Consider the following 144,179-nt stretch of genomic DNA (forward strand, 5'->3'; position numbering starts at 1 on the left):
TGGTGAACAACGATCTGTGCTGTGACATGCAGACTGTTCAGTGAAGTCTAAATACTTATACTGCGCAGTTCTAAAGATCTGAGGAATTGTCTTTCTGAAATCTATTTTTTTTTTATTTTTTTATTTTTTTTGAGTAGACTTATTTAATTTTTTTTTTATATAGCTGATCTGGACAAAAGTGATAATATTCACCCCCTTCCTGAAGGGGAGAAGTCTTTTTATAAAGTTAAATATCTACTATTTTTAAAATGGTTCTTTTCCGCTAATGTATCTTCCTCATTTCTTAAGAATTGCAGTTAAGGGTACTTTCACACTTGCGTTTTTTTCTTTTTCGGCACTGAGTTCAGTCAAAAGGGCTCAATGGCGGAAAACTGATCAGTTATATCCCCATGCATTCTGAATGGAGAGCAATCCGTTCAGGATGTCTTCAGTACAGTCTTTTTGACTGATCAGGCAAAGAGAAAACCGCAGCATGCTACGGTTTTATCTCCGGTGAAGAAAATGGAAGACGTGCCTGAATGCTGGCTCTGGCTTTTATATAAAAAAAAATTTCCCATAGGAATATTAGTGCCGGATCCAGCATTCAAAATGCCGGATCCGTCCTGCGCAGACCAAATAAAAGGTGAAAAATAAATGCTGCATCCATTTTGCCGGATGACACCGGAAAGACTGATCCGGCATTTAAAGGCATTTTTCTGATCAGTCTTACAAATGCCATCACTTGGCATACGTTTTGACGGATCTGGAGGGCAGTTCCGGTGACGGAACTGCTTGCCGGATCACTCTGCCGCAAGTGTGAAAGTAGCCTAACAGTGCCTCCAGTGTTCACATCTCCAACAACCACATATCTTTAAGTTGGGTCCAATGTGTACAGTGCTGTGCAGAAAAGCAATGAGGGCGAGCAGTGACAGAACAAGCCTATTGGATCAGAATGGTCTATCACTCTTCAGCTTAAATGGCGCATGTGTGAAGCCTTTGTGTCCTCCGTTTGGACATACGATTTTGGGAAGGTAAACTCTTAATTCTGTTTACCCTCTCTACTATTCCTTACAATGAACGCAGTTCTCAGACTCTGCTGCCTTTTTATTTTTTGTTGCATTTTCTTGGCTTGGTTGAGATAAGCGGTTTCCAGACTCTTCATGTATCCCTCATCTGCAGCTTCCATGTTTGACCAGGCCAAAAATTGCTGTTCTTTGGGCTGTGTTCTGAATATGGCGGCTGGGTTTGATCAGCTTAGTGTGTATATATACACAGTGTTCATTGTGTTCCATTATTAACTCCAGCTGGATATTATGTCCAACCAACTCCTCATATTTAGTCTCATGGATGTATCTGCTTTTTTTTAATCCATTAAGAATTTCTTCAGACTTGTGTTACAGTAATCGTGCAGGGTCTCGATGCTTTGTTGCTATGTGATAACTTCATTTCTGTTTGTGTAGTGCAGGTCCCGATATTGCCATGGTGGACAGCCTCTACAATCCGGGTGCTCTTTCAGGAGCCATTTGTCAGAGTGACCTGGAAGAGCTGTTTTTAGTAACCTCTAATGAACTTCTATTCCCCTCAGTGGAAGCAAATGAATCCTTCCCGTCCTGTCATGCATTTAGTCTCTCTGAAGGAAATGTCCACTGACTCTAATATTGTCTGCTCTTGTAGAAAGTAAAGGTCGAAAACTCTGTGATGGCATCTGGGGATTTTGCTGAAGAACTGACTTGCCTTCTGTGCAGCGAGCTCTTCAAGGATCCAGTCATGGTGGAATGCGGCCATAACTTCTGCCGTAACTGTGCTGACAAGGCCTGGAACGGGCAGGAATCCTTCACCTGTCCTGACTGTAAGGAGGTCATCACTGAGAAGAGGTACACCACCAATAGAGCCCTGGCTAACCTGGTGAAGAAGACGGTTGGTACTGCTGCTGCCCTGAACACAACTAAACCTTCCGAGAAACCTAAACCATCAGAGAACTGTCCTGAGCACGATGAGAGGCTGAAGCTGTACTGTAAAGATGATGGGACACTGAGCTGCGTCATCTGCCGGGACTCTCTGAAACACGCAAGTCACACCTTCCTGCCCATCCTGGATGCAGTGGGAGTGTACAGGGTAAGTTGTAAGGAGGCACTCCTCAGTCTGTTTGTTGTAGATCTTAAATTTGCTTAGTTATCATGACTTTATCTCCAGGCAGAACTGACGGCTATTGTGGCTCCATTAGAAGAAGCTCTGAAGGTGACTGAACAGCTGACCAGCCAGCAGAGCGAGAAGGTTGAGCAGCACAAGGTAAGCGTTCAGCCCCTGTAATCCACAGTAGCTGTAGTATCGTGATTGTACAGACCTAGGACCTTCATCCATCTTCATGTATACTAAACCTTTCACTCTAATCATGTCTTCCCCATAGACCAATATATCTGACTTCAGGGAGCACATCGTGTCTGAGTTTGAGAAGCTGCGCACATTCTTGAAGGAGCGAGAGGAAAAGCTTCTGGAGCAGCTTCAGGAACAGGGAGAAAACCTACTGAAAGAGATGGAGAGCAACATGGTGAAAATGCAGGAGAACCAGGACAACATTAAACAGACCATCACGGTTGCTGATGAGCGGATGAATGATATGGACTCCATCTCGTTCCTCACAGTAAGTGCTGCTACCTACTGTCCTGCCTTGTATAGGGTTTGTGGGGCTGGTTCCTTATACCATAATGTAAAATAGAGCTGGCCCTCACTCGCTATATAATTTGTCAGTGATGGAGTACGATCTGAAACTACTTCATAGTCAGTATATCAGCTAGTGCACCCATGTTTATCCATATATCAGGACCAGAGACGACCATTTTAAAGTATTTTTTTAAGCTCCTTGTATAATGGCTTTGCTTTACCTACATGACTAACGTTTTCTTTTTCCCACTTGTAGGACATCAAGTCTTTCATTGAAAAGTAAGTTTCTGTTGTAGTGTAACGCAGTTCTCATAGACTCTGTATCTTTGGGCAGTTGACAGTATTTTCTCTCTCCTCTTCAGGTGCCAGGCGCAGCAGAAAGAGGTCACGTCTTCCGGGAATAGTCTTCTCTCCAAGGACCTGTGTCAGGGAACATTTAGAGGGCCTATTCAGTATACAATCTGGAAGCAGATTAAATCTTTCATTGTTCCACGTAAGTGCTGACACAACCCGCAAACATTTTCACTATTCTATGACTGATGAAGTCACCTTCACCAGTTTTTAAAATGACTGATGGGAGCATTAGACTGTAATCACATGATCAGATGGTGAGATGGAATAGGCATTAAATGTAATTAACATTCGCTTTACGTCAGGAAAACAATTACCGTATAATGGGAATGGTTTATTACGGAGTGGCTTCTCTGTGACCAATAAATGCGAGTTGGGGCAGCATGGTGGTTGGCCTCTGTGTCTTGCTGGGGTCCTAGGTTTGTATTTACCTACAGACAACATCTGCATGGAATTTGTATGTCCACCCTGTGTTTGGTTTTCTCCCACACTCCAAACACAAACAGATAAGACCTTAGATTAGAAGCTCCATTGGGAGAACAAGTAATGTCTGTAAAGTGCTGCAGAATGTCTGCATTAAATAAACTTTTGACAGAGTAGAACAGACAAGCTGTAGGCTGCCTTCAGAGGGTACTGGCAGCTTAGATGTATCCTGGGTAGAGATTGAGGATCCTAGTCTCCTGAATTTATACTGCCCAGCACTTCAGTAGCAGACCTGCTGATGAGATAAACAGGGTCTAAGTGCACTCCTAAAATCTTTCTTCTTCTTTTTGTCCAGATCTGACTCCAATGGTGCTAGACCCCCTCACAGCGCACCCCAACCTAGTTCTGTCCGATAATATGACCAGTGTTAAATATGGAGACTCTAAGCTCCCACTCCCTGACAATCCCAAACGCTTCAGCCAGTGCATCCTGGTCCTAGGAGCTCAGGGCTTTGAATCTGGTCGCCATTACTGGGAGGTGGAGGTGGGAGAGAAGACCGCTTGGGATGTAGGCATGGCCAGCGAGTCAAGCAACCGCAAGGGTAAAATCAAGCTGAACCCCAAGAACGGCTATTGGGCAATCTGGCTGAGGAACGGTAATGCCTACAAGGCTCTGGAGTCTCCTTCCAAGACCTTGATCCTGAACTCCAAGCCGAAGAGAATCGGAGTGTACGTAGATTACGAGGGAGGCCAGATGTCCTTCTACAACGCTGATGACATGTCTCCAATCTACACGTTCAGGGCCACATTCACTGAGAAGCTGTATCCTTACCTGTCCCCGTTCCTGCATGATTCCGGCCTCAATGCTCAGCCCCTGCGTTTTGTCCATGACTAATGGCACTGCCCTGTCACGTAAAGCTTTTTTTTTGTTTGTTATGCCAGGAAATGTTGTGGAAGTGTCGCCGTTTAGAATTCATGTTTAGTTCACAAACTTGATTTTTGCAACTTTTTATTTTTTAATGGAAATAAAATGTGTTCAGTGACTAAAATGTTGTACGTGTCCTTTACTCAAGCAGGGAATTAATGGGGGCTTGTCCCTCCAGGTTTATCTGAGCTCTGATCAGTGCACTTGTCTGTAATCCCCCTGTAGAGAAGTCAGTAGTCCAACTCTACTGTATCGGGTAAGAGTCTCATATTCCCACAGACCCATGACTATACATTATTAACATTTCATCCACCATGATGGCTTCGGATGAGACATCTGAAGGGGCAGGAATAGAGTTTAAAAGCCCCATCCACTCTTGCCCTTCAGTGTTTTCCTGTCCCTACAGGGGCATTGCACAGAGGCATCCCTAGGGGGAGGTGAAGGTTTTTTATTTTGACTTCCTTGGATTCCTGACATGGTCCTGAAGGGGCGGAGCTTGGCAACACGTGGGGAGACCAATCGCCACGCAGGTGGATGACGTCAGACGCCACACCATATGGAAAGAGCGCAACAATTCAAAAATATCTCCCCTGACTCCAGCAAGCATGTTGGCTCCTGAAGCTCTCGGGACCCGCATAGACTGCAGGACCCACCTTCGGCTGCTCAGCTGAGTTCCCCTGGTCTGTTTCATTGTTTAAATTGGGCTGATACCTGGTTGCTCTTTTCCCAGGGAGCTAAAGAAACAAAAATAAAACGTGTGCCACTTGTTCAAAAAAACTGAGGGATAAAAAAAACTATGCAAGTCATGCATTAGTGACTTTGAAAGAACAACCATCTATCCTGATGAAATTTAAATCCATGATTCAGGATGAAATGAAATCCTCACTGGCCTCCCTTACACCTGTTCAGCCCACACCTCCTGCCAAAAAAAACAAGGTTATCTGTTCCATCCTCCTGACGCAGAGAACATGGACTAAGAGGTGTCCACTGGGTGCTGGAGTTATCAAAAGGGGTAAAGGTAGGGGCTTCCTCCTCAACCCCCAAAACAAACAGAACAAAAAAACTGACTTGAGTAGGGGAGGTTGAGGAATTTTCTGACCCAGTGGGAATCTGTCACCTCAACCCCCTGGGCAACAGAAGATATTGTAAAAAAATAAAAGGCTGCAAAATAAAATTTGCCTCAAACCCCCCAAAAGATTTCAAATCGGTCCCACCACGATGTCAAAGATATGGCAAGGAATTCAGGATTTAAAGTAAGGAGTAGTAAGATGTTCCCAAGTCAGAAAGACAAGTTGCTTTTTTTTTACTCAAAACTTTCTTGTCCAAAAGCCAGAGCTTTCCTTTCGAACATCATAAACTTAAGAGATCTAAACAAATCAGTAACATACAGAAAGTTCAAGATGGAATCCATCTCATCCATTGTTCCCCTAATCAAAAAAGAGGCCTACATGACATCTGTAGATCTCAGACGCCTACTACCATTTTTCCATCAAAAGTATCTCTTCGATTTTCACTAGAAGGCCTGGGGCACACATTGCACCACTATCAATTCTGCTTCCTTACATTTGGGATTTCCTCAGCACCAAGGGTCTTTATGAAACTGGTAGTGGAAATGATATCTCCCCTCAGACAAGGTTTGGTAATCTTCACATACTTGGACATTTTTCTCAGTAGGAAATTCAGAAGCAGTCAGACTTTTTTTTTTTTTTTGCAAAAAAATAATCTGATTTGGGCTGATTAATTAATAAAAAAAAAAATTGCCTAATCCCGTCACCCAACAGAAGGTTTCTGGGGGTAACGTTAGACTGTCTCACTAACCATCTGACACGAGAGAAAATAGAAGCCATCATGGGAAAAAATTCCAATCTCTAGACCAGTGCCTGATCAGGAATGCCATGAGCATTCTAGGTCTTATGACCTCCTGCATAACAGCAGTAGCCTGGTACCAAGCCCACACCAGAGCGCAAACCTGGATCTTAGGCCTCTTTCACACTACAGTATGTTGAATTCCGTGTTTTGCGATCCGTTCCGTTTTTTGCTTCCGTTGTGGTTCCGTTTCCGTTCCGTTTTTCCGTATGGCATATACAGTAATTACATAGAAAAAATTGGGCTGGGCATAACATTTTCAATAGATGGTTCCGCAAAAAACAGAACGGATACGGATGCATTTCCGTATGTGTTCTGTTTTTTTTGCGGACCCATTGACTTGAATGGAGCCACGGACCATGATTTGCGGCCAAATATAGGACCTGTTCTATCTTTTCAACGTAACGGAAATACGTAAACGGAATGCATACGGAACACATTCCGTTTTTTTGCGGAACCATTGAAATGAATGGTTCCGTATAGGGAACGCAAAAAACGGACCGCAAAACGGAAAAAAAAAACGGTAGTGTGAAAGAGGCCTTAGGCAGGTGGAACAAAGAACAATCGTCCTTAGAAAAAGAAATGATTCCATACCCAGTAAAATCAGATTTAAATTGGAGAAAAAAGCAAATCTATCCAGGGGTGTCATCTGGTTAAAGGAACCAGATATACAGATAGTGGTGGACGCAAGCGCTGTGGGTTGGGGAGCAAAGTAGCTTCCTCAAACTGGCAAGGAAGAAATGAGGAACAAATTGTCAAATTACAGAGCGCTACAAGCGGTCTGGGAAACTAAAACTAAATCTGTCTGTTAAGCAAAAAGAATCTAAAGATATTTACAGACAACACAAAAGCGGTCCCTTATCTAAAACATCAAGGGGATACAAGGTCCCCAAGTTTGAAATCCCTCGCAAGAGGAAATTTTTCTGGGCAGAAGAAAGTCCTATTACAGCAGTTAATATAAAAGGATCAGAAAACTTAGAAGCAGAAAGACCCTGGACCCAGGGGAGTGGTCCTTAAACCCAGAGATCTTTTAAAAAAAAAAAAATATCAACCAAATGGGGCCAGCCGCGAATAGACCGATTTGCCTCAAAAATAAATGCAAAGGTCAAACACTTGTTCCTTAAATCCCAGGGAAAAGCCATGGGCAGTAGACTCCTTAATAAAATGGACATGGAATCTAGCATATGCGTTCCGTCCTTGGGCATCAATTCCTCGTGTTCTGCAGAAGATTCTAACAGACCCTGTAACAGTAATATTAATAACCCCCTATTGGCCCAAGAGAAGCTGGTTCTCCATTCTAAAGAAAATAGCACTGGAGGATCCCTGGCTGATACCTTTTCAGGAGGACATTCTTTCACAGGGGCCAATTCTCCATCAAAATCCAGGCCTCTTAAAACTATCAGCCTGGATCCTGAGGGCAAGATCTTAAGGAGTAAGGGGCTCTCCGATAAAGTTATCCATACTTTAAAAGCCAGTAGAAAGAAGGTTACCGCAGCCATTTACCTAAAGATCTGGAAGAAGTACTGTTCTTGGTTGGGGTAAGTCTCTCTAAATATGTATTTTCCTTGCATCCAAAATATCTTAAGACTTCCTTCAAATGGGGCTAGACTTGGGTCTTAGGCCAAGTACTTTAAAAGTACAGATATCCGCCCTAGGGGTGTTCTACAATACCGATCTAGCTGATCACAGATGGGTTAGAAGATATTTCCATAAAGCACCTTTCCTTTTAAGACTGCTTTAATAGCCATAACTCCCGCTAGGTGCCTGGGAGAGATTCAGGCTCTCATGTGGAGAACCTTATCTTTTCTGACAGGATTGTGTTAAAATTAGACCCGGGCTTCCTTCCTAAAGTAGTTTCAAACTTCCATAGAGACCAGGAGATTGTTTTGCCATCCTTCTGTAGTGCCCCAAAAGATTCCACGGAAGAACAATTTAATCTCTTAGACGTCAGGGAAACTATTATCCAGTGCCTAAGGGCCAAAGAAGTTTTTAGGAAAGAAAATAATCTGAACCAGTTTGCTGGTAGTAATAAAGGAAAGAAACTCTCCAAAGCATTCATAGGGCGGTGGATAAAATCCACTATATTATGCTAATGTGTCACACTAGTCCTACTGGAATAAATCCACTAGAAGCCAGAGAAAGCTGGGGTATCTCGATCAGATATGCAAGGCAGCTACTTGGTCTAATATCAATACCCTCTCGTCTAAACATCTCTGCTTCTACGGATTTGGCCAGAAAGTTCTGCAAGCAGTAGCCCCCCTTACAATATAATCGTAGTTCTCATCCGTAGCCATCATGGTGGATGAAATGAAAATGGTGGATTCAAGGAAACAGAATTACCAGTAAGTCTAATTATGTGTATATATATATATATATATATATATATATATATATATATATACTTTTTTTTTTTTTTTTTTCCCCGTTTCCTCCTAACCAGCAGCACAAGTGGGGATTTCTCCCCTGTGAAGCTGGTCAGGACAGACAGAATTTTTGTTGAAAGAAAATAATTCATTAAACCCACCCCTATATAGGATTCTCCACCCTGGAAGGAGGTGCTTTTTTTCTGTCCTGTGAGCTTAGGACAGGTGAGACTCCCAAGATGGAGTCTCTTACATTACTTAAAGTTACTGCCTTTCAAATAACTGCTGAGATACCCGTGGGCATCCCCCTTTGAGTCCAGGCCCCTGTTTCGTGTGGTGCCATTCGGCATCTGGGATTTCTATCTTTCCTCCGCACTAAGCGCCGGTGTCCGGCGCTCCTACTGCATCCCAGAAGTACGTCATCTGACGACTTCCGGTTAGACTTGCGGCGATTGCGGACGCTGATACTTTCAAGGGAGAAGCTTCAGAGCTTCTGAGTAAGTTCGCTCCTGTCCTCGATGTCTGAGGACAGAAGATAGGGGCATCCAGTTCCTCTGCCGACTGCTCCGGAGTTCTAATACTTGAGGCGGCCAGCACTCCTGTGGTGTCCCGGAAGTGCATCACACAGTTTCGGTCGGGTACGCAGCGTTTTTTTTGCTGCTAGAGGTTTTTTCCTTCACCACCTGTCCTCTGGCGTGTCTGAGGACAGGAGACAGGGGCCGACTACGTTGGGGTGAAATGAGAGCCTCTATGGCCAAACATTGGCCTATTTTGGAGAAACTTTTGCCTACTCGTCCCTCTATTACTGCTCGCGGAGCGGACACTCTGCGCAGCAGTTTGGTGAGGAGCTATTTAGAACCAAGGCCCCAACAGATTTTCCCTAGTTATAGTGGACCACAATGGGGTTTTAAACCATGCGGTAGATGTGTGGCATGCCCAAACATGGAGCAAGCATGTGGTTTTATTGACTCAGGGGGACTAAGACATTGAAAATTACACGTTATATCTCTCTCAAATTCGTGTGCGAGAACATGTGAGGGACATCATTGCCACAAAAGACACAGAAAATTGGAAAGATTTGAAACACATTCCTAAACATTTTAAGAATTTCCATGCGTGCCATCCAAGATTTTTGAAGGTGAGGGGCATTGACTGTATCAGGGCAGATCTTAGGGCAGGGAACATACCTAAGAAATTGGCCCAAAAGGAGAGTCGCTGGATTTGGACCCTTGTGATTTTACTTCCCTCGGGCCTCAATGAGAATCTGTGTTTTTCTGCATTTCTTTGATCATCTTGACCACAACTGTGGATCCTCTCATTATTTTATCTTATACTTTTCGTTTCCCTCGACTAGTTTCCTCCATCCTGCGACTTCAACGCATTAGTTTGAGACGCCTCTCAGCACATGATGTTTTTGAGGGACATTGGATGCTGTATACTTGTTATTCTCTATTCCTTTTTTGGCGATTTAGTGGCTGATACCCATTGGTAGATTTATTATATCATATACACTTCACTTCTATGTCACCTTCTTTGGCTCACCCCTACTTTTGATTTTTTTCATTCCATCAACACTTTCTCTTTTTCCTTACCACGTCATCACGTCTTTGTCAACAAAATTTCACATCGTTTTTGTGCTGGTCCCACAAAATATACTTGCATACTTTGTTCTCACTCCCTTCGTACATGTTTTTTTCACACCGCATTCTTCACGTTTCATGTTCACTTGGTTCTCGTCGTATTTTTGTACAAAAAAAAGCAAGGATTTACCAAGGTAAAAAAAAATCATCTCATTTTATTCAATATAAATCACATGATCATTACAGGTGAGACTCAAAAGGCACAGAACATGGAGACTGGGCCAAAAAGGGCTCTACAATGTGGAGAATCACAATGGGGGATAATGTGACCATATACAGCAGGTAACAGACAATTGACAGAAGCTGTAAATATTGGAGTAGTTGCGGGTGCAATTGCTGTTCCCTAGTATTCAACAACTACCTAGCTCTTATTCACAGCGTCCAAAGAATGGATGCTGTAGGGTATAATTGGACGGTGTAATACTACTCATAAAGATGGCATATAACAATAACTGCAAGCCACTAGTCCCACCCTAATCCAGATACCATGTTACCTGCCCATGTTGCTGCTGAAAAATTGTGACACTGTTCCCCCACTGCTTCAACCTCGACACTTGTTTCACCACGTAGGCTTCATCAGGAGGTACTTATGCATATGCTATGAAGATACGAGATGTGCAGCACCTGAAACTACGGATACTGGAAGCCTGTGCTAGCATTTCTCCTGCGGTGTTGCTATCAGTGTGTGAAGAGTGGGAGAAGAGGGTTGCATTGACAATCCAACACAATGGGCAGCACATTGAACACATTTTATAAGTGTTCAGAAACTTGTAAATAACTCATGAAAGAATAAAGTTACGTTAAAACCAAGCACACCATTGTTTTTCTTGAGAAATTCCCAATAAGTTTGATGTGTCACATGACCCTCTTCCTATTGAAAAAACAAAAGTTGGATTCAAAATGTCTCACTTCAAAATGGCCGCCATGGTCACCACCCATCTTGAAAAGTTTCCCCCCCTCACATATACTAATGTGCCACAAACAGGAAGTTAATATCACCAACCATTCCCATTTTATTAAGGTGTATCCATATAAATGGCCCACCCTGCACAAAGGGAATTTCTACCTCTTGGGCAGAAAGGGCTTCTGTCTCTATTGAGTATATCTGTAAGGCGGCAGTCTGGTCTTCAACTACTTTCTTCAAACATCACCGGTTACAGTTAGTAGCAAAGGTCAAATCAGAGAAAGAATCTAAGGTGCTTTCTGCTGTCTACCCAGCGTAAGTGTCTCCTTGGTTATTCACTCTCGTGGTGCTGTCGTGGGTGGGGGGGGGAAATGAAGATTACTCTTACCGGTTATTGGATTTTCCTAAACTCACGACAGCACCCTTATTTCCTTTCCCTGTTTGTGTTGGTGGTTGGTTCACATTTTTCACAGGTGTCGTATATAAAAAATAATATAAAAATCTTGATTTAAGGTATTGATGCTAATAATTATGGGCGGAGTTCCTTTCATCCTTGGAAAGACATACTGAAGTGTAAGGATAGCCTCCCCCTTTTTGTACTTCAGGTTCCCTGTCTATGGGGGTGGATCCTCTCTCTCGTGGTGCTGTCGTGGAAAATCCAATTACCGGTAAGAGTAGTCGTAATTTTTGGGTGACTTGCCTGCTTTCTGGCAGCTCCTGATGGTCCACATGAAGCTGCTCAAAACAGCTGTGTGATCCTTTGTGTCGGTGTTATTGGAACTTTAACCCTTTCTAGATGCAACGTTGTGAAAACAAGTTACATTTTTTCTAGTTAAACGTTGCATTAACCCTAAACTTTTCACTTTCACAAGGGCTAGTGAGAGAAAGCACCCCACAATTTTACACATTCTCTCCTGAAGACTGTAACACCCAGTATAGTAGTATGGTAGTGCGCAGAAGTGACGGAGGCTTTTTTGGGAGGGCAGATTTCACTTGAAATAGGAGAAAAAACACTACAAACTTTGTTACATAATTTTTTCTGTGTAAGACAGTATTCCCTATGTTGTCATAAACTGCTGTTTGGGCACACTGCAGGGTTAAAAACGAGGGCACCATGTGCATTTGAGGTTAAATAGAAAAAATAACCCCCAAGAAGTGACCCCATTTTAGAAGCCACACCTTCACAGAATTTACCAAGGTGTGTAGTAAGCAATTTTGACCCTACAGGTGTTTTGCTAAAGTTAATGCTAAGCAGATGGGGCAAAGTAAAAACAGCAATTTTTCCACAGCTATGTCATTTCATTGCCCAGAAGGTGCCATATGAGACTCACGCCACATGACTTGATGTGCAGGTTCTGCTGGGTAAGGATATTGCATAAATATTTATGTAACTTGCTGTATAGGCACATGGCAGGGCTCAGAAGGGGAGAAGCGCTATTTGGCTCTTGGTGTGCAGATTTTGCTGGAATGGTTTTTGGCCCCTAGATCACATTTGCAGAGCCCCTCAGGTTCCGTAAAGTGAAAACTAAAGGTGCCCTAGCAAAAAAACGATCTTAGGGAGTTGGGGACAGACAGTAATCAATCAAGCTTGTATTCCACTGCCAGGGAGAGTGAAGGGAAAGGCTAGAATTGCAAAGAAGGATTGTGTGTGTAGAACAGGGACAGGCAGGGAAAGCTGTCGGACAGAGCGCGCAAAAAGAGGTGAGGCTGGTGGTGCCTCCTAGCACAACTGCAGCAGCTGCAGACCTCAAAAGCAGCCACCTGCAAGGACATAACTTATCTGTGAGCGATAAAAAATCAATTTATCTCCACACAGTGCCATTTTTTTTTGTGTGTGTGGGAGGGGGTTGTTGAATATTCAAACCAGCATATATGTGATTACTACACCAATACACAGGGTAGCGCACAACATTATCTGTGAGGCCCAAAAATGTTGGCTACAGAGAGTTTTCCAAGCGGAAAAAAAAAACTGAGCCAGAATGTGGGTAGTAACAGTACCAGCTATCCGGCCAGTAGTAGTAGGCTGCAGTTGTCCCTGGCTACAGAATGGCGCAACATTGTAGTTGAGGAGAAAGGATGAACTTGTGGATTGTCTCTCCTTCTTATGTGGCAACACACACACACCCTCTGTCTCAGCAGCCAATGGCTGGATTGCAGAAGGTATTTAAAAAGGCACTTCCTACTACAGGAAGTTGCCTGAGCAACCTCAGTGTCTAGCCTGTCTAGTTCCTGTGCAATGGTGTTTATCTTTTTTGCCTACCTGTGTACCGAATCCAGCTATTATACTCCTGGACTTTGCTTTCTTCCACCTGCCCCTGACCTTTGGATCTTGTTTGCTGACTTAGTTTGATTGCCGCCTGTCCTGACCGCACCTCCAAGCCTCGTAAGTTCCCTTGGTGCTTGCACCGAGCACTCTGACTCCCTGGTCAGCTGCCACTGACTTGGGGACTACTCTGGAGTGGCACCTGGCAGCTACCCCACGGCTCAAGCCTTTCCCCACCATCAGGGTCTCTAGTGAATACCAGGTAGCTGCTTAGTTCCGCCCCTCCGGAGTATACCCAGTCAGTGGCGCATTGGGTCAACACCCGCTTGCATAACAGTTTGCTCAAACCATGGACCCCGCTGATCCGAACCTTTACAGTAACATCCAGTTACTCCAGGAGTTGGACCAGCAGCGTGAGCGTCAGGATCAAATATTGTCCTATCTACGCAATGTGAATATGCGTCTAAATGACCTGACATCTGCTAACCCAGAGTCATCTAGCTTCTCTGCTCAGGTTAATTCGGCTCCTGCTCCATCCTCTTCCTACATACCCAGATCTGGACCTCGTCTCTCCGCCCCTCCACGTTTTACCGGTGACCCTAAGCAGTGTTGGGGGTTCATAAATCAATGCGCCCTTCATTTTGAACTTTTGCTTCATCAATTTGCCTCGGACCGAGCCAAAGTGGCTTTTCTCATGTCACACCTTACTGGGGAGACACTGGCCTGGATCAATCCCCTCTGGGAGAGGAACGTCCCAGTCATAATTAATCTACAGGCTTTCCTAGAGGCCCTTCCGCAAGGTGTTCGACGAGCCCGGGCGCAGCTCCTCCGCCACATCCTCCCTACTGCGGTTGCATCAAGGGAACCAATCCGTGGGCCGGTATGCTGTCCAGTTCTGTACGCTAGCCTCTGAACTCGGCTGGAATATTGAGGCACTTGTGGCCACCTTTTGGGAGGGCCTCTGTGGGAGAATTAAAGATGAATTGGCGGGACGGGATGTTCCTTTCACCCTGGATGACCTCATCTCCCTGGCTACTCAAATTGATTTACGGTTCCAAGAACGTGCCAGAGAATTGGCACATGAGAAGAAGCCTTGTCAATTGGCATCTTCCCTTCTGCAAGCCTCTAACCCTCTGCCTTCCATGTTGTCTGCAGTTCCTGAACCTATGGAGGTCGACCGAGTTAGGCTGTCTGAACAGGAATGTGATCACCGCCGTGCCAAAGGACTTTGTTTCTATTGTGGTGGTTCTGATCATGTGCTTCTTGCTTGTCCCCTGAAACAGGAAAACTCCCGAGCCTAGGGTCCGTTGGAGAGGCGGCTCTAGGTGAAGATATTTCTCTCCACCCCTGACTCTGCCAGCAACCTTGTCATTTGGAGATAATCGGTTCACGGCTCTTCTGGATCAGCAGGAAACTTCCTGCAGCAAGCCATAGTGGATCAATATCGTATTCCAGTCCGACGCCTGCATAGACCATTGATAGTGTCATCTGTCGATGTAAGGGCTCTATCTGAGTCCGTACAATTTTGTACTGAACCTGTAAGACTACAGGTGGGAGCTCTTCATACAGAAGAAATTTTGTTCCTGGTTCTTCAAAGTCTTTCTCACCCACTCCTTTTGGGGCTTCCATGTCTCCGTACCCATGAACCAGTTCTTGATTGGAAGTCTGGAGAGGTGCATTGTTGGGGACAGTACTGCCTTGGAAAGTGTCTTTCTCCAGTTCGGCCTGCTTGGTTACCCCGGTGCCACCAAATCTTGAAAATCTGCCTGCAGCATACCATGCCTATGCCAACGTCTTTGATAAGAAGGAGGCTGAGACGTTACCTCCACACAGGCCTTATGATTAAAACACCAAAAAACAACTATCTCATAAATATCTCGCATGGAGTTATTCGTATTATCACCTACACAGCTCAAAGAGCAGCCACACAGAGAGCAATTTTAATTAATTATTTCCTTTATTGGATATCCAAAAACATTGAATGGTATATCAATTAAAACATATACAAAAACAGCACATAATGGGAACACTGCGGTGTTACAAATAATTTGTATAAAAACAGAGTAAGCTCCAAACCAATAAGGGACTAGTATCCCCCCGTACACAAATATAGAGCAGTATCCGCCCAGTGGGGCACCTATAGTGGTAATAGCACCCAGGACATGAATACATGAACACTCCAAACATTAAAGGAGTGTGAGCCTGGGTGCAGCCAACACTGGGCAGGGACTGCAAAAGGAACAGGGGAAAAAGATCAAAATTTAAAGTGCAAGTGCAATTTATACCTACTGACCCTGGTCTGAAGCAGCCGCCCGACGATCGTTTCGCTGAATTGGGCGGCTGCTTCAGACCAGGTGGCCATCCATGAGACAAGACATCCTAGAATTTGTAGCTGCTTGTCAATCCTGCGCGCAAAATAAAACTTCCAAACAGCGTCCAATGTCTTTCATTTGTTCTGTCATTTCGGTAGTGGTTGACCGCTTCTCCAAAATTGCACATTTCGTCCCTCTGCCTGGTCTTCCTTCTGCTCCCTAACTGGCCAAGAAATGTATCGAACACATTTTTCATCTCCATGCTTTCCACTCCGTATTGTGTCTGATAGAGGCGTACAGTTCATGTCTAAATTCTGGAGAGCTCTCTTTAAGCTATTAAATGTATCTTTGGACTTTTCGTCAGCATATCATCCTCAGTCCAACGGTCAGGTGGAGCGTCGCTGCCCCTATCCACAGGCACAGGTGTCGGGCTCCCTCTTTTCCCTCCTGCCGCCCAGCTGACAAACACAGGCAGCAACTAACTTAACTCTGCTACATGTGATCCACGCCAGTGTTTCCTTGCTGCTGGAGACTTGTGCTGAAGCTTGCGTGGGCGTGTCTCTCCTTCCTATGTGGCAACACACACACGCCCTCTGTCTCAGCAGCCAATGGCTGGATTGCAGCAGGTATTTAAAGGCACTTCCTACTACAGAAAGTTGCCTGAGCAACCTCAGTGTCTAGCCTGTCTAGTTCCTGTGCAAAGGTGTTTATCTTGTCTGCCTACCTGTGTACCGAATCCCGCTATTGTACTCCTGGACTTTCTTCCACCTGCCTCTGACCTCGTTTATGGACTTTGCCTGTTTGCCATCTGCCGCTGACCTTAATTCTTGTTTGCTGATTTAGTTTGATTGCCGCCTGTCCTAACTGTACCTTGCGCAGTAAAATATAAATGTTTGCAGATGACACTATACTGTGTAAAGTAATTAACATGGAAGAGAACAGTATACTGTGTTTGTGTGTGTATGTATATATATATATATGTGTACACACTCACCTAAAGAATTATTAGGAACACCATACTAATACGGTGTTGGACCCCCTTTTGCCTTCAGAACGGCCTTAATTCTACGTGGCATTGATTCCACAAGGTGCTGATAGCATCTTTAGAAATGTTGGCCCATATTGATAGGATAGCGTCTTGCAGTTGATGGAGATTTGAGGGATGCACATCCAGGGCACGAAGCTCCCGTTCCACCACATCCCAAAGATGCTCTATTGGGTTGAGATCTTGTGACTGTGGGGACCATTAATTATGGCATACAATGTAGTGTGAAGCGGTAAAAAAATTCCAAATGGGGTGAAATCGGAAGATGGGTTTTGTTCCCACTGCGTTCCGTTTGTGGCAAAACTGGCCAATGCCCTTCATTCTTTGGGTCAGTACGATTATGATACCCCGTATGTATAGTTTTTTTTATGTCTAAATAGTGTAAAAATACATTTTAACTTTGAAAAAATATATATATTTTTTTTTTACATCACCATATTCTCACCCCATAACTTTTTTTTATAGTTAGTGTGGGGGCTTATTTTTTTGTGGGACAATCTATAGTTTTTATTGATACCATTTTGGAGTGTGTGTGACTTTATCAAATTTGATTAAATTTTTTTGGGTAAGATAAGCAATGAAAAAATGGCAAATTCACCGTAATGGAAAAATATTTTTTATATTTTAATAGTATGGGGGGTTTCGGTCACGGGGATACCCATGATATTTATATATTTTGTTATTTAGATTTTTTTATTATTATTTTACAGAAAGGGGGTGAGTTAAACTTTTATATTTTTTTTTATATTTGTTTTTATTTTTTGTAATGATTTTGAAGTTTGTATTTGAGCCTGCAAAATACATTTTTACATTTTGAACAATCATGTTGAAACTGGCAGAGAATTGTTCATTTCATGTTGGTCTGCCATCTGGTGGCCAAAATAAGAATTGCAGTTTGAATGTTCTCAGCCTCTTTAGCGTGGCAGAGTGCATTCAAATCAATTACCGGCATCCCCATTGGCCGCACTACCGGAAGCGCGTGCTTTGGGGGTTTTGCACATTTAGATGCCGTGATCTCACTTGATCACGGCATCTTAAACCTTTAATTATCGTAATCGACATTATTGCAGGTCGCGGTAATTAGCCGCATGTCTCTGCTGTTAGAAACTGTACTCCAGCAACGGTAGCGAAAGGGTTAAGAATTTTCCAGGATTTTTTTTTACTTCCTCTGGATAGTCATTTGTATCTGATTGGTGGTGGTTCGACATGTTTTGAGAAGTCAGCGGCACTTATTGCAGCTCACCAAGCACAGCACCATGTATTGTATAGCGGCCGTGCTTGGTATCGCGCTCATCCTCATTCAATTCTATGGGGCTGAGCTGCTCCTAGGCCATTTGAACGATGAAATGATGTCACTGGCCTAGGAAAAGCTGTGAGAAGGCCACGGTGCTCACAGGAGTGCCGCTGCCTTCTTAAATAGCTGATCAGCAGGGGCTCTAGGGGTCGGAACCCCACTGGTCATCAGTATAAAAATCTCGGAAGACCCCTTTAAGCTCCATGAAGCCACATTCCCTGATAGCAGCTTGTGATTTGCGAGCTGGTGCATTGTGGTGAAGTAGCAACACACCTGCTGACAACTTTCCACGGCATTTCTCTTTGCCTCATGTAATGTCTTTATTGTTGTCTTGTGTGGCATGAATTCTAGTAATAAAATGCCTTCTGTATCCCAAAAAACGTTGCCATGGTCTTTCCAGCTGACTGCTGCATACATTTATTTGGAGTTGGTGACCCCGTGTACTTACTTCTATTGCATGGACTCTTGTTGGTCTCAGGATCCTCGTGGTAGACCCGTGTTTCATCACTCATAATAATACGAGACTAGAATTCGCCTGGGTTTTCTCTAAACATATCGAAATTCTCTTGGCTAAATTGCTAATGACAAGTTTTTTGCTCAGATGTCAACATTCGTGGCACCCACTGGGTAGTGACTTATGACATCATCAAAACATCCTGGAAACTGAGCCAACTGAAATGCCGAATTCATGAGCCATAACACTGACTGTGACCCGACAATCTTCCAAAATCATGGCCTCCACTTTACGGCACATTTCCTCTTCGACAGGTCACCCTGAATGGGGGTCTTCGATTGCTTCCCTACCCCATGTAAACTGCTTGTCCCAAAACTTTACTTGGTAGTAGGAAGGTACATCCTCCCCATCTACAGCAATCATCCAGTCATGGATTTCTTTAGGCTTTTCTTCCTTTGTAAGGAAATTAATCATGGAACGAAGCTCCAAATCCCTCCCTTTGTAGACACGCGATTAGGGATGAGCGAATCGACTTCGGATGAAATTAGGGATGAGCGAATCGACTTCGGATGAAATTAGGGATGAGCGAATCGACTTCGGATGAAATTAGGGATGAGCGAATCGACTTCGGATGAAATTAGGGATGAGCGAATCGACTTCGGATGAAATTAGGGATGAGCGAATCGACTTCGGATGAAATTAGGGATGAGTGAATCGACTTCGGATGAAATTAGGGATGAGCGAATCGACTTCGTTGCCCTTTGTTTCTCTGTATATCCTTTTCCAGCTTGCCTTTTTTCTTCCATGTTTTATATATATTATTATAATAAAGTTGATACTATTTTTGATAATTAGTTCCAGTGGCTTTTTTGTTATGGAGATAACGTATTGAACACCCCTCCTATAAGGGTGCATTCACACGCTGCAGACGTCGTCGACTTTGAGCAACTGAAAATCACTTTAAGGCTGGGTTCACACCTGAGTGTATTCGATAAGCGCTTTTTACAGGCGTATTTTGGGGCGTTTTTGTATTTTGCATACCTATGGGCATGTTCTCATCTGAGCGCTTTACAGCGCGTACTACACGCGTTTGTGTGATTGGCCACAGAGGCATCAAAATGAATTTATGGGCGGGAACGCGCAACAATACGCCCCAAAGAAGCTCCTGTACTTCTTGGGGCGTAGGGCGTTTTACAGCGCGTTCGTACGCGCTGTAAAGCGCTCAGGTGAGAACCATGCCCATAGGGAAACATTGTTTTTTTGCCTGTTGAGTGTTTTACAGTGCATATGAACGCGCTGTAAAACGCTCAGGCGTGAACCTAGCCTTATTGAGATGGGTAGCAAAAACATGTATTTCTGAATGAATACGAGTGATTTTCAGCCAGGAATTGAGTGCACTGTAACAGAGACAGATGTGAACACAGCCCTAGCACTTCACTATCAGCCTCTGGGGTGAGAGGGTCCCATATCCCCCTGAGGAGATGCACGCCGCCATTACATTGTCCTATTACCACGCAGTCCCTGCCCCTTTGTTCCTCTCCTCAGCTGCTTATAAAGATGGAGGCGACGCATGCGCAGTCCGTCCACCGGAGGTCTGAGGGAGCAGTCGCAGTCGCAGTCTCAGTCGCGTTCCCTGCTTAGGCCCGGTGTTTCCCGCTCTCGCGGTTTCCAGGTCCCCCAGTGTGTGTGTGAGGTGATAGTTTCCAGGCCCCCCTTCCTGAGTGTGAGGTGATCGTCTCCAGGCCTCCGTTACCGCTTCACGTGCTCCGTCATTATGGCCTCCGTAGCGCAGCCCGAAATCTCCTCAGAGCTGGAGAAGAAAGACAACGCGGCGGCCGGGGAGGATGCGGACAACAACCCGGAGGATCCCATGGACGACGATGATGAGAACGATGATGGCGGAGATGGAGACGACGAGGACGTGGAGGAAGATGTGGTCGTACAGATCGGGGCCACCTACTCCTGCAAGAGGCAGGACGGATCCTTCCGTAAGTACTCGCCCCCTGTGTGTGCATCTCTACCGTGTGATACCCCATCTATACCGTGTGATACCCCCATATGATACCCCATCTATACCGTGTGATACCCCCATCTATACCGTGTGATACCCCCATCTATACCGTGTGATACCCCCATCTATACCGTGTGATACCCCCATCTATACCGTGTGATACCCCCATCTATACCGTGTGATACCCCCATCTATACCGTGTGATACCCCCATCTATAACCGTGTGATACCCCCATCTATACCGTGTGATACCCCCATCTATCCGTGTGATCCCCCATCTATACCGTGTGATACCCCCATCTATACCGTGTGATACCCCCATCTATACCGTGTGATACTCCCATATAATACCCCATCTATACCGTGTGATACCCCATCTATACCGTGTGATACCCCCATCTATACCGTGTGATACCCCCATCTATACCGTCATCTATACCGTGTGATACCCCCATCTATACCGTGTGATACCCCCATCTATACCGTGTGATACTCCCATATAATACCCCATCTATACCGTGTGATACCCCATCTATACCGTGTGATACCCCCATCTTACCGTGTGATACCCCCATCTATACCGTGTGATACCCCCATCTATACCGTGTGATACACCACGGCCATCGTATCCGTGTGATACCCCATCTAACCGTGTGCTACCCCATCTATCACCGTGTGATACCCCCTCTATACCGTGTGATACCCCCCTCTATACGTGTGATACCCCCTCTATACCGTGTGATCCCCCCCTCTATACCGTGTGATACCCCCCTCTATACCGTGTGATACCCCCCTCTATACCGTGTGATACCCCCCTCTATACCGTGTGATACCCCCCTCTATACCGTGTGATACCCCCCTCTATACGTGTGATACCCCCTCTATACCGTGTGATACCCCCTCTATACCGTGTGATACCCCCCTCTATACCGTGGTGATACCCCCCTCTATACCGTGTGATACCCCCCTCTATACCGTGTGATACCCCCCTCTATACCGTGTGATACCCCCTCTATACCGTGTGATACCCCCCTCTATACCGTGTGATACCCCCCTCTATACCGTGTGATACCCCCCTCTATACCGTGTGATACCCCCTCTATACCGTGTGATACCCCCCTCTATACCGTGTGATACCCCCCTCTATACCGTGTGATACCCCCCTCTATACCGTGTGATACCCCCCCTCTATACCGTGTGATACCCCCCTCTATACCGTGTGATACCCCCCTCTATACCGTGTGATACCCCCCTCTATACCGTGTGATACCCCCCTCTATACCGTGTGATACCCCCCTCTATACCGTGTGATACCCCCCTCTATACCGTGTGATACCCCCCTCTATACCGTGTGATACCCCCCTCTATACCGTGTGATACCCCCCTCTATACCGTGTGATACCCCCTCTATACCGTGTGATACCCCCCTCTATACCGTGTGATACCCCCCTCTATACCGTGTGATACCCCCCTCTATACCGTGTGATACCCCCCTCTATACCGTGTGATACCCCCCTCTATACCGTGTGATACCCCCTCTATACCGTGTGATACCCCCCTCTATACCGTGTGATACCCCCCTCTATACCGTGTGATACCCCCCTCTATACCGTGTGATACCCCCCTCTATACCGTGTGATACCCCCCTCTATACCGTGTGATACCCCCCTCTATACCGTGTGATACCCCCCTCTATACCGTGTGATACCCCCCTCTATACCGTGTGATACCCCCCTCTATACCGTGTGATACCCCCCTCTATACCGTGTGATACCCCCCTCTATACCGTGTGATACCCCCCTCTATACCGTGTGATACCCCCCCTCTATACCGTGTGATACCCCCCTCTACCCGTGTGATACCCCCCTCTATACCGTGTGATACCCCCCTCTAACACCACATCTATACCGTGTGATACCCCCATATGATACTCCCTATATACCGTATAATACCCCATCTATACCCTATATATATATATATATATATATATATATATATATATATATATATATATATAGCGTGTGATACCCCATCTATACCATGTGGTACCCCATCTATACCGTGTGATACCCCCTATATAATACCCCATCTATACCGTGTGATACCCCATATATATCTATACCGTGATACCCCATATATATCTATACCGTGATACCCCATATATATCTATACCGTGATACCCATATCTATACCGTGTGATACCTCCCCACATACATCTATACCGTGTGATACCTCCCCACATACATCTATACCGTGTGATACCTCCCCATATACATCTATACCGTGTGATACCCACCCACCCCCCATATACATCTATACCGTGTGATACCCACCCACCCCCCATATACATCTATACCGTGTGATACCCACCCACCCCCCATATACAGCTATACCGTGTGATACCCACCCACCCCCCATATACAGCTATGCGGTGTGATACCCACCCACCCCCCATATACAGCTATGCGGTGTGATCAGGGGCGTACCTAGAGCATTTGGCACCCCCCAAGAAAGTTAAGAAAACATGCACAAACTTTTTTCAGGGGGGTGATCAATTGACGGAGGTGATCAGGGAGTCTATATGGGAGATCACCCCTCTGTCATTGATAACCCCCCTGTAAGGCTCCATTCAGACATCCGCATGTGTTTTGCGGATCCGATCCATGCATCAGTGGATCCGTAAAAATCATACGGACCTCTGAATGGAGCCTTACAGGGGGGTGATCAGGGAGTCTATATGGGGTGATCAGTGGTTCATAAGGGGCATCTCCTTCTCCTACATAGCGCCACATACCTCTTACATCCAGTGATGTCACCTTTTGATGTAGACGTTCTCTTTCCTCATCTTCTCCATTAAAACCAGACCGCCATGATGATTTTTCTGCCATCTCCCGTCTCTGCAGAGATTGAGAAACAGACATTAGTTTCCTGCCACCCCCAATACTATACTGCAGAAACGGTCCCCCTGGAAATACTACTATAGTGCCCTAGTAATCGTGTTCCTCATAGCTCCCCATAATACCCCCTAGTAGTACTAATTTTCCCTATAATATGACAGTACATGAAATACCCCCGCTTAGTGCCCGCAGTTGAGCTAATGTCCCCATAATGTATGCCAGTATAAAATACCCCTATATAGTGCCCCAGTAAATGCCCTCATACTGCTCCTCTCCCCCTTCCCCATAGTGTCCCCCATAATATGCCAGTAAAAAAATGCCCCTTAGTGCCCCCAGCAGATGACCCTATAGTGCTCCTCCCCCACAATGTGTCAGTAAAAAAATGCCCCTTCTTAGTGCCACCATATGCCTCAATAGTGCTCCACTCCCCTATAGTGCCTCCCATAATGTGCCAGTAAAAAAATGCCCCCTTAGTGCCACCAAATGCCAGTGCCCTCCATAATGTTCCAATACAAAAGACCACTTTAGAGCCCCCACTTCCCCATAGTGCCCCCAAATAATGCCCCTATAGTAACACCAGATGCCCCATAGTGCTGCTCTCCCCTATAGTGCCCCCCAGAATGTGTCAATAATTAAAAAAAAGCCCACAGATACCCCCATGGTGCCCCCCCATAATGTGCCAGTAAGAAATGCCCCCTATAGTGCCAGCCCCCCCCCTCTATAGTGCCAGCCCCCCCCCTCTATAGTGCCAGCCCCCCCCCTCTATAGTGCCAGCCCCCCCCTCTATAGTGCCAGCCCCCCCCTCTATAGTGCCAGCCCCCCCCCCCCCCCTAGTGCTAGTTCCCCCATAGTGCCAGATCTCCCCCCATATATGGGGTGATCAGTGGTTCATCTCCCCCCCCCCCCCCCCCCCCCCAAGAGGAAAAAAAAAACAAAAAAAACGAATACTTACCTCCATCAGCTCAGCAGCGATGCAAGCCTTTTCCGGCCTGTGTCCCTGCTGTGTGCTGCCGGTCTCAGGCGTTGCGATGATAATGACATCATCGTGCTGCCTGAGCCGGCCTCTGATAGGCTGCAGGCATTAGTGCCTGCGGCCTATCAGAAGAACAGGGGAGGGACACGCCTCTCCCTGCCCCACAGCACACAGCGGCCGCAATTACATCCAGGGCCGCGCCGCCTGTGGCGATCGGCGGTGCGGCCCTGAAGAATAAAAAATAGATTTTTTTTTTTTAAAGACAGGCGGCCTGGCACCCCCCTTGTGAGTGGCACCCGGGGCGGCCCGCCCCCCCTTGGTACGCCACTGGGTGTGATACCCCCCCATATGCAGCTATGCGGTGTGATACCCACCCACCCCCCATATGCAGCTATGCGGTGTGATACCCACCCACCCCCCATATGCAGCTATGTGGTGTGATACCCACCCACCCCCCATATGCAGCTATGTGGTGTGATGCCCCCCCCCCCATATACAGGACATATAATAATCTTCAGATATATATATATAGTGCCAACATATTCCTATACAGAGCAGCAAGCAAAGTTTTTGGGGGGGATTTGGTTACTGACAACCTGTCATCTGGATAAGGTAATCAGTATCTGATTGGTGGGGTCTGACACCCGGCACCCCGTCTATCAGCTAGCACCGCGGCCTTCTCCGTAATCGCCAGACACGGCGCCGTACATTGGAGAGCGCCTGTGCTTAGTGTCACAGCTCCGCCCAGTTCACTTCAATGGGACTGAGCGCGAGGGGTGCGTTCTGGTTAATGTCCCACTGTGTATTTAGAGCAGACCCGATCCCCTCACGGTTCTGTGTGCGCCTCCTCCACGCCTTGTCTCACATGTTGATTATTTTTTTTTCTTTTTCTCTTTGCAGATGATGCAGAGATTGTGAAAACCCGAGTGAATAAGCAGGCGGGCCGGGAGGAGTTCTTTGTCCATTATGTCGGCTGTAAGCAACAATCATTACACTGGTGGCGGCGGCGGCTGCACCTGAGATATAAAGAGGACATTTATCATCTATTCACAGGATAGCTGATAAATGTCCGACCTCTGCCGAGACCCTTAAGCACACGTCCGTGGAACATGGACCGCGGTATCCCGGCCTGGATTCCTGCTGAGTGCAGGAGCGCATGGCGTCATTGGTTACTATGACGCCGTGCGCTTCGTGCTGCCTCTTCTGTACAGTAATACACTTGTTTAGCTCATACCAGTGTATTACTGTACAGCAGCGGCGGCACGTAGCGCACGGCGTCATAGCAACTAATGACGCTGTGCGCTCCTGTTCTCAGCAGGAATCCAGGCCGATATCTCACGGTCCATGTTCCACAGACGTGTGCGTGAGGCTTTACAGTCACCAGAAGGAGGGTTCCTAGGCCCCCACTCCTCTGCTACAATGTTTAACGGACAATCGCTGTCAGTCAGTTCCTTAGATGTATGCATGCTTGACCAGCGTCGCATTCAAACCTCTTCTCATTGTGCAGTAGGAACAGGGGTCTGAGGAATCGACCTCCAGTGATCGGTGGGGCCCCCAGTAATCAGACATTATCCTGCAGATAGCTGATAAATCCACCTAACCAGAACACGCTCTCCTGTGTGTCCATTCTCTGACAAATGAATGAACCAATCCTGTGGATCCTGCTCCTCTCACCTGAAGACATCTGTCTGCAGATCCTTTTCTTATTTTATTGTCCCCCAAAGTGACTGAAGGGCGCGCTAAAATCTGGTGACCACATCAGTCAGAAATGAGTGTGTGAGCCGTAGTAATAGAAGCAACCATGCAGTATGGCCGGCCGGCTCTAGAGCAGCGGGGCACGTGTGAGGCACTGATCACAACGGCTAGCAGCTTTGGATTTGCAATCTGAACTTGAAGGTGAATGTAAAATCCAGAGGGTAAATGTCGATGTAAAGTTCAGGTAAAAACAGCAGATCTCAGATAAGGTAGATAGTGCTGCAGATTTATCATCCCCGCTGTTAGTTCCATGTGGATTTATTCTGCTGAATGAGAACCAGAATCCACACTGAAAATCCTGAAACGTACAGAGGTCCAAAATTGGTTTGGTTGCTGTAAGCTGACGTCTCAGCCCTCTGCCCTGCTGCTACAAGAGGACATAGTTTTAAGTTAGAGGGGCAAAGGTTTAAAAGTAATATCAGGAAGTATTACTTTACTGAGAGAGTAGTGGATGCATGGAATAGCCTTCCTGCAGAAGTGGCAGCTGCAAATACAGTGGAGGAGTTTAAGCATGCATGGGATAGGCATAAGGCCATCCTTCATATAAGATAGGGCCAGGGGCTATCCATAGTATTCAGAATATTGGGCAGACTATATGGGCCAAATGGTTCTTATCTGCCAACGCATTCTAGGTTTCTATGCTAAGAGCGTGCGGGGGGCTCTTCTAACTGCTCTTCGAATGTGGCAGAAATGTCTGTGACAGAAGATCAGTTATTATCTTATATTATCGGGAACAAGCATTTGTAGTAACGTTCATTCCTGATAATTGCCACGTATTTTCTGCAGCATTAGAATATTTCTACTGCTAAACAGGCACTGGGGGATCATATGTGACTTTACATCAGTGGCTCCTAAGTGTTTGCACGTGTACATAAGGATTGACATTGGGGATCAGTGTGAGTAGTCGTCCTCTCTAGCCTTGGTGTGTCGTCTGCCCTGCAAGCAGGGACTTGCTAGCCACCATGGCAGTGCAGAGTGACGCCTTCTTAGGCTACTTTCACACGTGAATGTCACTGTTCTGCAGCAAGCACGTACATTTCTGCAAACACCATTCCGATGACTAGAACAGCCACAGAAATGTCTGCAATAAATCTGGTATATAAAGTGGCAGTTCTGGCGGTATGTGGCCAGCTGGACAGCCAATGTGAATGGTCGCTCACTGATAATAATTGTGGGTTTACACGGCCCAATTGTAGTGGCAATTATCAGGAATGAACGTTGCTACAAATGCTTGTTCCCGATAATATAAGCCTGTGTAAATGTGCTGCCAACAAAACGCTTGTTTATCGGGGGAATTAATCATTGCTGTTGCACATTTAAAGGGTTTTCCAAGACTTTAATCCTAATGAGCTATCCTCAGGATAGATAATCAGTATCTGGTGGGGGACCGACACTCGGGACCCCCGCCGATCAGCTATTGGAGAAGGTACCGACGCTCCTGTGAGGTCTGTGGCCTTCTCCGTGCTCGCCAAGCAGAGTGCCGTATGTTGTATAGTGGCTGTGCTTGGTATCACTTTCGACCCAATTCACTTCTATGGGGCTGAGCTGCGCCCAGGTCACGTGACTGATAAACGTGTCGTCACTGGCCTAGGAAAAGCTGAGTTAAGGCCACGGGGATACTGTGAGTGCTGCTGCCTTCTCAAGCAGCTGAAGGATAGGTCTTCAGTATTAAAGTTTCAGAAAACCCCTTGAAATCAGCATTCCTGGGCAGCAGTGAGCAGCTATCTGCTGCCCAAAAACTAGGTGATTGCTCATCACCATACAGTGGAGGTGATCGCTGCATGTATATACAGCTCTTCACCTCCACTGAAGCAACAGTTCCTTCCCGATAACTGCCTGCTCTTATTGGAGGTGAAGAGCTGTATTTTCTGCTTATGGCTGGTCAGGGCCATGTAAATGCAGCATTAGAATATTTCTACTGCTAAGCAGGCACTGGGGGATCATGTGACTTTACGTCAGTGGCTCCTAAGTGTACATAAGGATTGTGACATTGGGGATCAGTGTGAGGAGTAGTCCTCTCTAGCCTTGGTGTGTCGTCTGCCCTGCAAGCAGGGACTTGCTAGCCACCATGGCAGTGCAGAGTGACGCCTTCTTAGGCTACTTTCACACTCGTGTTTTGTGTGGATCCGTCATCGACGGATCCGTTCAGATAATATAACCGTCTGCATCCGTTCAGAACGGATTCTTTTGTATTGTCTTTATCATAGCCAAGATGGATCCGTCTTGAACACCATTGAAAGTCAATGGAGGACGGATCGGTTTTCTATTGTCGGTGAAAATGGATCCATCCCCATTGACCTACATTGTGTCAGGACGGATCCGTTTGTCTCAGTTTCGTCAGACTGACACCAAAACGCTGCTTGCAGCGTTTTAGGGTCCGTCTCCAAAGTGGAATGGAGACCGAACTGATGCATTCTGAGTGGATCCTTTCCATTCAGAATGCATTAGGGCAAAACTGATCCGCTTGTGAGAGCCCTGAACGGATCTCGCAAACGGAAAGCCAAAACGCCCGTGTGAAAGTAGTCCATAATGCTTCAGACCAGGTAGCATTCACTGTATCGACCAGAAAAAACACGATTGTGTCCATGGACTGCCATATTTTTATTCAGTGATTTTTATTTTACTACTGCTGGATCTGGGCTTGATTTCCCCATCTGGGCACCTCTATAGCTGACGGGTAGAGGTACTGATGGGAGACGGCCATCTCCATGCAGAAATGAGGAATTGTTCCACCTAGGCTCACAGCTTTTGTTTTCCATGCATCCATGTACATGTGGTGATGACCAGTCTCACATTTTCAGCTGGATCACGCTTTTTCTTTTAAGTACTTTTTATGATTTTTCATGTGTTGTATTTGGAAGTGAAGCCTCCATTGTATTCCCTGGCTGTTCACTGACCCGGATGGCTGATCTGGTACGTGTCCAGCTAGAGGAGCTTACACCTCCGTTGTCCCCTGATTATGAGAGCTCACTTGTTTCCGCAGTGAACCGCCGCCAAAACGAATGGGTGGACAAAACCCGACTGGTGATTCCCAAACCAGTGAAAGAAGGGCAGGTGATTAACAGTACGGACCCCGGACCAGCGGAAGAGGGAAAAGCTCCTCTGAAACGAAAAAATGATTTTGGCACCTCTGAAGCAAAGGTAATGCGGCATTCAGTCCTCCCGGTCTACCCTGCCAGCTGTCGCCACAACGCCCGCTCTTTCTGCTGGCAGAGCTGCTGCATCTCCCCTCCTTCTATTGATCCAGATATCTGCTGGATTATAGAGGAAACGCACACTCAAAATATAAGACCTCCATGACTGGGGACTGTGCCCTCCCTTATATTTCTCTAAACCACCCCTAAAGGCTCTGTACATAAGCTGTATGTTTAGAGCCAAGGATAGGATCACGTGCCACCCTGTGAGATCAGAGCAGCCTTTCTACAAGGTGAATCTATGGATGGCATTAAGTATGAGTGAAGGCACCCTCACTCATCTGAAGGGGGGGGGTTGGGGGGCATATATTATTTCAATGTCCTTTCTAATGCTGAGCAGATCTCCTCTGGATTTTCGGAGGTCTCTCTATGGAGGACACTTGTGTTATTGGGATCCAGTACTTGGAATCCCACCCATTGTAATCCCTGTAATGATGGGGGGTCTCCTCTTTATTGTACAGCATGTCACCGCTGTATGCCCTGCCTTAATCTTACATCTTCTACCCTTGTGCTGTATTGATCCATTCTTGAATGACTTCATTATCTGATGACCGGCTTCCTGGGTCTTATGGTCAGATGATGTTTGATATCTGCGTTACATTTGTATCTTGGGTGACATTTTACCCCAATACGGGATGATTTTTTCTTTTTCTTTTTTTTCGTCTGTGACACCAGGACCATTTGAGGGGTGAAAACTAGATTTTTGCACGTTGAAGAAAAATCTTCCAAAACAGAAAAATTTTACCATAACAGTGGAATTTTAACCTTTCCATAATCTGTGAAAAACCTGGAGCATAAACTGACTTGAGCTGTGGGTTTCAATCCACAGCATGTCAACTTCTGTTGCAGGTTTTACCCGTGACGCTTAACCCTTGCAATACAGAGGTTGAAAACAGCAGAAGACCCTCTGCCATTCCTGCCACAAATAACGGGACGTTTTTTTCAATTTTTTTCGGCACTTTAATATTGTGTTACATCTTCGCAGGTGATGTAGTTCTGTAATGCAGAAAAAGTCCACCTGATGCTCTGCATGACTGCAGTGTCCATAAGGCTCCAGAACGGACTATAATAAGTGTCTCGTCTGTACAGTTGACCTCTTATTACTGTTTATCTGGAGCAGCCAGTAAGTCCAGTTATTTGGCGGATCAGATCAGCGCTGCTTCCATTGAAGTGAATGAGAGCAGCGGTGCAGTAACCAGTCCCGTTCCCTCTATAGCTATGGAGCTGTGTAATTCCGACGCCAGAGCTACTGGGTAACATCTGATTGGCAGGGCCTCGGAGCCCCACCATTAAGATATTGATGGCCTTCTTGCAGATAGGCCATCAATGTACAAATTCTGGACAACCTCTTTAAGATTTGCAATACTCAAAAGATAGGTCTGCCATTTTATACTATCGCAGGTGAGTCACCTTTCTATGCAACTTAAATGGAAGTTTATGCAAAGTCAAATGCAACCAAATATTGGGCAACTGCCACGTCACAGGCGAATTATATTGCGTGATGCAGTTTGACCACATTCACAATCATTACATAGGATGTCGATATACTCTCTTGTTGTGCAGCTAAAGTCACCATGAAGCCCTAGCCTTGGGCTGGAGCTGCAGTTTTTTATTTCAAGTATGAGATTACTATTAGTCTAAATGGTGAAAAGCGTTTATTCAACGATTTTTCTCCAGCATATGGCATTTATCATGTAGACAGTTACTAATGTATTGTGATTCTCCATATTGCCTCCTTTTCCATCACATTATGCATGATTCGTTTCCATGGTTATGACCACCCTGCAATCCAGCAGTGGTGGACATGCTTGCACACTATAGGGAAAAGTGTTGGACTCCTTGGTGGCTGGGATCGTTGGAGCGCGAGTAGGCCCGCTTGCGCAGCAGATCCCAATTTATTTATTTTATGCGCTACTATATTCTGCAGCGCTTTACAGACATTAGCATCCAACTGTGCCCAATGGGGCTCACAATCTAAGGTCCCTGTCAGTATGTCTTTGGAGTGCGGGAGGAAACCCACACAAACACGGGGAGAACATACAAACTCCATGCAGATGTTGCCCTTGGTCGGAGTCGAACCTAGGGCACCAGTGCTGTCCGTGCTCCTTTTATCTGTGCTGCAGCGTTGGCTGTAACCATGGAAACCAGTAGTGTATGTATAAATGCGACTAGAACATGAATGAAACCAGCAAAGAGATACTATGGACAATCTCCATACATTAGTAAGTGCCAGGTATTAACTTTCTCTACAGTGACACAAAACCCCTTAAAGGGATTCTGTCACCAAGTTTTGGGCTATAGAGCTGCGGACATGCACGGCTAGATCGGCACTAGCATGTCAGCAATATACCGGTCCTATAGGGCTGTGTGCTTTTATTTTCTTTAAAAAAGCATTTTGGAGATATGTAAATTAGTCTTGTAGGTGCCCGAGGGGCTGTACGAACCTTCCTGGTGCCCAGCGCCGCTCGCCTGTGAAGGAGCCCAGCACCGCCTGCATCCTCCAAATCTCCTTTCATCACCGATATATTGCTGTAATCTCGCGCATGCGCAGTGCCGGTATAGTGTTCCTTCCCTGTGCTGGCATCAGCCTCAGGGAAAAAAACTGCACATGCGTGAGCTCGCGCATCGTGAGATTACGGCAATTTATTGGTGATGAAAGGAGGAGATTCGGAGGACACAGGCGGTGCTGGGCTCCTTCACAGGCGGGCGGCGCTGGGCACCAGGAAGGTACGTACAGCCCCTCGGGCACCTACAAGACTAATTTACAAATCTCCAAAATGCTTTTTTAAAGAAAATAAAAGCACACAGCCCTATAGGACCGGCATATTGCAGACATGCTAGCGGCGATCTAGCCGTGCATGTCCGCAGCTCTATAGCCCAAAACTTGGTGACAGAATCCCTTTTAAGTGCAAAATTGCACCCTGCATCACACAAGGGCCTGTGCAGCCTCCACCTCATTCTTCACTGGTGGAATGAAGGATCCTTTCACCCCCCCCCCCCCTCCCCCAGTGTCTTTAGTGTTAGAGCCATTCCAGGGCGGTAAGAGATTTGTGCATGTAAAGCTGCTCACAGATGACATATGATATCTTTTAATTGGGATGCTGAGAGGTGTAGTTTCCACTCTGCACAGATACTGCACAACCCATCCGCTCAGTATGGCACACTGAGACACCATTACGATACAAGGCAAATTTACTTTGCACGACTCCATCTTTTCTGCTCCCTCTCAACACATAGGAAATCACTGGTCAGACAATCCTGGGGAAGAGGGGGGTGGCTAGGGGCATTTCACAAGGAAATGGAAAACAACTAGGAGCGGTGAAGTGAGTATCATTTTTCATTCATTCTGGCCATTGTTAATAATAATAATTTAAAAAAACGGAGGACCTCCTTTAAAAGTGTTTAAAAACTTGTAGCTCTGCTCTTATGAGTCTCCATACTGCAGTTGTGATATATCTCCCTCTAACGGTGGAGATGTCACGATGACCTGTGCACATTGACTCCGTGGTGCTAGCTCTTCACTTACATTTGTTATGGTTTGATCTTCTATATTCTCTTTTTTTTTTTTTTTTTTTATATATTATCTTTTTTTTGCCCAAGGTTTTCACCTTCTCAGAGTCCTTCCTGTAATTACGGATGCTGCCATTGTTGACAGCCTACCCCAGGAACACACCTGCCTTAACCCCAGTTATTCTCTTCTTTCTTTAGAAAGCGAAGGTTGATGTTGAAATTGCTCCATCAACCAATTCAGCAATGGCATCTGGGGATTTTGCTGAAGAACTGACTTGCCTTCTGTGCAGCGAGCTCTTCAAGGATCCAGTCATGGTGGAATGCGGCCATAACTTCTGCCGTAACTGTGCTGACAAGGCCTGGAACGGGCAGGAATCCTTCACCTGTCCTGACTGTAAGGAGGTCATCACTGAGAAGAGGTACACCACCAATAGAGCCCTGGCGAACCTGGTGAAGAAGACGGTTGGTACTAATGCTGCACTGACCACGACTAAACCTTCAGAGAAACCTAAACCATCAGAGAACTGTCCTGAGCACGATGAGAGGCTGAAGCTGTACTGTAAAGATGATGGGACACTGAGCTGCGTCATCTGCCGGGACTCTCTGAAACACGCAAGTCACACCTTCCTGCCCATCCTGGATGCAGTGGGAGTGTACAGGGTAAGTTGTAAGGAGGCACTGCTCACCTCCAACAGTGTTAGTTGATTGTGCTGCTGCCAGCTTAAAGGGCATCTGTCACCAGCAAAATGCTGGGCCATTCTCCAGCTGTTTTGCCCAAAGTCTTATAATGAACAGCTGCAGCACATGCCAAGGGGTCCCCATATTATGAGCTCATGACAGTCACTGGTGGGAACTCTGCTGCTCTGGGCAGGCGGGAGATTCTGCGAATCGCTGCACTATAGATTCTAATATAACACAATTTCTGTGACAGTATTTGTGAAGTTAGTCACTAGGATAACTTCAAACAATGTAAATCTAAGATGAAGAGCATTACAAGTATTGCTTCCTCCGCAGACAGAGCTGTCGGCCATTGTGGCTCCATTAGAAGAAGCTCTGAAGGTGACTGAACAGCTGACCAGCCAGCAGAGCGAGAAGGTTGAGCAGCACAAGGTGAGTGATCGGTCCCTGTAGAGAAGCAGAATGGAAGTCTACACACTGCATCGGCCTCCATGTGTGGTGGACAGATGATGTCTTTAGCATTTTGGTATTATTATTTTTTTCTCTTCAGACCAACATATCTGAGTGCCGGCAGCACATCGAGTCAGAGTTTGAGAAGCTGCGCACGTTCTTGAAGGAGGGAGAGGAGAAGCTTCTGGAGCAGCTTCAGGAACAGGGAGAAAACCTGCTGAAAGAGATGGAGAGCAACATGGTGAAGATGCAGGAGAACCAGGACAACATTAAACAGACCATCACGGTTGCTGATGAGAGAATGAACGATGCAGACTCCATCTCTTTCCTCACAGTAAGTGCTGCTGCCTACGTCCTGTGAACCCTCGGCTGAGCTTTATGGTGCTGGCTCCTTGTCTCCTCACTTTTGTTTTCCTAATGACAATTTTCTTTTATTTCTCCAGGGCATCAAGACATTCATTGAAAAGTAAGTTTGTGTAACATTTGTGTTTGATTTTTAAGATATTAGACTGTTTTGTGCTGATGTTTCTACCTTATGTCCAGGTGCCAGGAGCAGCAGAAGGATGTGATAGTAGCTGGGAACACGCTTCTCTCTAAGGATCTGTGTCAGGGAACATTCAAGGGGCCCATTCAGTACTCGATTTGGAAGCAGATGAAATCTTTCATTGTGCCATGTAAGTACTGAACATGTAGAGGTGATATTTCCACTCCTCTTTGGTTAGTGTAAGGCAGTGTCGGGGAAATCCTCCCATCTGCCGCAGCCTCTGTGGTCTCAATGTAACTAAATATATTGGCCACCATATTACCCTGCCTCATAGGGTGATGACGTGAAATGGTGCTTGGAATGTACACTGCTCAGCCATAACATTAACCCTCTCAGGACCAAGGCCCTCAGATACCGGGCATTTTTAGTTTTTTTTTTTTACATTTTTCATTTAGAATTTAATATTATTAAAATGAAAAATGTGTCTCCAAAACAGCAGTGCTCCAAGGAACAAGACCTACTGAACCAGCAACAGCGTCACGGCCACACAGGGCTTGGGGATTTTGTGTGGGCAGTGAAGGCTAGCTTGTCCCACAAAAGAGCTACTTGCCAAAATTTGTTGCCTATGTTAGTAAGTTGTCAGAACACATAGGGCATTTCAACTTACTGTGTAGCCACAGGCTGGTCAGAATGACCATGCTGACCTCGTCCACCACCAAAACACCTGGGCATGTGGACATCAGAAGATGACAGAGAAATGGAAACTCTCCGGGTCTGATGCATCCGGTTTTCTTTTACATCATGTAGATGATTGGATGCGTGTGCTTCACTAATCTGGTGAAGAGATTATTGTATGTACTATGGAAAGCAGACAAACGGGCGGATGCAGTGTGATGCTCCAGGGAAAGTTTTGCTGAACACCATGGCTTCAGGAAGTGACATGCACCACCTACCTACAGTCTTAATTTTTATGGTCAGCTTAAAGGCTTCTTCAGTCACCTCATTGCCGGTTAGAAGCCCCCACTGTCCATCCACAGAGCGGCAGCCATAATTCACTGCTGTATAATTACTACTGTTGCTGCTGCTCATGGAGGTGTGCTGCAGAGAGATCGGGAAGCAAAATCTCCTGTTTTGCCATGTGTGGTCTATGGGAGACATGATAGTACCTTCCAAAAGTCATAATATGGTCAGAAGTAGTGTTATTCCTCTAATGTATACCACAGCTTCTGAAAAGAGGCCGCTATGCAGCTTTTCCTTGATCGGACAGGCCTCTTCCTATCCATGAATTTGGAGCAACTTATCAGTGAAGGAGGACTGGGCGATGAAGCACACTCCTGGTTCTCTGAAATATTGCAAAGTAAAAAGTAGTTCTCTGTAATGAGGGAGCCTGTTGCGATTGGTTCCCTCTTAGGGGTTAAAATATCTGCTTTTCTACTTTTTGGTGTCAGGTACCACAGGAGACCTCGATAGGTGAGTCTTTTTGGCCACACTAGGAGGGGGCATACATAATGTTAAACAAATTATTTTTTGTAGCCCCTTAAAGGGATATTCCAGTGCGATTCGAACAATTCTCTGTGCCCTGCAAATGATTAAAAAGTTTTAATACTCCCCCTGCCGATCCACTGCTCTCCCATTCTCGATACGGCTGGCTCTGGTTGGTCACTGCCACCGCATTCCCAGCTGGCTTATATTTTACTTTTATTTTTTTAATCCCCCCGCTTCTGTCCGTTTAGACATGAGAGTTTTCTTTGCTAAACAAGTTGTTTTTAATTGGATGCTCTAATTTTGATACTTCTATTAAATCTTTCATGTGGGGGATGTAAAATGCAGTTCTTTTAAGTTTTGCTTTTTCGGTTTTATTTTTATGGTGTTCACCATGTGGTGTAAATATGTTTAAAGGAGTATTCCGGTTATTACAAGTTATCCCCTATCCACAGGAAAAATTGGCGGAGGTCCTACTGCTGGGAGCCCCATGAAGTAGTCAGAAAAGTGTGCCCCGCTTCATGTATTTCTATGGGAGTGCCAGAGATGCCCGAGTACAGCACTCTGCCATCTCCGGTGCTCCCGTAGAAATGATTGGAGCAGGGACGCGCTTTTGCAACCAGTCGCTCTGTCCTCATCAGGGGGACTCCACTGGGGATGAGGCCTCTGTTTTTATGATTGGGGGTCCCAGCGGTAGGGCCACCTCCAATCTGATCCCCTATCATCCCCTGTCCTGTGGATTGTTATAACTGGAATACCCCTTACATTATTCTTTGGGTCAATCCAATTAGTGATGCTAAATTAATGCATTATTTTTGTTTGTTTATTCTGGATCCGAAATACTTTTTGGTCGCTTTTTTATGTGTTTTTTTTTTTTTTTTGGGAAGCTGGATGAATAAAGCAGCAGTGTTTGCTGTGCGGTTCATATATGAAATTCAGTTTCATTTTATTTCCACAGGGACCTAAAGGTCTGAGTTTGATCATGCATATAATATTCTGAAGTTTTTCAGCTATTGTGTTAGGCCTCAGGCGGCATCTAGAGGGTCTGTATTCTGGCCACTAGAGCAATGGAACGGCTGTATAATTCAACCAATGCCTGCACAGTTACATATTGTTATATCAACTCACAGGACCTACATAGGTCTTCTGATATAGTATGTAATGAGGCAGGACAGGGTTAACTTTATGGCTGATTAAGGTATATTTTATGACACATTGCTTTATTAACCACGTTCCAGAGAACCAAGTAGTTATATTTTCCAGTATTTCCATGTTCACTGTCCCAGTAGGACCCACTATTTTATACTAGTACATGGAGATCTTTAGCCCACTAGGGCCTATATTTTTTTGGAAGTATGTGAGTTAACACAAGGGCAAAGAGGACATGTGAATTCCATGCGGACAGAGTTCTTGGATCCTAGTGGACGGTGGTGAGCTCTTCTCACTGCACCGTCCTCATAAGGTTCTCTTACACAGGCTGATACGTGACAAACTGAAATGTATTTTTTTTTTCTTCCTTTTTTTTTATCGTTGCTGCCTAGACTTGTCCCCTATGATGTTAGACCCTTCCACTGCGCACCCCAACTTGATCCTGTCCGACGGCCTGACCAGTGTTAAATATGGAGACTCTAAGCTTCCACTCCCTGACAATCCCAAACGCTTCAGCCAGTGCATCCTGGTCCTGGGTTCTCAGGGCTTTGATTCTGGCCGCCATTACTGGGAGGTGGAAGTGGGAGACAAGACCGCTTGGGATGTGGGCATGGCCAGCGAGTCAAGCAACCGCAAGGGTAAGATCAAGCTGAACCCCAAGAACGGCTACTGGGCCATCTGGCTGAGGAACGGTAATGCCTACAAGGCTCTGGAGTCTCCTTCCAAGACCTTGATCCTGGATTCCAAGCCGAAGAGAATCGGGGTGTACATAGATTACGAGGGAGGCCAGATCTCCTTCTACAACGCTGATGACATGTCTGCCATCTACACGTTCAGAGCCACATTCACCGAGAAACTGTTTCCTTACCTGTCCCCGTTCCTCCATGACTCCGGCCGCAACGTCGATGCTCTGCGTCTCGTACATAACTGAGCATTCGCGTGGTCCTGGCTGAGGAGTGATAGTTTCCATTCCCAAGTTGGTTGTGATTTGATCGAATTCTGAATGTCTCCTGCTGCTCACGTTGGTGGTCTGGTAGCATTTCTTGTCAGAGGTCAATGTTTCATGAGACTGTGATTTTACTGTAGTTTAACCTTTCTTTTAGTTTGTTGTTTGTTTTTTGTAATTTTCAATTAAATTCATGAAACGACCCACAATGAGCAAAGAGGCGTGTAGTCATTTATTTTCCTCTGGTATAATACAAAGCGGTCTTGTTACTGCCATCATGTATCTGCCTGCTGCTTCTCTATACCTTCCTTCTGGTCAGAGCACCGTCAGTTGGGCTACATTCACACTGTTTGCAGGGTCTGTATGTATTGACCAGAATACCTTTTTATTTATTTTTTCCCTGCAATATTTTTTTAAAGAAGCATCCCGCCAAAATAGCCGGCTACAAAACTGCTCTGAGTCATGGACTCTATGGGATCCCTGATGGAGTCCTGTGGTACCAAGATGATAGCAGCAGGTCCTGTATGTTATGAGGTAGGGTCTCCATGTTTCAGATTTTTCTAACATATCCCACATTTTACCATGGTCTATTTCTGAGACCCACTTGCACAGTGTAGGTGCTTTCAGATGTCTGTATGGGCAGTCTAACAGGTCTGTTGCTCAACAAGCTGCAATGTCCTGTCTGTTCTGACACTATTTTTTTTTTATTTTTTTTTTTATCGTTGCCACCAGTATCTTTTTTTACAAATTTGTGCTACTGTAGCCTGGCTGTGGGATCGGACCAGAAAGGCTAGCCTTCGTCCCCACACACATCATTGAGCCCTAAGTTCCCCTGACCGTGTTGCTGGCTCACTGGTGGTCTTTCCTTGGACCACAGTAACACCTGATAGGACCTGCAGTTTGGATGATGCGTAGACTCTAGACATCACAATTTGGCCATAGTCATAGCAGATCAGATGGCTATTCTTGCACATTTCTTCCGGCTTACAACACCTCTTCGAGAACTGAATCTTTACTTGCTGCCTGCAGTAGTCACAAGGGAACCGATGTCATTCCCTAATGTTATGGCTAAGAATGGTGTATATGAAGAGACTTCTAAAAGATATCCTCTCCCCTAAATCTTAGCTTGTCAAAGGGAGAGGATGCAAGACATGTATACTCTCTACAGTAAAAACACTGTGCACCGCGCACATCCACTGTATCGGAAGAGTCTTTGCTTTCAAAAACATTTTTATTTTTCATAGAAAAGTTGCCCATGTTGCTGCACAGGTAATTCCTTTTGTAACCTCCTCAGTCTGGCAGACTGCCAGGGAAATTCCCAAAAGATGTCTTTGGTTAGACTGGTGTCCCTGCTACTTAAGATGTCACTAAACTTTCATACAATTTGCTTCTATACTATTACAAATGTCAAAACAAGGCCCCTGATGTTTGGGCTTGGCTTTAGTGCTTTTCACTGATCCATATATGCTGTGGAATCCGTACACAAGAATAGGCTCTGTAGTGGCAGGAGCACACAATTAACAAAATACTACCGGTTGCATTAAGGGCCACCAAAAGCTCCTCCTCAGAAAAAAAGTAGGACTTAAAGAGGACCTTCCACCTGGAAAAAACATTGTGAACTAAGTATACTGACATATACAGCGGCGCCCAGGGATCTCACTGCACTTACTATTATCCCTGGGCGCCGCTCCGTTCGGCCGCGATGTCCTCCGGTATCTTCGCTCACTTGGTTATAGTAGGCGGAGTCTGTCCTTGTTCTGCTAGGCGTCTCCTCTTAGGCTGTAAGCTAACCTCCCAGGCTGTGAGCTCTGCACTGCGATTGGCCAGCGCTACAGCCTAGGAGGAGACGCCTAGCAGAACAAGGACAGACTCCGCCTACTATAACCAAGTGAGCGAACATACCGGAGGACATCGTGGCCAAACGGAGCGGCGCCCAGGTGTAATAGTAAGTGCAGTGAGATCCCTGGGCGCCGCTGTATATGTCAGGATACTTAGTTCGCAATGTTTTTCCAGGTGAAAGGTCCTCTTTTATGTAGAAAATTGTGCATTCAAAAGACTGTTATGCAGTTCTTGAGTAGTGTGTAAAAATCTAGTACAATAAAGGTCGTCATAAAACTGGGAATACCTAGTTCTGATACCTAAATTATCAGTCAGCAATCCCCCCAAGATGAGTAGATTCAAAGGATAGCCAGGGAACTAGATGTGCCAGTAGACTAATACATTGAGTACCTCCTAAAACCTCTGGCAAATGATTGAGATCTGCAGGCCTTTTATTGCAAAAGAAGATATTGCCTACCCAATTGCAATCAACGACTTCTAGTCTCGTCTGTAGGCTCTGCAATAAAAGCGGCTTGTGAAGATGAGCATGCAAGTGCCGCCGCCTCCACCCGTCTCAAATAGTCTTTCTTCACATAGAAATAGAAGATTTAAGAAAACTTCTAAGATACACCTTAAAGGTTTCCCACAGAAGGATACAATCAGAGGATGATTCATTGGATGCTTAAAAAAGAAAATTGGTCTGGTATATGATCTTGAGATAGCAGGAGTTTTAGCCAAAAATGAATGTATGCTCCAACAATGGCGAGAGTCGGAAGTGGAAATAAAGCGATGGATCCAGCATCGAAGTTAGAAAATATCGTGGGCTCCTTTCTTCAGTCTAGTACAAATCCATACAGTGACAGCATCACCTCAGTGTTCCAAATGAACGTCTACGCGTTTCGGACAAACATGTTCTTAGTCGTGACGAGAGCATGTGATCGGCATAGCATGGAACCTATCGTGTGAGTTATTTAGCATTAAGGTGGCATTCAGAAAATGAATAGAATATTGAACAGCTTGATACAATATATTCAAGTTGGCATGTTGGCGGCATGTAGATACCCAATAGAATATCTGGGTAATCCTCAACCCAAGCCTGCAAAAAGACAATCCAGGTCTCAGGATCTGTAAGTACCTGGTCTGGCTCCCATTGTAATCATCAATTAGTTCATAAGGAAACCCCTAAGAATATAAGGTGTGGGTGAAGTGACCAGACCATTGGACAAAGCATCCCCCCCCCCCCCCCTAGCTGAGACTTTTGGCTAGAACTACAGGGGAACTCTCGAAAAATTAGAATATTGTGCAAAAGTTCATTTATTTCAGTAATGCAAATTAAAAGGAATTGCATTATTGCAGCTTAAAATTTTGAATTTTGTGAAAAGGTTCAATATCCTTGGCTCAAAGTGTCACACTGTAGTCAGCTAATTAATCTATATCCCCTGAGAAAAGGGGACCTCAAAATTGTTATACTGGGGTTTTATAAGCTGTAAGCCATAATCATCCAATTTATACCAAATAAAGGCTTGAAATATCTCGCTTTGCCTGTAATGAGTCTCATGTTAGTTTCACCTTTTTAGTTGCATTACTGAAATAAATGAACTTTGCACAATATTCTAATCTTTCGAGTTTCACCTGTAGATGGGTTTCTTGCAAATGTAATGAGGGGCATTTATTGAGCTATTTATGCCACTTTTGTGGCGTTAAAAAGTTGCAAATTATGATTTACACCATATTTGCAACTTTGAGTTTCTTGCCAATTTTCTAAAGTGATGAGAAAAGGGGCTTAGCTAGAGGGTTGGAGCCACACGCTGGATTTACTATAACTTACATCAAAAACTAGCATAAGTTATAGCAGGTTTATGCCAGCTCTAGCCAAGGTACCCAAGAAGTATTAGCCAAAATGGACCAAATTCCTGGTCAGTAATCTCGGAAATGGAGGAAGTGTGTGCACCCTATGAAGATGGAGCCAGTGGGACACAGACTTTGTAAATAACCAGGACAAGTGAACATTTATGAGCCCATATAAAATAAAGTATTTGACCTGGAGTAAAATAAATAGGCAATCAGTGGTTCATGGTATAATCTAGTTTCCTGCTGGGGAAAGAGGGTGGAATTCAGATAACCGAAGCAGGAACAAAATCAAGCAGTTCAACGTCTCGGAGAAAGTGGAAGAGTATTCAGACAATCGTCAGCTTCTTTAGGAGATGAGAAGAAGAGTCTTATCATTGTAGATTACCTGTAGACAAGGATATCTCACAGTACAGTGGTCCCTCAAGTTGCTATATTAATTGGTTCCAGGATGACCATTGTATGTTGAAAACATTGTACCTTGAGTAATCGGTTCCAAAACTTCATCCAAGATGAAAGAAAATTAAGTTTTAAGAAAAATAAGCAGATAACGAAGACCTATAAAACAAGTCCTTACATATAACAGTCAGAAATAGCTGCTAACTATTACAACTATTTCACCAGAGAAATGGCCATGGTGACTGGTTGGATCAGAGTCTGAGACATTGTACAGGTGAAACTCAAAAAATTGGAATATCGTGCAAAAGTATTTATTTCAGTAATGCAAATTAAAAGGAATTGCATTAATGCAGCTTAAAATTAGAATATTGTGTAAAGGTTCAATATTCTAGACTGAAAGTGTCACACTCTAGTCATGAATCCATACCCCCTGAGCAAAGGGGACCTCAAAATGGTGACTTTGGGGTTTCATAAGCTGTAAGCCAAAATCATCCAAATTATAACAAACAAAGGCTTGAAATATCTCGCTTTGCCTGTAATGAGTCTCATACAGTCCTGATCAGAAGTTTAAAGGGAGTCTGTCACCAGCATTTCACTTTTTTAACCCTTCCCACAGCTCCCTAGCATGCTTACAGTTAATCAAAACGTTACCTCTGGCATCTTTCCTTCTGCTATAAATCCATCAAAAACTATCTTTATAAAATATGCAAATGAGGGCTCGCAAGTGCCCAGGGGTGGCGTTACTCTCTTAGGTGTCCTGCTTGCCCAGCCTTTTCATTGCGCCCCCTCCGCCCGCCCATCCTTTCCCTCTGACCGCCTTTCTCATAGCTTGTTCTTCCGCGATATCCCGCGCCTGCGCACTCATTCCTTTGGCCGGCGCATGCGCACTGCCATGCCCATTCCTTGTACGGCATCACAGTAACTATTGCGCATGCGCCGGCTAACGACGCGAAAACTCAACAAAGGAGGCGGTCCATCGCCGCATGCGCATTAATTACTGTGATGCCGTACAAGGAATGGGCATCGCAGTGCGCATGCGCCGGCCAAAGGAATGAGTGCGCAGGTGCAGGATATCGACGGAATAAGCTATGAGAAAGGCGATCGAAGGGTAGGAAGGGGCAGGGGGACGCAATGAAAAGGCTGGGCAAGCAGGGCACCTAAGAGAGTAACGCCGCCCCTGGGCACTTGTGAGCCCTCATTTGCATATCTTATGAAGATCGTTTTTGATGGACAGCAGGAAAGATGCCAGAGGTAAGGTTTTGATTAACTGTAAGCATGCTAGGGAGCCGTGGGAAGGGTTAATAAAGTTAAATGCTGGTAACAGACTCCTTTTAAGACCACTTGAAAAATGGCAAAGAAATCCCATTTAACAAGGTTCCAAGTAGAGTTTCAAAATGCAACAAGAAGAAATGGGAGGGAGATGAAACATTTTTTGAGCATTCAATTTAAATAAAACCATGAATAAACTGAAACAGGCTGTTTTTCAGCTGATCAAAAGTTTAGGACCACACCTCCAAAAATTCCCTAACCCCCCACCCCCCCAAAACTGAAATCCAACTTCCAAACATGAGCTCAGTAATGAGTAGCTCCGCCGTTATTGTTTCGGCATGCTTGATGCCACCGTTTCCATGAGGTGAGTGGGAACAATTCTCCAAGTGGTGAAGACGGCGGCACGAAGGCCATCTACTGTCTGGAACTGTTGTCCATTTTTGTAAACTTCCCTTGCCATCCATCCCCAAAGGTTCTCGATTGGATTTAGATCAGGGGAACATGCAGGATGGGCCAAAAGAGTGATGTTATTCTCCTGGAAGAAGTCCCTTGTCCTGTGGGCATTGTGTACTGGAGCGTTGTCCTGTTGAAAAACCCAGTCGTTACACCACAGACGAGGGCCCTCAGTCATGAGGAATGCTCTCTGCAACATCTGGACATAGCCAGCGGCCGTTTGACGCCCCTGCACTTCCTGAACAAAGTAATGCAACTTAAAAGGCGAAACTAACACACAGTCCTGATCAAAAGTTTAAGACCACTTAAAAAATGTCAGAAAATCATATTTTACATTGTTGGATCTTAACAAGGTTTCAAGTAGAGCTTCAACATGCAACAAGAAAAAATGAGAGTGAGACAAAAAATTTTGAGCATTCAATTAATTGAAAATAACGATTAAACTGAAACAGGCTGTTTTTCAGCTGATCCAAAGTTTAGGACCACATGCCTTTAAAAGGACAAATCTGTGCAAAGATGTGGATTCATTGTTATCTTCTGTCAGGTAGTCACACGTTGTGATGGCAAAGGCAAAGAAACTCCTTTTTTGAACGTGGTTGGGTTGTTGAACTGCATAAGCAGGGTCTCTCACAGCGCGCCTTCGCTGCTGAGGTGGGACGCAGTAAGATCCTGAGGGTTATGGAACACAAATGTCAAGTAGAAGACCCAAAAAAATTTCATCAGCACCCAGCCAGAGGATCCAATTGGCTGTCGGTCAAGACACTGGACAATCCTCAACCCAAATTAAGGCCCTTACTGGTGCTGACTGCAGCCCCATAACCATCAGACGGCATCTGAGACTGAAGGGCTTTAAAAACAAAAAAACATCTTCAAAGACCTCGTCTCCTTGAACGTCATTGAACTGCTGGTTTGGACTTTGCAAGAGAGCACCAAACATGGGACATTCAAAGGTGGAAGAAAGTTTTATTCTCTGATGAGAAAAAATGTAACCTTCATGGTTTCCAACGTTACTGGCATGACAAGCAGATCCCACCTGAGATGTTTTCTACGCACCACAGTGGAGGGGGGGGGGTGCTTTTTCCTTCAGTGGAACAATGGAGCTTCAGGAAGTGCAGGGGCGTCAAACGGCCGCTGGCTATGTCCAGATGTTGCAGAGAGCATTCCTCATGACTGAGGGCCCTCGTCTGTGTGGTAACGACTAGGTTTTTCAACAGGACAACGCTACAGTACACAATGCCCGCAGGACAAGGGACTTCTTCTAGGAGAATAACATCACTCTTTTGGCCCATCCTGCGTGTTCCCCTGATCTAAATCCAATTAAGAACCTTTGGGGATAGATGGCAAGGGAAGTTTACAAAAATGGACAACAGTTCCAGACAGTAGATGGCCTTCGTGCGGCCGCTTCACCACTTGGAGAAATGTTCCCACTCACCTCATGGAAACTCTTGCATCAAGCATGCCGAAACGAGTTTTGGAAGTGATAAACAATAACGGCGGAGCTACTCATTACCGAGTTCATGTTTGGAAGTTGGATTTCTGTTTTAGGGGTGTTTATTTTTTTTGGGGAGGTGTGGTCCTAAACTTTTGATCAGCTGAAAAACAGCCTGTTTCAGTTTATTCGTTGTTTTCATTAAATTGAATGCTCAAAAAATGTTTTGTCTCACTCCCATTTCTTCTTGTTGCATGTTGAAGCTCTACTTGGAACCTTGTTAAGATCCAGCCATGCTAAATAGGATTTTTTTGCCATTTTTCAAGTGGTCTTAAACTTTTGATCAGGACTGTATTGTATCCTGAGGCCATTGTACCTTGAGGGATCAGTGTATTGGATTGTTAGTCGCCGCCATATGTTAACAAATGATACACGTGTTATTTTTAACTGCAGCTGAAAATCAGCAAACATTGAAATAGTAGCTCCATTATACGTAAGTTCTGGAATACGCAGAGTGATTCTGTCATTCCAACCACTTGGGCATCTATTCTCCAAGTCATCTGCTCTTTGGGACTGGAGCAGGAGTGTCTTCTGAGAAATCTGATCCTCACTTGTACACAAAAGACCTGAAGATCCTCTTGCTATAAACCAACATCTTCTGTCACCATTTCAAATGTGTTTGTGCGAGAAGTAGTACTAGTATGGAGTGCTGCAAGTAAAAGTTTAGGTTTATTTTAAAGGTTGTACTTTTAGATTCTGTGTCCTACATTCTTCTCAGACAGCCTTAGTTTTTTCAGCTTTTCTTTCCCTACCTGTAGGCTATTTCTGTTGCAGAAAAAGAATATGTCTGGCCTAGTTATCTTCTGTCTTTCTGCTCAGCTATGACATTGTCCAAGAGGAGTCGCTTGTATGCTAGTCCCTAGAGCACGTCCTCGTTTATCGTTATTAGCAAAATCTGACAAAGAATCTACCTTGCGTCTCCTCCTACCGGCTGATAAACGGTGTAATCTCTGAACAGCTGGCAGTCACTCTATTTTGTTTTGCATGATAACATTACATGAACTTTAGCCAGTTGGCATAAACTGGCAAGATACATTCCATGGGTCAGGTTCTCCTTCATTGACTGCCGATGGTGATTTCAATTGGGAAAAAAAAACAATTGGGAAAAAACAAAAACAAAGGTCCTTTGGGTTGCAATCTGCAACTTTTCCCCGCTCACGCCAGATCTAAAAAAGTGGGTGTGATATGGAAGGGTAGGGGTTGGAGGGCCCATCTCATTTACCATTTTCTACGCCTGGTTTAGGCGTAGAAAATAGTCTAAATAATAAGACATCAAGTAAGCTTACACTTAGAAGGGGCGGTGGATCGCTTAAGTTATGTAAAGACCGCAAGCTATAGGGCAGTGATGGCGAACCTATGGCACGGGTGCCAGAGGTGGCACCCAGAGCCCTCTCTGTGGGCACCCGCACCCTGGAAAAAGTCTATGGTGCATTAATATGCCTTAGACATTTCCTGCCATTCATCAGCGCAGGGAGTACTATGAATGCCACAGGCAGCGCAGTGAATGTAGGCAGCTATTATAGCTAAATGATAAAGTACATGGAAGATATACTGTATTGGACTGCAGTATTCAGGTTACATTCCATGTTGGCACTTTGCGATAAATAAGTGGGTTTTGGGTTGCAGTTTGGGCACTCGGTCTGTAAAAGGTTCCCCATCACTGCTATAGGGGATATTAAGTGCCGGTCTTAAAAAATGACTCCCTTTGTCTTCTATTGACTTCATATGAGAGGCCCAAATCCCCTGGTGGATCTGGAACATTGCCCCTGCCCTGCTCTACTGCGGGATTTGCCAGTGAACACCCAACAGCCTTGTTACAGAATTCTGCTTCAGCGGTGACATGGAATTGTCACAGTAAGGGTCTATTCACATGTCCGTAATTTGGGTCCGCATTCGTTCCACAATTTGCGGACCCATTCACTTTCAATGGGGCTGGAACGGACGCGAATCCGCATTTCAGGGATCCGCAAAGGTTTCAAAAAGAAAAAAGCTTTGTTTAATGTTGCCTTGTCTGTATGTTGATCCAGTTATAAGTAAGTTACTCAAGTGTTCCTCTTTGTTAGCATGTTTCGATGCCATGCTTCTAGGTGAGTTAGGGCTCTTTCACACGAGCGGATGCCGTGCGGGTAATCTGCGTGAAAGAGAGCCAAGCCCCGCTCCGGACAGCAGAGACACGGAGCATTAACATGATTGATAACGCTCTGTGCTTCTCTGTGATCTTTTTACTACAAAATCACGGTGACAACTTTATCTCACTGGCGTTTTGTAGTAAAAAGATCAGAGAGAGGCATGGACCATTATCAATCATGTTAATGCTCTGTGTCTCTGCTGTCCGGAGCGGGCTAGGCACTCTTTCACGCAGCGGATTACCCGCACGGCATCCGCTTGTGTGAGTGAGCCCTTAGTGTCTGCGTAACATTCCAGCCCTTCTGGTTTATCGCATAAAGATGTAGTTCTCTTGCAGGATTCAACAACAGACATACATTACACTGAATGCACATGTTCAACTGTTCAATGTTTCAGTACTTGTTGCACAACTTGCTGTTCTCCAACAAGGAGCTTAATGGCAAAATTCATAACAAGTGTTTGATCCATGAATCGCCCAATAAATTTCCTGGTTCAATTAGAACTGGTATTTCAACAGGCCTCCTCATCACGCTGTTCACATTTTGATATGAGACCAAGACGACACCTAACCATTGATGAACAGTACCTCGCCATTGCGAGGCTTCAAGCAGGATGTTCTCAGATGGAGGTGGCCCCTGAGCTTACAGTGTCTGAGTATCATCAGCAGGTTGTAACCGAGATACAGAGACTGGAAGAGTCATAGAAAGGCAGAGAAGTGGACGTCCTTTGGCCACATGCCACATTGATGACCGCTAGCCAGGGAGCATCTATGCTGGACAAGGGACCAGTGGGCCTCAGTGCTGTTCACTGATGAAACTCGATTCATGCTGAGCAAAAATGATGGCTGCCAACAGAACAATACAGAACTGTCCTACACTTTGTGAATGGTCCAGTGACAAGCCCAACTTTTTGCTGCACTTCTCTTGCTATAACTGTCACAGCTGCTAACAGTAGATGCTTCTGTTGGCAGCTGAAGGATAGATTAAGCATGTTGGACTACCTCAGCGATGTTACGAATAGGGATGAGGGGATGAGCGAATCGACTTTGGATGAAACATCCAAAGTCGATTCGCATTAAACTTTGTTTCAATACTGTACGGAGCGAGGTAAATAGTTGCAAGTCCAGTTTATGTATGAGTTTCAGTTTGCTGAGTATCGAAAAGGTAACTAAGAACCCACCAGAAGGGATAACTGAAAACTTTGTACTGGGAGCTCTCTGATACTATCTAGATGGCATGAACTATAGACATGACTTCCTATTTCAGGGTAGAGATCCTCTGCAGTAATAGCGTGCGTTGCGGCATTAGCAGCTCACTCCTCTCTTTTCGGTTTACATCATTTGCTTCCGAAGTTGTTTGTCCATAGTTGTTAACATTTGTTCTTTCTCTTACTCCCTTTCTTTCAGATGTTCGGAGGCCTGCTGTTTGGCTGATTGGGGACTCGTATATTAATTGTGCAGCTCAGCGGGCGTCAGATCGCCCATGTGGTCTTAACCTGGGATTTACTAATGCAGACTTGGCCTGGAGAGGTATTCAAGGTCTCAAGTGGTCGCAAGTTCTTTCTGAGGTGGTTTCTGTAAGCACACTGAATCAGACACCCACGGTGTTGGTTATCCACGCTGGTGGCAACGACTTATGCTCAGTACCAGTAGCGGAGCTCATTTCACTTATACGCTTCGATTTTGACCGCTTTACCTCTTTTTTCGCAGACTTAATAGTAGTGTGGTCGGAAGTGATCCCCCGGGCATGGTGGAATGGAGCACGCAACCAGCCACCTATAGAAAGGGCACGACGCCTACTTAATATGCGAGTGTCCAGGCATGTTAGATCGAAAGGGGGTGTAGTGATCCGTCACCGTCAGTTAGAAGGTGACAACAGTGAGCTAATGCTGCAGGATGGCGTTCTGCTAAACGATAACGGCTTGGACATATTTCTATCAGGACTGCAAAATGCTGTTGAACGTGCCCTCATTCTGTTAGGTCAGAGCTCGAAGTAGGCTTAGATCTGGATCCTGTGACAGAGTAAAAGGACCTTGTTCTGTTCTGGTTTAGTGGTCCCTCAAGATGCAATGTTTTCAACACACAGTGGTGTTTTGGGGCCACTGTAACTTGAATCCATTTTCAACATACAGTGCCCCAGACAATGTGAAGATCCAGCCAATCAGCATGGGCATTTCAGTGGTAAAACACCTTGTCCTCTTGCACTGATTGGCGGTGTAGTAGCACCTCTCTACAGTATAGTACAATACTGCATGTTCTGTACACCTCGTCACCTGTGCCAGGATGACAGTTTGTGCTTCAAAACCAATTACTAGTGTTTTCTTAGCCTTATGGTCCCAGGTTACAATGTAATGGCCACCATACTAAGATTACTATAAGACGAGTGACATACTCAGCAGGACATGCCCGGCTGCAGTGGCTCAGCATTCTACGTGATGTGTTTAAAGGGACACTGACAGGCCCAATAACCATAATTAGCTGTACATATGTATGTACAGGTCTTCTAATGTGCATTAAAAACATATAAGTATCCCCCCTGTCCACATTATGTATACAGTTAACTCACGTTTTATAACCTGAACTAATCGCTGTTCTTTCTGCCCAAGAGGCGGGTTTTCAGCTTCTCTTGCGCCCAGCCAGCATCAGCCCAACAGCCATTTTTGAAGCGCCGCCCAGCTCATCAATATTCACTTAGCTGGGCGGCTTCTGCAGTCCCCGACCGTCCAAGATCCGGCGCATGCCCAATAGAAAGCTATGGGTGCCGGGCGCAAGCGTATATATGGCCTCTGTAGATCTGAAAGACACCTACTTTCACATACCTATCCATCTGCCATATCAAAGATATTTAAGAATAGCATTATACATAAGGGTGGCCCTGAAACACTTTCAATTCCAGACTCTACCTTTTGGAATTACAACGGCTCCAACACGAAAGTAATGCATGAGGTAATAGCTTGGGTGAGGAAGGTAAACATTGTCATCGTTCCATATCTAGGCGATATGTTGCTGATTGCAAAGACAAAGAAGAAGTTAAGTTTTCACCTTTCCCAAACATGCCAACAGTTGACTAATGGGTTGTTGGTTAATAAACTGGGAGAAAGCTCAGTTAGTTCTGACCCAAAATATTGTGTTTCTAGGAACTCTTTCTTCCACCAGACAAAATGCAGAAAATGCAGGAGCAAGTGAAAAAAACAATGGCACTGCTAGGGTCCTTTGCAGACTGCATTACAGCACTAAGGTGGGCTCAGTTCCATTGACGCCCATTAAAAAGATCCATTCTTCAGCAATGGAACAGAAGAACGGATTCCCTGGAGAGGAATATGGTGATCCCTCACAAGGTTAAAAATTCTTTATACTGTTGGGAGGCAAGGACAAATTTAGGATCAGTTATTCCCTGGATAAGTTGTCACCCTCACATTGTAACCACAGACACCAGTCTCTGGGGATGGGGGGGGGCTCACCTTCAGCGATGTCATCTCAGGGAGCTTTGGAACCCAATATGCAGATGATTGTCTTCAAATTGCAGAGAACTGAGAGTGGTTTTGGAGGCCTTAAAATACTTAGCTCCTGATATAAGGAACCACAATGTCCAGATTCGGACAGACAACAGGACTGTGGTCTCATATATAAACCATTGGGTAGGTACCAGAAGCAAAATTATGCATGTCCAATTTATCAAAAAGGTACCGTCAATGTGAAAGTGGATTATTTAAGCCGAAAAACGTTGGATCTGGGGGAATGGACCCTCAAGGACGAGGTATTAATTCAGAAGTGGGGCTTCCACAAGTAGACTTATTTGCTTGTCGCAAGAATGCAAAGCTTCCCCAATACTTTTGGACTTGGAGATTTCATTTGGGGTATGCTTTTCCTGCTCAAGCTCTAACACTGAGTGTTCTGAGGAAAGTTTGAGAATAAAAGGCGAATATTATCCTGAATATTCCAAACTGGCCCAAGAATTTGACCTCAATGATAACAGAGGAACCCTGAATAATACTTTGAGATCAGGTTCTGTTGATCTGCTATCCTCAAACATCTGACAGCATGGATCCTGAAAGGCTGATACTACAGGGTAGCCCACAAAAAAGTAGCCGCCTCCAGCGATAGTATGACAAGATGATTGAGCAAGAGGATTGTTTATTTTTAACTACCCACAAGTCACAAAAGATGCAGAAAGTGATCCCCGTCCAGGTCTCTGCATCTTTGGGCAGGTCTGATTCTGTCGGCTGATACTGCTTGTGATGCTGCGGATGGTGTTTGTGACGTTTTCCTTGAGTTCATCCAGAGAATGTGGATTGTAAACTTTCTGTTTTAGATTTTCCCACTGATAAAAATCACATGTGGACAAGTCTGGGGAATGTGGTGACCATAACCCTTTGCTCACAGTTCGCTCCACCGTAAACAGTTCTTGAACCCATGCCAGTGAGTTCTGTGAGTTGCGGTTTGGTGCCCCATCTTGTTGGAAAAAGCAGGACATTTTTTTCTTCTGCAGCATTACTGCTGAAGAGCTGCAAGTATCATCCAACATAATCCGACATGCCCAAAGATCCATAGATGTGAACAGGGACCCCTTTCATTCATCTTGTCATGCTATCACCTTTCTCACTATGGAAACAACAAAAACTCTAATTGTTGCCCCTATCCATTCCTGCCTCGATTACTGTAACTCACTATTAAATGGCCTCCCCCTCACCGGACTCTGCCCTCTCCAGGCTATACTTAATGCAGCAACCAGGGTCATCTATCTGTCTAACTGCTGCTCCGATGCCTCCACCCTGTGCCAGTCATTGCACTGGTTACTGTTACAGTATAGAATCCAATTTAAACTGCTTGTTCTCACCCTCAAAGCTCTCCACAGTGCTACACCCCCTACATCTCCTCCTCATCTCTGTCTACCATCCTACATGTGCTCTCCACAGTGCTGCACCCCTACATCTCATCTCTGTCTACCATACTACCTATACTCTCCACAGTGCTGCACCCCCTACATCTCCTCATATCTGTCTACCATCCTACATGTGCTCTCCACAGTGCTGCATCCCCTACATCTCCTCCTTATCTCTGTCTACCATCCTACATGTGCTCTCCACAGTGCTGCATCCCCTACATCTCCTCCTCATCTCTGTCTACCATCCTACATGTGCTCTCCACAGTGCTGCACCCCCTACATCTCCTCCTCATCTCTGTCTACCATCCTACATGTGCTCTCCACAGTGCTGCATCCCCTACATCTCCTCCTCATCTCTGTCTACCATCCTACATGTGCTCTCCACAGTGCTGCATCCCCTACATCTCCTCCTCATCTCTGTCTACCATCCTACCTGTGCTCTCCACAGTGCTGCACCCCCTACATCTCCTCCTCATATCTGTCTACCATCCTACATGTGCTCTCCACAGTGCTGCATCCCCTACATCTCCTCCTTATCTCTGTCTACCATCCTACATGTTCTCTCCACAGTGCTGCATCCCCTACATCTCCTCCTCATCTCTGTCTACCATCCTACCTGTGCTCTCCACAGTGCTGCACCCCCTACATCTCCTCCTCATCTCTGTCTACCATCCTACCTGTGTTCTCCACAGTGCTGCACCTCCTACATCTCCTCATCTCTGTCTACCATACTACCCGTGCTCTCCACAGTGCTACACCTCCTACATCTCCTCCTCATCTTTGTCTACCATCCTACCCGTGCTCTCCACAGTGCTGCACCCCCTACATCTCCTCCTCATCTCTTTCTACCATCCTATCAGTGCTGCACCCCCTACATCTCCTCCCTCATCTGTCTACCATCCTACCTGTGCTGTCCACAGTGCTGCACCCTCCTACATCTCCTCATCTCTGTCTTCCATCCTACCCGTGCTCTCCTGTAATGACCGGCGTCACACACAGGGAGGGAAAAGGGAAAGCCCTGCCCAAGGGAGAGGGAAAGGTGGTGACCCCTGACTCACCTTGCGGCTGGCACCTGACTGCCCTGACGTCCCTAGACGGGTTCCTCACCCGTGCGGCGATCACGTGCCTAAACCCTGTCTCTCCCTAAAATGAGCCCTAGATAGTGAACGGGCCGGTGGGATCGCTAGTCCGCACCACTGACACTAAGAGGGAAACACTAGGGAGAGGACAGACAAACATATAATTCCAGGTGGGTGACCACAGCAGCCCCCAAAGGTCCAACAGGGATCCGGAGGGAAACGTTCTGGACCAACAACCAGAGAACGCAGCAACACAGCTCCAGTGGGTCAGTATAGAAGTCCAGGCAGGAAGCTCTATATCTGGCAACCAGAGAAGTGTGAGAGGGGAATATAAGGAGGTTGGGAGTGCTGGACAAGGAACAGCTGAGGAGAAGGAGCTACGGATCCCTGAGTGAGCCAAAAGGGTTGCAAAGCAAACCCAGAAAGCTACCATGAGGAAACAGCCCTATCTTACATAGAGCGCGCAGCCAACCGCTGCAACTTCCTGACCCCGGGTATAACGGAGTCAGGCGTGGGTCTTGACACCCTCGTGACATCTCCACAGTGCTGCACCCCCTACATCTCCCTCATCTCTGTCTACCATCCTACCTGTTCTCTCCACAGTGCTGCACCTCTTAAGTCTCCTCCTTATCTCTTTCTACCACCCTACCCCTGCTCTCCACAGTACTGCACCCCCTACATCTCTGTCTACCATACTACCTGTGCTTTCCACAGTGCTGCACCCTCCTACAACTCCTCCTCATCTCTGTCTACCATCCTACCCATGTTCTCCACAGTGCTGCACCCCTACATCTCCTCATCTATCTACCATCCTACCCATGTTCTCCACAGTGCTGCACCCCCTACATCTCTTCATCTCTGTCTACCATACTACCCGTGCTGTCCACAGTGCTGCACCCCCTACATCTTCTCATCTCTGTCTACCATCCTACCCGTGCTGTCCACAGTGCTGCACCCCCTACATCTCCTCACTCTGTCTACCCTTCCCCTTCAACACCTAGCAGATACTAAGTCCTAGAGAAGATCCCTTAGTCTTTTCATATAGTTTCAGGAAAATAGTAAAGGCATGAAAGAATCAAAAACCTCCATTGCTTAGTAGATAAAATTGTCTATTTGTGAAGCCTATAGGATCATGGGGAAAGAAGCTCCAGAAAGATTGAAAGCGCAATTGACCAAGGCAATATCAACGTCTTGGGCAGAGACAGCTGCAGCTTTGATTGAACAAATATGTAGGGCTATGACTTGGGTCAGTCCTCATACATTAACATTGCATTACAGGGTAGGCATTAACTGAAATTAGGATTTATCCTTTGGAAGGAATGTATTACAGGCAATAGTCTCACCTTAGACTATTGATTGATCTGGTAGATCTCATGGTCTAGGTGCCGTCATGGAGGGTGAAGGGGAAAAAACTAATTAGATCTGGTGGTAATTACTTTTTCACAAAACCTCTGCGATAGTTGCATAGGAACAAATCCCTGCATCAGTGTCCATCTTCCTTTTAAAAAGAGGTTGGGCAAAAGGGAAAGAGTGCATAGAACAAGATTTCTATACACTGTCAGAAGCCTCAATGTTATTTTGAATTAAAAAGTCATCTTAACCTTTTTTGAAGCCATCTACTGTATTTGCTGTGACCAGCTCCTGCGGCTATGCCAGAGATTCACAGATCTTACTGTAAAGAATGCTTGTCGCCTCTTATAACTGAATCTTTTTTTCTCCAGGCGAAGGGAGTGGCCCCTTGTTTTGTAGGGGGGGTTTAACGCAGAATAGCTTTCTTTGATATTTTTTGTATGGTCCGTTTATATATTTGTACAGGTTAATCATGTCCCCCCTTGACGTCTTTTTTCAAGGCTAAACAATTACAGTTCATTTAATCTTTGCTCATAACTAAGATCTTCAATGCCCTTTATGAGTTTAGTTGCTCTCCTCTGTACTTTTTCTAATTCCGGGGCATCCTTTTTAATCAACTGGTGCCCAGAACTGAATAGCGTATTCCAGTTGATGTCTCACCAACGCTTTGTATAGCAGCTATATTACATTCCTGTCCCCCGAGTCTATACCTCTTTTAATACAAGACAAAATTCTGTTGTCCTTAGAGGCAGCTGACTGGCATTGCATGCTGTTATTTAGTCTATGATCTACTAATACACCCAGATCCTTCTCAACTAGTGACTCTTCCCGTTTTACTCCCCCTAGGACATATGCTGCATGCAGATTATTAGTCCCCAAGTGCATAATTTTACATTTATCTAATTTATCATAGGATAGCTGAATTCCTTCACACACACACACCCTGAAAAAATAAAAAAAAATGGAAGAAAGCTGTCAATGCAAATAGATGTTAGAGACAGTGGGCAGACAATTACTGGTGTTTTGTAGGTGATGTCATGGGATGATGTATACAATTGGCTGTCATCAGTACAGCGGTTGTACAAAAAGTTAAATCTACTGATAGCCTGTCCTATATGGGCTGAGTAAAGAAGGCTTAGCATTGAACCATGAGGGACCCCAACAGCAAGGGGAGAACTAGAGCCAGTGAATGATCCACCAAAAGAGCACCCAAAGAGAGTAAGAAATTCAAGAGAGAACAGTGTTCTTAAAGGGACACCGCTCGGCACACCTAGAGCAATACTGAATAAACTGTGTTTCAAATGCATTCCAAGGTTGCCGCTGTTTGTGTCGGCAAGGTCAGAGTCTAGTGGAGGCTACTTCATCCAGGATGGTTGTGAGGGCTTGGTAGTAGTGAGAGCCAGAACTGGAGAGAAGGTTGTTGAAAGTTGCTGGGAGTTAATGGCACATAGGTTTCTCTATGTGTGAAAGGTAGGAGTGTCGTGAGAAGTCTTGATATTTAAGGAAAGGTTGTGGTCAGAAAGCGGGAAGGAGAAAATAATCAAAAACTGAGCAGAAGCAGAAAAAGACCAGATCAAGTGTATTGCTGCCTTTGTGTGTGGCAGAAGAAGTAGGCGGTGGGGCACGCTGACCGACAATCCCAGAGGACACCGTTAAAAGTGACAGGAGAAGACGTACAGCCAATGTTAGTCACATTCTCAGGGGTTTTTTCCATAGCAGATGAGGAGCTAAGATTAGCTAAGAAGAACCTGGCTTTTGTGAGACGTCGCCTAAAGTTGGTGGCAGGAGAATAGAGAAAGATAGCAGATGGTTGAGTGATTTGTGAGCTTGTATTTTGTGCTGCTTCATGGAGCAAGACTGGCAGAGGTGATGTAAGAAAGTTAAAAGTGCACATAAACTGTAAATGGGTGAGAAGAAGGCACAGAGGGAGGAAATTGTGGCTGAGTTTGAAGGTAAACTGCAGAACGTTGAAGACAGAAGCAGTGACCACAGTGAGACATCACTGCAATGTCTACATAGTGTGTCTGTCTCCTGGCCCTGCTTGAGATACTACATTCTGTATATACACCCACTTATATACAGTACTTACATACCTCACACTATGTATATATACATTGTTACAAGCAGTGGGTTGGACCCACTGGTCAAACCAGAGACAGGGTGGATTCTCTGTGTCAACCAAGGGGTGGCAGCCACTAACCCCTAGGGTGTTATTCAGCACTCTCACAGGAGACAGGACAGAACGCAGCAAGAGAGAAACTGAACCACTACCCACAGAACAGCTGACTTACTGAGTCAGACAACAGGTAACACTCCAATAGCTCAAGTTGCGGTTAGAACCACAGTTAGTGTAAACTGAGTCCAATCGCAGACACGGTGGTGAGAAGTGGTATTACAGAGAAGACTGGAGTAAAGGCAGCAGATGATGATGAGGCAGGAGCTGAAGCATGGTCAGAGACAAGCCAGGGGTCAGAAGTCGTTATCATTCGCGTGGTACAGAGGATCAGACAGGTCCAGTAGTCGATGCAGGCGGCAGGCAAACACAGGAGATCAGAACAGAACACCTTTGCTATTACTGTTGGTAACTCAACGCTCAGGCAACTTCCTAAGAGAGGAAGCTGCTATTTAAACTTGTAACCCAGTCCAGGGGCCATGCTAGGAGGCAGGAAGCATAAATGACAGGAAGCGGTGGGCACGCACCCCTATGGGATGGAGCATGGAGGCAGCAGGGTGCCACACCACATATGGTGGAGACAGCAGCAAGGCAGGAGATGCTGGCCTGGCTCTTCTTCTCCTCCTACTCCATCCTCCGTCTCCTCCTCGGCTGACTCCTCCTGTTCCATTGCTACCGCTTCTTTCGCTGCTCCCCAGAACATATTCGACGTGCCAGGTGAGGCGTTGCCATGCTGTGCTGCGATTGTTGTGCACTGCTTTCAGCTCTGCGGTCACAGGCCGATCAGTGGCTAACCCCACTCAATTTGACAGTTGGTAAAGTGGTGTGCGACAACGGTGCCAATCTGCTGAGCGCGTTAAAACAGGGCAAAATGACACGTGCCATGCATGGCACACATCCTGAACTTAGTCGTGCAGCGATTTGTTGCCAAATACCCCGGGGTCCAGGACGTCTTGCAGCAGGCCAGGAAAATCTCTGGCCATTTTAGAAGATCTTACACAGCCATGGCTCGCCTTGCTGATGTTCAGCGGCGACACCACTTGCCCGTCAGACTTCTGATTTGTGACAGCCCGACGCGCTGGAACTCCAACTTGTATATTCTTGATGGGCTGCTCCAGCAGCAACGTGCTGTTAACGACTACCTGTACGAACTCTGCAACAGGACAGGTTCTGGGGAGCTAGGTTTCTTTTCACCGCGCCAGTGGCTGCTCATGCGCGATGCATGCAGAGTTCTGTGGCCATTTGATGAGATCACCAGAAGAGGATGGTGGCTGGGGGGAGGAGGAGCAAGAAGAGCAGGCTTTGAGAGGGTCTTTTAGAGGATTCCTGGTGTTGTCCGTGGCTGGGGGGAGGAGACCGAGGACAATATTTTAATGGGCGCTGAGCATGAGTCAGGGGACTTCACCGCTTCCAATTTAGTGCAAATGGAGGCCTTCATGCTCCAGTGTTTGAAGAGGGACCCCCGTATAAAAAGCTAAAAGTTGCGGACGCTGGCAGAGGAATTTCCACCCACAGCGAAACAGGTGCGGGTACCAATCCTACCGCGCCTGCAAGAAGAGGGCGGTTTGAAGATGTGTTGGTCACTTCGGATATGAGATCATTCTTGCATCCAACCCATCGACAGCCGCCTTCCGGATCCAGCCTCAGGGAACGCCTAGACCGACAGGTGTCCGACTACATTGGGTTAACGGCCGATGTGGATGCTCTGAGAAGTGAGCAAACCCTGGACTACTGGTTATGAAGGCTTGAACTGTGGCCAGAGCAATATGCCATGGAACTCTTGGCTTGCACCTCGTCGAGTTTCCTGTCCGAAAGGACGTTCAGCGTAGCATGGGGGGGTCATGACCGATAAGCGCACTCGCCTAGCTCACGACAGTGTGGACTACCTCTAATTTCTAAAAATGAATGAGGCATGGATCTTGGAGGAATTCAACACCTAGGACGACCACGTGTAATTGAATTTCCTCATGCCAGCCCACACATATCCACCACCACCCAGAACAAAGAATGGTCCTTGTCTTATGTATATACAGCGGCATAAAAGGCCTTTTCTGTCAGATGAATGCCTAATTTTTGGGGCCTCTACTCCAGTAAAATTTTTATCCAGTGACCACCTAATGTTACTCCAGACACAAATTCACTAGTTCTTTTCTGTCAGGTGAATGCCTAATTTTTGGGGCCTGTACTGGCCTACAGTAAAATTTCTAGCCGGTGACTGCCTATTGTACCTCCAGCCACATCATCACAAGTTCTTTTCTGTCAGGTGAATGCCTAATTTTTGGGGCCTGTACTGGCCTACAGTAAAGTTTATCCATTAACCACCTAATGTACCTCCAGCCACATAATCACAAGTTATTTTCTGTTACATAGTTAATACGGTTGAAAAAAGACATACGTCCATCAAGTTCAACCGAGGGATAGGTGGTGATGCGAATCCCAAAAGGAATTGAAACTCAGATATTCTACACATTTTCATAAGCATTAATGTTTTTTTACTTTTAAGAATTCGTTTAAACCCTTTTTATAACTGTCCACTGTTCCTGTTGTGACCACGTCCTGAGGAAGTCTATTCCACAGCTTCACAGTTCTTACAGTAAAGAAGCTTCGAAGCTTCCGGAGACTGAACTTTTTCCTCTCCAGTCGGAGGCAGCGCCCCCTTGTCTTTTGAGCGCATTTTACATGGAACAGCTTTTCACATTTTTTGTATGGCCCATTTATATATTTGTATAGGTTAATCATGTCCCTCCTAAGACGGCTCTTCTCAAGACTAAATAAATTAAATTATTTTAATCTTTCTTCATAACTAAGACCCTCCATTCCCCTTATCAGCTTAGTTGCCCTCCTCTGTACTTTTTCCAGCTGCAGTGTGTCCTTTCTATGTACTGGTGCCCAGAACTGAACTGCATATTCCAGATGAAGCCACACCAACGCTTTGTAAAGGTGAATGCCTAATTTTTGGGGCCTGTACTCCACTGGCCTACAGTAAAATTGTTATTCAGTGACCGCCTAATATACCTCCAGCCACATAATCACTTGTTATTTTCTTCCAGGTGAATGCCTAATGTTTGGGGCCCGTACTCCCGTGGCCAAAAATAAAACTTTTCTAGGCTCCAGCCGGGCACATTTTTGAGAGTTTCCCTTTAAGACGCATAAAAATGGCCCCTGATTAAAATACAATCATTGTGCAAATTTTTGCCATTGATCCACCTCTGGTATGTCACTGTCCATGTTGTGGGACGATCTGTGCACTTCTAGTAAGTATTTGGTGGCTGCAAATATGACCTGAAGGTTTTTTTAGGTTAGCCTGCCATTAAAGTGAATAGGGCACGCTGTGAACGCGCGATTCGCAAACATTTGATCGCAAACGCACATTCGTGAAAGTCCTGGTCGAAAATGTAACCTTAAGTAAGTAAGCTATACCCTGACATATCATAGGCAAACTGCAGGCTGCAGCTTTGATGACAGGGCGTTGCTAGGCTAAAACATTCGGCGTCTGGGCCCCTGATGTTTTGTCCCTAGCCCCGAATGTACTGCCTGCCAGGCAGATACAACTGTATTGCTGTCCTTAGGACGGCAATACAATTGAATATAATGCACTGCAAGATCTGAAGGACCTTTGATGACATTACAGGTCACGTGATCAGTGCAGAAGGCAAGGTTGAAAAGGACCTGCGATGATGTCACCATCATGTGACCAGTGCAGGAGAGGATGGTTCAGCAGTGAAGAGGAGAAGTCCTGGGGAAGAAGCTGTGGTGATGTCTACTACATGAGGAGAGGTAAGTGAAGGGACAGGCAGAGCAATGCTGCGAGTTGTGGTTATTTAACTGGGACTGTATGTTAGGGCTGAAGGGAGGGATGTTATCATGGGACTAAATGTTCAGGAGTGATGTTATTTACATGGGGCTGTATGTTAGATAAGGCTGGGAAGGGGGTGATGTTATTTACATGGGACTGTATATTGATGGTGGCTGGGGGAGGGAGTGGTGTTATTTACATGGGACTGTATGTTGATGGTGGCTGTGGGAAGGAGTGATGTTATTTACATTGGACTGTATATTGGAGGGGGCTGTAGACAGAGTTGGATGTTATTTACATGGGACTGTATATTGGAGTGGGCTGGAGAGATGGTGTGATGTTATTTACATGGGACTGTATGTTGATGGTGGCAGGAGAGGGGTGGTGTTATTTACATGGGACTCTATGGCGGAGGGAGGGAAATAGTGTTATTTACATGAGACTGTATGGTGGAGGGGCTGAGGAATTATAATTTGTGAGGACACTAAGGAAGAATATAACTACAGGGGGCACTGCAGAGGAGAGCATTATAACAGGAGGGGTCACTGTGGGGGGCATTTTTGGAAGGCTCTTCTACTAATGAAGCCATGCTTGTATGGCATGATCGCGGTTGGGGGCACTGTAGGGGGCAGTATTACTAATGAGGGCATTCTAGAAGGGAATTACTATTGGTGGGGCTATAGGGAACACTATACAGCACTCATTTTTCTTAAGGATAGTATTTGGGTGTATTGAGGGGCACAGCGAGCAGCAGGATAACACTGTGGGGACTATAGGTTGGGGGATGATGATAGAAATGTGAGGAAGCTAAGATGTCTGTGTGTCACACTCTGCAGAGACGAGGCGGCTGAGAGAAGTTGTCTGGACCGAATGGAGAAGATGATGACAGAGAAGATCTACATCAGAGGAGACGTCAGCTGGAGGCACCGGATGTGACAGGTATGTGCTGCTGTATAGCAAGTACAGCAAAATGCAGCATGCGCGGGGAGGGTCGACTTAGGCAACTTTTTACACTAGAGGTAGCCTTCTCCGGCAGGTTGTTCTGGCGGGCGAACAGCCTCCCGGATCCGTGCTACCGCTAGTGCACTGCGCTGCCTGAAGTCTGTTCCAGCCCCATTCACTATAATTGGGCGGGCTGGAGGTCCGGCCGCGGTACGGCAAACATGCCGAGAGGTGGGCTGAAAAAAACGACAGCATGCTGCAGTTTTATTCCAGCCGCCTCTCGGCATGTTTGCCGTGATGTGGCCGGACCTCTGGCCCGCCCTATTATAGTGGATAGGGCTGGAGCGGACATCCGGCGGCACAGTGCACTAGCGGTAGCACGGATCCAGCAGGCTGTTCCCCCACCAGAATAGTCTGAAAGTAGCCTTAGAAAACTGGTCCATATTCATTGGGGCTTGGGCCCTGGATCCTTTGAGACCCTAGCAACTCCCCTGCCAGATGTCATTGTCATGGAGTTCTGCAATGCAGAAAACGTCCATTAGTCCAGCACTTGATGATCTGAAATTCTTGATGGTCAAACATAGGATCAAAATGCTCCAGACAGTAGATTAACATCCTAGTGTCTGGCTTGGCGGCAGGGTCTGTGGGCCTCCAAAGCTGGATATAATATTTAGAGCCTCCAGTATGTCTGGTTGGCATTTCAGATTTATTCTGGACAGCAGATTATTGGGGGCCTAAAAGTAATTAGCACCTATTCAGATGTTACAGCTACCTCATGGCCTACTAACTCTTCTGCTGATGTCAGGGGAGATAAGGATCAGACATGTTGGATTTCTACTACTCAGTCCTTTGGTTCTTGGGGAGGTAAGCAGTGTCTGACAGCGGCTTTCTCCCCTCTGCCCATTTATAGTATCACATTTTCTTGTTTATTCTTAATTGATAGGGATGATAAGATGATGACTTTCGGAGCTATACCATTAGATCGCATCCGTAAGGGTATAATACACACTGACATTTTTAAAAGATTTTGGAGAAGGCCAAAGAACAGAGGGAGCGTGTCCAAGCATTTAAATTAGCACACAATGAACTAAAACAAAGGTTATAAGTCAATTGTTAAAAAGATCATAAAACAGATAAAAAAAACCTGCATAAATAGAATTACTTCTGTATCACTATTTGAAAGCTAGGATGAGATTCATAAAAACAACCACTAGATGGTGCCATATAACCTAAAATAAGTATACACAGAATGAGTTTGTGTTGGTAAAATATATATATATATATATATATATATATATATATACAGTACAGACCAAAAGTTTGGACGCACCTTCTCATTCAAAGAGTTTTCTTTATTTTCATGACTATGAAAATTGTAGATTCACACTGAAGGCATCAAAACTATGAATTATCACATGTGGAATTATATACATAACAAAAAAGTGTGAACCAGCTGAAAATATGTCATATTCTAGGTTCTTCAAAGTGGCCACCTTTTGCTTTGATTACTGCTTTGCACACTCTTGGCATTCTCTTGATGAGCTTCAAGAGGTAGTCACCTGAAATGGTCTTCACTTCACAGGTGTGCCCTGTCAGGTGTAATAAGTGGGATTTCTTACCTTATAAATGGGGTTGGGACCATCAGTTGCGTTGTGGAGAAGTCAGGTGGATACACAGCTGATAGTCCTACTGAATAGACTGTTAGAATTTGTATTATGGCAAGAAAAAAGCAGCTAAGTAAAGAAAAACGAGTGGCCATCATTACTTTAAGAAATGAAGGTCAGTCTGAAAAATTGGGAAAACTTTGAAAGTGTCCCCAAGTGCAGTCACAAAAACCATCAAGCGCTACAAAGAAACTGGCTCACATGCGGACCGCCCCAGGAAAGAAAGACCAAGAGTCACCTCTGCTGCGGAGGATAAGTTCATCCGAGTCACCAGCCTCAGAAATCGCAGGTTAACAGCAGCTCAGATTAGAGACCAGGTCAATGCCACCCAGAGTTCTAGCAGCAGACACATCTCTAGAACAACTGTTAAGAGGAGACTGTGTGAATCAGGCCTTCATGGTAGAAGATCTGCTAGGAAACCACTGCTAAGGACAGGCAACAAGCAGAAGAGACTTGTTTGGGCTAAAGAACACAAGGAATGGACATTAGACCAGTGGAAATCTGTGCTTTGGTCTGATGAGTCCAAATTTGAGATCTTTGGTTCCAACCACCGTGTCTTTGTGCGACGCAGAAAAGGTGAACAGATGGACTCTACATGCCTGGTTCCCACCGTGAAGCATGGAGGAGGAGGTGTGATGGTATGGGGGTGCTTTGCTGGTGACACTGTTGGGGATGTATTCAAAATTAAAGGCATACTGAACCAGCATGGCTACCGCAGCATCTTGCAGCGGCATGCTATTCCATCCGGTTTGCGTTTAGTTGGACCATCATTTATTTTTCAACAGGACAATGACCTCAAACACACCTCCAGGCTGTGTAAGGGCTATTTGACCATGAAGGAGAGGGATGGGGTGCTGCGCCAGATGACCTGGCCTCCACAGTCACCGGACCTGAACCCAATCGAGATGGTTTGGAGTGAGCTGGACCGCAGAGTGAAGGCAAAAGGGCCAACAAGTGCTAAACATCTCTGGGAACTCGGAAAATGACTGTATCTGAGCGCCACATAGAATGGGTGAACTGTCTGTAACTATTTCTAAGATTGTTTTGATGAATTCGTTTAGGCCCAACAGGTTGATAGTTTGGAGTCGATCCAGAATACTTATTTTCTTCTCAGAACATCAAGTTGTAGATGGAATATGATCAATAGATGTAATATTTTGATTGATAGCACCTCCCCTTCATGTTTCATAGTATAGTGTCTGCTCACCCCATGTTTGGTAAATTTCTTCTTGATATTGTGGTGATGTTGATTCAATCTGTCATGCAATTGCTGGGTGGTGTGGCCCCCATACTGTAGTCCACACTGGCATTTGATCAAATAATCGATCTTGCAGTTTCTAGAATGTTTCATTTGGGATTCCTCTTTGGTGACACTGGAGTGAAAAACTGTTGTGCTGTGAGATATGGAAGAACAGCAAAGGGTTGGTCACAGAGGTGTCGTTCTTCTCCTTATGTTGTCTAATCTGCTGGGGGCCAGGATAGTTTTTATTGTGGGCGCATGTCTGAAGGTAATGGGGGGGGGGGGGGGGGGGGCTAGTGTATAATATTCTGTTGAGGTGCGGTTCCTTGAGGAGTAGTGGCCAATGTTTAGAAAGGCTGCCCCTGATGTCGAATAGGTTGCAACAAAACTTCTTCTCTGAGATTCCTCATTCGTAGTACTATGCCCACTCCTTGGCTGTCAGCATTGGGTCTGTGGGAGTCTTGTTCTATGGTAAGCTTCCTTCATGAGTGAGGGAGAGTACCCTTTCTCCAGGAACATTTCAGAACACCGGCCTATTCACCGAATGTCCTGTCCTCAGTCCAATTCTTCCGGATTCTTTTGAATTGACTAATTGGAACATTACTCAGCCATTTCTTGAAATGGTAGGTGGTAAAGTGTAGATGGCTGTTGCTATCTACCTTTTTGAAAAAGGTAGATGTTATGAAATGGCTGCCATTGTGTAATATGGAAATGTCAAGGAAGTTGAGGTTATCGCTGCTGTATTCCAAGGAGAAGGTTATTCCCCAGGTATTAGAACTGAGGGTCCATACAGGAACCGTTTTTTGGGATGGTGGAATCTTTGTCCAGATCTGGAGATCGCTTGATACAACTCAGACTGCGGGAATGCTCAATATTGGAATATAAGGCTGAGACGTCCATAGCCACCAAAAGTAGCTCTTGGTCCCACCTTACATACGCAATTTCATTAATGAGTTGGGTAGGATCCTTCACATAGCTTTGTAATTGTACCACATACTTCTGAAGGTAAGTATCCAGGTACTGCGACAGGTTGCTGAATTGGTCGTGGCCACAATTGGTCTGCCAGGTAGGTTTCTTTGATCCCTATATATTTTCGGCAGGTATGCCTGGAAATGGAGTGTGTAAAACTTTATTTTCTTGCTCATTTATTATTTGATTACATTGGGCCTCATCAAGGGGGATTCAGTTTCCTAGAAACGTCAGGGAATGGATCTCTAGTGATTCGTAATATTTGGTGTTATGCAGAATGTTTTGTACTTCCTCCTAGTAATTATTGTAGTTTTAAATTATAATGGATCTGCCTTTGTCGATGGGGTGGTAGACGAATGCTTCCTGTTCCTGGAGAGTGATTTTCCTTTTGGTGGGGACAATTTAACTGAAGTGAGCCACTACCATCTCGCTGAAGGACTGTAGGAAGTGGTCCTGGATTTCAAGGGGTACAACCTGGATAGGGCCTTGAGGCCCGAGGGTACCAAAGGTGATTCACCACGGAGTTCTTCATCATTACGTTCAATATCACCAGTCATTGTTCTCCTTCTTGTTCCCCTTGATAGAGAGGTGGAGGGCCAGGGTGAGGTTACATATAAACTTTTAAAGGTCGATATACAGTTGGAAGGAATCAGATTTGTTAAGTGGGCAAAATTATAGTCCTTTCTCAAGGATGTTTATTTCGTATAGGTTAAAGTGTAGAGATGAGAGGTTAAAAATTTTAATCGAACCCAGGCTGGTGGAGTTTGGGCCTAGAACCCCTTTAGCAGGAGTAACAGAGTTTTTTGTATCCACACTTTTTGTATTGAATATTCAAATAAAGTTTCCATGGATTTACAACGACCTGTGCTGGATTTTCTACAAACGTAAAGCGTTTGTTAACGTCATACCCCAGGAACACACCTGCCTTAACCCTAGTTATTCTCTTCTTTCTTTATAAAGCGAAGGCTGATGTTGAAATTGCTTCATCAGCCAATTCAGCAATATCTGGGGATTTTGCTGAAGACCTGACTTGCCTTCTGTGCCGCAAGCTCTTCAAGTATCCAGTCATGGTGGAATGCAGCCATAACTTCTGCCGCAACTGTATTGACAAGGCCTGGAACAGGCAGGAATCCTTCACCTGTCCCGACAGTAAGGAGGTCATCACTGAGAAGAGGTACACCACCAATAGAGCCCTGGCTAACCTGGTGAAGAAGACGGTTACTAATGCTGCCCTGACCACGACTAAACCTGCTGAGAAACCTAAACCATCAGAGAACTGTCCTGAGCACGATCAGAGGCTGAAGCTGTACTGTAAAGATGATGGGACACTGAACTGCGTCATCTGAGGGGACTCTCTGAAACACGCAAGTCACACCTTCCTGCCCATCCTGGATGCAGTTGGAGTGTACAGGGTAAGCTGTAAGGAGGCACTACTCACAGTCTGCTGGGTGCAGATCTCAAAGCTCACCTCCAACAGTGTTAATTGGTTGTGCTCATGCCAGCTTACATATGTCAGCAAGCTTGAGGTTCAGACTATAGTTTAAGGATTTGCACAACTTCATAATCCCGTCCTGCAATACTCCCATATATCAATAATATATCTGCTGTTGATCTATCAGCCACTTTGTCACTTTATACAGACAATACCGTCCCATGTCCTATGCTTGTTCTTTTAGTTTTGCTACTTGGAATACTCTAATGGCGGTATAAAATTCACTGTATTAATTAGATACTTTATAAAAACATCCTGATGTCTGGACTAGGAGACATCTTCCTCTCTGAGTCAAGTGCTGGTGGTCGGTCATCAGTACATGGGACTACAGTCGTGGCCAAAAGTTTTGAGAATGACACAAATATTCGTTTTCACAAAGTTTGCTGCTAAACTGCTTTTAGATCTTTCTTTCAGTTGTTTCTGTGATGTAGTGAAATATAATTACTCGCACTTCATACGTTTCAAAGGCTTTTATCGACAATTACAAGACATTTATGCAAAGAGTCAGTATTTGCAGTGTTGGCCCTTCTTTTTCAGGACCTCTGCAATTCGACTGGGGATGCTCTCAATCACCTTCTGGGCCAATTCCTGACTGATACAACCCATTCTTTCATAATCACTTTTGTGAGTTTGTCAGAATTAGTGGGTTTTTGTTTGTCCACCCGCCTCTTGAGGATTGATCACAAGTTATCAATGGGATTAAGATCTGGGGAGTTTCCAGGACATGGACCCAAAATGTCAATGTTTTGGTCCTCGAGCCACTTAGTTATCACTTTTGCCTTATGGCACGGTGCTCCATCGTGCTGGAAAATGCATTGTTCTTCACCAAACTGTTGTTGGATTGTTGGAAGAAGTTGCTGTTGGAGGGTGTTTTGGTACCATTCTTTATTAATGGCTGTGTTTTGGGGCAAAATTGTGAGTGAGCCCACTCCCTTGGATGAGAAGCAACCCCACACATGAATGGTCTCAGGATGCTTTACTGTTGGCATGACACAGGACTGATGGTAGCGCTCACTTTTTCTTCTCCGGACAAGCCTTTTTCCTGACGCCCCAAACAATCGGAAAGAGGCTTCATCGGAGAATATGACTTTGCCCCAGTCCTCAGCCGTCCATTCACCATATTTTCTGCAGAAGATCAATCTGTCCCTGATATATTTTTTTGAGAGAAGTGGCTTCTTTGCTGCCCTTCTTGTCACCAGGCCATCTTCCAAAAGTCTTCGCCTCACTGTGCGTGCAGATGCGCTCACACCTGCCTGCTGCCATTCCTGAGCAAGCTCTGCACTGGTGGCACTCCGATCCCGCAGCTGAATCCTCTTTAGGAGACGATCCTGGCGCTTGCTGGACTTTCTTGGACGCCCTGAAGCCTTCGTAACAAGAATTGAACCTCTTTCCTTGAAGTTCTTGACAATCCTATAAATTGTTGATTGAGGTGCAATCTTAGTAGCCACAATATCCTTGCCTGTGAAGCCATTTTTTGCAACGCAATGATGACTGCACGCGTTTCTTTGCAGGTCACCATGGTTAACAATTGAAGAACAATGATTTCAAGCATCACCCTCCTTTTAACAGGTCAAGTCTGCCATTTTAACCCAATCAGCCTGACATAATGATCTCCAGCCTTGTGCTCGTCAACATTCTCACCTGAGTGAACAAGATGATTACTGAAATGATCTCAGCAGGTCCTTTAATGACAGCAATGAAATGCAGTGGAAAGTTTTTTGGGGATTAAGTTAATTTTCATGGCATAGAAGGACTATGCAATTCACCTGATCACTCTTCATAACATTCTGTAGTATATGCAAATTGCTATTATAAAAACTTAAGCAGCAACTTTTCCAATTTCCAATATTTATGTAATTCTCAAATCTTTTGGCCACGACTGTACATTTTACAGACTAGTGAGTGACAAAATTGCCCTGCACAGGAGCATGGCAGATCAGTGTGCACTTCATGTTCCTACACAACAGTTTAAACATCTCAGCATTGCTTAGTAAACCAACATTTAAAAGATTTTAGTTTCTTCTCTGCCACAGCTTTTTTCTATTGTTGGATATTTCTCCTCCAGTAGATTTTTCCTTGATATATATTGATCAGCCATGAACATTAAAACCACTTGTCCAAGCTCTTCGAGGCATGGGCTTACCAAGACCTCTGGAGGTGTCCAACATCTGTAATGTGGTATTCGAACAGAAGATATATAGCCTTCCCTTCATACATCAATGAGCCTTGGGTGTCCATGAACCTGCCGCTTGTTCACTGCTTATCCTTCCTTGCACCTCTTTTGGTAGGTACAAACTAACCACTGAATACCAGGAACACCCCACAACACCTGATGTTTCAGAGATGCTCTGACCCTAGCTATAACAATTTGGCCATTGTCAGGCAGTTTTTCTGTTTCGAACTACAAGAAATGGTGCCAGATATTCCACAAGGTGGCCATGTCACAAGATTATCCATGTTACACACTTCACCTGGTTTAAATGTCATGTTTGATCTGTGTATTTCGCACTATGTGAACGAGTTTTGTAGACCATGCCTGATGAGGTTTTGGTGGCCCTGCTGTATGCACTAACAAGCTTTACCTGCTCTTGACCGGCCAGTACCACAGGGCAATCTTCATACTCCATGTCTGTGCTTGTGCAGGTAAATGTACAGTTCTCACAGCAGTATAACCCCCCCCCCCCCCCCCTCCAATTTATTTTCTTGCTCTGCCTTGTAAGTGGAACAGATGCTTTTAGGACAACAGACCTCCAGCTTCCTGCACTCCCCATTCACAAGTTCCTAGCACCATTGAATGGATGGCACAAAGCCTTGTGATGCCCCTAGACTGCTTCATACATGCCCAGGAGTGGTGTTGCTGCGCCCTGCCTTATCTTTCCTGCTTTTCTCATCCAGCAGCAGAGCAATAGCTCTTAAGCCTCCTGGCTTACTACACATTACTTTGCAGGTAGGTGATGCCGCACCATTCACCATCTATGGCCGAGCTAATTGCTTCTTTCATACCATCAGCACAGAAACACCCATTAGGGGTTGCAGTGAATCCCCTGTATGTAATAGCACTGAGGAAGTTTGTGATGCTTGCTGTATTCCAGCGTACGCCCCAGATAGCTGCTTCTGGTCCCATTGAGGGTTGGCAGCGTTCATACATCCCATGGAGGTGGGTCACATCAAGGGTCATATTACACCCTGTCTCATAGGTCTGCATTAGATGTCACCGGTCCTAAAGGTGATCTCATACCTCAGGGCATCACTCATGCCCATTCTGTTAGCGGCACTAGTAGCAGGCACTCCTGAGGCTCCCAAAGGGGTCGGAGTCTCGCTTTCTCTAAGTGAAGATACTTTCCAGGTAATCAGTTGGGAGAGGGAGACATAGGCAGAGCCCAGAGAGGAAGCCTGAGCCTTTGTCACTCCCTGCTGAAGCCGTGGCTTGTGCCTCTCTGCAGCCTTCTATTCAGACTTCTGATGTGCCATCGGCCCTCAGTATCTGCAGATCTCTGGATACAGTTGATGCTTGGGCAGACTTAAAACCACTCTCTGCAATTTGCCTCCATACACTTCACTTTACATGGGTGTAGTTCACTGAATTGGGGGGGGGTTTGACTTTTTTGCAACATGGAGCAATTTGTCTTGTGCAAGTTAAAGAATGTTCTGGAATTACACACTGCCCTGTGTTGTTCTTACAGGTTTTACTTTTGCCGTCTGCATTTCTTAGCTTTTGTTTTCCAGCTCTCCTTTGACTAAATTTAGGATATCTCTGTTAATGGGCATTGTGCCCAAAAATAACAAGGAATATATAGGCTTCTTCATCACCTGCCTTTCCCGTCAGGTGAGTCAGTCAGTGATGGCATTCTGCGGGAGGAGTTGGTTGTGCCCTGGTTTCGCTTTGACAAGGCGTGTCAGCTTGTAGGACCAGCCAGCAACATAGCAAAATCTGGCCCAGTCTTCTGGGAGTTCCCGGCCCATCCTGAATGATCTGACCTTTTGGGTTGTGGATGTGAATGTTTTAGCCGGTGACTTGCTGCATCTCTTGCCACTACTGAGATATGTTCAGTAGCATTTTAAAATAGGTATTTAGGGCCGAGACAGGCATCCATTCGGCAATACCCAATCTGGAGGATCTTCTGTTTACTGGCTGAGTAATTCTTCCGTTTGTAACTACACACTTAGGTATCACGATGGGATTATTATTAGTCTACTGGCCAATGAGCTTTGCCACCTTAGGACGGCTCATAGCCACTGTACCTTCAGTTCCTGCTTAGTTAGCTGGCCTTCGCCTGCAGGATATTCACCATGGGTACGTTTTCTCATGTATGTCAGACAGCTAGGGTGGAAAAAACGCACCAACAATCTTTCCTGGCACATTCTTGGCCTGAGGAATGGGTTCGGCGAGGTCTTACCAAGAACCTTTACAATCTTGGAATTATTTGCCAGTATGAATGCGGTGGAGGTATGGTGCCTTGAAATGGTAAACCAGCATTGTTTTGGTTTAATAGACAGCTAGTTGTTTGGCCGTTCTTGCCTGGCTGAGGAACTTCTTGTTAAAATGCTTTATGTTCAAATTACTGTCAGAACTTGTAATGCAGGGCAAATTAATGTTATTGCTGAATCTCATTTTCAGTGGCATCACTTCAAGAACCTACATCCTCTGGTGATCCCGGAAGACCGATCCTGCCCTTCTCTTCAGTCGGACTTGCCTGCGAACAGCTGTCGGGCTTGTCACAAAATTCGGTCACAGGGGGTGACATGGAAATGCTGTGATAAGGAATGGGCTGCTTAGTTTAACATTGTTTCCCATCAGATTATATAGGCTTACCAAAGATCACTACAGCAGTGCCTCATTTCCATGTCTGTGGTCCAGAAACTATTGTCAGGGGTAGCCTATGTGATAAGGGCCCAAGTAGACTTTGGAACACATCTAAACTTGAAGGCCAAAGGGGAAACTACTGGGTAAAATGCTGACTGATCGCTAGGATCTGCCCCCCATGTCTGATAGGTGTACAGGGAGGTGTATGTCAGTTGTCACAATTTGGGCTCGCCTAGGATGTGGAGTAAGTTTGATTATTTTGATTTAGCATTTCCGCCACATCTTGTGTCTTCCCGGCTTTGGAGGAAATTTTACTCCTTATTTGGATTTTTTATTACTATTGTGTTTAACACTAGAAGAAAATTCAGACTAGCACATTCATGGTCACAGGTGCATATCCATCAAGCAAGCAGAGAAAAAAAACTAATAGCAGTATGGCAGCACAACATTTCACAAACAATGAAACTGAGAAATGGGGATCATTCTACGTTACAGTGGGATTATACCCACTATAAATGAAAAAAAATAGAAGCTCTTTGCGCACATTTTTGATCAAACGTGTAACGGGCCCATCTACCAGCATCAAGGTGGCTTCCGCAGATGGGTCCCTAATAGGGATCGACCGATTATCGGATTTACCGATATTATCGGCCGATATTCAGGATTTTGAACGTTATCGGTATCGGCATTTATTTTGCCGATATTCCGATAACGTCCTGGGAACACAGATCGCGCTGCTGACAGCGCTCTCCGTGTTCCCTCAGCAGCAGCACAGGGGAGAAGGAGCAGTGTCTCCTCCCCCTGTGCTGCTGCTGCCGCTCCAGCCAATGGGAGGACAGGGGACAAGAGGAGGGGAGGAGCTATGGCCACTGCGCCACCAATGAAGCTTAATCTCACATTAATTCATATACAGGAGGCGGGAGCTGCAGAATCACATAGCCGGCTCCCGGCCTCTATGAGCTGTAGCTGCGATCTGCGGTAGTTAACTCCTCAGGTGCCGCGGATCGCAGCTACAGCTCATAGAGGTCGGGAGCCGGCTATGTGATTCTGCAGCCAGCTCCCGCCTCCTGTATATGAATAAATTAGAGATTAAGCTTCATTGGTGGCGCAGTGCGCCCCCCCCCCCAAGCCCCCCAGTATCAGACATTGGTGGCGCAGTGCGCCCCCGCAATATTAGGCATTGGTGGCGCAGTGCGCCTCCCCCCCAAGCCCCCAGAGTATTAAGCATTGGTGGCGCAGTGCGCCCCCCCCTCCCCCCCAGTATTAAACAGTGGTGCGCCCCACCCCACCCCAGTCGCAGTGCGCCCCCCACAGGATTCCCTCTCCCCTGCTCCTCCAATCGGAGCCCCAGCAGTGTAATGCTGGGGCTCCGATCGGTTACCATGGCAGCCAGGACGCTATTGAAGCCCTGGCTGCCATGATAAGCTCCATGCTGCTGTGTGCACAAAGCACACAGCAGCAGGGACAGTGTGAGCTCCTATTCACCCTGATAGAGCTCTATCAGGGTGAATAGGACAAGGGTTCTAGTCCCTAAGGGGGCTAAAAGTTAGTTAAAAAAAAAAAAAGAAAGTAATGAAAATAAAAACACCAAAATATTAAATATAAATGAAAAAGAAAGATTTACAAAAAAAATAAAAATACACATTAACAATAAACATTAATTTTCAGCAGATTTGTGGGAATTTTAATTTTTTTTTTTTAAATGAAAATTCCAAGAATATCGGTATAAATTAGGCTATCGGCCTGAAAGTTCACAAATTATCGGTATCGGCCCTAAAAAATCAATATCGGTCGATCCCTAGTCCCTAACACTAACAGAACTGCCTCTCTTGGACTTACCTAAGCCTACAATATTCAGGTCAGTGTAGGAACCAGCTACCTATATACTCTGCTCAGAAGCCCCAGGCAGATGGGCGTTCTGTTAGTGTTAGGGACCCATCTGTGGAAGCCACCTTGACACTGGTATATGGGCCCGATCAAAAATGTGTGCAAAGAGCTTCTATTTCTTCATTTATAGTAGGTATAATACCACTTTCATGTAGAATGATCCCCATTTCTCAGTTTCATTGTTTGTATATGAAATGTTGTGCTGCCATACTGCTATTTATTGTGTTTAACAGATATGCTAATTTTGCTTACCTCGTGTACATCCTCAGCATGCTTTTATTCCCAATCTGGACTCATCTGACCAGTATTCACTCTGGTTTCTTCTCATTCTTTATCTAGCACTTCCTGTTGCTGTATCCAACCAAACCCATGATGCACTTCTCCAGCACCGCCCCAAATGATCCTAACCAGTTTATAGCTCCTCCCACGCAGCTAGTTACATAGACACTCCCCTATCACCGGCCCGCCCATAGACATATAGGAAAGAGCTGTGTGGACATGGTCATGTCACAACAGCCCAGAACGGAAGATAGGAGCGATAAACGGAACACATTACAGCCGTCGTCCTAAATAATTAACGTAAAGAACGGTGATGCAAACTGGTAAACCCAACATTGGCCGCTGTACTCTATGGTGTAGTCCTGTCCACACTGAATGGAGCTGTGCCGCACCTGCTTGAACGTCCCGCACCTGCTTGAAACAAGACCTCCGTTCTCTTGGACCCCAATTAATAAGACATTTATCACCAGTGGACAGGTCATCAATAAAAGGTTCTACTCCGGGCACCCCACCAGTTTGAGGAGACTGCAGCTCTCTTCCTAGGCCAGTGATGTCCAGGGGCGGACTGGAAAGTGGCCCTGAGGAATAAAAAACAAAACTAAAAGTGCCCTTATGTTGTTGGGGGGGTCCAAACTGACAGAAGGTGGGGCAACACAAGTAGGCGGGGTAAGCAATACCATAGCGCAAAATACTGTCCAATCAAAACCATATACCGCAGTGCAGCACAATATACTGCCCCAACAGCTATCCCTCTGTGGTGGTCATCCATAGCTGCCATTATCTCTCCTCCTCCTCCAATTGTATGTGATTACGATATGGAGCAGGGGCTTAGGAGGTGAGATGCTTTCCATAGTTAAATTCAGGAGGACATGTGTGGTCACTGGCTGGGTACATGAGCACCTGATTCTCACAGCTTTAATTACTCTGGAGAGCAAATTTTTTTACCCGGCAGAGCGGAGGGCTTGGGTGGCCCCCTGGCCATAAGCCCACCAAGAAATTTCCCTGTAAAGTCTATGGCCAATCTGTTCCGGTGATGTCACATGGTCTAAGCGCAGCTCCGTCCCCAGTGAACGGGAGTCCCTGGGCTGCAGTGGGCAGTGCTGTGTGAGGTAAGCTGTGAGGAGGCTACAGCGCGGGTGCCAGGTGTCCGACCTCCACCCATCACGTCCTGGTGACCTGAGGACAGGCCATCCATATTCTACTCCTGGAAAAGCCCTTTAGGCTCCATTCACACGTCCACAAGTGTTTTGCGGTCTGCACATGGCCGGCACTATGATAGAAATGCCTATTATTGTCCGTGGCTGAGGACAAGAATAGAACTTGCTCTATCTTTTTTGTGGGGCACGGAGCAGAACTACGGATGCGGGCAGCACACGGTGTGCTGTTGGCATTGGTCTGCACGTGTTGCGGAAATGGATGCAGGATCATTCATGCGGACGTGTGAATGGATCCTTAAGGGGGATGTGATAAATAAGAGGCATAACCAGCCCATTTATTCCCGCCGCTCTGGTCCTCCCACCGCCCGCTGTTTACTTGGCTGCAGCAGCTGACACGCCGTGTTCTCACCGCTGCAGCCAATCTCCTGCCATCCACTCTCAGTTTACCGGGGTCATCATCGATGCAGCAATGTAAATAACGCCCACGGAGAGGGCCGGAGCACCAGAGCTGGGATGGTGGGGCATTAAAGGGGCAAGTAACGGTTCTCTTATTAGTTTATGGATCCATAAAGTGGACGAATAACTTACATAGCAGCGCCATTCTGCGCACACGTCTATAAGCGTGTATTCAGACTGCGGTTGTGCTGCGGTATTTGTTCAAATGAATTGCCAAGCTTCACGCCAGTAATGAATAACATGCGATAATTGCAGAACTGGAGCAGTTCTGTGACAAGAAGGAGAGCACAGGCGCTATGTCTGAATGCGCCGTACAGCACCATATGACGACGGCGGAGTAGCATATGGAGACCGCAGTGTATTGTGTGACAGCGGTGTACCGTGTGCTGACGGCAGTGTACCGTGTGGTGACAGCGATGTACCGTGTGGCGACGGAGTTGTACCGTGTGGTGACGGCGGTGTACCGTGTAGTGGCGGCAGTGTACCGTGTGGTCACGGCGGTGTACCGTGTGGTCACGGCGGTGTAATGTGTGGCGACGGAGGTGTACCGTGTGGTGACGGCAGTGTACAGTGTGGTGACAGCGATGTACCGTGTGGTGACGTTAGTGTACAGTGTGGTGACAGTGGTGTACCGTGTGGTGAGGGCAGTGTACAGTGTGGTGACAGCGATGTACCGTGTGGTGACGTTAGTGTACAGTGTGGTGAGGGCAGTGTACCGTGTGGTGACAGCGATGTACCGTGTGGTGACGTTAGTGTACAGTGTGGTGAGGGCAGTGTACAGTGTGGTGACAGCGATGTACCGTGTGGTGACGTTAGTGTACAGTGTGGTGAGGGCAGTGTACCGTGTGGTGACAGCGATGTACCGTGTGGTGACGGCGGTGTACCGTGTGGTGAGGGCAGTGTACAGTGTGGTGACAGCGATGTACCGTGTGGTGACGGCGGTGTACAGTGTGGTGACAGCGATGTACCGTGTGGTGACGGCGGTGTACCGTGTGGTGACGTTAGTGTACAGTGTGGTGACGTTAGTGTACCGTGTGGTGACAGTGGTGTACAGTGTGGTGACAGTAGTGTACCGTGTGGTGACAGCGGTGTACCGTGTGGTGACGTTAGTGTACAGTGTGGTGACGTTAGTGTACAGTGTGGTGACGTTAGTGTACAGTGTGGTGACAGCGGTGTACTGTGTGGTGACAGCGGTGTACCGTGTGGTGACAGCGGTGTACAGTGTGGTGACACCACTGGACAGAAGCAGTGTGGTGCGCGTTTAATAAAGGGCCTGTACATTGACGCTTTTCTCACTGCTGACATCCCTGTCAAAACCACTGAACATAAGCCTCTGTTGGTTTCGAGGAAAAACGCGCCATTGTTCGCAGGGCACAGCTCACAACCATCCTTATCTCCATGGCAACCAAGCCAGTAGTCTCCACTCCACTCCACTCATGACTACTTCCCCTATAGAATTGTGGTCTTCAATAAGATGGCGGCTGTCGGGGTTCAGGAGGTCTCGGCGTTTCCCATCATGCTTTACTGCCTCGCCCTTTCCTCCCACGTGACCGCGCAGCATGCCGGGACTTGTAGTGCGCGCGCTGCAGTCAGCTCCTGTGATGGCACCGCACGCTGGACACTGAGGCCGGGAGCAGAGGACGAGCAGAGCCGGGGGCGAGCGCGGGAGAGGTGAGTGACCCGAGGGTGAGGAGAGGAAAAAGCCGGGAGGGTGTGTGTATATACTCCTGCCCTATAGATGACGCCTGTGTGTGTGTATATACTCCTGCCCTATAGATGACGCCTGTGTGTATATATATACTCCTGCCCTATAGATGACGCCTGTGTGTATATACTCCTGCCCTATAGATGACGCCTGTGTGTGTATACTCCTGCCCTATAGATGACGCCTGTGTGTATATACTCCTGCCCTATAGATGACGCCTGTGTGTATATACTCCTGCCCTATAGATGACGCCTGTGTGTATATATACTCCTGCCCTATAGATGACGCCTGTGTGTATATACTCCTGCCCTATAGATGACGCCTGTGTGTATATACTCCTGCCCTATAGATGACGCCTGTGTGTGTGTATATACTCCTGCCCTATAGATGACGCCTGTGTGTATATATATACTCCTGCCCTATAGATGACGCCTGTGTGTATATACTCCTGCCCTATAGATGACGCCTGTGTGTGTATACTCCTGCCCTATAGATGACGCCTGTGTGTATATACTCCTGCCCTATAGATGACGCCTGTGTGTATATACTCCTGCCCTATAGATGACGCCTGTGTGTATATATACTCCTGCCCTATAGATGACGCCTGTGTGTATATACTCCTGCCCTATAGATGACGCCTGTGTGTATATACTCCTGCCCTATAGATGACGCCTGTGTGTATATACTCCTGCCCTATAGATGACGCCTGTGTGTATATACTCCTGCCCTATAGATGACGCCTGTGTGTGTGTGTATACTCCTGCCCTATAGATGACGCCTGTGTGTGTATACTCCTGCCCTATAGATGACGCCTGTGTGTGTATACTCCTGCCCTATAGATGACGCCTGTGTGTATATACTCCTGCCCTATAGATGACGCCTGTGTGTATATACTCCTGCCCTATAGATGACGCCTGTGTGTATATACTCCTGCCCTATAGATGACGCCTGTGTGTATATACTCCTGCCCTATAGATGACGCCTGTGTGTGTATACTCCTGCCCTATAGATGACGCCTGTGTGTGTATACTCCTGCCCTATAGATGACGCCTGTGTGTATATACTCCTGCCCTATAGATGACGCCTGTGTGTATATACTCCTGCCCTATGGATGACGGCTGTATGTGTGTGTATACTCCTGCCCTATAGATGACGCCTGTGTGTATATACTCCTGCCCTATAGATGACGCCTGTGTGTATATATATATATACTCCTGCCCTATAGATGACGCCTGTGTGTATATACTCCTGCCCTATAGATGACGCCTGTGTGTATATACTCCTGCCCTATGGATGACGGCTGTATGTGTGTATATACTCCTGCCCTATAGATGACGCCTGTGTGTATATACTCCTGCCCTATGGATGACGGCTGTGTGTGTATATACTCCTGCCCTATAGATGACGCCCGTGTGTGTATACTCCTGCCCTATAGATGACGCCTGTGTGTGTGTGTGTATATACTCCTGCCCTATAGATGACGCCTGTGTGTGTATACTCCTGCCCTATAGATGACGCCTGTGTGTGTATACTCCTGCCCTATAGATGACGCCTGTGTGTGTGTATACTCCTGCCCTATAGATGACGCCTGTGTGTGTATACTCCTGCCCTATAGATGACGCCTGTGTGTGTGTATACTCCTGCCCTATAGATGACGCCTGTGTGTGTGTATACTCCTGCCCTATAGATGACGCCTGTGTGTGTGTATACTCCTGCCCTATAGATGACGCCTGTGTGTATATACTCCTGCCCTATGGATGACGGCTGTATGTGTGTATGTACTCCTGCCCTATGGATGACGGCTGTATGTGTGTATATACTCCTGCCCTATAGATGACGCCTGTGTGTGTGTATACTCCTGCCCTATGGATGACGGCTGTATGTGTGTATATACTCCTGCCCTATGGATGACGCCTGTGTGTATATACTCCTGCCCTATGGATGACGCCTGTGTGTGTATATACTCCTGCCCTATGGATGACGCCTGTGTGTGTATATACTCCTGCCCTATGGATGACGCCTGTGTGTGTATATACTCCTGCCCTATAGATGACGCCTGTGTGTGTATATACTCCTGCCCTATAGATGACGCCTGTGTGTGTATATACTCCTGCCCTATAGATGACGCCTGTGTGTTTATATACTCCTGCCCTATAGATGACGCCTGTGTGTATATACTCCTGCCCTATAGATGACGCCTGTGTGTGTGTATATACTCCTGCCCTATAGATGACGCCTGTGTGTGTGTATATACTCCTGCCCTATAGATGACGCCTGTGTGTGTGTATATACTCCTGCCCTATAGATGACGCCTGTGTGTGTGTATATACTCCTGCCCTATAGATGACGCCTGTGTGTGTGTATATACTCCTGCCCTATAGATGACGCCTGTGTGTGTGTATATACTCCTGCCCTATGGATGACGCCTGTGTGTATGTATATACTCCTGCCCTATAGATGACGCCTGTGTGTGTGTATATACTCCTGCCCTATAGATGACGCCTGTGTGTGTGTATATACTCCTGCCCTATAGATGACGCCTGTGTGTGTGTATATACTCCTGCCCTATGGATGACGCCTGTGTGTGTGTATATACTCCTGCCCTATAGATGACGCCTGTGTGTGTGTATATACTCCTGCCCTATAGATGACGCCTGTGTGTGTGTATATACTCCTGCCCTATAGATGACTGTACATTCATGGGGTCATTTATCAAACCGGTGGAAAGTAGAGCCCATGGCAACCAATCAGATTCCACCTTTCATTTTTGACAGCTCCTTTTGGAAAATGATGAAAGGAGGAATCTGATTGGTTGCTCTACTTTCCACCGGTTTGATGAATCGCCCCCTAACTCTTTTGGAGATCATTTCATCTTCAGCTTGCTGAACTCTTCAAATTTGGGGCTCCTGCAGATGATCGCGTGGCGCTCGTGCCGTGCATCGGGGACTGCAGATGGCGGCGCATGGGCACCGTCCATGTGGCTGGTGCAGACACATTCAGACCCATTCAACTTAAATTGGAGCAAGTTCTATTTTTTATTACGGTGCAGAGGCACGGAGAGAAACGCCACAAGTGAATGGGTCCGCATCCGCGATCGGCGCACACAGCCGGGGCTTGTATATTGTGGAGCCGCTGTTTTCAGGCCACAGTTACCGTGAGCGGAGATGAGGTGCAGATCTTCCCATTATACCTGATCTCGGATAACTGAAGTGTGAACACAGCCTAATTTTGAGCTCGGGTGCCCAGACTTTTGCCTGCTACAGTACAAGATGTATACACGATGGCTGTGTGTATATTAGAGCGCCCCCTGTGTCCTGCACGGAGAGCGCAGCACTAGACTCGGCGAGAGGTTTTCGGTAGTGTTGAGCGAACTTGTGTTAAGTTCGGCGTCAGGTTATCGAAGAATCCTGTTATGGATTCTAAATTCCGTTATTGTCTGTGGTAGCGGAATCCATAACGCGATACTTCGATAACTGAAACTTTACACGCCAAACTTAAAACACAAGTTCGCTCATTGCTAGTTTTCGGGGATCAGGTTCAATGAGAATCCACGTTAAAATGGGAACCGCAGCTGTGGGAATGACGGCGGCGCGGTCCCGGTGGTTATCTTGTGTGGAGAATGGTGAGATCCTGGAAGAACATAAGGCGTCGGGGGGGGCAGAGGAGGACATCAGGAATGGTGAGATCCTGGAAGAACATAAGGCGTCGGGGGGTCAGAGGAGGACATCAGGAATGGTAAGATCCTGGAAGAACATAAGGCGTCGGGGGGTCAGAGGAGGACATCAGGAATGGTGGGGAGTCCGCAGCACACTGACCTGTCCGGACGGTAACAGCAGACCACCTGCTCCACGGGGCAACCAAACAAGACCCCCGAGCAGTGGAGAACATGGCCTAGTCAGAGGGATGGCACCGTGTTTAGGAGGACAAGCACTACCAGCAGATGAAGCCGTCCGGTCAGTAATGGTGGGGAAGGTTTGGGCCTCATCCCTCGATGGCCGCTGTGCACCCTGTGGTCGTAAGGTTCTGGACTGGCTGCAGGAACAGGATGGACAGTTTTCCTTCTTCCAAGATCCTTATCCTATAGTTCTGGGATCAGCAACCTTCAGCACTCCACCTGTTGTCAAACTACAACTCCCAGCATGCAAACTTACTCGGCTGTTCTTATAATATCATGGAAGTGAAAGGTGGATTCTGGTAGTTGTAGTAGTTTCAGAACAGCTGGAGCTGCGGAGGTTTCTGATCCCTGAGCGGAGGGGAGAAGGATCATTCACGGCGTGTCAGGACCTCCTTCTAATGTCCTCATCACTGTGCCAACAAACGAGGTCCCACGCTGAATGGGGCTCTAAAAAAGTGCATATTCAGTGTAGAGAAAAGTATGTGGCCCCCGTTCTACATCCATAGGCATTAATATAGGGTTGGTCCCCCCTTTGCTCTGCTGGGGAGGCATGCTATAAGATTTTGGGGGGTGTCCCTTTGTCCAGGAGACCCTTTCTGAGGCCAGACCCTGATGTTGGAGGAGAGGGCCCGGCTCTCAGTCTCTGGGGTCCTGTGCGGCCGGTCAGGTTCTTCCAGACTCCCCCAGCCTTGACTTTATGGAGGAACAGAAAAGGGTCTTCACCAAACGGTTCCCACAAAGCTGCCACCATACAAGTGTCCACAAAGTCCTGTCTGCTGAAGAATTCAGACTCGGGTCCGAGCCCTGAAGACCCCGCATAGCATTACCCCCTTTACCAGACTGTGCACCGGGCGCCATGCAGTCCGGCCGGTAACGTCCTCCTGGCGTTCACCAGACTCGACCATCAGAAGCCAGATAGAGAAGTGATTGGTGACCGCACAGAAGCCGTCTCCAGAGTCCAGCGGTGGTGGCTTTACCCCCCCAATCTCTGATGGAAGCCTGGCATGCAGCGGCCATGGACTCCCATGTCATGAAGCCCTCGACGCAGCTTTTTGAGATCTGTTTGCAGAACTGTGACTGCAGCTCTGGCTGTGACTGGAGTAGCAGTGAAGATGTAGCTTGATCCTTGGTTGAAGCTTCACTTTCCATGAGCCGCCAGATCCAGGGTCACATGCTGATAGTTTACACATACCCAGCATTCCCTGGAGAGTAACCCTTTGCTGGCTGGTGGCTTCCTGCTCTGAGGCCTGTGTTGGGGGGGGGGGAGCAGTAATGTTTACCGTGTCCCATATGATGTAATGCAGACAGAGGTGTGATCCTGGGCGGCCGCCCCCGAGTTCACCCGGGGACTGTATGTTCCTTTCCCCGCAGTCTTGTGGTAACTCGCTGTTCCCGTCGAGCGTCGCTTTCTCCTTCATGTGAGGATACGGCTTCTGATTAACGCTTTGTGTGCTGCCGCCCCAGCTCTGTGCACGTGGTGCTACGTCCCTGACTGTTTACTCCTGCAGGTGTCTGAGGTGGTGACACGACCGGCCTCACTGTCTTATGGGGTTCCACAGCAGAGGGGTGAGTGTTACCGGTGGGCGCACAGCTTACTTCAGGGGAATCGTACATCTGGCCGCCCTGTGTGAGGATGGGGGTAGTGATCTGTAGACCAGCTGCCCAATATAACCGCGGTGCCTCTGTCCGCTGCCAGGAACCAGTCACATTGGTTTAGTAACGTCTATCTGTAACCTTCAGGTGTCTTTCCCTAGAAGTCGATGTGCGGCAGCTGTGACCCGGCAGACAAACATCGTATTGGGGCGATTTGCGGGCGGCTCATTACATTCCATTGCTATAGGGGGTAGAACGTCTACCAGCAGCTGCTGCATCGCCTCTGGTATTCTTCTCCACTGTTATATCACCCCCCCAGGGGCGTAACGATCGTGGTCGCAGAGGGTGTGACTGGGCCCGGGGGGTGTGGGGTTGCGCACAAGTGCTTTTAGCCAGCCCAGTCCCCCTCCGCTTTGTCTATTTAAAAAGTAAGTGCTAGTGCGGCTGCGCACGTCCCCCATACATACACCTTTTCTGCTCGATATCGGCAAGACCCGGCGCTGGCAGTCACGGGTCTCGCGGGAAGACGTGAAGATGCTGCCAGTCAGGCGGAACAGAGCAGAGGGAAGTATTTTTATTTTATTTTTAGGTATGCACACGCTGCACACCATACAGGGGGAACCCAGCACTATGAATTTAATTAAATTTGGAAACGGGGGGCACAAAAAGAAAATAGAATCTATACAGAGAGGTTGGCAGTCTGGGTGGGGACCAAATGATATATATGCAGAGCGAGTGGTGGGGGCATGGTAATGGGGTTACGGGTTAATAGAGGCGGTGGCCCCAATCCAAAATTTGCCATGTTAGTTATGCCACTGGGCCCCCCCCCCCCCCCTTCATGCGGTGGAGGGATCGCTTCCGGTGGCAGCGTGGGCTAGACTCCGAGAGAGAGCGCATGCAAAAGCTAAACAGTGCAGAGATTGGTCATGTTTTACCTGTGCGGACAGGTGTGTCATGCAGAGAGCCCGCCTGTATCCGATCCACAGGACAGACATAACCAATCAATCCATTCATTTTGCGACCTTAGTGCAATACTTCAGGGTTTGGTGAGCCATTCCACCAAATTCACAACTTGACGCTGCGGCAGCTTTTGTGACCGCCTCTGGCAAAGGTTTTGTTGTTGACACTTCTCAGTATTTTATTTATTTTTTCTTTTAAATGCCCGCCTGAAGTGTGTTCATAGGTGATATTCCCCCCAACCTGATACATCTACGTTCTCGCTCTTTCTGTCCGTCCGGTCATAGGACTCTTCTCTCCCGCTGTCCTAATGTCTGACCTCGGGTTCTCACGTCTCCTCCTCTTCTCTCCCCGCTGTCCTAATGTCTGACCTCGGGTTCTCCCGCCTCTTCCTCTTCCCTCACGCTGTCCTAATGTCTGACCTCGGGTTCTCCCGTCTCTTCCTCCTGCAGATGGATAAAGGTCATGTGTCCTTTCTTCCTGTGACCTGAGCTGCCCCCCTCCGGATAATTAGGTAATGTTCCTTGAACTTTGTATTCACCCGTCTTCCCCTTATATTGTCAGTGTGCAGGAGAACAGCTCCAGTCACATCTAGAGCTGCATTCACAATCCTGCTGCCAAGTGTAATTTAGCAGAACATGGCACATGAGTATAACCTTCGTCCTGAGCATAAAATGTTGGGTTTTCCTTGGTTCTTGTCAGTTACCCCTCGTCTGGTCCCCTCCTTCTGTCTGCAGGTTCTGAAATATCACGACTGCTCTAGGACGGCAGAGTTTCCAGGTTCCAGGTCAGTTTGGTCGCTCGATATGTTATCATTTGTCTTTTCCTTCTCCTCTGACGATGCCTCTGTTGCAGGAATGTTGCAGTCAATCAAGATGCTGCGGAAGAACATGGTGGAGCTGCTGGCTCGAGGAGCGCCGAACCCCCCTTTACGGCTGTCATTATTGCTGCGGCTCCAATCCACCTCTGCCACAGACCACCACCATGTGGAGCTGGCCAGAGAGAGGTCCAAGACCGTCACCTCCTTCTACAATCAGTCCAGCATCGACAAGGCCGCAGAGAAGGTACCATGGCCGAGCGCCAGTAGTAAATGTACATTTTCTCCTTGATGTATTTATGTGGGCGATCATTGACCCTTCTCATACATGCCAGCATGGTCGTGGGCAGAGCTGCCCATTGAGGCTCAGTCCCTGACAGTCCCCAGATGGGGTGTGGACCAGTGCCACAGCAGCGTATGCTGATGTATTAGGAACGTATGATCACCCCTGAACCCAGTTTTCTACTGCACAAAAATAAATAAATCTCTGTTTCTCGCCCCCATCTTTAGGCTTCTGTGCGTCTCACCCCCACAACAATGCTGTACTCCGGACGGTCTCAAGATGGCAGCCACATCCTGGTAAGACCCATTCTCGGAGATCCTTCCATAGGGCTGTGCGTATTATACATAATGGTTTTACCTCTTCCTTCATAGAAAAGTGCCAGATATCTGTCCAAGGAGCTCCCTGTCCGCATCGCGCATCGGATCAAAGGTTTCCGCAGCCTCCCATTCATCATTGGCTGTAACCCAACCATACTCCACGTGGTAGGTATCGCCCATCACTTACCAGCCGTCCCTATGCCTTGTCTCGCACATCTCATGTCTCTGTCCATCTCTTTCAGCATGAGCTTTATATCAGTGCCTTCCACAAGCTGAGCGAGTTCCCTCCGGTAAGCTCCAGGATCCAATGATGTCTGGTCATTTGTGTCGAGCATCGTCGCCTATTTCCATGTGTTTGTTTGTTTTTTGCCGCGCAGATCACAAACCATGAGGTGGAGAGCCAGTACTGCAAACTTCTCCGGCAGCTGCTCGATGACCACAAGGATGTCGTGACTCAGCTGGCCGAAGGTCTGAGAGAAAGCCGGAGACATATACAGGTAGCGCTTATATAGGGTTATGGCAGATCAAGACTGGAGGGGGGGCAGTCTATACTTAAGTTATGGTGGGGGGATGTAAGGGAAGAGAGGCGGGAGCCTAGGAAGGTGCGGGAGAGGAGAGGCGGGAGCCTAGGAAGGTGCGGGAGGGAAGAGGGGCAGGAGCCTAGGAAGGGCCGGGAGGGAAGAGAGGCGGGAGCCTAGGAAGGGGCGGGAGCCTAGGAAGGGGCGGGAGCCTAGGAAGGGGCGGGAGCCTAGGAAGGGGCGGGAGCCTAGGAAGGGGCGGGAGCCTAGGAAGGGGCGGGAGCCTAGGAAGGGGCGGGAGAGGAGAGAGCCTAGGAAGGTGCGGGAGAGGAGAGGCGGGGGCCTAGGAAGGGGCGGGGGCCTAGGAAGGGGCGGGAGAGGAGGGGGCGGGGGCCTAGGAAGGGGGCGGGGGCCTAGGAAGGGGGCGGGAGAGGAGGGGAGATTGCCTAGGAAGGGAGAGGAGGGGAGAGTGCCTAGGAAGGGGGCGGGAGAGGAGAGTGCCTAGGAAGGGGGCGGGAGAGGAGAGGGCCTAGGAAGGGGGCGGGAGAGGAGAGGGCCTAGGAAGGGGGCGGGAGAGGAGAGGGCCTAGGAAGGGGGCGGGAGAGGAGAGGGCCTAGGAAGGGGGCGGGAGAGGGCCTAGGAAGGGGGCGGGAGAGGAGAGGGCCTAGGAAGGGGGCGGGAGAGGAGAGGGCCTAGGAAGGGGGCGGGAGAGGAGAGGGCCTAGGTAAGGGGGCGGGAGAGGAGAGGGCCTAGGAAGGGGGGGCGGGAGAGGAGAGGGCCTAGGAAGGGGGGCGGGAGAGGAGAGGGCCTAGGAAGGGGGCGGAGAGGAGAGGGCCTAGGAAGGGGGCGGGAGAGGAGAGGCGGGAGCCTAGGAAGGGGCGGGAGAGGAGAGGCGGGAGCCTAGGAAGGGGGCGGGAGAGGAGAGGCGGGAGCCTAGGAAGGGGCGGGAGAGGAGAGGCGGGAGCCTAGGAAGGGGGCGGGAGAGGAGGGTGCAGACCCTCAAGAAGAAACCTGTCAAACAATAAGTGAAATGATCTCGCTTCTTGGGCCTGATTGGACAAGAATGGTACATGCTGTGGTTTTCTCTTCATGGACCAGCAATCCATGAGGTCAAACTGACGTCTGAATTGTAGCATTTAATATGCCCGAGTGCAGTCAGGACAACACGCGGACAGAAAGAACTGCTGTGTGAATGAAGCATTATCTCCCCGCAGGATGAGAAGGTGATCAGATTCTTCCTGGATAAAACATTAACTTCGCGACTGGGTATAAGAATGCTGGCCACCCACCACTTGTCCCTGCATGAGGATCAGGTAAGTTCACGTTTGTGCGTTAGATCACTTTATGTAATAAAGATGACACTTCCCATAATGCAAATAACCAGAGCAAAGACCCTGAACAAGCAGTTAATGGTGGAAGATTTTTATCTTTGAATCTTGCAGAATAGTGAGTGCAGCTCTGGAGTATAATACAGGATGTAACTCAGGATCAGTACAGGATAAGTAATGTATGTACACAGTGACTGCACCAGCAGAATAGTGAGTGCAGCTCTGGAGTATAATACAGGATGTAACAGGATCAGTACAGGATAAGTAATGTATGTACACAGTGACTGCACCAGCAGAATAGGGAGCGCAGCTCTGGAGTATAATACAGGATGTAACTCGGGATCAGTACAGGATAAGTAATGTATGTACACAGTGACTGCACCAGCAGAATAGTGAGTGCAGCTCTGGAGTATAATACAGGATGTAACAGGATCAGTACAGGATAAGTAATGTATGTACACAGTGACTGCACCAGCAGAATAGGGAGCGCAGCTCTGGAGTATAATACAGGATGTAACTCGGGATCAGTACAGGATAAGTAATGTATGTACACAGTGACTGCACCAGCAGAATAGTGAGTGCAGCTCTGGGGTATAATACAGGATGTAACTCAGGATCAGTACAGGATAAGTAATGTATGTACACAGTGACTGCACCAGCAGAATAGTGAGTGCAGCTCTGGAGTATAATACAGGATGTAACTCAGGATCAGTACAGGATAAGTAATGTATGTACACAGTGACTGCACCAGCAGAATAGTGAGTGCAGCTCTGGAGTATAATACAGGATGTAACTCAGGATCAGTACAGGATAAGTAATGTATGTACACAGTGACTGCACCAGCAGAATAGTGAGTGCAGCTTTGGAGTATAATACAGGATGTAACTCAGGATCAGTACAGGATAAGTAATGTATGTACACAGTGACTGCACCAGCAGAATAGTGAGTGCAGCTCTGGAGTATAATACAGGATGTAACAGGATCAGTACAGGATAAGTAATGTATGTACACAGTGACTGCACCAGCAGAATAGGGAGCGCAGCTCTGGAGTATAATACAGGATGTAACTCGGGATCAGTACAGGATAAGTAATGTATGTACACAGTGACTGCACCAGCAGAATAGTGAGTGCAACTTTGGAGTATAATACAGGATGTAACTCGGGATCAGTACAGGATAAGTAATGTATGTACACAGTGACTGCACCAGCAGAATAGTGAGTGCAGCTCTGGAGTATAATACAGGATGTAACTCAGGATCAGTACAGGATAAGTAATGTATGTACACAGTGACTGCACCAGCAGAATAGTGAGCGCAGCTCTGGAGTATAATACAGGATGTAACTCGGGATCAGTACAGGATAAGTAATGTATGTACACAGTGACTGCACCAGCAGAATAGTGAGTGCAGCTCTGGAGTATAATACAGGATGTAACAGGATCAGTACAGGATAAGTAATGTATGTACACAGTGACTGCACCAGCAGAATAGGGAGCGCAGCTCTGGAGTATAATACAGGATGTAACTCGGGATCAGTACAGGATAAGTAATGTATGTACACAGTGACTGCACCAGCAGAATAGTGAGTGCAGCTCTGGGGTATAATACAGGATGTAACTCAGGATCAGTACAGGATAAGTAATGTATGTACACAGTGACTGCACCAGCAGAATAGTGAGTGCAGCTCTGGAGTATAATACAGGATGTAACTCAGGATCAGTACAGGATAAGTAATGTATGTACACAGTGACTGCACCAGCAGAATAGTGAGTGCAGCTCTGGAGTATAATACAGGATGTAACTCAGGATCAGTACAGGATAAGTAATGTATGTACACAGTGACTGCACCAGCAGAATAGTGAGTGCAGCTTTGGAGTATAATACAGGATGTAACTCAGGATCAGTACAGGATAAGTAATGTATGTACACAGTGACTGCACCAGCAGAATAGTGAGTGCAGCTCTGGAGTATAATACAGGATGTAACTGAGGATCAGAACAGGATAAGTAATGTATGCACACAGTGACTGCACCAGCAGAATAGTGAGTGCAGCTCTGGAGTATAATACAGGATGTAACTCAGGGTCAGTACAGGATAAGTAATGTATGTACACAGTGACTGCACCAGCAGAATAGTGAGTGCAGCTCTGGAGTATAATACAGGATGTAACTCAGGATCAGTGCAGGATAAGTAATGTATGTACACAGTGACTGCACCAGCAGAATAGTGAGTGCAGCTCTGGAGTATAATACAGGATGTAACTCAGGATCAGTACAGGATAAGTAATGTATGTACACAGTGACTGCACCAGCAGAATAGTGAGTGCAGCTCTGCAGTATAATACAGGATGTAACTCAGGATCAGTACAGGATAAGTAATGTATGTGCACAGTGACTGCACCAGCAGAATAGTGAGTGCAGCTCTGGAGTATAATACAGAATGTAACTCAGGATCAGTACAGGATAAGTAATGTATGTACACAGTGACTGCACCAGCAGAATAGTGAGTGCAGCTCTGGAGTATAATACAGAATGTAACTCAGGATCAGTACAGGATAAGTAATGTATGTACACAGTGACTGCACCAGCAGAATAGTGAGCGCAGCTCTGGAGTATAATACAGGATGTAACTCAGGATCAGTACAGGATAAGTAATGTATGTACACAGTGACTGCACCAGCAGAATAGTGAGCGCAGCTCTGGAGTATAATACAGGATGTAACTCAGGATCAGTACAGGATAAGTAATGTATGTACACAGTGACTGCACCAGCAGAATAGTGAGTGCAGCTCTGGAGTATAATGCAGAAAAAATCTGCTTGGATTTCAGAATGAAAGGGTAAAATCATGCGGATTCTTTTCTGTGGCAGGTTGTGTCTGTCTCGGGTTTTTGCTGCCCTCTGTTTTGCTCACGTCTTATTCCTTTTATACTATAAACAGACGGACTTTGTCGGTATAATCTGCACCCGTCTGTCGCCCAAGAAGATAATAGAGAAGTGGGTGGATTTCGCCCGGTAAGATCTGTCGTCTGCGCTTCACTCCTGTAACGTTTCCCGGTTTCTTGATAAATCATTTCTCGTGTTGCTCCCTTCAGACGCCTCTGTGAACACAAGTATGGGAACGCTCCGCGGGTGCGAATAAACGGCCATGTGGCGGCCCGCTTCCCATTCATCCCAATGCCCCTGGATTATATCCTCCCAGAGCTGCTGAAGAACTCGATGCGGTATGCACGTCTGCGCTGTAGGTGGAGCTTGGTAAATGGGTTTTATCTGTGACTGTGTTGTCTGATGGCCTGTGCTCTTTGCCGTCAGGGCCACTATGGAGAGTCACATCGATACTCCCTACAACGTCCCGGACATCTCCATCACCATCGCCAACAACGACATCGACCTGATAATCCGGTAAGGTGTATTGTATTATTGCCGTCCTTTCTTTTTAACTCCTTAACAACCGCCTGCTGTCTCTTTTGGTGAGGGCGGTGCAGGACCTCAGTGATATCTCTGGGTGTCGGTGCACTAGACGGCAGTGACCGCTTCTGCTCCTAAACGTCTCCTATTGTTACAGCCGGCTGTAGCGGGGACAGGAGGAACCTCCGGGCGGGTATATTGATGACCATATCCTCAGCTGTATGAGGAGAGGCGCAGTGTTTCCTGCTCACCGCTGCTTTGCCATAGACCTAGCAACAGGAAAAGATCAATATTAAAAGCCTGGAGGACCCCTTTAACTCTTTGATTGCTGTGGTCCAGCGGGTACAGATGTGCTTTGTAATTTATGCCATTTTCTGGTGTAAATTATAGTAAATCTGTTGAACGGTGAGCGATATTAATTCAGCCGTGCCTCCTGGTAGGGTTAAAGGGAACCTGTCACCTGGATTTTGGGCATAGAGCTGAGGACATGGGTTGCTAGATGGCCGCTAGCACATCCGCAATATCCAGCCCCTATAGCCCTGTGTGCATTTATTGTGTAAAAAACCCGATTTGGTACATATGCAAATTAACCTGAGAGGAGTCCTGTCCCTGACTCGTCTCACATACAGGACTCGTCTCAGGTTAATTTGCATATGTATCAAATCGTTTTTTTTAAACAATAAAAGCACACAGAGCTATGGGGACTGGATATTGCGGATGTGCTAGTGGCCATCTAGCAGCCCATGTCCTCAGCTCTACACAAAATCCCGGTGACAGGTTCCCTTTAAGGGCTCATGCACACGAGTCCGCAAAACACAGATCTGCAAAAAAAACGGATGACATCCATGTGATGTCCATATTGCGTTCGTATTTTGGCGGATCCATTACAACAATGCCTGTCCTTGTCCGCAGAACGGACAAGAATAGGACATGTTATTACGTATAGTCCTATCGGTAACTTCGCCCCATAAACGGCCCAGCTCCTACTATTAATCATCAATCCAAAATAAACGGCAACTGAGCGAATAAACTCTTTACCCAGAAAAACATTTATTTATTGAATATCAAATAAAAAATAATCAGTGACCCCGATAGTTAAAGGGGTATTCCCATCACAGTCAATGGGGGGTGGATATTCCCCCCCATTGTCTGATAGGTGCGGGGAGAGCTGTGGGTGGAGGACCCCGGATTTCCCAGGGTTCATCCACCACCAAGCGCTGAATGGGAGCGCACCGCACGCGTGACCCCTGCTCTCATTCATTTCTATGGGGCAGTCGGAAATAGCTGAGACAGCGCTTGGCTATTTTGGTCGGCCCTATAGAAATGAATGGGAGCAAGGGCCGCGCATGCGCAGTGCTCCCTCTGTTTATGTTCCCACTGCGTTCTCATTGTAGGTGCGGGTCCCAGAGGTGGTACCTGCACCTTTCAGACAATGGGGGCATATCCTAGCCCGTCCTAGCGCGTTCTTTTCTTCTCAAGTGAATTGGACCCAGGAGCTGTAATCGCACTGCTTGCTGAAAGCATCGCTCATACGAGGGCGTCTCACCCCCGCCGATCCGATACTGATGACCTGTCAGATAGGTTATCGGAAACTGGACAACCCCTTTTAATGGGTTTAAAAAAGGTAATAAAAATAGAGTGAAAAGAAAATGAAAGTCTGGAATTTTTTTTAAATAAAGTGGTTTAGTCTGAAATGTATATTTTTTTTGCTCTTACATTATGTAAAAGCTGAAAAACCTGCACTAATAGAGTGAGCACATCCCATAATACCTGAGGAATCGAACCAGTCAAACAGAAATCTATACTGGACTCGATCGAGACTCGTCCATTAACAGATAAAGTTCTGGTAAAAAGAAAAGCAATCACCGGAGCGGTCATCAGTATCACATCGGTGGGGGCCAACATCAGCACCCTCAGGCGGCACTACCCCAGCACGGCCAGTACACGGCACGTGCAGCTTCCTGCTCCCAGCTATGTCCTTCGTGTAACGTAAAACAGTCGACCCCCAGCACCCCCACCAGTCCGATATCGTGACCTACCAATATCTAAAGAGGAAAACCCCAAATGTCTCTCTAATGTCTGTATATTCCTCGCAGGATCTCTGACCGCGGCGGGGGCATACCTCACGACCACCTGGAGAGAGTTATGGATTACCACTTTACCACCGCGGAGACCAGCACTCAGGATCCTAGAATCACCCCGATTTTGGGGAATATGGTTGACATGGTGAACAGCGGCCAGTCTGGACCCATGCATGGGTGAGAGGAGCTTAGAAATGCTGAACTGGAGCCTGATAGATATCTAGTAACAGCCCATGGGATAGCCTGGCGTGTGGGATCCCATCCTGTGGGGTTTTCTCATGTGTGTGGGATCTAGTGCTGGAATTGGAGGAGAAGATTTGCCTGGTTTGTGTTTTAATAAGATGGAGGAGCAGGTAATCTGCTGTGGGACGCAGCCATATTAGCATCAGGAGGAGAGCGTGATCTGCTCTATAAGATCCAGCCCAAGGAACATGAGGGAAAGAGGGTGAAATCTGCTGTGACTCAAAAAGTGTGATTCAGTGCTGGTAAGGTTGTAGATAAATAGTGTGGTATGCAGTCCTTAATACAATGTAGAGGAGATAATCTGGGCCGTGTGGTCCAGTGGAGCCCGTCCTAGTGATGGGGTACACAGAAGGATTTAGGGTCCAGCCTTGAGAATATGAGGTTGGAAGGGAGATATAGGGCTGTGATAGCTGACCTCCAGCTGTGGTAAAACTACGACTTCCAAGATGTACACTTGCTTGGTTGTTCTCAGAACTCCATAGAAATTAACGGAGCATGCTGGGAGTCGAGGTTTCACCACAGCTGGAGTTTAGCCATCACTGATTTTGGGTGTGGGTATTAAATACCAGATGCCATACGATCCCCTCTCCCCAATTTATCAGGGACTAATCCAAGTAACCTATAGGACGCTCTGGTCTCAGTGCTGTGGTCCCTCTTCTCTTTTCCAGGTTTGGGTTTGGTCTCCCCACCTCCCGCGCTTATGCTGAGTACCTGGGTGGCTCTCTCTGTATTCAGTCTCTTCAGGGCATCGGTACGGATGTGTACCTCCGCATCAAGCACATTGACGGGAAGGAGGAGAGCTTCCGTATATAATGGTGGAAAGACGCAGCAGGCTGGCCTTTCTTCTCAAAGGCCCTCAGCCTGGTCACCTCATGGACTTCAGGAAGAGCCTAAGCCCTCCACCTGTTTCTCCTGAGGGTCGCTCCTCACTGTTGGAGCTGGTGCTGGTGGCTGCTGCTTACTACCAGAAGACCCTTCAACAGCTCTGGCGTTGTAAACCTCGGATTCTTGAGGAGACTTGTATTTTACGGTAGTTAAAGGATCGAATCGTCGTGAGATTCACCCCAGTGTCAAACATTGAATGGGTTCTATGGAATTAGACGCAAATGAGATTAAGGAACAGGTTAAATGTCACCTGGATACTCCTTGAGCTAAGGAGACCACCTCATCTTCTTTTGTCAGCCACTCGCCTTCTGCTCGCAAGAATTTTAGTTTATTGAGGTGATTGGAGCCAAAAAGCAGTAATGAACAATTCCTTTTCTGCAGCGGAGGTTCCCCGCGGCTCCCGTGTGGTCTTCTACAGCAGGAGTTCCCCGCGGCTCCCGTGTGGTCAGCTGCAGCGGAGGTTCCCCGCGGCTCCCGTGTGGTCTTCTGCAGCGGAGATTCCCCGCGGCTCCCGTGTGGTCTTCTGCAGCGGAGATTCCCCGCGGCTCCCGTGTGGTCTTCTGCAGCAGAGGTTCCCCGCGGCCCCCGTGTGGTCTTCTGCAGCGGAGGTTCCCCGCGGCCCCCGTGTGGTCTTCTGCAGCAGAGGTTCCCCGCGGCCCCCGTGTGGTCTTCTGCAGCAAGGGTTGCTTGTCCTATGATGTAACGTATAGCACTTACTGTCCCCATTACGCTGATTGTCCAGGTGTCTTGCAGTAATCAGAACCCGCTACTGTTCTCCTCTGATTTTGTCCCCCTGTGTGGTTCTCGTGGAGAGGATCTAATATTATATTTAGTGATGCAGACTTTTTTTTTTTTTACTGTTTTTGTGTTCCAAGGGTTAAGTTCACATTGTTGCCATCATTACTGGTTCAGCGTCGGTCCCGTTCAGCCGCTCGCCGTGTGTGTACGGATCATGCTCGTGGGTTCTTGAGAACTTGGCACCAGAAGTCACCTGTTGAGTACTTCGGGCCCCTGCGCTTACCTCCTCCAGGGCAGGACGCGGTCCTTGGTGTTGATTTCTTCTACCATATGAACATCTCGGCGGTAGCTCCTGTGACAATCATGTATTATTATCTATTAAAGGGGTTGCAACATGAAAAATATTCTACACTTTTCAAACCAGCTCCTGGAGCGGAATACTTTTGTAATTGCATGTAATTAAAAATGAAGTGCCGCCACTGAGCTCTTCACTGAGATCTGTCTGTATAGCGCCACTCAGTTTAAATCTTTAACTGCCATCAGCGGTATCTTCTGTAAGCAGCTGTGGCAGTTACCGGGGAAGAGCTACAGCAGAAAGGACACGCCCCTTGAGCTGCAGCAAAGGGCATTTTTTATATATATGCAAATGAGCCTCTAGGAACAAGGGGGGCATTGCTGTTACACCTACAGGCTCTGTCAATCACAGTGCAGCGAGAGCAGAGCCTCTAGGTGTAATGGTAACGCCTCCATTGCTCCTAGAGCCTCGTTTGCATATTTTAAAACTTCATTTTTATCAGCAATGCAGGCACATGGAACAGGTCAGCCAGTGTCATGGGTACAAAACAAACCTCTGCACTTGCCTACGACGCCGCTCCCCCCCTTCCCCGGCTGTAATTACAAGTGTTCAGATTGAAAAATAAGTAATGACAGATTTTTCTTTTTCTGTTTTATGAAATAATAAAAATGATGACGGACTCGGGCACAGAACCAACTATACCGCGGGCGTTACCCCTCTGCGTCTCCTCCTTTACTAAGTATTTTACTTACAGCAATTCGAGGAGTAGTGGAAAGCTTTTAACAGTATTATAGTAGTTATATTCTTGTACATAGGAGCAGTATTATAGTAGTTATATTCTTGTACATAGGAGGCAGTATTATAGTAGTTATATTCTTGTACATAGGAGGCAGTATTATAGTAGTTATAATCTTGTACATAGGAGCATTAGTAGTTATATCTTTACATAGGAGCATATTATTATATTCTTGTACATAGGAGCAGTATTATAGTAGTTATATTCTTGTACATAGGAGCAGTATTATAGTAGTTATATTCTTGTACATAGGAGCAGTATTATAGTAGTTATATTCTTGTACATAGGAGAAGTATTATAGTAGTTATATTCTTGTACATAGGAGCAGTATTATAGTAGTTATATTCCTGTACATAGGAGCAGTATTATAGTAGTTATAGTCTTGTACATAGGAGCAGTATTATAGTAGTTATATTCTTGTATGTAGGAGGCAGTATTATAGTAGTTATATTCTTGTACATAGGAGGCAGTATTATAGTAGTTATATTCTTTGTCAAATTTCTTTTTATTGGAAAGAGACAACAATGGGTGGAAGGATCCAACCCCTTACCACATTTGCACGTACAAAGTGACAGCAGATTACATAATTGTATACAAAGAGCAGGTGTAAGCAACATATACATGAGTATACATGACAGTGTATGCTAAGGCTAACATCGAAATGCTTAAAACTTTACTGCCAACAAGCAATTTACATGGAGTCAAAGTATACATTATAAAGGAGCTGTTGAAGACTGTCAGATCAATGGTAAATTGTGCAAATGACGCCGGAAGATTTTATTTAGTAGGAATCTGCCAAACTCATGCCGTGCAAATCATTTCCATCCCGATGATCGCAAACCAGGGCGACCGTAGGCGTCAATGGCAGGGAGAAGATCAATACCCAGACCAGGGCAGGGAAGGGGGGGGGGGGGGGGGAGGGGAGGAAGGGTAAGGAACTGCATTTCTGCAACTTGGATAGAGGCGGGAGGAGGGATGGGGTAAACAGGCCCCAATATGAGGCCCTCCTGTACACGCAAGTCCAAGAGGCTTCTCGGTTAAGTACAATAGTCTAAGCCCAGTCTCAACATACGCCGTTAAGTACAAATGGCACTGTGATACGACCCCTAGAGGGTTACAGGCTACCTAATGCTCGGAAGGTCCAGGCTCCCTCTGTTGTTACGGAATTCCAGCCATGGTCCCCAAACTTTTAGGTATTTCTCGTGTTGTCTGGCCTCCCACCCAGCCAACTCCTCCAATCTGCAAATCTGATCTACTTTCTGCTCCCAGTGTGGAAGTGTCGGTGGCTCTTCACTAAGCCATTTCTGTGGTATAAGTAGCCTCGCTGCTTGAATCAAGTGCGTTGCTAAATTCTTTTTGGATGGTGTGAAGGCCGGTGTGGGAAGCCAGAGAAGCACCAGTTCAGGCGATAGCGGAATGCAAGCATTCATTACCTCATTTATTTCAGCTGAGACCTCGTCCCAATACAGGCGGAGCCTAGGGCAGGACCAAAATATGTGTGTTTGCGTCCCTGACGCCTCTTTACACCTCCAGCACAAGTCGGACTGACTGAAACCCTTTAAGAACAGCTTTTTAGGGGTTTGATACCACTGGGTCAGCACTTTGTATGAATGCTCTTGCACTTTTACACATCTTGAGAATCCGTGGGAGTGGGCATGTATGCGCAGTATGTCAGTTTCCGAAAAGTCTAATCCAAGCTCAGACTCCCAGGTTCTCAAGTACTGTGGGACCCCTATTGGGGACTGGACATTAAGGGCCAAGTATAGTTTAGATATTAGTTTACTAGGGGGGGATTTTAAGTGCATCAACTTCTCGAACCATGTTGCTTCCGGGGCGGACTGTCTAGAAGTTAATAGTGGCTTGCTGATAGAATTGTATTCTATGGTCTCCAAAAAGTTGCTAGAGTACAAGGTATGATTTAGGGGGTGATGCGCGGGGAGAGCACCTGATGCTCCATCTAAGAACTCTGTGACAGTATAGCTGCGGAGTTTATTCCACACAGGGGGTACAGTATCAGCGGCGCTTCTCACAATGAATGGAGCGAGGTCTGCCGGCATCAGTGGTGATAGAGCATGCAACAATCCTTTGTCTTTGTTCAGTTGTCTGATAACGGCCGCTGTGCCCTTAAGCAGTACATGGGAGTGAAGTGAACATGAATTCAGGCCCCATAACCCCGCTCTCTGTTTTTTATCAAGCTGGGATATCTCAAGCTCCCTACCTAGGATAGTAGACCAGGGGGCGTGGATATGTAGCCACCTCTTCAGGTGGATGGCCTGGTAGTATAACTGAGCGTCAGGTAGTGCCATACCTCCCTGACTCTTCCTTAGAATCAGCGTGCGATGTGCCAGTCTCGCTCCCCTCCCCCCCCAAAGAAAGGTGCTGAAGAGCCTTCTAATTTGTGTAAAGAAGGAGGAGGGAAGAAAGACAGGCAGCATCTGCAGGGCATACAGTATTTTGGGCATAATGAATGCCTTCAACAGGTTTTTACGGCCCATCCAGGAAACATACGGAATTCTCAGCGTGTGCAGTTGTTGTTGGGTGTCGTTCAGCAGTGCAGCATAGTTCAGCCGGAAAAGCTCATCCAATCTGCAAGGGATCTTAATTCCCAGGTAAGATAGGTGAGACGTTTGCCATATGAAGGGGGTTTTCGTCCTCAGCAGGTGAATTTGTTTGGACGGTGCCGATATATTCATGGCTTCCGATTTTGTGTAATTTACTTTAAAGTTAGACACTTGTCCATATTGTTCGAACAGGGATAATAGATGCGGGAAGGCCTCGACCGGGTTGGAAACCATGACTAGGAGGTCGTCCGCATAGGCTGCGTTAAGGTATTCTATGGGGCTATTCTCCAGCTTGAGTCCCCGGATGCCGGGATGTTCTCGAATGGCCTGGAGCAAAGTTTCCATGACTAAAATGTACAGGGCAGGGGACAAGGGGCAACCCTGTCTCGTCCCATTCCTGATGGGGAAGGAAGGCGATAAGGTGCCATTAACTCTGATCCGGGCGCTAGGATCACCATACAGTGACATTATGGCTTTCTGAAATTGCGCTGGGAAGCCAAACTTTTGCAAGGTTTGTATCATGTAAGCCCAATTCACCCGGTCAAAGGCCTTCTCCGCATCTACACCCAGCAGAACCAGGGGGAGGCGCTTTTTCATCGCCAGCTGAATAGTGGATAGTATTCTGCAGGAATTGTGACTGCCTTCCCTGCCAGGGACGAAGCCTGCCTGTTCAGGGTTAATGAGTTTCGGAAGAAGGGCACCAATTCTGGTCGCAAGTATTTTCGCCCAGACTTTGATGTCAACGTTTAAAAGCGAAATTGGCCTATAGCTGCCGCACAACTTAGGGTCTTTCCCAGGCTTGGGAAGAATAGTGACCGTAGCTTCAAGGGACTGTTTGTGTAACTGTGAGCCACTCAGGAGCTCATTGCACCAGGCAGCAAGTCGAGGGGCTAGTAGTTTGGAAAATTTCTTATAGTATCCCACCGGGTACCCGTCGGGACCCGGGCTCTTCCCCATGGGCATGGAGCCTAAAATTTTTAATACTTCATCTTCCGTTACTGGGGCTAGAAGGGAGTGACCCTCCTCTTCATTTAGAGTGGGAAGCTGTAGGTGTTGTAAGAAGGTATCAATCAAGGAGGCTCTATCCACAGAGGATCCTGCTACCCCTTCAGGGAGACCGTACAAGTCTTGGTAAAAGTTTTGGAACTCCTTGGCTATGTCTGATGTTTTGTGAACAGTGGTACCGTCTCTCTTATTAATCCCTGCTATATACATTGAGTCCTTCTTCTGTTTTAGGAGAGAGGACATCAATTTCGTGCCCTTGTCCCCATGGGAGTAAAAGCGAAATTGCGAGTATTGGTATGTTTTAGCATAACATACATTTAAATGATCTGTGAGTTGCTTACGCAGGGTGGCTAGCTGTTCCCTAGCCTCTAGGGCTCTTGAGCGCTTGTGAACAGACTCAATAGCCGCAATTTGCTTAAGTAGGGAATTCAAATGCTCTTGTCTATTCCTTTTAACCCGACTGCCCAGTGCAATGAGCTCGCCTCTCATGACCTGTTTATGTGTCTCCCAGACAGTAGTAAGTGGCATCCCCTCCGTAGAGTTTTCGGTAAAGAACCATGATAGTTTCTGACTGAGGGAGTCGAAGTCTGACTTTTTATCTAGGAGTGTCTCATTCAGTCGCCACTGTTTAGTTTGTGTAGGCAACGTAGGGAAGTGAAGCGAAGTGGACACCGGGGCGTGATCTGAGACTGTGACCGGCTCAATGGTAGATCGCTCCACCCTGTCTGCGCAGCTGCCCGAGATCAGGATATAATCCAGCCTCTTGTGGGTGCTATGTGGTGCCGAGAAGAAGGTATAGTCTCTGTCAGCAGGATGAAGCAACCGCCAAGAGTCCACTAAGTTTAACCTCTGCTAAATAGGCATTAACCCTACCCAACGCTGCCTGGGTCAGTTGAGAGGAGCCATCCGACGCATCCAATAAGGGATTCAGCGTCATGTTAAGGTCCCCACCTATTAATCTGATTCCCTCTGCGAAGGAGGCGAACTTCTTTAAAGTATGGACTAGCCACTTCGTTTGACCACGATTGGGGCAGTATAGGCTGGCTAAGGTTACCACCTGTGTGCCTATTGAGCCTTTTACAAATACATAGCGCCCTTCTGGATCTTCCTGAGTGCATAATAACTGAAAAGGGATTTTCTTTGATATGGCAATACCAACTCCTCTAGCTGCACTGCTGAACGTGCTAATGAACCAGTGCTGAAAGTAGGACTTAGGAAGAGTAGGCACACGTGCTGACTTGAAGTGTAATTCCTGGAGAAAACAAATGTCTGTGTGCGATGACTTTAACATACGTATAACCTGCGACCTCTTCTGCGGTGTATTAAATCCTCTGACATTAAGGGAGGTACACTTAATCAATGCCATGGCGTATTCTGAGTGTAGACCATAGGGCTATTAGTTGTTGGGAATCATGCGTGTGACCAGGGAAACTAAGAGAAGTATCTAACTTCAAGAACAACCGGGGAGTGGAGAAAATCTCCAACATAAGGTTCGGGTGACTTGTGCCCAGCGCGCGGCCCAGCAAAACAAGGCCTAGCGCGAATGGCCCAAGCCAGCCAATTGTAAGGCGCTCGCACCAGGGTTGCGCCATGAGGTCCCTGGTGAGTGCCATACCGGTCAAAGGCAAGCAGTTATACAGGGGGAGTGAACCAGCTTGACCCACGAGCCATAGCAAACAGAGCATTAAACTTTCCGCTGATTGGCCAACCTATAGCGAAATAGTCTGACTGAGCTAGGGATCAATCAAAGGACTGACACTCCCTGCTGCCACACCATTACTATAGGACCTACATGCTCAGGAACAAACTCAGTAAAAACATGTATAACAAATATACGTAATATGAAATGCGTGTTAACCACAGAATTGACTATGTGGTGATACAGCAGCGGTGCCATGGGTCGCCCAACCGGGCCTACCCAACCCAGGAAACCACCGCCCGCTGACCTTCTGCCCGGAACATCTCAGGACAAGTCCTCGGACCATTAGGCCGCCTCCGGTGACCCGACACAGGCTACAAACACAAATAGCATGAATGACTGCACCAGATACTTGCGCTCAGGGACCCGAAGATCGTCTGCAATGTCCAATCGCCCTGCCGATTCAGTACGCTACCGTCCACGGGTGAGGCAAAAGGATTCTAATCATGATGGCAGGTCTTATGGCCTATTGTTGAGCTTCCTTTTAGTAGAGGCTTTAACCCATCTTTGCTCCTCCGGTAAGTCAGGCAACGGGACTCCTGTGTCGGCCGACGGGAGCCATGATGGAATGTCCAGGGGGGTCGTCTGAAGCAGAGTCCACGCCGCTGGTAAGTCTGCTGGTGTGCGGACCGTGCATCTTTTGCCCTCCGATGCGAAAGTTAAACCAAATGGGAATAGCCACTTGTAAGGCATTTTAACAGCTCTCAGATGGTCCGTAAGCGGCCGAAGAATCCTTCTCTTATTCAAAGTGGAGGGTGCCAGATCCTGAAATAAGAGGATCTTGGTTCCTTCATATAGTGGTTCTTTCTGCTCTCTTGCGGCTTTAAGGATAGCTGCCGTATCGACATACCGTAGCAGGCCGCAGACCACATCCCTCGGTGGGTCGTTGTCCCTTGGCTTCGGCCTGAGTGCTCTGTGGATACGTTCCACGCAAATTTCAGCAGCTCTGTCAGCGCCTAGCAGGCCGGAGAAAATGGCGGTCGCCGCTTCAGGTAATGCATCGTGCAACACCCGCTCTGGGAGACCTCGCAGCCGGATATTCTTCCGTCGGCTGCGGTTCTCCTGATCTTCTATCAGAGCGTAGGCATTGTCCAAGGAGGCAGCGAGCGCGGCACTATTATCGCCCAGCGTATGAGCAAAGGTCAGGATGGCCGCCTGGGTATGCTCCAGCTTCTCGACGCGGTGCCCGATGTGCTTCACGTCGCTCTTGATTTCGGTGAGGTCTTGAATCACCGGAGCTAGCGCTGCTGATAGGGCTTGCTGGATGAATTGGCGCGAGATAGGCGCTGCGGTGGAGGTGCGGGGTCCAGCGTCCAAGTCTGATGAGACGCCATCCGCTCCTTCTGCTTCCTGCGACCCGACCTCGTGCTCAGGCAGCGCCATCTTGGCAGCACTCGCAGCCGGAGGCCTCTTGCTCAGAAATTTATCCATGTCCTGGGGACCTCGGTCCAGTCTGGCAGGTTCTGGCTTGTCTGCAGGGATATACCGTCCTACTTTACCCATTCTGAATAGGCTGGAGAGCGAAATAGACCAGTTTGCTGGCTCACATGGAGAGGAGCTCTCTCACATGCGTCTGGCTTGGCCGGAAGTCAAGCTCCGCCCCCATAGTAGTTATATTCTTGTACATAGGAGCAGTATTATAGTAGTTATATTCTTGTACGTAGGAGCAGTATTATAGTAGTTATATTCTTGTACATAGGAGCAGTATTATAGTAGTTATATTCTTGTACATAGGAGCAGTATTATAGTAGTTATATTCTTGTACATAGGAGCAGTATTATAGTAGTTATATTCTTGTATGTAGGAGGCAGTATTGTATGGGAAATTTGCTTTCATTTGCAATTTTGCTTTCCTCGAGTCTGTAGGCCGCACGGAATGGGATATTCTGTCCCCAGTCTCCACCCTAGGACCACCCCACCTAGAATACTTATGACAGAGAATTAGCATATGTAATCACTTCCTATAACCCTCCTTCCTCCTATCTTGAGAATGCATGTAAAAAAACAAAAAAAAGGATTCTATTTATTGGGAGGGATAGAGTTGTGCTGCCTATGTACATTTCCACTTTCCTCATTGTCCTATGACAGGACAGAATGGTACTTAAATAGCTTTAGGAACAGAGGGAGGAGGGTACTGAGGGCTGCAAAACACCATATAGGACTTCAGTGCCAAAAGCCACCTCCCTAGTAGGCTCTGTAACCAGCCTATACTCCATGAAGGTGGATGCTGTAGGCCACGGTGCAGCTGAACAAATATCCAGCAAAGATACCTTAGGTCCTTCCTCCCAAGAGGAAGCAAAGTGTCAGTTACATCAGTTGAGAACATTTACTTTCCCATAGGGTCAGTCTGTTGAGGTGAGGATGGAAGCTGTCCTTCTGTAGCTGCAGATCGTTGTAAAGAGGAAGCGTCCAGTATCTCCCTTTCTCCAGTCTCCATAACAATTGGAACCACGCTCTCCGAGGCCAAAACAGGGTGAGGATGATCAATTTTGGTCTGTCCACTACATATTTCTGCAGGATCTGAGGAATTAGCGTTACTGAGGGAAATACATACAGGAACTGTTGTTTCTATGATATTGATAGAGCATCAGGATGCAAGACTTCTCGACCTTCTAGATTGGTCCTCCTCACCATTAGATCTATTTCTGGTAGTCCCCACTTATGAACTCAGTCTCATCCAACTGAGACAATCTGCTGGAAAATTGAGTGATCCTGCTAAATGTGTTCCTCTCAAAACACACAGCCATTCCTCTGCCCAGATTAGAGTTTTCATGTATTCTTGAAGAGGAAGAGATTTTGTCCTTCCCTGCTTGTTTATATACCAGACAATTGTGATATTGTCTGACCGGACTAGGACAGACTTGTTCACAATCCAAGGTTTGAAATGCAGAAGTGCCAAATGATCTGCTTTGAGTTCCTTGAAAATGGACGATCTCCATCGGTCTTTTGCCAGCCGGTTGCCATGCACATGATGATGCCTACAAATGTGCTCTTCACCAGAGAGCTGAAGCGTTCATTATTACACACTTATCTTGGAAGACGAACCTCTTCCCCTTTTTGAGATTTTTTTTTTTTTTAACCAGCTACTACACACGATTTGCTTTTGTAGATCTGCTCTGACACGTAGATTTGTGAACATGTGCTTGATTTTGATCCCAACAGCTCAATATATTTTTGCAGATCCCTAACGTGAGCCTTCACCCAAGGCATCACATCTATTGCTGACAGATGTCCTAGGCCTCTCATAGCGGAGAGGATTGAGACTGGATTGGCCACTCTTAGATGACAGACAACATTGTGGATGGCAATGAGCTTATCCTCTGGAAGAAACAGGGTCTAAAGCAGGCATGACCAACCTGCAGCTCTCCAGCTCTTGTAAAACTACAACTCCCGCCATGCCCTGCTGTAGGTAGTCTGGGCATGCTGGGAGTTGTAGTTTTGCAACAGCTGGAGAGCCTCGGGTTGGCTATTCCTGGTCTAAAGAGATGAATCCACAGAAATGTTTAGCTAGTTGCTGGGGTGACTTCTGACTTCTCCCAATTGATGAGGATATGAAGAGTTCTTAGCTTCCTCAGCACAGCGTCTTCAGCCCCATCTTCACATCACTGTTTAGCTATCAGAAGCCAATCCATATGTTGAATAATTTGGACTCCTTGAAGGCACAGATATGCCACAATTACGATGGTGATCTTTGTAAAGATGGCTCTGAACTGAAGAGGATGGAGAAAGGTGACATGCAATCAGAACATATGGGGATATACAGATAGGTGTCAGAGATCCAGAGCGGCCATAAATTCTCCTTGAAGAATATTGGCAACTGATCTTAAGGAGTCCATCTGGAACTTCAACTTTTTTAGATATCTGTTGACAAATCGGATTTCTGGCTTTGGGGCTGGAAACACGTGAATAAATGCCAAACCTCTCCTAACTTTGAGATGCCAGATCCAACGGATTTTGTCTATTGTCTGAATGACTCTTGGGTCTTTTTGAGCTGAGGAAAATTCTGTCTAGGGGAAGATCTTGGAACTCAAACCAGTATCCTTTTACTATCAAAACCCACTTGTCTGTGGAAATACCGTGCCAAGCTTTGGTAAAAGTGCAAAAGTCTGGTTCTAACACTCCACAAGTCTCTTCTGGCAAACACCTTAGGGGGCAGTAGTTTCCAGGGACACTAAATTTTGTAAGAGGTGTAGAGGGAGGTTGGGACTTGGGAATCTAAGATCTTTAGATTTATAAAGTTTAGCCCATTCAACGAGCATGCCCTTCCAGATGGGAGAGGCAAAGGAGTGTGAAGGCGAACAGCTGCGCATCCCCCATAGGATGAGTTTATCCTTGTATGTGATAAGGTCACGTTCCAGGGCCATGCATAAGTTCGGGGCGCCTCAAGAAAGGAGAGAGAGAAGCACCTATTCAGGTGTGTGGCAACATAATATACAGGTCCTTCTCAAAAAATTAGCATATTGTGATAAAGTTCATTATTTTCTGTAATGTACTAATAAACATTAGACTTTCATATATTTTAGATTCATTACACACCAACTGAAGTAGTTCAAGCCTTTTATTGTTTTAATATTGATGATTTTGGCATACAGCTCATGAAAACCCAAATTTCCTATCTCAAAAAATTAGCATATTTCATCCGACCAATAAAAGAAAAGTGTTTTTAATACAAAAAAAGTCAACCTTCAAATAATTATGTTCAGTTCTGCACTCAATACTTGGTCGGGAATCCTTTTGCAGAAATGACTGCTTCACTGCGGCGTGGCATGGAGGCAATCAGCCTGTGGCACTGCTGAGGTGTTATGGAGGCCCAGGATGCTTCGATAGCAGCCTTAAGCTCATCCAGAGTGTTGGGTCTTGCGTCTCTCAACTTTCTCTTCCCAATATCACACAGATTCTCTATGGGGTTCAGGTCAGGAGAGTTGGCAGGCCAATTGAGCACAGTAATACCATGGTCAGTAAACCATTTACCAGTGGTTTTGGCACTGTGAGCAGGTGCCAGGTCGTGCTGAAAAATGAAATCTTCATCTCCATAAAGCTTTTCAGCAGATGGAAGCATGAAGTGCTCCAAAATCTCCTGATAGCTAGCTGCATTGACCCTGCCCTTGATAAAACACAATGGACCAACACCAGCAGCTGACATGGTACCCCAGACCATCACTGATTGTTGGTACTTGACACTGGACTTCAGGCATTTTGGCATTTCCCTCTCCCCAGTCTTCCTCCAGACTCTGGCACCTTGATTTCCGAATGACATGCAACAGTTCAGTGCTGCTTCTCTGTAGCCCAGGTCAGGCGCTTCTGCCGCTGTTTCTGGTTCAAAAGTGGCTTGACCTGGGGAATGCGGCACCTGTAGCCCATTTCCTGCACACGCCTGTACACGGTGGCTCTGGATGTTTCTACTCCAGACTCAGTCCACTGCTTCCGCAGGTCCCCCAAGGTCTGGAATCGGTCCTTCTCCACAATCTTCCTCAGGGTCCGGTCACCTCTTCTCGTTGTGCAGCGTTTTCTGCCACACTTTTTCCTTCCCACAGACTTCCCACTGAGGTGCCTTGATACAGCACTCTGGGAACAGCCTATTCGTTCAGAAATTTCTTTCTGTGTCTTACCCTCTTGCTTGAGGGTGTCAATGATGGCCTTCTGGACAGCAGTCAGGTCGGCAGTCTTACCCATGATTGCGGTTTTGAGTAATGAACCAGGCTGGGAGTTTTTAAAAGCCTCAGGAATCTTTTGCAGGTGTTTAGAGTTAATTAGTTGATTCAGATGATTAGGTTAATAGCTCGTTTAGAGAACCTTTTCATGATATGCTAATTTTTTGAGATAGGAATTTGGGGTTTTCATGAGCTGTATGCCAAAATCATCAATATTAAAACAATAAAAGGCTTGAACTACTTCAGTTGGTGTGTAATGAATCTAAAACATATGAAAGTCTAATGTTTATCAGTACATTACAGAAAATAATGAACTTTATCACAATATGCTAATTTTTTGAGAAGGACCTGTAGGTGGACATCGGGTAGGCCAAAATCCCCAAACCTCTTTTCCCTAGTCAACGTGGAGTATCCTAGATGGTTTGTTCGCCCCGAGAGAAAAAGGGAGAACCTCTGACGTAGTTCTGTAAAGTTCGAGCGCGGGAGCCATATAGGCAACGTCTGTAGCAGATATAGGAGTTTGGGGACTACAACAGTCTTAAGATAGTTCTTCCTGCCTATCCAAGAAATGAAGGGAAGTTTAACCGACTGCAGGTGTGACGTAATAGAGTTAAGCATTGGGGTGTAGTTAAGGCTGAAAAGGTCATTTAGGTTGGCGGAAATGTGGATCCCCAAAAATGTGATATCACAGGTGGCCCACGCAAAGTGGGTGGAACGTTTAAGCGACGCGACAAGAGCGGGTTTACAGGTGACATTTAAGGCAAGGGATTTGCTATAGTTGATCTTAAAACTGGAGAGCCAGCCAAATTCCTCGAATTTGGAATGTAGCCGGGGGAAGGACTTCTCAGGGTTAGTGTTCATAATAAGGAGGTTGTCCGCAAATGCTGCCGTAAGGTGCGTGTGGGAGGTCCTCCGAAGACCTTCAATATCGGGATCTTGCCTGATTTTGGATAGGAGAGTTTCCATGACCATCGCGAAGAGGGAGGGGGAGAGTGGACAACCTTGCCTAGTGCCATTCGTAATGGCAAAGGCAGGTGAGAGGGTGCTGTTGACCTTGACCCTGGCAGAGGGGGCTGAGTACAGAGAAAGAATAGCCGAAATAAGTTGATCAGGAAAGCAAAACTTCGACAGAGCTAGGGACGTATATTGCCAACTCACTCTGTCAAAAGCTTTCTCTGCATCAGTGCTTAGTAGAGCTAGCGGAGTAGAAGTAGTCCGCGCCCAGCTCATGAGATGTAGGAGGCGAACAGTATTTTCATTTCCCTGTCTGCCAGAGACAAAGCCAACCTGCTCCTTGTGAATAATGTCCGGAAGGACTCTCTGAATCCGCTGGGCTAAGATCTTAGCCCACCATTTAATGTCCATAACTAATAGGGCGGTAACTGCCACAGTGCAACAGGTCTTTGTTCTCTTACAGCTCATATCCCTAATGGTGATATGAGCTGTAAGTGATTGGGGAGAAAGATGGCCACTGCCTAGAAGATAATTACATAAAGAGCTAAAGTGAGGGACCAGTATGTGTTTAAAAGTTTTATAATAGGAGATAGTGAAACCATCGGGACCAGGACTGCGACCGGAGGGGATAGTGGCAAGGACCTTCGGGGCCGGAAATGGGAGCTAGTAATTGGGAGGATTGTTCTAAGGATATAGAGGGGAGTTGGAGGGAGGAAAGGAATTTGTTCGAGGCCTCCGTGATCGAACATGGAGAGGAGCCAGGAGGGGCCGGGAGATTGTAAAGATCCTCGCAAAAGGCACAAAATGCTTTGGCAATATCAGAGGTAGATTTAAGATGATTACCTGCAGCATCTTTGATCGCCAGTATGAAGGAGTCAGAATATTGTTGTTTAGTTAGCGCCACCATAAGTTTGTTCCCTCTGTCTCCGTGGGCGTAAGACTTAAAGCGTGCACGTAGGAGTAGTTTAGCCGAGGTAACATTTAGCAGATTCTTGAGTTTGTGTTCGCACGACCGAAAGCTCCTCCGCAAGGCTTATCGCTTGGGATTGCTTATGGCTGAGCTCAAGAGTGGCGATACGGTGGATATGGCTTGCGCCCTTTGCTTTTTGATATGGGAGCCGAGGGCTATAAGCTCTCCGCGTATAACAGCCTTATGAGTCTCCCAGATTACAGCAGGGGAGGGACCTGCGGTATTGCTACTGAAAATCTCCCAGAGAGAGGTAGCTATTTTCTCGGAGGATACCTGATCCTGAATGAGGGTTTCATTGAGACGCCAGTTTCATTCTCTTGTAGGGAGAGTGGACAGCGAAATCGTCAAAAAGACAGGGGCATAGTCTGACAGTGTAATATTGTCTATTCGAGTGTGTACAATCTGTTTAACATGTTCAGAAGAAAGGAAGACATAGTCTAATCTATGGTGTGAGGACTTGGCATGGGAGTAAAACGTATAGTCACGACCTGTAGGATTCAGGGTCTGCCAAGTGTCAATGGCACCTAATTTACGCAGAGCCGCTTTCAGGCGTCTAAGACGAACATGAGTGATGGCCGATCTCCCCGAGGAGGAGTCAAGGAGCGGATCTAAGCTCACATTAAAATCTCCGCCAAGAATTATCATACCATGCTTAAATGCAGCAAGCGCAAAGAGGGTCTGAACCAGCCATGCAACTTGTCCTCTGTTAGGCGCGTATATATTGGCCAATGTAACCGGTGTGCCTGCTATAGAGCCCTTCACAAACAAGTACCGGCCATCAGGATCCGAGGAGGAGGCTGCAACCGCAAAGGGTATCTGCTTGTGAATGGCAATACTGACACCCCGGCTAGCGGAGGTCTGTGCGCTATGGAACCATTGAGTGAATTTCTTGGAAGGAAGATTAGGGATCTTACCTGCCCGAAAATGGGTTTCTTGGAAAAAAAAAAGCGACTGAAACTTTTTATCTTTTTGTAGCAAGGAAATCACCTGGGATCTTTTGCACATCTCGTTCAGGCCCCGGACATTAAGGGAAGAAACTACAAGTGAAGCCATCTGGAGTTAGTGGAGAAGCACATAGCAATCAATATCTGAGCGAGCAAAATAAGAGCGTAGAGATGGGATAAAAAGACACAAAAGGGGAAACATAAGGGCAGAAGAATAAGGAGAGAGAAAAGAACAAAGACAAACAGGAAAGCATAATCACATAGCGCATAACTAAGAGCTCCACAGAGCGCCTGATAATCAGAGGATCCTTTCTCATCACGGACTGGTGCCGGGATCCATCAGGCGGGGGGTCTCGTAGAGCTGAGGAAGGCCATCAGGTAACAAGGAGATAAACGAGTAGAACAGCAGCAAACAAATCCCCTGCGCAAAGGGGAGGGTGGGGAGGAACAAGTAGAAAGCACTTGGGAGGGAGAAGTCCTTAAAGAAATAAACAAAGGCCTGGAGAAGTCCAAAAAGTCAAGTCAAGGACTAAAAGGCACTGGTGCATGTCCTGAACGACAAGGAAGAAAGTTCTGCAACTTCGGAAATCCACTTCAGGAGTACAGCGGAATTGTATCCGGCAAAAAAGTTTTTTTTGTCTCTGGCAGACAAAACATTGCAGCAGGTAGGCTTCGGCGATGAGGAGAGTGACCCGCAGTGGCTGAGGCCTGAGAACTCTGTCTGGGTCAGGATTTCTTCCCGGCAGGCACAAGGGACCAGGTGTCTGCTTTCGGAGGCGAGGGTACAGGATCGGACGGAATTTTAATTGGAGCTATACCCAGATGGACCCAGGCCCCAGATAAGTCCTGGGGAGTGCGTATGGTGATCTGCCTTTCATTTTTGAAGACTGCTAAGCCAAAGGGGTGCAACCACCGAAACTGGGTCCTCGAAGGTTTTGAGAGCATCAAGAAGTGGACGCAGAATACGTCTCTTTGCCAACGTGGAGGGTGCTAAGTCCTGAAAGAACTGCAACAGCGAGCCTTCATATTCCAGGCTGTCAGCCTCCCTACTGGCCTTCAGTAGAGCCGCAGTGTCCACAAAACTGAGGAGGCCGCAGATAACATCCCTCGGAGGATCCCGATACTTTAGGCTTGGGTCGAAGAGCATGCTGTATGCGCTCAATGATAATAGTCGCCGCTCTTTCTGGGTTTAATAGGTTCGCGAATATTTATTTTGCTACTTTTTCAAGAACTTCCGATGCAAATATTTCTGGAAGGTCGCGAATACGAATGTTACGTCTGTGGCTGCGATTTTCCTTGTCCTCGATTCGCAAAAGGCATCGTTGATCAGCTCTCTATGAGAGCAAAGCGCCATACAAGTTTCCTCACCGAAGCGAATAATCGAGTCCTGCCAACTTCCAGTGCAGCGACTCTCTGGCCGATGGAGCGAAGATCGGTCTTTATTTCGGCAAGGTCTTGTCTCTGAGGTGCCAGGGCAGAATCGCTTTGGAGAGAGTCGCTCCACGCTTTTGATTTTTATATTCGGAAGCATCCGAAATACTGTCTTCCCAATTCCGAAAATTAATCCGCATGAGAATGCAGAGAGGGAGCCGGCGCCATCTTGGGTGTCTCCGCAGCAAGGCCCTTAGACGATTTCCTCAGGAATTGCTCCATCTCAGGCTGCTTGGAACGGCTCACAGGCGGGTCGGCAGGTTCCCTGGGGCGATCTCTCCCCACTTTGCCCATTTTGTGCGGCCTATAGGTGCTGTAAAAGGGGATTTGTGCCAGCTAGGATGAGGAGCTCAGAAACCGGCAGCCATGCAGCTCAGCGGCCGAGCTCCGCTCCCATAGTATTTATATTCTTGTACATAGGAGCAGTATTATAGTAGTTATATCCTAGTACATAGAAGCAGCATTATAGTAGTTATATTCTTGCACATAGGAGGCAGTATTATAGTAGTTATATTCTTGTACATAGGAGCAGTATTATAGTAGTTATATTCTTGTACATAGGAGCAGTATTATAGTAGTTATATTCTTGTACATAGGAGGCAGTATTATAGTAGTTATATTCTTGTACATCGGAGCAGTATTATAGTAGTTATATTCTTGTACATAGGAGGCAGTATTATAGTAGTTATATTCTTGTACATAGGAGGCAGTATTATAGTAGTTATATTCTTGTACATAGGAGCAGTATTATAGTAGTTATATTCCTGTACATAGGAGCAGTATTATGGTAGTTATATTCTTGTACATAGGAGCAGTATTATAGTAGTTATATTCTTGTACATAGGAGCAGTATTATAGTAGTTATATTCTTGTACATAGGAGGCAGTATTATAGTAGTTATATTCCTGTACATAGAAGCAGCATTATAGTAGTTATATTCTTGCACATAGGAGGCAGTATTATAGTAGTTATATTCTTGTACATAGGAGGCAGTATTATAGTAGTTATATTCTTGTACATAGGAGCAGTATTATAGTAGTTATATTCTTGTACATAGGAGCAGTATTATAGTAGTTATATTCTTGTACATAGGAGCAGTATTATAGTAGTTATATTCTTGTACATAGGAGGCAGTATTATAGTAGTTATATTCTTGTACATAGGAGGCAGTATTATAGTAGTTATATTCCTGTACATAGGGGCAGTATTATAGTAGTTATATTCTTGTACATAGGAGCAGTATTATAGTAGTTATATTCTTGTACATAGGAGGCAGTATTATAGTAGTTATATTCCTGTACATAGGAGCAGTATTATAGTAGTTATATTCCTGTACATAGGGGGCAGTATTATAGTAGTTATATTCTTGTACATAGGAGGCAGTATTATAGTAGTTATATTCTTGTACATAGGAGCAGTATTATAGTAGTTATATCCTAGTACATAGAAGCAGCATTATAGTAGTTATATTCTTGCACATAGGAGGCAGTATTATAGTAGTTATATTCTTGCACATAGGAGGCAGTATTATAGTAGTTATATTCTTGTACATAGGAGCAGTATTATAGTAGTTATATTCTTGTACATAGGAGCAGTATTATAGTAGTTATATTCTTGTACATAGGAGCAGTATTATAGTAGTTATATTCTTGTACATAGGAGGCAGTATTATAGTAGTTATATTCCTGTACATAGGGGCAGTATTATAGTAGTTATATTCTTGTACATAGGAGCAGTATTATAGTAGTTATATTCTTGTACATAGGAGGCAGTATTATAGTAGTTATATTCCTGTACATAGGAGCAGTATTATAGTAGTTATATTCTTGTACATAGGAGGCAGTATTATAGTAGTTATATTCTTGTACATAGGAGGCAGTATTATAGTAGTTATATTCTTGCACATAGGAGGCAGTATTATAGTAGTTGTTTTCTTGTACATAGGAGGCAGTAATATGTTCTTGCCCCATGAAAACAAAAAACGTCACCATGCATTAGCGTTTCCTACTTAAGACGGCTGTAGTACTGAAAGCTGCCACTAAGTGTCACTAATGCACAATTTGCCGTTCTTATACTATAGTTCGGTTTTCTTATAACAGTTATATTGCAGATCATTAGGAAATTTGGGTCTTTTCTTTATATAAGCTTATATTGCGTTTACATCTAATTAGATTTTCTCCAATCTTTGCTATTATAATAAGCCAAAATACTAGTTCAGAGATACCAATCCTTAGACAACAAGGCAGACATAGCAATGCTGGAGAGGGTCCAGAGGAGGGCAACTAAAGTAATTGCGGGAATGAGGGAATTACAGTATCCTGAAAGATTATTAAAATTAGGGTTATTCACTTTAGAAAAAAGACGACTGAGGGGAGATCTAATTACTATGTATAAATTATATCAGGGGTCAGTACAGCGATCACTCCCATCATCTATTTATCCCCAGGACTGTGACTGTGACGAGGGGACATCCTCTGCGTCTGGTGGAAAGAAGGTTTGTACACAAACATAGAGGAGGATTCTTTACTGTAAGAGCAGTGAGACTATGGACTCTATACTGTAAGAGCAGTGAGACTATGGACTCTATACTGTAAGAGCAGTGAGACTATGGACTCTATACTGTAAGAGCAGTGAGACTATGGACTCTATACTGTAAGAGCAGTGAGACTATGGACTCTATACTGTAAGAGCAGTGAGACTATGGACTCTATACTGTAAGAGCAGTGAGACTATGGACTCTGTACTGTAAGAGCAGTGAGACTATGGACTCTATACTGTAAGAGCGGTGAGACTATGGACTCTATACTGTAAGAGCAGTGAGACTATGGACTCTGTACTGTAAGAGCAGTGAGACTATGGACTCTATACTGTAAGAGCGGTGAGACTATGGACTCTATACTGTAAGAGCAGTGAGACTATGGACTCTATACTGTAAGAGCAGTGAGACTATGGACTCTGTACTGTAAGAGCAGTGAGACTATGGACTCTATACTGTAAGAGCGGTGAGACTGTGGACTCTGTACTGTAAGAGCGGTGAGACTGTGGACTCTATACTGTAAGAGCGGTGAGACTGTGGACTCTATACGGTAAGAGCGGTGAGACTGTGGACTCTATACGGTAAGAGCGGTGAGACTGTGGACTCTATACGGTAAGAGCGGTGAGACTGTGGACTCTATACGGTAAGAGCGGTGAGACTGTGGACTCTTTACGGTAAGAGCGGTGAGACTGTGGACTCTTTACTGTAAGAGCAGTGAGACTATGGAACTCTCTGCCTGAGGAGGTGGTGATGGTGAGTTCGCTATAAGAGTTCAGGAGGGGCCTGGATGTATTTCTGGAGTGTAATAATATTACAGGCTATAGCTACTAGAGAGGGGTCGCTGATCCAGGGAGTTATTCCGATGCCTGATTGGAGTCGGGAAGGAATTTTTTTATTCCCCTAAAGTGGGGAAAATTGGCTTCTACCTCACAGGGTTTTTCGCCTTCCTCTGGATCAACTTGCAGGAGAACTAGACGGACAAATGTCCTTTTTTGGCCTTATAAACTAAGTTACATCAATAATGCGTAACAGACATGAAATCTCCAGCAGATCCTCAGTAATGATATTAATTTCCAGCAAAACAGACTTTTTACCAGTCAGAAAATGGCTGCTATGATTGTGATCGCTGATGTGTTTGACAGGATTACCCCGATTGTCACTTATTCCCTCATCATACGCTATGTGCCCAGTCAATATGTACATTGCAGGGGGGGGCATTTACTCCTGACGCCCTTGCAGCTGGCAGGTGACCAGTCATCTTGGCAACCAGGAAAATATCCGTCAGTCATAGCTGTGCGTGTGACTGCGGTGAGGTGCGCTCCAGTATCGACTCTATTTTTAGCTGTGGTTGCGGTATTAGGATTGGACTGGAGCCAGCCAGGAACAAAAGAAGGATGAGCTGGTGCATTATAGGGGAATTATGAGACTGTGCCGCCGTTACATAATAATGGATTTATAGGGGAAGAGGCCGGTGATGAGTCTAAAACCGTCTCCCAGTGATGTCATCACCATATTACACGGGGAAGTGTAACTGATCGCACCTGGTGTGTACACATTCATACTCCTAATGTTGGATTTTCTACCTCACTGTAAAATATTTCTTACATATTAGAATGTGGCATAACTCCCCATATCCCATACATAAGCCCCCCGTGGAGATGTCCAGAGTGGGTGAAATCCCCAGGTAATGGGGTCCTAGGTGTGGGGATTGTGGGAGCTCTGGAGGATCATCTAGACCAGGGATGTCCAACCTGCGTCCCTCCAGCTGTTGAAAAACTGCAACTCCCACCATACCCTGCTGTAGGCAGTCTGCGCAAGCTGGGAGTTGTAGTTTTGCAACAGCTGGAGGGCCGCAGGTTGAGCATCCCTGGTGTAGACCGTACTCTGACCTATACGTGGGGTGTAGAGTCTGAGGGATTGTGTTATTCACTCTGTGCCCCCCGTGAGGCGCATTAGCCTTTCTTGCAGTGAATCCCCAGATTGCGCTCAACCGGTCTCGGACTGGCGGTAGAGGTTTTGGCAATTACCGCACTGTGGTCGGCAGTAGGTAGGCGAGTAGTAGAAGAAGTCAGAACCGTGGAGTAATGCAGAAAAAATGTCGGAGGTCAGTAACATATGTGACGATGTCTACAGGCAGAAGGTGGATCTTAATAGGCCGCCCATGTCATCCCAAAACCCCTTTAAGTAGCCAATACAACAGTGTAACCTCAATCTGATCTCCCCCTTTAAGTGTGTGTTTTGAGCCTGGCTGGGATTGTCACCGCTCTCTAATCGACCTATATTGGGTATCCTTCCTCCTACCAGGCCTGAAGGGCAGGATTTTGTAATACACTAATAGAGAATAAATAAGTGAAGATAATCGTTGTGACCCGGAGACCGGCTGATCGTGTCGCTGCAGAAATTCCGGACTGTGCTCATTAGCATGAAAATTGTCATGGATCATCCTCCCCGCAACAAAACAGAAATGCGTGAGCGTTCGCCAGCCAGAAAGATCCGCTTAATACAAGGGCTGAATCACTGCTGCCGCCGACTCAGAGATCCGCATTCTCCCGACTTAATGGTTTATCCTAGGCTGGCCATGAGCGCTAGATACAATGCAAGAAATTCCAAGGAATAGAAGAAGGCACTCCAGTCTCATGAACATTTGCAAATATTTGCCTTTCCAGATTGAAGGACAGATGTGTGTTCACCACCATGAATCCTTTTCTATGTCACATCAAGTTATTTTTAAGATTTGTCGATGAACTCTTTATGATTTGGTCTGGCTCCATGGAACAGTGCACTGAGTTTGTTGCCTTTCTTAATGCAAGCAATGAGATGGCCATGTCCTTCACTTTGAATTTTGGAGGTCTCAAACTTGAGTTTCTGGATGTGACTGTCGTGGTGGTTGGTGACAAGTTGGTCACTAGTAGACATTGGGAGATTATCAGAAGGGATGATGTACTCGCAGAGTATGTAGACCGACCATTAATCACTTTCAGAGTCACACCATCAGAGACAGGTTGGTGAGAACCCGCTTCACCCAGGATAGAAACCGCAGCTGGTTTTATGAGAGAAGACCCAAAGGCAATTACAAATGTGGTAACTGCTCTTTCTGCAGATACAATTCCCAGAAGAGTGCCCTTAGTTTTGGAGGTATAAAATCTGTGACCCTATGTTTTATCACCTGTAGGAGCACCTTTGTAGTGTATGTTATCTCATGCGGCTGCGGTAATTTCTACATAGGTAAAATCATCAGATGCCTTTTTGAGAGGATAAGAGAACACATGAATTCCATACAATCAGGTAAGGGCTGCCCTAGACTTCTAAAACACGTCAGGGAGACACACAATGGCGATTGTAAGACCCTCGAGTTTGCTGGCATCGAATTAGTACCCAATCCCCCTGCAGGAGGAGATAGGCACAGGTTGTTTAAAAGGTAGCGTGGTGATGCACGCTCACCTTCATTACCTTCTTCTATTCCTTGGAATTTTTTGACTGTATGCTCTAGGCATTGCACCACTGACTTGCAGTTTTACTAGGGTGTGTTGGACGTCCATGTCTGCATGATCCGTGCCAAAGGGGGTGACCAGTGGTTGTGAGCTGTGCCGCCCAACTTCTACTTTATTTAAACTAGATACAGTGCATTGACAAAGTATTCATACCCCTTGAGCTTTTCCAAGTTTTTTCACATTACACCCACAAATATAGAGCTCATGCGCACGACTGTTGTTTTTGTCCATTGACTTGAAAGATCAGTTTGTCCATTACTTTACAGCTGCAAAAATATAGAGCATGTCTTATTGTCAGCCATATGAAAAAGTATAGGGCAGTTGTATTCTGGGCCAGACGACAAAATGCAGAAGGCACGCGGACGGTATCAGTGTTTTGTGGACCATCTCCATGAGCCCTTAAATGTTTGGGATTTTTTGTGGTAGACCAACACAAAGTAGCAAGTTTGTGTGGAGTGAAAAGAAAGTGATACATGGTTTTCATTTTTTTTTAAATAAAAATATAGTAAATGTGGCATGCATTTGTATTCAGTCCCCTGTACTCTGATCCCCCTAAATAAAATTCTGTGTGATCATTTTCCTTCAGAAGTCACCTAATAAGTACATAGAGTCCACCTGTGTGTAATGTCTTCTCAGTATAACCACAGCTGTTCTGTGAAGGCCTCAGAGGTTTGTTAGAGAACATTAGTGATCAAACAGCATCATGAAAACCAAAAGGAACACACCAGACAGGTCAGGGAGAAAGTTGTGGAGAAGTGTAAAGAAGGTTTAGGTTATGAAAGATATCCCGAGCTCTGAACATCTCACAGAGCACTGTTCAATTCATCATCCAAAAATGGAAAGAGTGTGGCACAACTTTAAACCTACCAAGATATGGCCATCCACCTAAACTGACAGCCCAGACAAGGAGAGCACTAATTAGAAAAGCAGCAAAGAGGCCTATGTTCAAGAGATCCAGAGTTCAGGTGGGAGAATCTGTTCGCAGGATAACTAAGTCATGTACACCACAAATCTGGCCTTTATGGAAGAGTGGCAAGAAGAAAGCCATTTCTAAAATCATCTGTAAGAAGTCCTTTTTGCAGTTTGCCACAAGCCATTTAGGGGACACAGCAAACATCTGGAAGAAGGTGCTTGGGTCAGATGAGACCAAAGAGAAACTTTTTAGCCCAATTGCAAACCCTATGTGTGGCGGAAAACTAACCCTGCACATCCACTTGAACGCATCATCCCCACCGTGAGACATGGTGGTGGCAGCAGCATGGAGGGAGGAGGCTTATCTTCAGCAGGGACAGGGAAGCTGGTCAGAGGTGATGGGAAGATGGATGGAACTAAATACAGGGCAATCCTGAAGGGAAATCTGGTAGAGGCTACAAAAGACTTGAGACTGGGGCAGAGGTTCACCTTCCAGCAGGACAAAAACCCTCAACATCCAGCCAGAGCTACGATGGAATGGTTTAAAGCATCTTCATGTGTTAAAACAGCCCAGTCACAGTCCAGACCTAAATCCCATTGAGAATCTGTGGTAAGACTTGAAAACTGCTGTTCACAGATGCGCAAGCTCTTCTGCAAAGAAGAGTGGGCCAAAACTTCAGCCTCTAGATGTGTAAAGCTGTTAGAGACATTCCCCAAAAGACTTGTACAGCGAAGTGTTCCTTTCAGACCCCTCTGTCTCCCCTCATATCCTTCTGTCACCCCTACAGATTCTTCTAGACCCCTCTGTCCTCCAGATCCCTCTTTCCTCCTCCAGAGCCCTCTGTCGTCCTCCAGACTTCTCTGCCCTCTTCTAGACACCTCTGTCCCCTCCAGACACCCCAGGTAGTAGCTTATCTCCTTGAAAATAAAAATATTGGGAAGTTTAAATTCAACGGCCTGATCCTTATCTCCCTTGACATCTGCCATTGGAGTAAAGATTAGGGGCTGCATTGGGTGTTTTGGCTGACATCTAATGGCCAGCTTTAGACCAAGTAGTCTGAAGATGCACAGATTTATCACAGTTCCTAAGGCTGGATGAACTTTGGTGCATCTTTAGAGGCTTTTGTCTAATTTTACACCACCTATTGGTTGGCTTATTGTCCATCAAAATTTTGGCGTATATTGTTACATTTTAAGCCACAGCCCATTCCCATTAAGTCATGTCCTTTTCTCTAAGCTTTGTCCGCTAGTTGAACGAGGCACAAAAATTGTCTGAAATTTTCAGTTTGATAACCTTTGTCTTGTGAAGAATCCAGTGTCTGCAGCATTGGTACTGAACATGCAAGGTTAGTTCCGCCAATTCAGAAGGTCTAGCATCAAGGGACCGTTATGGAATATTTGATGTTTTGTTATGCAGGGTGCATAATGTGTAATATACTGGAAACGGATCCTTCATAATCTATGAAAGCTTGCCAGGAAATATACATGGTTCCATGATAACTATAACAACTGGTACAGAACATCTCCAGACCCTTTACTACATGTCATGCTGGGTATAAAAAGCTGGTGCATTGGGTCTGTGAGGTGGAGGACAGCTAGGGTATGGGGAAGTCACTTGTCACAGAATGTACATGGCCTGGAGTGTTTTGCATAAAAATATCGGACATTTTCCATCTGGTCTAGAATGTCTAATGCCAAGGACCTGCTTTTCTGAAAGTTCTGGTGGCCCAACCTGTTGGGTACAAAACACCTCATGTACTGGATTTCAGACAACGTTCAGTATGATCTTTTCTCAAACCCTAAAGAGCTTTTCTATGATCATTAAACTCCCAGGAGCCTATAGTCGATCCTTCCTGAACCCTTTTCTTATTTGCTCTGAGCCTTTTGGAAGAGTAGCGAGTGTGGCAGAAAATCACAAAAAGGCAGAGCTATGCGGCTTGCACAAAAATTTCCAACTTTTTCCCCCTGCCATTTTACTGTAAAAGGGTTAGAGTCCACGCTAGTGTCTAGACTCAATCTTATGTCTCAGGAGGAGAATGTCTTCTAATTGTGATCCAGGGGACTTTCATGGCTAGATGGATAGATGAATGCTTTTATATATAGACAGAGGAGTTGGTGGAGTCCTGTCCCCTGGAGCATCTCCTCAGACGTATCTATCTGCCTTGCATGACACATGTGAGGTGATTGACTTCTGCTGCGGGTGGGTGTGTATGTGTCATTATTATAATGGGTTTCATGTTATGAATGATGTAACATAGCAGTCGTGCCCTGCATTGATGCCTATATGGGGCTGGTTCCCTCTTTAGATCTATTATAGGATCATTTTGGTCATATTTCTGTTTTTGTGGGATCCAAACTATAGACACAGAATATTTTCAGTTTTTGAAGAATAAGTTGACTTTCAGTATGGTTACCATTAAGTCTCAGCATTCCTGGAGCACTGAATTCTGCGAGTATCATTACTACAGATATTCATAATCTAGGAGTCTGGTAGAGCTATGTGACAATGCCCATGGACACCACAGTATGTTGGCTCTATACTGTTCAGTTATAACAAAAAATAGATAAATCTCACTTTTGCCGAATTTGTGAAAATCTTTTTCTCATGAGACTTCAGGAGAAACGAAGATGTCTGTGACCTTACCTCATGTCTCAGTAGGAGAAAGGGCTGTATCACATGATCCGGGCTTCTAGAGATTAGATGAAGTTCCTTAAGTGGATAAATGTTGATTGTCCGCCTTACAAGATGATTTTTGATAATTACTCACTGTTGTGAATAGTTAATTGTTTTACCGACGCATTCTGCTGCTCAGCCGTGTGAACATTCATGTATCGCTCATCAGGCTGGATTTCGTGGCATCTTCAGATTGTAAACACTGTGGTGATACACTTCTCAAAGATTCCTTGACATCCCAAGATCTCTCCTCACTTCTCCATCACCAAGCCTCCCAAGATGTCTTATAATCTCTTATTCACGTTCAAACCAGCACTTCTATTCATGGGTTAGTCGATGTGCCACCTCAAGTCACGACCAACCAATTAGTTATCCTAAATCCAGTCCAACGTTTATCTTAGATTGACCTCACATCACCTACGTCTTTACATCTTCTTCACAGTCACCTTAAATCCAATCTAAATTGTGGTTCAGCTTCCAACTACACTGGGGCTATCCTTGGAGGGAGCGATCTTATTGCTAACCCGCAGCAAAGTCCAGATCCATGTATAGGGGTTAAAGGGTGAATACAGGCTTGGCCTGGCCCACAGAGGAACAGGTAAATCCCACGATGGCCCCTTGAGCTAGGTGGGCACCTAGAATTCATTTTAATGGTGGGTCCTAAGCACCCCAGCCTGACACTGGTTGAATACCCAGGAAGTGCCACAATAACGCCCTACTCCAAACCGGTTAATTGGCATAGTGAGTTCACAGTCGCTGATCTGTAACAGTCAACTTAAATTCAACCAATTCCTCGAACATTCATAAGAAAACTCCTCAAAATGAAGTACCCAAAATAGGCCACATGGCCCAAGTAAACCCCAATAAGATGCACATCCACTAAACATAAAAACAATATACAAATTTTATTAGGCTACAAAAACACACAGATATAATGCGAAGGGAACTCAAGGGATTGAGACTGAACAGCTGTGTAGCCGTAAGAAAACCACTAATCAGTGAGGCAAACCAGAAAGAAAGGCTTCAATTTGCTAGGAAGCATAAAGATTGGACTCTGGAGCAATGGAAGAAGGTCCTGTGGTCTGAGTCCAGAGTTACCCTGTTCCAGAGTGATGGGCGCATCAGGGTAAGAAGAGAGGCAGATGAAGTGATGCCTCCATCATGCCTAGTGCCTCCTGTATCAGCCTATGGGGGCAGTGCTATGACCTGGGGTTGCTGCAGTTGGTCAGGTCTAGGTTCAGCAACAGTTTGTGCTCCAAGAATGAGGTCAGCGACCACCTGAACATACTGAGTGACCAGGTTATTCCATCAATGGATTTTTTCTTCCCTGATGGCACGGGCATATTCCAAGATGACAATGCCAGGATTCATCGGGCTCAAATTATGAAAGAGTGGTTCAGGGAGCAGGAGACATCATTGTCACACATGGATTGGCCACCACAGAGTCCAGACCTTAACCCCATGGAGAATCTTTCGGATGTGCTGGAGAAGGCTTTGTGCAGTGGTCAGACTCTACCATCATCAATTCAAGATCTTGGTGAAAAATGTATGCAACACTGGATGGAAATAAATCTTGGGACATTGCAGAAGCTTATCGAAACAATGCCCCAGCGAATGTGTGCCGTAATCAAAGCTAAAGGCGGTCCAACCAAATAATCGAGAATAATCGAGTGTGTGACCTTTTTTGGGTGGCGACTTTTTTTTGGGGACAGGCAGTGTATAAAATACACAGTAAATGAATAAATGACAATGTAGCATCAAAATGTCTGATACCTGAATACAATAAAGGTATAAGAAGTACCATGGTGGGCCTGGGTCCAGGAACAAATGCCCCACGCGTATCGCCGGTGAAGTCCGGCTTCTTCAGGGGTGAATGTCTATGTGCCATGAGATCCTTTATATATTCTAAAAGTCACCTGGGTAAGAAGTGCATCTGTGGTGCAGCTGGTGGCTCACCGCTCTTGCTCATATGAAATGTGCGCACCTCCTGCCAGTGGACGCAAATGCGCTCCACAAGTGGAGTGGGAAAATGAGCATAGTCGTGGGCTTAAGAGATTGCGCTTCACTCTGCGGAAGGTGGTGATATCGACAGAAAGATGTTATGCATGGGAGAGAGTGATGGGTAAGAACGTGATTGACTACAAATTAACATAATGAAAGTGAATAAATAGCCCTGTACGCCCATAATTGTGAAATAATTAACATATATATATATATATATATATATATATATACGCTATATATAATTATGCAAATGAATACATTAAATCAATCCATGAAATATATAAAAAACTAATTAGATACATGATTAAATATAAAAAATATATTTATTGGCCAATAAAATTATGAAATTCAATTCGTACATAATAAGTACCAAAAGAAAATAGATAATGATAATCATCATGAACAGAGGTTATTGAATTACAGTATAAGCCACAATGTCACATACTATGCTATGACGCCAGAAGCACTACAGAAAAAAAACAAAAACCTTTTTTTTTCCTCCTTCTCTCTCCCCCCCCCCAACCCCTTCCCTATGTATATTGAATTATGTCCCATGTATATTATGAATTATTTATAAAGATGTTACACAGTACATGTGGTCGAGAAACCAGGAAATGCAATGAAATAGATAGAAAGACCTATAAAAACAATAAAAAAAAACTGTGGGTGTCCAGGACGACGACGTATGTGTGACTTGTGTCCATATGTGCTGAAGAAGTGAATTAATGGTAATCATCAGACCAAGTGGAACCTAAAAAGACTACAAAAAATAAAATAAAAATTATTAATTACAAAATTAATTAATGTAATGTTTGCCAATACATGATAGCCTCGGACAGTTTTGTCAACCCAAGGGACTCCAGACAAATTCGCTTTAGACATTATGTCAACTGTCGCACCCGAAATGTCGTTTATGCTCTTATCTGTAAGTGAGGGAAAATATATATGTTGGGCAAACTGGCCAAGAGTTACGCAAACGTACCCAGCAACATCTCTCCAATATTTCTTTGGCACAAGGGAGAAAACCCACTGACCTCTGTAGCTACGCACTTCTTGGACGATCATCAGAGTAGCACCACAGGCCTACGAGTTGTTGGATTGGGCTGGGGAGGCTCGATCACTCCACAGCTTCTCCGCCTTGAAGCCAGATGGATCTTCGATCTTGATTCTTTGACACCATGTATGAATGAAGAACTCACGTTTACAGGTTTTCTTAATTTTATTTATTTTTGCACTCACTCACACATTTTTATTTTCACTCCTTGGTTTAGCATGCTCACTTCCTTGTCACTTTTATCACTTTTTTCACAAATTTTTATTTTTTTGTCATGAATTAATTTTTTGTAGTCTTTTTAGTTTCCACTTGGCCTGATGATTGGCATTAATTCACTTCTTCAGCACATATGGACAGAAGTCAATAATGCATAATATACATGGGACATAATTCAATATACATGGGGGGGGGGGGTTGAGGGGAGAGAGAAGGAGGAAAAAAAATGGGTTTAAAAAAAAAAAAAGATTTTTGGTTAGTTTTTTTCCTGTGGTGCTTCTGGCGTCATAGCATAGTATGTGATATTGTGGCTTATAATTCAGTAACCTCTGTTCACGATGATTCTTTATTTATTATCATTATCACATTTTTTTGGTACCTATTATTATGTATGAATTGAATTTCATGATTTTTAATGGTATTTATTGGCCAATAAATATATTTTGGGGTATTTTTATATATAATTAATCATGTATCTAATTTGGTTTTTATATATTTAATGGATTGATTCAACATATTAATTTGCATAATTATATATAGCGTGTGTGTGTATATATATAATTTCACAATTATGGGCGTACAGGGTTATTTTTTCACTTTCATTATGCTAGTTTGTAGTCAATCACGTTCTTACATAGAACTCTCTATAACATCTTTCTGTCGATATCACCACCTTTTAACACTACATCTGCCCGCAGAGTGAAGCACAATCGCGCTCCATTAGATCACGACACGTCCGCCCCTGCATCACATAGATCGCGGGACTTAAGCCTGCGACTATGGTCATTTTCCGATTCCAGTTGTGGAGTGCATTTGCGTTCCATTGGTGAGAGGTGCGCACATTTCATGTGAACTTTGCTCACATGACTTCCCCACACTTCTCCTTAGCGGTCACTGGCACTAGCGCGGTGAGACACCAGCGGCACCACAGACGTACACTTCTGACCCAGGTGACTTTTATATATTGTCAATTATCATGGATTATTATAGGATATATATAGGATCTCATGGCACATAGACATTCACCCCTGAGGAAGCCGGACTTCACCGGCGATACGTGTGAGGCGTTTGTTCCTGGACCCAGGCCCACCTTGGTAGTTCTTATACCTTTATTGTATTTCGGTATCAGGCATTTTGATGCTACATTATCACTTATCATTTACTGTGGATTTTATAGTACATCTTTCCTCAAAATGAAAACTTCTCCCACCACTTCTTTATGTCTGTAATTTCCCATCTCGATCAGCATAACCCCAAATCCAGCCCAACCGCTTCAATCACCTCTGTAGCACCGATCTCCAATGCAACCCAACATGTCTCTCTGGTTCATGAAATGGCTTCATGTCCTGCCCAAGGTCTCTTTGTTGGTGACGCTCTCCCACCTTTACCTCTTAATCATGGAGTAACCTAATACGTCTCTAACCAAACTGCTTAAAATTCCTGTCAATGGGGTACATTTACTAATCAAAGTATGCACCTATTCTGGTGTGAAGAAAGACGGTGTAAAGTTACATTCACATTCTAAAGATGAGACATTTCATCCAACATCAGACACTGATAAATGCGGGTCGTTTTTAGACTCTGTAGTGTTACGGCCCCTTTACACTGCCGCATGTTTAGGCAGATTATCGCTAATTGTCATACAGACACTAATTAGCAATAACCTGCCGATGTAAAGGTGCCACCAATTATCCGCTAATTGGATCTTTTGTGCGGACACCAAAATTGTCATTTGTCAAAACAACGCTTCTGTGTGGGGACGAGCGATGGCATTAGTGATCACTGCTCCCTATACTGTAGAGGAGATTGCTGCATGTAAATGTGTCCCCTGCACTGATGATTGTGAGGAAGAAACGTTTCTGTATGGGGACAAGCAATGGCATTAGTGATCACTGCTCCACATACTGTGGAGGAGATCAGTGGTCACCTCCGCTGACGAGCAAGCGATTGTCGGGAAGAAACGCTACATCAGGCTGTTTAAAGGGGCCTTAAGTTTACAATTTGTTTAAGATGACATTAGTAACTCTGCCCCAATATGTCCATTCTTCTCTCCATAAGGCCTCAGGGCACACAGCCGTATAAGGTCCCTTTTATACAATCATTGGGATACCAATGTTAGTGCAATGGGATATTTGGCAATGATAATGGCATTATGTGCCCAAATTATTGCATTTAAGATCGTTTGGGCACATACTGTGCCGATAATTGCTCCATGTAGATAGTCCTAATTAACATGGGCTTGTGTAAAAGGACACTCGAAATCCATAGGGTGATGTTGATTCTCCTTATAGCTTCAACAAGTTCATCCCACGTGGGCAATCTAAACCCACTTTTAATCAGTTTCCTACTTCACTACGTGAAATCCTTCTCAGCATCATTCCTTTATAGAATTTGTAGACCATTATGTGTCCACAGCCCTCAGAAAGGCTACAACATCCGTCTCTCAGCTACCATCCACCACAAGTCAGGGCATCCTCAGATCGGCAACAATTCAACAACGAGAGGGGCACAGTGCTCTAGGATCTTGGAGCAGGTTCTATCAGGTCTCGTTCCAGACAGTAACTTTTTGATCTACAGTTCAAATTTTTTTTAAATCCACATGTAATGTAGAGTAACATTGCAGCGCCTCTATTTTGTGTCTCTTGTATTGTCCTGATCTTATGTGATGTTTTGTTCAATGCTCAGCTAAACATATAATTAAAAGACTTTACAAACCTTGGTCGAGTGCTGAAAGAACTACTTGTCTCCTGATAAAGAACTCTCCCACAATGCCCATCTTCTCCGTGACTAATTTATACACTGGATCTTCCTGGAAGCAAATTTTAATACCAATTTTGTTGAATTTCCTCTTGATAATCTGAACATTTTTGGCATTCTTACAGGATTAGTAGCAAGTTCTCCTAGTTGTAAAATTCCACCCAGTTTATTCATCACTGTATTTGTGTGTCCTTGATAATCCTGTCATCACCATCTGTATCGTTACTGCATTCAGACCTTATTGGCTGGAAATTCCAAGATAGCCTCATTTCTACAGTCGTAGGAGAAATATGCAAATTTAACATGGAAAAGCAAACATGTACGGAAAGCGTTCCCTAGTCCTACCTGCCCTTTCATAACTCGACCCTGTTCTCTGTCCTCAAAAAACTCTGAGATGTGAACATCTCCCTTTTTTCTTTTTCTTATGCTAGAGATGCATATTATTGGATTCACTGGGTCAGAGAATTTTGAGTACTTTTGACAATGTAACATCAAGACCTACCAGTCATCCCAGGATCTTCAGACTGGTACTGGAGATGTCTTCTACATGACCAGGTTCTCATCAGGTTGGAAACCTTTACTTTTAGTCTTGGTAGTTTTACGTCATTGTCACATTTCTATTGTACTTGGAAATTTTGAAGTCTGAGGTTCCACTCTACAAGGGACCTTATAATCACTCATTAAACAATAACCCATCAATTGGTGCCTAGGATCCAGAAGAAAGATACCACCACCAAGTCCAGTGCGATCAAAAAAGTGTTTACCAGATTTTGGAAACAATCGGCTTGATCTAATTGGTTGAATCTACAGACTTTATGTTGTCCTTCTTCCAATTGTCTCCACAAAATTAATTCTTCACATAAATAATGAGATGCCACAGTATAATTAGAAGCATACCTGATCTATGAAGTGGATACGATGTAAACCATTAAAGTCCTCTACCCGAGCCATAACAATGAGAAGCAAATGAGTGGTCAGAGGAAATCATTAGAGGTGGCGCTGAGCCATCACGTGCAGATGATGCTGCCAGCTGCTATGTCAGGCCTTCAGGTGAAAGTGACTCGTCTTCGAGATGGAAGCCACATGTCTGGACAGTGATTGAGGAGGAGCAGAGGGTGTGCCTGCAATCAGCTCTATAGGTGTGCCTGTTTCGTCTATATATTTATATCTGTACTGACAGGTAAACTCACAAATACACGGTCACATACGAGGACACAACATGGGCATGCTGGTGGCCACACTTGTGTTCTGCAGTGCAGGTGAGATCCTGGGGTTGCTACATAAGGTCTGGATACTAGGGTGGAGGCAATTGCCTTCACATATGATAACCTGATGAGCATGTTTTGAGACCCTCTAGTCCATGGTAGACCTCTGATTTCACTCAAGTTTGAGAACCTGTGGTGCTTCCAGCATCATGGGCATGATCTTGTTGTCTACTGAAGATTAAAGGGGTTGCGCACTTTGGTAGGGTTCTGGCAATCTCCTCTTGGGCTGGGCCTGCGTAGGGAACCCCCTGCTTCCTGGCACTGGCTCCCTGTTCCTTCTCTCCTCTGCTGCTCCCCTGTGCCCCCAGTATATCAACCTACATTGTGATGCCGGAGTGGTGACCTGTTCCCCCTGCGGCAGGTGACTATTGGACACGAGGGGATCATCAGGACACTGTTGCAGCAGCATCAAAACAAAGTTAAGATCCTGGGACAGCAGCAGAGCAGTTGAGGACAGAATGAGAAAGAGAAGGGAGCCGGCACCGGGAACCAGATAAGTAGGCTTCCTTTCTCAGGTCTGTCAGACCTTCCAATGTGCACAGCCCCGTTAAGCTCAGGCCTAAAGCTGGGCACAAGTGACAAAGTGTTTCCAAGGAAATGAGTCCCCGAGTTGTGAAGTTGTTAAATGTTCTATGCTTCCAGGTTCTATCTGGTTCTAAAAAATCTAGGCAGTGACCAGTACAGTGGCTTCAACCATGCTTACAACCATGGTGGCTACAACCGTGCTGACAACCATGGTGGCTACAAGCATGTTCACAGAGATAATTACCCAGATTTCCTAGAAACAGACTGGAATGTCAAGCAGAATTTGTGAAAGAAGTTGAGATTTTCTTTGGACCCTAAAAGACTGAATAAAACCTTACGGAGCTAAGGATGATGAGGATGTAGTTTATACTCTGTGCTGCTCTGTATTTACAGTTTATGACTGTTAGTTTTATAGAGAATCTCACTAATCCGCTCCTCACAATCCACCTCATGGTGCTCAGTGCAACGTCGTCGGCTCCTCTCACATTCCTTACACCGTCACTTGTTCATAACCTATAACCAGCAACAAACCACGTCCTGTACGGTCTAATGGCGGATTATTCCATGTTAAGGGTTTACTATATGGTATATTCCTGTACATAGGAACATTATAGTAGTTATATTCTTGTACATAGGAGACAGTATTATAGTAGTTATATTCTTGCACATAGGAGCAGTATTATAGTAGTTATATTCTTGTACATAGGAGGCAGTATTACAGTAGTTATATTCTTGTACATAGGAGCAGTATTATAGTAGTTATATTCCTGTACATAGGAGACAGTATTATAGTAGTTATATTCTTTTACATAGGAGGCAGTATTATAGTAGTTATATTCTTGTACAGAGGAGCAGTATTATAGTAGTTATATTCTTGTACATAGGAGCAGTATCATAGTAGTTATATTCTTGTACATAGGAGCAGTATCATAGTAGTTATATTCTTGTACATAGGTGGCAGTATTATAGTAGTTATATTCTTGTACATAGGAGGCAGTATTACAGTAGTTATATTCTTGTACATAGGAGCAGTATTATAGTAGTTATATTCTTGTACATAGGAGCAGTATTATAGTAGTTATATTCCTGTACATAGGAGACAGTATTATAGTAGTTATATTCTTTTACATAGGAGGCAGTATTATAGTAGTTATATTCTTGTACAGAGGAGCAGTATTATAGTAGTTATATTCTTGTACATAGGAGCAGTATCATAGTAGTTATATTCTTGTACATAGGAGCAGTATCATAGTAGTTATATTCTTGTACATAGGTGGCAGTATTATAGTAGTTATATTCTTGTACATAGGAGGCAGTATTATAGTAGTTATACTCTTGTACATAGGAGCAGTATTATAGTAGTTATATTCTTGTACATAGGAGCAGTATCATAGTAGTTATATTCTTGTACATAGGTGGCAGTATTATAGTAGTTATATTCTTGTACATAGGAGGCAGTATTATAGTAGTTATACTCTTGTACATAGGAGCAGTATTATAGTAGTTATATTCTTGTACATAGGTGGCAGTATTATAGTAGTTATATTCTTGTACATAGGAGCAGTATTATAGTAGTTATATTCTTGTACATAGGAGGCAGTATTATAGTAGTTATATTCTTGTACATAGGAGGCAGTATTATAGTAGGTATATTCCTGTACATAGGAGCAGTATTATAGTAGTTATAGTCTTGTACATAGGAGGCAGTATTATAGTAGTTATATTCCTGTACATAGGAGCAGTATTATAGTAGTTATATTCTTGTACATAGGGAGAAGTATTATAGTAGTTATACTCTTGTACATAGGAGCAGTATTATAATAGTTATATTCTTGTACATAGGTGGCAGTATTATAGTAGTTATATTCTTTGCCAATATTTTTTTTTATTAAAGAATAGGTTGACATTTAGCACACAGTAACAGTAATTGCATAGCAGACATGGCACGTTGGAGAACATATCCTGATGTAAAGGGTATCAGATACAGTACATTACTTATTTTCCGCGCGTAAAGAGAAAACGAACAGGGTCTAAAACTCGCAAATGAGGAGAGTAACCATTTTCTCTAGTTTGCAGCCATGTTGTAAAGTGTTACATGAGAACTGAATTCTGACGGCCATAAGTACAAGACAGACAAGGGAGGACAAGAGATGAAAGGAGAGAGGTTGAAGGGTGGGGGTTCACAAGCAGATCAGGGGAATTTCCTAAACAGTTTCCAGGGTTGCCAGATATAAAAAAATTCCTGTCGTGCACCTTTTTCCCAGAATACACAAACCTGTATAGCTGGTCTTCTCTATCCAAGAGTCGATAAGAGGAGGGGATTCACATTTCCAGAGTAAAGAAATTAACAGCCTTGCTGAGGTAATGAGCATCGTTGGGAGGCTATATTTAGAGGGGATGAGAGATAAATTAGGGCACCAGAGCAGGGTCAGCTTCGGATCGAGCCGTATCTGCGTTTGCGTAGTACAAATCTGGTAAATGGATAGCTCGACTTGGGACCAAATGGCCCTGATCCATTGATGGTGAAAAATTTGGCTAGTGTGGCTGCTATTTTAGCTTTGTGGTAACTATTGGCAATGAGGGTCTCATTGAGGCTCCAATTTTGTTCTCTTTTAGGATATTCTGCCATGGATATATAAAGGCATATTGGGGCATGATCTGAAAGGGTGATATTTCCTATGCTTGCTTTGGAAACTCTCTGAATGTAAGTTGAAGACAAAAAGAGATAGTCCAACCTTTGATAGGAGGATTTTGCATGTGAATAAAATGTAAAATCTCTTTCCAAGGGGTGCAGGGATCGCCACACGTCAATGACCCCCAACCTTTTCAGGTGGATTTTGAGATGTCTCAAGAGTTTGTGAGACAAGGCCGAGCATTTGGATGAGGAATCTAAGGTGGGTTCCATGGTGGTGTTAAAGTCCCCACCCAGGATTGTCATACCCTCTTGGAATGTAGATAATAGAGTGAAGGACTTAATGAGCCATGGAATCTGGCCTCTTTTGGGGGTGTAGAAATTGGCAAGGGTCACTATCTGGTCAGCTAGGAGGCCTTAACAAATAGGTAACGCCCATCAGGGTCAGTAACCGTAGATAGGTGCTTAAAGGCGAGCTGCTTGTGGATAGCGATGCTAACCCCTCTGCTGGTCGTAGTGTAAGTACTGTGGAACCAGTGTGAGAATTGTGTAGAAGATAGTTTAGGTACTTTACCGAACTTGAACTCCTGGAAGTATATAATAGAGGTTTTGTCTTTCTGGAGGAGCGAAAGAACTTGGACGCGCTTGCAGGGCTCATTCAGTCCTTTCACATTGTATGAGGCTACTACAACAGAATTCATGGTGTAAGAAAAAAATATATAGAAATCAATAGGAGCATATGACAAATATTAGTAACCCTGAACCATTGTTGGAACCTAGACATGGTGAGCACGTGACCACGGAAGGGAAGAGCATGAGGGAGGGGCAGACAAGACCAGACAACATTACACAAACTGACATAACACAGAAACCAACTCAAAACATGGTAAGCAAGCTCTACATAGCGCCTGAAGTACTTGGTCCATGCAGTGGGGAGTGAGCATGGCGTAGGGTGTCTTCAGGCGGGGGGGGGGGATATGTAGAGCAGAAACAGGCCTTAAATTGGCCAGGGTGGGTGGAGAAGGTACCCAAGGTAGGGTCGGCAATTACCCTAAAAATGTAAAAGCAAGAGCACTGCAAAAATAACACAATTACAGAGTCCTTTCTTGAGCGTGGAAAGAGAGGATGAAGGACTCACGTTGGATCCTTAGATTAGGGGTTTATTTATTTTTGGGATAGAAATTAGGTATATAGTAGAGTATCAGTGACACGAATATGTAGCATAGTGGGGAGGGGGGTGGAGAGAGGTAATGAAATATAGGAAAGGGCAGGAACAGAAAAATGAACTGAAAAATGATACTGTGCCGGGTATCGTTGTTTCCCTTGGTCAGAACGTCTACCATAGAGGGGTCTGTTATCTGGACAGATCTTGATGTTCTCGAACAGTTCAGGTCATAACAAGGACAGAACGTCCACTAGGTGTCAGTCTTTCCCAGCCTGAAGAGTGTCTGCTGCAGGAATGTAACGTCCTCCAGGTGTCAGCTTTCCCCAGCATGGAGTGCATCTGCAGCAGAGGAATCTGTGAACGATCGCCCCCTGGAGGATCATGGAGAAACCAGGTACAGCAGGCTACACCTTGGGATCCACGCAACAGATCAGGACAGGAGCGTGGACGAGCGGCTTCTTCTCATTCGATCCGGCTTCCCAGGAGATATCTTCTGCCATGGGATTGCTTTGGGAGGAGGCTGAGGAAGGCTGCCCTGGTCCGCGGGCATCCAGGAGGGTAAGTCCAGGGGAGGTATGCCCAGGAGGTCTCACAAAGCCTTGAGATCTTGGGGGGGTCCAGATCGTAATCTGCCGGCTGTTCTTGGTAATTGCTGGGCCGAATGGGAAGTGCCATTGGAAGGGGGTACTGAAGCTCTCAGGGCCTCCAGTAGTTGTCTCAGTAGGCGCCGTTTGGCCAGGATTGAAGGGGCAAAATCTTGAAATATCTGGATGGCCGCGTTTTCGTACGTTAGGGAATCAGCTTCCCTGCACTCTCAAGATCTCAGCCGTATCTACATAACTTAGAAGCCTGCATATGACATCCCGCGGGGGCTCCATGGGTCTAGGGCGCAGAGCCCTGTGTATTCTTTCCACTACCACCAGCGCAGCTCTTTCAGGGCCTAGGAGGGAAGAGAACAACTCTCGCGCCATAATGGGGAGTGCTTCAGCCGCGACCGATTCAGGCAGGCCCTGGATTCTTTCATTTTTACGGCGGCTCCGGTTTTCCTGATCTTCGATCCGGATGAATGCATCACTCAGGAGGTCTCGATGTGCGGTAAGAGTCTCGCTGGACTTCTCCTGGAACCTCATGATTTCTTCCTGCATGTTTTCTAGCGTCATCACTCTGTGGCCCAGGTTTCGTAGATCTTCTTTGATCTCTGACAGGTCCTTTTTCAGGAGTGTCAGGGCTACGTCCAGTATTTCTCTGAAGACCGAGGTAGAGATGATGGGATCACTATGTCTGGTCTCCGGGATATCTGAGCAACTGCCTGCATCCAATAAGTCTCCCGCGTCTAAGTCAGGTGTTTGGCATTTTAAGCTTGGACGAGGCAGCGGGCCTCGGGATCCTTTTCAGAAATGTTTCCATCTCTGATTGCTTGGTGCGGCTCTGGGAGGGACCGAGAGTGTCCTTGGGTTTACCTTTCCCAGTTTTCCCCATAATAATGCAGCTAAGGAGCGAATTAGAAGGGGTAGTTGCCGGAGGAGCTCAGACAAACGCGGCCATTCAGCAGCTCAGTCAGGCTCCGCCCCCATAGTAGTTATATTCTTGTACATAGGAGCAGTATTATAGTAGTTATATTCTTGTACATAGGAGCAGTATTATAGTAGTTATATTCTTGTACATAGGAGGCAGTATTATAGTAGTTATATTCCTGTACATAGGAGCAGTATTATAGTAGTTATATTCTTGTACATAGAAGCAGTATTATAGTAGTTATATTCTTGTACATAGGAGGCAGTATTATAGCAGTTATATTCTTGTATATAGGAGCGGTATTATAGTAGTTATATTCTTGTACATAGGAGCAGTATTATAGTATTTATATTCCTGTACATAGGAGGCAGTATTATAGTAGTTATATTCTTGTACATAGGAGGCAGTATTATAGTAGTTATATTCTTGTACATAGGAGCAGTATTATAGTAGTTATATTCTTGTACATAGGAGCAGTATTATAGTAGTTATATTCTTGTACATAGAAGCAGTATTATAGTAGTTATATTCTTGTACATAGGAGCAGTATTATAGTAGTTATATTCTTGTACATAGGAGCGGTATTATAGTAGTTATATTCCTGTACATAGGAGCAGTATTATAGTAGTTATATTCTTGTACATAGGAGCAGTATTATAGTAGTTATATTCTTGTACATAGGAGGCAGTATTATAGTAGTTATATTCTTGTATATAGGAGCGGTATTATAGTAGTTATATTCTTGTACATAGGAGCAGTATTATAGTAGTTATATTCTTGTATATAGGAGCGGTATTATAGTAGTTATATTCTTGTACATAGGAGCGGTATTATAGTAGTTATGTTCTTGTACATAGGAGCGGTATTATAGTAGTTATATTCTTGTACATAGGAGCAGTATTATAGTAGTTATATTCTTGTACATAGGAGGCAGTATTATAGTAGTTATATTCTTGTACATAGGAGCAGTATTATAGTAGTTATATTCTTAACCAAAACTCTTTTTATTGAGAGTGCATACGGTCTTGTCCAAAAAATTCGTATCACTATATAGCCATGTGCAAATGGCAGCAGTAGAATGGGTGCAAATATTCTTACAGACCATATCAGCTCTACTAACATAGTGAGTATAAACAAATTTAGTTAACAACGAATGAAAGAAAAAGACACAGACAAGATTGGGGGGTGGGGAGTTGGGAGGAGGGGTAGAATGGGGTGGGTAGAGGAGGAGAGGGAGATCTTCCAATTCACTCGGGATTACGGTACTTCTCCCATGGTCGCCACAATTTGAGAAATTTGGAACGTGTGCGTGTTTCCCAATGGGCTAATTCCTCAAATCTAAACAGTTGGTCTGTTTTCTCGGTCCACATTAACATTGAGGGTGGTGAGTCATTCTTCCAGAGGAGGGGTATCAACATACGCGCTGCAGTGAGAAGCATGGTCGGGAGGTCAGCTTTGGCAGGGGTAAGTGAATCGTTGGGACACCAGAGGAGTACTAGTTTTGCATCCAGATGTACCGCAGAGGCGCATATCCGGTTAATTGTGTTCTCTATTTGAGACCAAAAGGGGCGAATTTTACTACAGGACCACCATATGTGCGACAAAGAGCCGACTTCTGTTCCACACCTCCAGCACTGCGATGGAATATCAGGGTTGAGCCTATGTAGGAATTCTGGCGTTTTGTACCAGCGGGTCAGTAACTTGTAGGAATTCTCCTGAATTTTGATGCATCGGTTGAAGCCATGTGAGTGGGCTAAGATAAAGGCCTTCTCCGGCTCAGTCAATTGGATTGAGAGCTCCTTTTCCCAGGCAAACACAAAGTGCAGTGCTGGAGGAGCAGAAGAGAGCAGCTCCCTGTAGAGTGTCGAGAGGGGCTTTTTCGGTAACTCGGGAACACAAAGCTTCTTCTCTAGCCAAGTAGGTGTATCATCAGTGGGGGAGGTAGCTTGAGGGCTTTAACATCACGGCTAAATGCCCCAATAGAAAGGAAGGAGAGGGCTTTGACCCTCGTCAGATCCTGGATCTTGTCCCATGCCAAGTCCCCAGACGTAGAAGCTATATCTTGTAAGATAAGGTCAGATAGTATGCTCCAGACTCCGGAGGGTTTAAGTATATCGGGGTGAATATAGTTCTGTATTAGATGCAGGGGGAGGTGGATATTAGGGAACCTGATGTCTCGGGATTTATACAGTTTGGCCCATTCCACTAACATGCCTTTCCAAATGGGAGAGGCAAATGTGTTATTCAGGGTGCATGTGCGGATTCCCCATAGGATAAGTCCTTCTTTGTAGGTGAGAAGAGCACGTTCCAGCTGTACGCAAAGATTTGGAGGTTGGCGTGAGAGGAGAGAGAAGCACCTGTTCAGGAGCGACGCTGTGTAATAAATTTGGATGTCGGGCATACCAAAGCCCCCAAATCTCTTTTCTCTTGTCAATATTGAGTATGCTATCCTGGAGGACTTGCCTGCCCACATAAACAAAGAGAACACACGGCGTATTTCCATAAAAAAGGAGCGGGGTAGCCAAATTGGTAGTGTCTGTATTAAATATAGAAGTTTGGGTACAATGAAGGCTTTGAGGAAGTTCTTCCTTCCTATCCAGGAGATGAAGGGGAGTTTAAGGGACTGTAGATGTGTTCTAATATCTTTGAGTAGGGGGCCGTAGTTGAGACTAAATAGGTCATCTTGGTTAGCCGAGATTCGTATCCCTAGAAACGTAATATCACGGGGGGCCCAAGCAAAGGCGACGGCGCGTTTAAGGTCCTTGACTACAGAGGATTTGCATGAAACATTCAGGGCCATGGATTTGCTATAATTAATCTTGAAATTAGAGATCCATCCGAACTCTTCGAACAGAGAATGGAGCCGTGGGAAAGAAATCGTGGGGTTGGTGGTCATAATTAATAGATCATCGGCAAATGCTGCGGTGGTATGCATGCAAGAACCCATCTTGATGCCTTCAATTGCAGGGTCTTGTCTGATCTTGCATAGCAGGGTTTCCATTACTATGACAAAAAGAGACGGGGAGAGGGGGCATCCCTGTCTAGTGCCATTGGATATGGGAAAGACAGGGGAAAGAGTGCCGTTAACTTTGACTCTGGCAGAGGGGGAAGAGTATAAAGAGAAAATAGCCGCGATAAACTGATCCGGAAAGCCAAATTTCGACAGTGCCGCAGACATGTACTGCCAACTGACCCTGTCAAAGGCCTTTTCCGCGTCTGTGCTGAGCAAGGCTAGCGGAGTTGAAGTGCTCCGCGCCCAATTCATGAGGTGGAGGAGGCGGACGGTATTTTCGTTCCCCTGTCTGCCAGAGACAAACCCAACTTGCTCCCTATGGATGATATCGGGGAGAATCTGCTGAATTCGCTGAGCCAATATCTTAGCCCACCACTTTACGTCCGTGTTAAGGAGGGAGATTGGGCGATAACTACCACAATTTAGAGGATCTTTGTTCTCTTTATGAATAATCGTAATGTGGGCCGAAAGCGATTGGGGGGGGAGTTGGCCACCGTTCAGAAGGTGATTACACATGGAGCGGAAGTGGGGGACCAGGACATCTTGAAAATTTTTATAGTACGTAATGGAGAAGCCGTCAGGCCCAGGGCTCTTCCCTGAGGGAATAGAGGCCAGTACTTTCCGCGCTTCAGAATCTGTTATTGGGGCTACTAGCTGAGTTGCCTGGGATTGGGTAATATGAGGGAGATGTAGGGAGGAAAGGAATTTTTCCGTGGCATCCGTGAGGGTATTAAGCGACTGATTCGAGGGGGGTGGAAGATTGTAGAGCTCCGTATAAAAGGTGCTAAAGGCCGTCGCAATGTCAGTGGTGGACTTCAGGTGAGTTCCTTTAGCATCTTTGATAGCAGAGATAAAAGAATCAGAATGTTGTTTTTTAACTAGCGCTGCCATAAGTTTGTTCCCCTTATCGCCATGAGCGTACGATTTAAATCTAGAGCGTAGGAGCAGTTTGGCCGATGTAAATAGTAGTTATATTCTTGTACATAGGAGCAGTACTATAGTAGTTATATTCTTGTACATAGGAGCAGTACTATAGTAGTTATATTCTTGTACATAGGAGGCAGTATTATAGTAGTTATATTCTTGTACATAGGAGCAGTATTATAGTAGTTATATTCTTGTACATAGGAGCAGTATTATAGTAGTTATATTCCTGTACATAGGAGCAGTATTATAGTAGTTATATTCCTGTACATAGGAGCAGTATTATTATAGTAGTTATATTCTTGTACATAGGAGCAGTATTATAGTAGTTATATTCTTGTACATAGGAGGCAGTATTATAGTAGTTATATTCTTGTACATAGGAGGCAGTATTATAGTAGTTATATTCTTGTACATAGGAGCAGTATTATAGTAGTTATATTCTTGTACACAGGAGGCAGTATTATAGTAGTTATATTCTTGTACATAGGAGCAGTATTATTATAGTAGTTATATTCTTGTACATAGGAGGCAGTAATATAGTCGTTATATCCTTGTACATAGGAGGCAGTATTATAGTAGTTATATTCCTGTACATAGGAGCAGTATTATAGTAGTTATATTCCTGTACATAGGAGCAGTATTATAGTAGTTATATTCCTGTACATAGGAGCAGTATTATAGTAGTTATATTCTTGTACATAGGAGCAGTATTATAGTAGTTATATTCTTGTACATAGGAGGCAGTATTATAGTAGTTATATTCTTGTACATAGGAGGCAGTATTATAGTAGTTATATTCTTGTACATAGGAGGCAGTATTATAGTAGTTATATTCTTGTAGATAGGAGCAGTATTATAGTAGTTATATTCCTGTACATAGGAGCAGTATTATAGTAGTTATATTCTTGTACATATGAGCAGTATTATAGTAGTTATATTCCTGTACATAGGAGCAGTATTATAGTAGTTATATTCTTGTACATAGGAGCAGTATTATAGTAGTTATATTCTTGTACATAGGAGCAGTATTATAGCAGTTATATTCTTGTACATAGGAGGCAGTATTATAGTAGTTATATTCTTGTACATAGGAGGCAGTATTATAGTAGTTATATTCTTGTACATAGGAGGCAGTAATATAGTCGTTATATCCTTGTACATATATAAAGAATAAGAGCAGATACTGAGGATTATACCCAGTATACAGGACAGGAGAAGTGGTACTGTGCAGTGTATATATACAGTTGCAAGTAAAAGTATGTGAACCCTTTGGAATGATAGGGATTTCTGCACAAATTGGTCATGAAATGTGATCTGATCTTCATCTAAGTCACAACAATAGACAATCACAGTCGGCTTAAACTAATAAAACACAAAGAATTAAATGTTACCATGTTTTTATTGAACACACCATGTAAACATTCACAGTGCAGGTGGAAAAAGTATGTGAACCCCTAGACTAATGACATCTCCAAGAGCTAATTGGAGTGAGGTGTCGGCCAACTGGAGTCCAATCAATGAAATGAGATTGGAGGTGTTGGTTATATACAGAATAAGAGTAGATACTGAGGATTACACCCAGTATACAGGACAGGAGAAGTGGTACTGTGCAGTGTCCATATACAGCCAGGTCCATAAATATTGGGACATGGACACAATTCTAACATTTTTGGCTCTATACACCACTAAAATGGATTTGAAATAAAACTAACAAGATGTGCATTTCCTGCAGACTGTCAGCTTTACCTGCAGACTGTCAGCTTTACCTGGAGACTGTCAGCTTTACCTGCAGACTGTCAGCTTTACCTGCAGACTGTCAGCTTTACCTGCAGACTGTCAGCTTTACCTGCAGACTGTCAGCTTTACCTGCAGACTGTCAGCTTTACCTGGAGACTGTCAGCTTTACCTGCAGACTGTCAGCTTTACCTGCAGACTGTCAGCTTTACCTGGAGACTGTCAGCTCTACCTGCAGACTGTCAGCTTTACCTGCAGACTGTCAGCTTTACCTGGAGACTGTCAGCTCTACCTGGAGACTGTCAGCTTTACCTGCAGACTGTCAGCTTTACCTGCAGACTGTCAGCTTTAATTTGAGGGGATTTACATCCAAATCGCGTGAACGGTGCAAGAATTACAACAGTTTGCATCTGTGCCTCCCACTTGTTACGGGACCAAAAGTAATGTGACAATTGTCTTCTCGGCTGTCCCATGGCCGGTGTGTGTTATTCCCTCATTATCCCAATTACATTGAGCAGATAAAAGGTCCAGAGGTCATTTCCAGTCTGCTATCTGCATTTGGAATCTGTTGCTGTCAACTCTCAAGATGAGATCCAAAGAGCGGTCACTATCAGTGAAGCCATCATTAGGCTGAAAAACACAACAAACCCATCAGAGAGATAGCAAAAACATTAGGCCTGGCCAAAACAACTGTTTGGAACATTCTTAAAAAGCAGGAACGCACCAGTGAGCTCAGCAACACCAAAAGACCCGGAAGACCACGGAAAACAACTGTGGTGGATGACGGAAGAATTCTTTCCCTGGTGAAGAAAACACCCTTCACAACAGTTGGCCAGATCAAGACCACTCTCCAGGAGGTAGGTGTATGTGTGTCAAAGTCAACAATCAGGAGAAGACTTCACCAGAGTGAATACCGAGGGTTCACCACAAGATGTAAACCAGGAAGGCCAGATTAGAGTTTGCCAAACAACATCTAAAAAAGCCTTCACAGTTCTGGAACAACATCCTATGGACAGATGAGACCAAGATCAACTTGTACCAGAGTGATGGGAAGAGAAGAGTATGGAGAAGGAAAGGAACTGCTCATGGTCCTAAGCATACCACCTCATCAGTGAAGCCTGGTGGTGGTAGTGTCATGGCGTGGGCATGTATGGCTGCCAATGGAACTGCTTCTCTTGTATTTATTGATGATGTGACTGCTGACAAAAGCAGCAGGATGAATTCTGAAGTGTTTCGGGCAATATTATCTGCTCATATTCAGCCAAATGCTTCAGAACTCTTTGGACAATGACCCAAAGCATACTGCAAAAGCAACCAAAGAGTTTTTTAAGGGATAGAAGTGGAATGTTCTGCAATGGCCGAGTCAATCCTTGGACCTGAATCCGATTGAGCATTTCACTTGCTGAAGACAAAACTGAAGGGAAAATGCCCCAAGAACAAGCAGGAACTGAAGACAGTTGCAGTAGAGGCCGGGCAGAGCATCACCAGGGATGAGACCAGCGTCTGGTGATGTCTATGCGTTCCAGACTTCAGGCTGCAACTGACTGCAAAGGATTTACAACCAAGTATTAAAAAGTGAAAGTTTGATTTATGATTATTATTCTGTCCCATTACTTCTGGTCCCTTAACAAGTGGGCACAGATGCAAACTGCTGTAATTCCTGCACCGTTCACCTGATTTGGATGTAAATCCCCTAAGATTACAGCTGACAGTCTGCAGGTAAAGCTGACAGTCTGCAGGTAAAGCTGACAGTCTGCAGGTAAAGCTGACAGTCTGCGGGTAAAGCTGACAGTCTGCGGGTAAAGCTGACAGTCTGCGGGTAAAGCTGACAGTCTGCGGGTAAAGCTGACAGTCTGCGGGTAAAGCTGACAGTCTGCGGGTAAAGCTGACAGTCTGCGGGTAAAGCTGACAGTCTGCGGGTAAAGCTGACAGTCTGCGGGTAAAGCTGACAGTCTGCGGGTAAAGCTGACAGTCTGCAGGTAAAGCTGACAGTCTGCGGGTAAAGCACATCTTGTCCGTTTCATTTCAAATCCACTGTGGTGGTGTATAGAGCCAAAAATGTTAGAATTGTGTTGGTGTCCCAATATTTATGGACCTGACTATATATACCTTTTCCTTTATTATAGTGGCTTCACAATTTGCAAAAATCTACCTTTTCCCCAGAAACACCAGAAAATATAAGCCCCTGATACTTTCCTAATTAGATCAGTTTCTGGGAATGCTGTTGAGTGCTTGCAGTTCTGGGCTGGTCGCTGTGATGGCGGCCATATTGGCTGCTATACAATACAATCATCCCACGCTCTCTCTACCCTGTGCACCCGCCTTGGTACCATCCACAGTGTAAGACTTGTATAGACAGGGATATGTGCAGCTGGCAGCATTGTGCACCATTAAATGTGGTATATACAGGCAAGACGTTGTGTTCCTGGCCTCCTCCAGGGTGTGGACCTAACAGAAAATAATTATCAGGAAGCAGAGCCTTGAGTCACAATCATTCTCATTGACTTTTTTCAAGATTTTACGACATCTATTGAGTCATTACGGCGACAGATGACTCGGGGGCCCCCAGGTCTACATGGCTGTAGTATAGTCAACTAGCTAACTTGGAAACCCATATGACCAGACCTGGAGAGTATGCCAGGTCTTGGAGTCTTGGTCTTTGCTGCTATTGTGTCCATGATTACGACATTAATCACCTATTGGTGGCCGCTGTGGTCTGTAGACTTCGGGAGATAACGTCTTATGTAGACAAGCAGTGTGGTTGACATTGACCCAACAGCAGCTTAAGAGACATTGGTCGGCACAATGAATACTGAGCCCAAAAGTTAATATGATTATTAGGAGATATGAAAGGGGTTTTCAGGACCATCGGGTCACTCAAAACCACCTTAATTACTCATATTCGTATTGTTCTGAAGTTACCTGGATTGGCACCTGGGGAACCCAGTTATACAACGCTCCTCCTCTGAAAATTCTCATGTCATGTTCTATACCAGGTGTGTGGTCCAGGCTATGGAGAGGACATCACTATTCTTCTCTATGGCCCATGTGCAAACTCTTGACTCTTGACCCATCACAGCAGAAGTAATGTCCCTCCTAGTGATGTCCTGTCCTAGTATAGAGAACGGAGGTGAAGGTCAGTAGAAATCAGATGATTGGTCCCGGCAGACATGTTTCCATGAGGGAGACTTCTGATACTACCGGAGACAAGGTGGATCTTATAGTGGATGAATATTATATGGAGTTTGATTTTATCACAAAAACTTGTAATAAAGAAATATTATTGTAGATAACCCCAATTTGTGTCTCCCCACAGTGCTCCAGGCGGCACCAGGCGTGGCAGCAGGTAAGACCAACCAGATCCATACGTACAGAAGTTATACGATCCAAATCAGCAGCTTCAGTCAGATAATCTTCACATCCATAGATTTGGGCGGTATTATAGTAATCTCAGGGGCATAAACTGAAGCTCCTGGGCCCCAGGGTAAAATGTGTTATAGGGCCCCCACCATTTATAGTACTAGTGCACCCCTATTGTTACACTTCTGAGTAGTTGTGTTCGTTAAAGGGGTTCTCAGGGTCTAGAACATTAATCTGCTACCCTTAGGATCGGTGAGGGTCAAAACTCTGGGAACCCAACTATGCAGTACGATGATGGGTTTGTGGTCCCATTGCGAATCTTGTCGCCCATTTTTTATAATGATTGGCGGAGGTTCCAGAGGTCAACACCCATGGTCAAACATTGATCTCAAGAATAAGCTTCAGATAATATCTAAGTGACAACCACTGTTATGTAAATAGAAATGTTCTTAGAGCAGTTGTCACTTCCCTTCCCCCGCTCCTCTTCGCAGCTCATAGAAAGCACAGTCTATGGTATAAAATGTCTTCGTGATTTAGGCAGCCAGTGGCGTACTGTAATAGAGGCAGACCATGTGACTGCTACAGAGGGAAGGGGGGTCCAGGCTCGGAACTTACTCTTCATTTCCACGCGTAAAAACACTTCATGTTCACATAACTGCCACTAGAGGGAGCTCAATGCAAAGATATTATTACACTAGTCACTGAGCTCCCCCTAGTGGTGGCTGCAGGCAGACAGTTTTGTAATTGAAGAGAAACAGGAGCTTCATCAATGTATTTTTGCCAGTTTTCTAGTCTAAATACATTGAGAAATATGGTGTTCAGAATGAGGGCCATATAATTGAAGCACCTGTTCCACTTTTTTTGACGTAAACGTCGGATAAAGTGGGTGAAGCCAAATGCTAATTATTTATAAGAATTTGAAAAAAAAAAAAAAATTGTCAGAAATCTTGGCCGTTGCGCATGTTCTGCATTGACCAGAAGTGATTGATGCACGTACACTGAGAAACTTGGTGTAGGGGGCCCACACTAGGTTTTGCAATGGGGCCCTATGAGATCTGTGAACGTCCCTGCAGGCAGCGGTTGTATTAATGTCAATGGTAAATGGACGATCAATGACTGGCGATAACCCTGCATGGTCCATTCTTCTCAGTTGTCCCTGTTTGCTTGCAGTCTGTGGGAGGCAGGGATTGCACGCTCGGATTTATGGTGGAACCAATGCAGTCCCAGGGGAATGGCCATGGCACGCGGCTCTGAGCTTCAAGGGGAAGCCGAATTGTGGAGGAACCCTGATCTCGGAGAAATGGGTCCTCACAGCTGCTCACTGCTTTGACAAGTAAGTGTAACAGAGTGGAGACTGGAGCAAAACATTTATTCTTGGTTGGAGGTCCAAATTTTGGGAAATATCTTATAATTATTTCATGCCCCCACTGCAGGGGTCCTGGTTTTTGTTTCCTCTTGTAGGACACACGGTTCCCTTTATCCATGTTTAATAATTCTGTGCACGGGAAGTAGGAGGATGAATCCCAAAAGGAACAGGGATGGGATCCTCATGGGCTGGACCACATATAAGCACAACCTTTGGGTTTGTCCAGTGTTGTAGCCCCAATTCCAAGCAGTTCACCAAATTGTTGCAAGGAAACATTTAGCATCCATGGTCAGTGGAGCTCAGGGTCCTCCAGTCTTTTCAGTCATGCATTACTCAGGCTGTTCCTTCCTATGAGGGGTGGGAATGAGGGTGAACTCATGA

The 144,179-nt window shown here is 45.6% G+C and overlaps 4 protein-coding genes across 7 annotated transcripts in view; all 4 read left to right on the forward strand.

Annotated features, from left to right (window-relative positions):
* LOC122945336 (nuclear factor 7, brain-like) overlaps window positions 1–4,462 on the forward strand; it is an 11,022-nt gene extending 6,560 nt beyond the window's left edge. Inside the window, exons 4-9 of the mRNA XM_044304402.1 lie at window positions 1,654–2,094; window positions 2,173–2,268; window positions 2,387–2,620; window positions 2,897–2,919; window positions 3,003–3,133; window positions 3,770–4,462. Coding sequence (XP_044160337.1) covers window positions 1,654–2,094; window positions 2,173–2,268; window positions 2,387–2,620; window positions 2,897–2,919; window positions 3,003–3,133; window positions 3,770–4,308 — 1,464 coding nt within the window. The 3' untranslated portion in view covers window positions 4,309–4,462. The remainder of the gene's footprint in view (window positions 1–1,653; window positions 2,095–2,172; window positions 2,269–2,386; window positions 2,621–2,896; window positions 2,920–3,002; window positions 3,134–3,769) is intronic.
* Window positions 4,463–20,040: 15,578 nt separating this feature from the next.
* LOC122945335 (nuclear factor 7, brain-like) lies at window positions 20,041–49,434 on the forward strand. Of its 2 annotated transcripts, none has more exons than XM_044304399.1 (9): window positions 20,041–20,467; window positions 25,261–25,335; window positions 29,099–29,256; window positions 33,018–33,479; window positions 33,834–33,929; window positions 34,048–34,281; window positions 34,391–34,413; window positions 34,491–34,621; window positions 48,817–49,434. In XM_044304399.1, exons 1-9 carry the CDS (start codon window positions 20,254–20,256, stop codon window positions 49,404–49,406), a joined length of 1,983 nt encoding a protein of 660 aa, XP_044160334.1. In that variant the 5' UTR covers window positions 20,041–20,253; the 3' UTR covers window positions 49,407–49,434. The 2 variants fall into 2 exon arrangements, with proteins under 2 accessions (XP_044160334.1, XP_044160335.1); XM_044304400.1 differs by lacking the exon at window positions 48,817–49,434 and adding an exon at window positions 37,455–38,220 and having other exon boundaries at window positions 20,045–20,467.
* A 27,698-nt stretch (window positions 49,435–77,132) lies between these two features.
* Window positions 77,133–94,830, forward strand: BCKDK (branched chain keto acid dehydrogenase kinase). 3 transcript variants are annotated; one of them, XM_044304404.1, is made up of 14 exons: window positions 77,133–77,253; window positions 84,185–84,246; window positions 84,470–84,519; window positions 84,588–84,796; window positions 85,060–85,128; window positions 85,204–85,314; window positions 85,392–85,439; window positions 85,527–85,646; window positions 86,882–86,980; window positions 89,934–90,007; window positions 90,088–90,216; window positions 90,305–90,394; window positions 92,497–92,658; window positions 93,393–94,830. In XM_044304404.1, the coding sequence occupies exons 4-14, from the start codon at window positions 84,590–84,592 to the stop codon at window positions 93,535–93,537; spliced, it is 1,254 nt and encodes a 417-aa protein (XP_044160339.1). In that variant the 5' UTR covers window positions 77,133–77,253; window positions 84,185–84,246; window positions 84,470–84,519; window positions 84,588–84,589; the 3' UTR covers window positions 93,538–94,830. The 3 variants fall into 3 exon arrangements, with proteins under 3 accessions (XP_044160339.1, XP_044160341.1, XP_044160340.1); XM_044304405.1 differs by lacking the exon at window positions 77,133–77,253 and adding an exon at window positions 80,213–82,748; XM_044304406.1 differs by lacking the exon at window positions 84,185–84,246 and having other exon boundaries at window positions 77,147–77,253.
* A 32,669-nt stretch (window positions 94,831–127,499) lies between these two features.
* The window catches only part of PRSS53 (serine protease 53), a 24,075-nt gene continuing 7,395 nt past the window's right edge, over window positions 127,500–144,179 (forward strand). Inside the window, exons 1-3 of the mRNA XM_044304398.1 lie at window positions 127,500–127,555; window positions 142,389–142,418; window positions 143,603–143,765. Of these exons, the coding sequence (XP_044160333.1) occupies window positions 127,516–127,555; window positions 142,389–142,418; window positions 143,603–143,765 (233 nt within the window). The 5' untranslated portion in view covers window positions 127,500–127,515. The remainder of the gene's footprint in view (window positions 127,556–142,388; window positions 142,419–143,602; window positions 143,766–144,179) is intronic.

Source organism: Bufo gargarizans, chromosome 8, assembly GCF_014858855.1.
Source record: "Bufo gargarizans isolate SCDJY-AF-19 chromosome 8, ASM1485885v1, whole genome shotgun sequence".
In the NCBI taxonomy this organism is placed as follows: Eukaryota; Metazoa; Chordata; class Amphibia; order Anura; family Bufonidae; genus Bufo; species Bufo gargarizans.

Bases quoted from the DNA above. Each gene is read 5' to 3' on its own strand.
- LOC122945335 (XM_044304399.1), top strand. From the start codon at position 20,254: ATGGCCTCCGTAGCGCAGCCCGAAATCTCCTCAGAGCTGGAGAAGAAA. The intron at 20,468-25,260 runs GTAAGTACTCGC...TTCTCTTTGCAG, and splicing joins GAGGCAGGACGGATCCTTCC to ATGATGCAGAGATTGTGAAA. The intron at 34,414-34,490 runs GTAAGTTTGTGT...CCTTATGTCCAG, and splicing joins ATCAAGACATTCATTGAAAA to GTGCCAGGAGCAGCAGAAGG.
- BCKDK (XM_044304404.1), top strand. From the start codon at position 84,590: ATGTTGCAGTCAATCAAGATGCTGCGGAAGAACATGGTGGAGCTGCTG. The intron at 90,395-92,496 runs GTAAGGTGTATT...TATTCCTCGCAG, and splicing joins GACATCGACCTGATAATCCG to GATCTCTGACCGCGGCGGGG. The intron at 92,659-93,392 runs GTGAGAGGAGCT...TCTCTTTTCCAG, and splicing joins CAGTCTGGACCCATGCATGG to GTTTGGGTTTGGTCTCCCCA.